The sequence below is a fragment of the Silurus aristotelis genome (assembly GCF_946808225.1).
Source record: "Silurus aristotelis genome assembly, chromosome: 24".
In the NCBI taxonomy this organism is placed as follows: domain Eukaryota; kingdom Metazoa; phylum Chordata; class Actinopteri; order Siluriformes; family Siluridae; genus Silurus; species Silurus aristotelis.
The window spans coordinates 8,681,345-8,825,523 of record NC_139597.1 but is presented as its reverse complement, the minus strand read 5'-3'; the positions used below and the strand labels follow the sequence as shown (position 1 = coordinate 8,825,523).

Genomic DNA, 144,179 nt, shown 5'->3' with positions numbered 1-144,179 from the left:
TCTCTCAGTGCAGACATACAAACACGCATACATGCACACACATGAACAGCCCCTAATAGGCATGCTGAGGTGTGATAATCAAATTATTCTCAGCATTCGTTGGGGGTTACCAGGGGCCCCTTTCCAGCAACTTATCCCCAACGGGGAGTAAATCACTCTCTAGACATCTGAGGTGTTTCAGCACAAACACACATAAACACTCACACATGCTCACACACATGCACCAACGTGGAGCGTTTTTTTCATGAGGTGGGAGACGAAGTCCTCAAAAGAAAGAGGAGTGGGTTCCTTTTGCACGTTACTCTTTCTCGAGCCAATCTCTATTGACCTGTAAACCTTTGTGACTGGAACAAATGCAAATGGCGCTGACTTGCTCACACAAACTACTAAAGAGCTATTCAAATGAGCCCCTGCCAACAATGCGGCAGCGGCCGACCCAGGGAGCAGTGGCAGTCTGCAGGCTCGGAGGCCCAGTCTGGAACAGCCTGATCCATCACACAGCCAGGCCCAGAGCAGCACATTCACATTACTGTTAATCCTATACCTAAAGCCTCAAACAAACACTCTCTATATGAACCAGTGCTTCCTTTATGCTTGATGTAAAAACCTCCATTGAGTGACAAACTGCTAATGATAACTTCTTTCACTGGTGAATTATAATAAATAAAAAAAAAAACTGTTGCATTTCCTCAAACACAAACATAATCAAAGCCGCTTACAGAAGTACATTCAATACAATGACCATATAAAGGTTTAGTGGTCTATTCAATGATATTTTGCACTTTCTTGCATGTTTATCAAAGAGAATTATTATAATTTTTTTAAAGGATGTTTTTCTGAAATTAAGTTTTTTTTATATCAACAATAAAAATCCCTGTATATTAAATCAGTTCTATTAGCTTGTATGCCTGGCATGCAACTGGTGTGCATTCTACTGAAATACATATGATTACCTGATGTACCTAAAAATGTACTAATCTGACAACATAACATATGATTTTGTTTATATATATTTTTTTTATCTATTTAGTGTAAAGAATATGTACTTAGTATGGATTTGAATACGTGTGTGTGTGTGTGTGTGTGTGTGTGTGTGTGTGTGTGTGTGTGTGTGTGTGTGTGTGTGTGTGTGTGTGTGTGTGTGTGTGTGTGGGTGGTCTGTTTTTTATAGCAACTGTGATTTTCTTGATACGGCATGTTCGACAGACATTTCATTTTGTATTATAAAAGGAACAACCACATTATCTCTGACTAGTGTTGTGAAAAACTGCTTTCTTTGTATTAGTCCTTGAAAACCTTTAGAGCTTTTCGAGGAAGCTGAGTCGGTGCATCAGGTCAGTGGAACTTATGGCCAGGAGACTAACACGGGCCAATTAGGGTCAAATGATGTCATTCAAACAGAATGAGCTATCAGCCACAAGCTAATGTTAAGCAAACCACAGAAGTCATTTCAGTTACAATTCACTGTCTAAAATTTTAGCTATGGTACTTTTTAAAAATATATTTTCATATAAATATAAAACAAAATGGGTAAGGGCTGAAATGATTCCTCGAGTAACTTAAATAATATAAATACTTAAAAGCTTTGTTTAGTCCATTTAACTTCACATGGAGCACTGTGTTTGCCCACAGACAATTACTGACGCACCACCTGACCGCTCCGAGATCTCGTTTATAAATGATAGCGCACACAACTTTTGCGTGGAAAGTGGCTTTTCACGCAAAGGTTTTGTGTGCTATCTGTGTCACCAATTCCCATTCTTGCCTTCTATGTTCCAACATTGTGCGTACGCAGTGCAGCACAGAGTTAACTTACAGGTGCGCACTTTCTCCCGTCAAGTTAGTTTTTTTTATAAATCACAACCTTTGCATGAAAAGTGGTGTATGCACATTTTCAGCCTCGGTTTGTGCATATGCCACGTTTATAAATAAGACCCCTGGACAGGTAACACAGAAGACACTGCAGAATGAAAAATGGAGGAACCGAGAGAAAACAGTGAGGGTCGAGGTGATGATTCAGGCCAAAGAACACAACAGAAACTTTCGAAAGTTTGTGATAATTTCTAACTAAAAGAAAGAAAACACTGTACAGTGCGTTTAAAGTAAATTTAAATAGAATTTTATATTTTTATTCATTTATTTATATTTGCATTTGGATGTAATTTGGTAATTAAATGCAGTAAATTGGTTTAGTTTGCACAAATTGCAAATTTTTATTTTTCTAAAAAGGAAACAAATGACTTGATAAATTTAAGATGCCTGTCGTATTTTCTCTTGTATATTCAGTTGCTTTTTAATTAAAATAACTTCTTATCCTATTACTCGACTAATTTATGGACTAATCGGTAGAATACTCGATGATTACTAAAATAATCAATACCTGCAGCCCTAAAATTGCCATCCGCTGACTGATTAAAAAAAAAAAAAAAAAAAGAATAAATAAATAAATAAATAAATACCCTGCCACACATCGCTGAAGCATGCAAATTTGCCATAATTTCTACACCAATAAAAACCCCCAGCATGTTTTAAATTCAGCATTATCATTTATAATAATAATAATAAGAAGAAGAAGAAGAAGGAGAAGAAGGCACAAACTTTCTCTCACTCTCTCTCTCTCTCAGTAAAAAGAGACCCAATTGTGCTAGATATATCCCTATAGTTAAAAAAAAAAAATACTCCCTTCTCCTTACATTATACCTGGTTTTGCCATCATCAGAGTTCCTACCCATGTCTCTCTAACCTAGGATGAAATTGAACCCCATGAGAGGAATTACACGGAGTATAACAACATCTGGAAGACACCTGCAAATGGCACCGGACCCGAGAGTCAACTCCAGCATACAAGCTGATATAACGAGATGAAGAAAGATGTACGGAAGATGTGAAGGAGATGGTAAGATAATAGAGAGGTCTGGAAGGGTACAACGAAGGCTCCACCTGTCTGGCATTCTTACTCTGTCTGGCATTCTTATCCTCCTCCTCTTTCCACCCTCTTGCACTCAAGAGAAATGTAAGTGAAAAGTGCTGTGCTCCAGTTTGAAATTCATTTTAGGTTCAGCTGCAAGCACATTACAGAACTGTGTCTGATAAAGCAATAATCTCATCTGCCAAAAAACAGGCTTTTTATAGGCTGCAGAGTTTAGAAAAAATATTATGAAGAATTTGTATTAGTTGCATTAAACAAAATAAAGGTCTTTTTACATAATGAAAATAATATAATTTAAAAGCATGTAAAAAAATAAGGGCATTTAAAGCAGGGCAGCTCTTGAATGTTTGTGAAAGTGAATCTGAGTAATTAGGTACCAGTAATCTATTATGCACTAACGACAGCCTGCAATGTTTAATTATGACAATTAATGGCATATAGAAATATATATTTTTGTGTGATGAACTCATTAGCATAAGCATGGTTATAAATCCCTACTGCATGTAATAGGATAAGAAATTGGCTATTATAATAATAAATATGGTCTAAGCCTTTTTTTTAGGTTTCATAACTTTCCACTGCAATGTCTGAAACTACTCATATTCGTTCATAATAAAGTTAGATAATTTGCTTTTATACCATTGACAGGATCTTACCTGTATCATAATGCCATGAGTAAGCACCTCATCTATCAAATGTTCCTCAGTCTGTGGACAGCAAAAAGAGAGAGGAATATTATGTATCATTTAGACAAATGGCTAAATTATTTAATCCACAAATATTCCACTGATATTCATTATGAAATTGAATAAGTGATTTTCTTTAGTTTATCTCGCCGAGTCGTAAAAATAGGATCGGTGCAATGAGGAACGCAGAATGGAACTAAAAAGAGAAAGACTTCTAACAAGAATCATGAACTTTCTTTTAACTCTGGACTTCGGCTACTTACTGTAGCCTAAAAAATGGATGTTTTCTTGGCAGCGTGAAAAAAACTGCAAGTTCAGCCAAAATAGACAATAAAGCAGTATAGGGAGCTAAAACACATGCCAGATTGCAGAGAGGCAATTCAGAGAAGAGGCCCAGCCTCCATACTCCACCCCCACCCCCCGCCCCCTTTAAAAAGATCCACAGTGGAAAGAAAAGCCTTCTGCCTGTCCTCAGATGAACTCGAACATGAGCTTCCTGTTAGACCCTGGGAGGAAACACCCAGCGCAGCAAACTCGCACTCACAGAGGAAGGCCTTCACTGCCGAATTCTTTACTGCCTGCAAAATTAGGTCAAGCACTTAAGAACTCCATGCGCAGAAACAAGTTTGACCTCACTCTCGCTTTCAGATGCATATACACATGCACACATAACATACACACAAATTCCCTGCACCCAAACATAGTATGTGATGCAATGCCTTTACATCTCATGGGTCCTGATCCAGAGTGTAATGCATATTCCCAGAGTGCGATGCATATCTTCAGAGAGTTGTTTTCTCTGAACATATGCATCGCACTCTGGGAATATGCATTACACTCTGGATCTGAGTGGCTTATTTACTGTTCCTTACCCTGTAATGCTCTGTAATGATCACGGCTGCCGTCCAGCTCGATGCAGACACATTCCTCCTGCAGTCGCAGGCCTGTTTACACTCATATCTCTGCAATTCTCTCAGTGCCAGTCTCAGCCTATTATTTCCCCATGCACGAATCACACTACTACTCACACAACTGGGCCTGAGTGCACATATGTGGCAGGTGAGCCGTCCTCATTGTATTATTTTCATCCACAACTGGATTTTAGACATTGTTAGCCAGGGCAAACCAAATTATAAAAAGGCAGCCTTAGGTTTTGCAGTTTTTTTTTTATTTGGTGTATTATCCTAGACAGCCCTATTCCACATGTTCCTGATAACACCGTAAGAACCAGCCTTGAGCCATCAAAGAAATTATCAGATTACAACACTGCAGCCAGGTCATGTTGACACATTACATACTTGGCCTCTATTCTTTGGTGAGCAAAGGTTTTAAAGGGAACAGGAAGCAGTGTGACCAAGAGCAAAAGCAGGGGAGCAATAGAGAGAAGGTCAGAAAGAAAACGGAGAAGGAGCACAGCAATAACACGCCAATATTCTGTCATCTGTTGCTACAGCGGAGAGTTTGGGGAGACATTCCTGTGGGATTGACAGTTTGGTATAGCCAGAGCTCCAGCAGCTAGTCGTGGAAAGACACTTCCAGTGCACACACAGCACAAATTCAGCCAGCTGTACTGCATGCTCGTTGGCCTCGGTCACTGCGTATCGACCTGTCCAGAGTCCTCACACAGGTTCCCGAGCTCTGACCTGCCAGCATATATTAACTTATCAAATGTGCTAAGCAATAATAATTAAAAAACGAATAAACTTGATCAGTATGGTTGTCTTCTAGACAACCTGTAGTAAAGCCCATCAGAGTAAATAAAAAACTGCAAGCTTTTTAAACTGTAATAAAATGTTGTGGCAGCTTTTAGTCTAGTTTGTTTAATGTTTCTAAGAGATTGTCAATGACAAAATATATCAACCAAAAGCTATTATTTGGCAACATTAAAGTGAGTGAAAACTGATTGCTGAGATGTCAGAGACCATGTTATCTTGCCAAGATGAAATTGCACTTTAGCGGACAAACCACTGGCTTGAAAGCTAAATGGACAGAAAAGGTATTCTCTTAAACAAGTCCTCAGTTTCTTCCTGTGAACTATACTTTACATTTAGGAAATAAAGTAACATATTTTATATTCTAAATGCAAGACATTTACATAGCCATGAATAGGAAGTAGGCCTGACTGCAACGTAAGTAAAAAAAAAAAAGTAAGGACTACTGGCTGCTGGTGGACCATTGTGAATTTCATACATCTATTCCCCATGTAGCATTCCATATTACCTCCCTTATGTAGTAAGAATATTGCTTAATATTTAATTATTAGAAAAGCCTATATAATGTACCTCTAGTATTCCAGTGATAAACCAGAGAGTTAAAAGCATGATTATTACATTGGTGACCACAAAATTAAAAGCATTATTACTACATTGGTAACCGCAGAGTTAAAAGCATGATTATTACATTAGTAACCTCAGAGCAGCAGGGTAAGACTCCACATGGTGCACTAGAACGATTCAGGTTGTAATATGTCTGTGTATTCACAGCATATTTTCTTTGCACCTTTTTGAAAGGTACTCTCCTTGCTTGTGCAATGAATGCGTATAGTTACACGTTGAAAAACAGATGACTAGAAGAATCATGACTCAGTATTAAAAGGTTCTCTTTTGTCTTTTGTTTTGGTAAAAAAAATTTTAACCTCACAGACTTAATCAAGCAAGGATACAATTTTCCGCTGTTTTTTTTTCAATGCTCTTGGTGTTATGTTTAAAAAAGAAAAGTGCATCTTCGAACTCAAAAATAAACTGCTGCTGTCCAATCATCAACTAGGACAAACATGCAAGATAAGTGGCTGCGGCCAATCGGTGTTTGTGTTCTTTTAACGCTCCGACAGAAGAGACCAGACTCCAGGTCTATGTACTGCGAGCATGAGGACAAAGAGACTTTTAACTGTTGGTGTACTACCTTTGCTGGCTGAGAAAAAAAGACTCAATTAAAAAAATAAGAATCAAATACTAACGTTAGTCAGCTATATTCGAAATGATTATTTCATAGAACTTTCCAGTGTAACAGACGAAAGTTCAGCTAGAGTCTGTAAGGTGTGTGCTGTTATACAAAAAAACATGCACTGTATATTCTATTATACTTTCATATTTAAACTGAATTTTACAGTAAAATATTTTGTTGATGCCCTACATTTCCAATGAAATAGCTTGAAGTTCAGCACTGAGGAAATACGATTAAAATATTATGTAAAATTGTGTATGAATATAATCTTGTTTTATAAATTTAGCTTTAAAAAGTCTTTCTCGGCTGAGTCATCATCTTTATTAGTCATTTATTGAGATTCCGGATTTGTTCAAAGAGAAACAGCCTTATATAAGACAAAACGAAATTATATGGTTTTGTTGGCAATTAGCCGATGTTCAGAAAACCATTTATGAAATATCTCTGGATTTTGAGAAGAATTAAATTAGAGAGACCTTTCATAATGTAGTCCTTGCTTAGCTGCACATTTAGAATTCATGATTTTTTTTGCTGTCTAGAATGCAAACGACTTGACAGCTAATAAATAAAAAGCAGGTCATCCCAAGGAGAGAACCCTATAATACTAAAGCCATAAACATATATAAATAAAGTTAACAATCGATATAGAGATGCTGTAGGATGTCTGGTTACTTGCAACTTGTACACTGGAAAAACCTATTTTGTAGACCTCTTTCTTACTGCCGTCATGTTATTTGCCTGAAGAGTTCCATAACACACACACACACACACACACACACACACACACACACACACACACACACACACACACACAGATATTAACTAGTCTTCAAGGCCCTCACTAGGGCAACACTCCACAACAATTTACCCATGACCAAATAACCCAGTAAAGCAGTCAGACAATCTCAAATGCACAATACACTTTACTGAGGCTCAATATAGTTCTGATGAAAATCGTTCATATAAAGTTTAAGACTTTCATTAGGAGCCTAAAAAGAATAGGTTGGCTTACTCAGTGAGCCAGAACAAAAGAAGAAAAAACTGAGTAAATGTGTCACATTCTCTGAATAGTGCAGACAGTCAGTAAGCAACACTGAACAATGTCCTTGAAAATGATATTTATGATTAAGTGCATAAATATGTGCATGTATATTTGTAAAAATGTGTGTGTGTGTGTGTGTGTGTGTGTGTGTGTGTGTGTGTGTGTGTGTGTGTGTGTGTGTGTGTGCAACAACCCTATGCATCACACATGACCTACCAAAAGGGAACCCACAAGGGAAAATATATTTATTTCTGATAATAAACAAAAATGCCCACGCTTTAATAAAATAAGACTGTGACATTTATAATAGGAAAGAACAAATACCCTAATAAATTCTTAAACCAGGTATGTATCTCTGTATGCCAAATGCACCCTACAAACATTTTCACTGAAAAGTGATTATGATAATGCCCATTCTCACAAATTATTCATGATCTACACAATATATAAACGAATGATGCTCCAAATAAGGGGTTAAATTTATAAAACGATAAGGAAAATCTTACCTGATCAAGAAGCTGTCGAACATCGAAAAGGCTGCATGTACAAGGTTACGCCATTTTAAGCACCACTGTCAGACACACACACACACACACACACACACACACACACACACACACACAGACCACAGATTTAAAAAAAAGGTTGGTTCTCACTAACTACATGAGAACTTACCTAATACAGCCACTTCACTGAAACGAAATGATGCGAGTTTGTTTCCCAGAATACAATTATCAGCCACAAATTTTACTCTGCAAGTAGAAGGCAAACCCTAAGGACTGCTGAGGATTAAAAAGCAACTTTTTTTTTTTAAGTTAACGACTACTAGAAAACAATCTGTAAGCTAGTCTCCCTTACAAACAAAATAATTCTCCGAGCAACCTCTCTTCCCACAAATCTGTGCAATAATTAGTCACCAAAAAATGAAAAAATAAACACCAACCATGCCACCATGGATGTAGTCTTAGTAAAAATAAATACACAGGCTTGTTGGGGTAGTAATAAAATATTGTGCCAGCTTGTAGCCTAGACTATTGAACGTCTCACATGAAATAGCTTTATAATGAAAGGCTCCTTTAGAGCTTATAAATGCATTAATCATTTGCACGATTGATGCATTCCAGATTTAATTATCATTTGGTTCAGCAGATATATGCCCTTTAACCTCTTTAGTAGAGTTTGATTAATACAAGGAAACCAAGCTATGAGTCATTATGACTAAACACAAAACCAGGCCACGAGAATATGACCTCTTGCTTAATGCATATACACACATGCCAGTCTTGTGGGTTTTGGTCATATAAATCGTTAAGGTTTGCATACATGTATTTAATATAATCAGATAGGCCTCATGATTAGACTTTATGGCATACTAGAAGTTTAGCTGCAGTCCTCTGTGCACCCTTTTGGGCCTGACCGGTTGCTTTAATCGATTAGTCTACGCGAAATAAAATATAAATGTATAAAAGAAACATCACGGAGTTGCACGTATGACTCGCTGTCTGTTTGTTTTCCCCCTCGGTCTCTGCCTATTCATGAGTTGTTATTATGTAATATAAAAATTACAAACAAGAAAGAAACTTACACATTGAGGCTTCGACGGGCCGCTTTCTTGGAGTTCAAGCACAAGTTCAAATGCGAAGAGGAGACGAAGGAGAAGAGGAAAGACGGCCGAGCTCGCGGTCTCCCAGCGGTGGAGAGCTGTCATTCTTTCTCCATGACGAATTCCCGTCGTCCCGGTTACTTTTGTTGCGCGCGAGCTCCTCGGCAACGACGGCGAGACGAGCGCGAGCGGAGAAAAAAAAAACAACAACAACAAAACAAAACAAAAAAGCATCAGCGACCTGCCTCGTCCCCTCGGCGTTAGAAGCGAAAAGGGAGGGTGGAGATAAATAATTAAATAAACCACTAAATAAATAAATAAATAAATAAGCGTCTACGAAATAGGTCGAGAGATTTTCTGAGTCTGGTGTATTAACGGTAGCGCTTTCTTTTCTTCTTCTCCTCCTCGCGGAACCCGCCACACCGACCTGACAGCCTTCATGTCGCTGGTGAACTCGATCGGCCAAGTTCAACTAAGGTGAAGTGGGATTCACAGCCCAAGCCGTTACACAAGAGCCCTGCATATATATACAAGCTATTTCCCGAAAAAAAAAAATAAATAAAACACGCCGCATGTCCGGTGTTACACACACACACACACACACACACACACACACACACAGACACACACACTCGGCGATGCAGTGCAGCCTCGGTAAAGCGGAATGGTGCTCGCCCACCGCGAGTCTCTTTCAGTCGGCCCGTGTCACCGCCTCGCACCGACAACACGTGAAAGGCGGCGAACGGGGACGTGTAAGAGAGTTCGTCGCCATTTGATATCCCTCTGGAAAAAGAAAAAAAAGAGCGAAAGAGACGTAGAGACAGAAAAATACAAGAGGTTTCAACCAAAACATTAAAGACACCCAAATTCCCCTCTCATAATGAAAAAGGCTGACTTTCAAAATGAGCTATTCCAGGAAGTTTGTGCTAAACGGAGTGTCAGAAAGTTTCACTCTCGGTGTCTGTTATATCCTGATTGGTAGAAGAAGAAAAAAAAATAACACTGGTTGCTTAAAACCCAAACTGAGAGAATGATATAAAATTGTTCCTGTATTTCTTGTTTTTACAGATCTAATATACAAAGGAATTCAGGAGTGAATGGAAAGGGGGGAAACAGGCTCCTTTTTTTTTTTGCTACGCCCCAAACAAGTTGCAGCTTTACTGCAGCTTAACACATGACTGCCTCCTTAGAGAAATAAGCTCCAGCTCAAAATTGTGATTTACCAAAAAGCCGCAAAAAACGCTACAAAAAGAATAATAAATGCAGATGACACCAGACCTGGCGAGGACGTGGTTTAATGTCGGCTGAGTGAAATCTCGCCCTCTCATAACACCAATTAAGTGCGTCATCTAAATGAATGTACAGCTCCTTAGGTGGTTTGGCAGAAGAGCGCTTCTTCATCCCCTCTCTGCATCTAGAAGTGTCACCTCAGGGATTTTATTTACTGCCAAAACAGCACTGGTATTAATGTGTTGAAAAATAAGTTTGTAATACGGGCTTCTGTTTATCTTAAACGAAATATTGAAGTTTAACATGTATTCAGTGAATATAGTATTATGGTTTTTGTTGGATGCAATATTTACGTAAGATTGCTTTATAAAATATATAAAATATACCCCCTCAAATGTTATTAGCCTCAGGTAGGCTTTTATCGGATTTCTCTCTGAAAGTTATGAAATAATATTTGCATAGCTTCTTACAAATTAATGAATTAAATCAGCCATCAATTGCACTTTTATACCTTGATCTATCTTTTAACTAGAAAGACCTTTAAACATTGGTCTAATCATGTACCTGAAATCTTTTTTTTTTTTTTTTTAAACGAGTACACCCTGTTCTCGTTTTCAGGTGAAATATTCCTATAAAAGGAACACAAGACATCACCACCATCCCAGCTACAAGTAAAGGTTCTGTACACTTAATGAATCTGTACACACGCTGTACACACGCTGAATCTGTTCCTGCAACAAGTGATTAGTTCAAATTGGCTTATTGGATTATATGAGTGAAACTGATTCTTGATTTAATCATGATAAAATAGTGTGTTGATATCTGACACAGAACAATATCAATAAGAAAATATAGAAATGAGCATTTTTGGACATCCTTTGTAACACTGATAGCAATGATAGCTTGTCATTATGTACAGTATTTGTTTGAATTAATATAGAATACAATTTTATACAAAATAAATATTAGTTTTATATTCCCTGTTTTGTTTTTTGTTTTTGTTTTTTAAATATAGGTTCATTAGTTTTTATTTTGGATAGTTGTATTATTAGCTTAGAAATTAAAGCAATCCTATTATATGCTCAATTTCATGTTATTTTCTAAACCCAGGATTTGGATAAAGACACTGATAAACACAGCAAAAATGTGACATTTATCTAATTAATAAAAACCCTTTCAATAAATATATTTTCTTTGATATAAATCCTTGTCAGGTAATATCTTAAGTGTTATGTGTATATACTGCATGTTCAACATGCATGTGTATCATATGGACAAAAGCAATAAGAACATATGAATCAGATTCTCTCTCTTTTGCTCTCTTTCTCTCTGTAGGTGTTGGGATTTATATATAGGTTTATGTGTGTGCTTTACAAAATAAAGGATTACAGGAGAAGGGTTATCAAGTTCATAACTGATTACACATTTTGCCTGAAAGTATACTATGGTTTCAGTATGACAAAAATAAATAAATAAAATTTGTGGAAAAAGTAAACAGTAAAGTGAACATATTCACTATAGTATATTTACAAATCATATAAAAATTGCACGCGTTTTTCTTTATAATTAAATAAAATAATTATATTAGTGAAATATTTTATGCCACGGTACCTCTAACATCTCACTGACACATTGCACCCATTTTTTTTGACATGTGCCAATCAAACTCATCGACAAGAACCTGTCTTGGGAAGGGTTCTAGTGTCAAGCGGCCTCGTCTGCAGCACTCAGAGGTTGTCTTTTGTCTTTAACTAATTACAGATTCAGACACAACATTGCTCGCATAATAAGCAGCCCCAATGGCACAGCCTCAACAGACCACAACAAAAGAAAAGTCAAAGACATGCTGCAAACAACTTATATTTCCACCTGACTGAAAAAGGCACTGGTCAGCAGTGAAGGTGGACGATAGAAATTTGTTGAATTTCAACTTTAATACCAGAACTTTATCCACTTATCACCCCTACAGAGTGAAAGCACTGGAGGGTTGGGAGCAGCAAAGCCTTGGCTGTGCTAATTTGCAATCAGACACTCTCTTTGAGTTCTTCTTCTTCTCCTTCTATGCCCCCAGACAGTGTAAATGGCAGCTGAGACAAAGCTCCCATTCTCTCCATGAGGGCCCTCTTAGTTTTATTTCAGGCCAGTGCTCTCAGACAGGGCATTCTGGGAAAACCAGGAGATGGCAGTGGCAAAGGGGGTGGGACCCAGAGTATGAGAGAAAGCGAGCAAGATCTTGTGGCAGCACCCAACCCTAACAGCCAAGGGGCATGCCGCAATGCCACACCCTAAACACTTAGTTATATTCTATGATCAGATTTAGAAATTATTAGCAGTATTTAAAATGTAAGTGTTCTTTATTGTTTATTATATGTGTATATGGTAGTTGTGTAGTACACTTGGGAAATAATCTTCTGAATCTATGGTACAGAATTAGCAACTTTAACACAAACTACATCAATGTTTTACAAGCTTTAAGATATATAAATATACTACATTAAAATAAATAATAGAGGAAGTAAAAGATGGAACCATGTTGTTAAGTGTATATAAAATTCCCTTTAATGTAAAGACATGGGCAAGGGGCATTACATTACAATCTCATACATACTGTATTATCATGATAGTCAAGATTAAGAAAAGATCACAGGAGCGTTCTGTATAAAACAATTAAAATTCAAAGTAATCATTAAAGGCAGTGTGCAGGCATACATAAAAAAATATGTTATACATTTATAATAAAGGCAATAACTAGATTTAAATGTGTTTACTTAAATCATTAATTACTAAAATAATCACTGCATGATACATTATAACATTTTTAAACACTTTGCTTTCTCCCGCTGAAAACTATGAAAATAATTACTATAAAATATAGTTTTTGAATGTAAAGTTTTTTTTTGTTTGTTTTTACAAAAAATTTAACCTTAATTATCCTCAGATTTTTAATACTAAATGTACATCCCTGTAACACCTTGAATTAATAGGGTTTTAAAAAACCCAGTATCACATATAATAACTAGGTTACTGTGAATAATATATCTTGCCCCAGTACACAGGTTCTGTGTAAGCTGCATTTTTGTACACACTTAAGGGCTGTTCAAGTCTTTTATTTCAGTTACTAAATTTTTTCTTTTCAGTTGTCGAGACAATGGTTGTCACACCAGTGTTACTCAAGGCCACTAGTAAATGATTACCCAGCCAGTCAGTGTCCTCATACAGAGGTCATCGTAGCTGCAGTGTGTGAGAATAACAGTGCATGGCCTGGCTGACAGGCTGACAGTGGGATCAAGTACATGTGGCAGCAGATGGCACCATTGGCCAAACAGGTTCTGCTTGTCTTCAATAAATTTTTTGGGGAATTCAGCAGTGGCACTTTTTGTTCAAAATGAACTCTTTGTGTTTTGACATGCAGCCTGTTCACCTGATAAATGTAAACCTTTTAGAAGCCCTTAAATAAGCCAGTACTTAAAGCAGCAGTGTTCCCACTGAAACATATTTGATCTGGTTTGTTTGATTTCTGCACAATGCATGTTTAGAATAATGAGAAAAAGAACATGGAGGATTTTAATGTTTGTTTATGGAGCTACAGCAGCAAATAAGCAACATTTTATATTTTATTAATAACTACTGGCACAATTGATCACACACACACACACACACACACACACACACACACACACACACACACACACACACACACACACACACACACACACACACACACACACTGTTTTTGTATGCAACAGAAAGCATTTTGATTTTTGCATGACCCTAGTGAGAGCTCCTAGGCCTAGCATAGGGAACCACATTTTCTGTATATGATGCTCCCCCTCTCTGGCTCTGTGCAATCACAAACAGACATTGTCACTGCATACCACAAGAACAATTGACTTCTTATGCCACTGAAAAAGAGTCAGGGGACAGAGGCAAAAAGTTTAGCATTGAAGTCACACAATCAAATCACAAAATCTGAGAGCATCTCCTCACGAGAGCCTGCGATTTGTGCAGAGTCCTGTGCTATTAAAAAAAGGGCTTCTGGCTGAAAATCATTGCAACTCAGCAAAATGTTAACTCCATCTATTTACCATGAGAGGTAAAATCCTACTCACCATATGCTTCATTACAGCACCCTCGTACCGAATTTATAGTTCATTTCTGCTTATATGGAGCACAGTTATTAAGTCAGTTGCTAAACCACATAATAACATTGTATTAACAATATCACACATCATTGCACTGAAATGTTGAATGCAGAATGTTAGGGATTTAGTATGCACTCCATGGGATGCAGGGTTAAGGAACTCCATCCACTCCCTGCCCCTCGCCAACCATTCTCCTTCTCTGTCCTGTGCCAAAAGGAACGTTGCACAAGGATACTGTCCAACCTTATGTCTCTCGCTCCTCCCTGCATCTCTCCACCCCTCCTCTGGCATGACATCATGCACATCTGTTGTCCCAACAGGGCGTCCGTCGCATGGACAACCGAATGACAAACTTATCTTTTTCACTTATTCTCCTGTTCTCCCTCCACACCCCACATTGTAATTTTCTCTATGCTACCTTTCCAGCAAAGCCTTTTGAAGGTCCTTATAGAGAGAGAGAGAGAGAGAGAGAGAGAGAGAGAGAGAGAGAGAGAGAGAGAGAGAGAGAAGCTCATAGAAAGCTCATCTTATTTCTGGCTTGGCCTCTGCATGCGTAGGCATGTATCTAATGACGATGCGAAATAGCATTCATTAAAAGCAAATTAGCCATTTAGTTGACCTCGGAGTTCACCAATGTGATTGTACGTAAACTACATCAACTAGCTCAGCTCTGCTCAAGCAAGGCCTTCAAATAGATTTAGATCATTATCGGTCTGGTTAGATAAGAGCATGCAAGGTTTTATTCTTATGCTGTTTCTCACCCGACATCTGTGTGTGTGTGTTTGTGTGTGTGTATGTGTGTGTGTGTGTGTGTGTGTGTGTGTGTGTGTGTATATATATATATATATATATATATATATATATATATATATATATATATATATATATATATATAATTTATTTTTTTCCCTCCCATCGGGCAGACGCTACAGGTGTCGCAGGGTTTGCACAAACAGACTAAAGAATAGCTTTTTTCCTGTGGCTGTTACTGCACTGAACAGCTGATCATCATACAATGTAAAAATACACTACTGCATTGTCCCCTTCTGTTTTTTTATTTTTATTTTTTTGTGAACTGCTTATCCATTATACATTTGTGCACCATCTATAACTTGTTTATAACTACACTACTGTATATTCCACCCATATTTATTCTGTATATACTGTATCATACAACATTCATACTTAACCATATCATGTCATTTAAACATGTTATCTCCCGACATTTATGCACAATCTTTGCACAGTATATTGTATATTACTATATATACATATATTATTACCGACTGCACCTTCTGTACATTATTTACCCTCGCCTGTACATATGGACCCCATACCCTTATTTATCACACTGCTATTTATTTTTATAAAATAATTTAAATAGGCCAGTTATACACTACTGGTTAGATGCTAACTGCATTTCATTGGCTCTGTACATGCACAATGACAATAAGGTTGAATCTAATCAAATCAAATCATATATATATATATATATATATATATATATATATAATTATATATATATATATATATATATATATACATACACACACACACACACACACACACACACACAAAAACACATATACATACAGATTTACTGTACAGACATATTGTACACACATATATGTCATTGTGTGTGTGTGTGTGTGTGTGTGTGTGTGTGTGTGTGTGTGTGTGTATATACAAGTAAAATTTTGGTGTGTGATGTGTACGAGTTTTTAAAACACTAAAATAATAGAAATAAAGTTAAAACTTATCTATTAGCCCTATTTTTTTATTATTACTTATGACTTGCTTACAAGTATAAAATATATTATTTAATAAAATTGTAATAAAATTTAACCTTTTTCAAAATTCAACATAAAAACTATAACAATAATAAGAGTCCATTGAAAAGCACAAAAACCCAAAATACATTACTGTATTTATTTATTAGACCTATTATGGTATATTATATAATTACTTTCTATATGAAGCATGTAAAAATAAATTCTTTATAGTATTGATAAAAATAATAATCATTTTTATATTATTTATTATTTATATTATTTATGTGATTGTTTGTTGTCTTGGTCTGGTCCTGACTTTTGCATTATATCGTCATATATCTGTTTTAATGCTGCACGTTGGTTTGAATTATGGCGGGCTCTGGCACTGATCGAGAGCGGGAAACAAGATGGCGGGAACAGTGCAGGCAACACGGCGCTCGCGGCTCACTGTTAGGGCGGCGGCACGCGGAGCTATTGCTGAATGCTGTGCAGCAGCGACACCGTGTGGATTATATGCGTAACTGCAGCCATGCGGAACCCAAACAGTGAGCACAAATAAAGACTGTAGGCCCTGCCATTACCTGGTTTAGTGCCATAACCCGGTTCAGGTTCCATAACCAGGGCCAGGGCTATACCCAGGCTCTGGGCCATAATCCAGATCAGTGCCATAACCCGATTCAGAGCAATAACCCAGTTCAGTGTCTTAAACCTATTCAGGGCCAAAACCCAGATAAGTGCCATACCCTGATTCAATCCCATAACCAGGGGTCAGGGCCATAATCTGACCCAGTCCCTCTAACATGGTTCAGGGCCATAACTTAGTTCAGTGCCAAAACCCAATTCAAGGCCATAACCTAATTCGCTGTCATAACCCGATTCAGGGCCATAACCCAGGTCAGTGCCAAAACCCAATTCAGGGCCATAACCCAATTCAGTGTCATAACCTGATTCAGTCCCATAACCAGGGTCAGGGCCATAACCCGACTCAGTCCTGTAACAGGGTTCAGGGCCATAACCCGATTCAGGGCCATAACCCAGTTCAGTGTGATAACCCGATTCAGGGCCATAACCCAGTTCAGTGCCATAACCTGATTTAGTCCCATAAACCGGCTCGGTCCTGTAACATGGTTAAGTCCCATAACCAGATTTAGTGCCATAACCTGGTTCTGTTGGAGTACAAATGTCAGAGATTTCCTGCTCTGCCCTACACATTCTCACCAAACACTAATACATCAAAATATTATTTTATACCCTCCTGCCAAATGTCACAACACCCCTTATTACTGAGATCAATACTGTTTAAAAACACAAGACACTACTGCACTCATCAGTATTAAATATTTTGATATACTAGTAAGTTTTACCCGGTTTTGGAGGAGTTTATCGAAATTCAAATTCAGGGGTTACCGAGTTCACTCCCGTAGCACTGTGTTTCTAGCAGCATTTAGCAACAATAATTAGTAACTACATTTCAAAATAAAGGTATATAACAAACTAAATACAGTACAGCAAAATAATGGGAACGTTAAGAACTAAAGAAATGTTGTTAAAATATGAGAAAAAATTATCATAATAATTAAAAGAATTTTGTTGCATGATGACTTAATATTTGAATGTATTTACATAAAATATATATTTTCAAATAAAATATTTTTTTGGTTTATTAGACCACATAATTTATTTACAAAAAAAAAAAAAAAAAAAAAAAAAGAACCTGGCCTTTTTGGTTGTACAAGAGAAAGTAACTGTCACACGGTCGAATGATATTCAGCATAATTGTTTTTATAATAAAATCACTGGACATGCATACTCACTTTACTCCATCATGTAGTTTCTGGCTTAATCAAATGGCTGAATAATAATAATAATAATAATAATAATAATAATAATAATAATAATAATTATTATTATTATTATTATTATTATTATTATTATTATTATTATTATATTAATTGTAACAATAATAAAAATAATAATGCTTTTCTTGTCCTCAATAATTTATATTATTTAAATCCTGAAAACTGATTTTGCCATCCATCCAACTATCCATCCATCCATCCATCCATCCACCCACCACCAATGTCATGATCAAGAATTCTCAAAAGCTACTGCTTTATTATATATTAATCACTGTATAGATTTATAGACATTTGTAACTGCAAAATATTTTACTAAAAGCTTATTGCAGTTTCATCTGCTCTCCATTAAGGGGAATGTTCCACTGTTAAGATCATTTTTTATATTGAAATTCCTTTTTTTTTTTGCTTTCCACAAAAACCTGGGCCTGCTAAAGTTTCAAGGACAGCTCTGAACACAGATTTTGCTGATTATAAAGTAACATTTAGTAAAAGCCTGTCTTGGGTATCAGTGAAGGTTCTGCAGTTATATTGTCAGAAGGTCACAGAAAAACACAAGTATTAATAATGCTGGAAATCCAGCCTCTTCATTAGCTGAGTCTGATGTGGTCGAAAAAAGAAAATAAATATCCTGCATGTAGATTATGATCAATGTATGGCAACTTATGAATAGAGTATATTACTGTTTTTATTTAAGTCCACATCTTATTAATCATATTAGATTCCATCTTAGCCCATGACCCATTATTACTTCCTTTTTTAATAACTCTGTTTCTGACTGCAGAATGAGCTCTTTCATAAATCATTAGCCATTCCTGAATATAAAATGTTATTCATTAATTAAACATATATAATGTATCAGTCACTTTTCTATTAAAAAAATATTTTGTTACTGGTTTAACATTCTTGTTTTAATTATCTGCAAGTTTTTTATTACGTCCGTAGTAGTAGTAGTTTATTAGTAGATTTATGGCCTTGCTGGCATTTTCCAGTCATTAATTTGTAGTTAAAAACGTTTTAGCAAAAATCTACAGCTAGATAATCCACAAAATGTTATACTGCAATAATTTTTTTTTCTAAAATAAGGTAACCATAACCATAGTTTATAGCATTGTATGCATCGTATGTTGTAATAATGTTATAAATCTTTTAGCTACGTGTTTTCCTTCAAAATATGTATTCCTCCGTTATCTTTAGAATTAGTTTTTATTTAAGGACCTTTGACAAAAACTTTTATTCTGACAAATAATTTCAACATTGTAGATCTGACGAAACATCTGATGCCATCTACTGGTAAAATTACGACATTGCACTTAAGTTCCTCTGTTTATGGTGATATCTTTGACTTGCATTAATGCATGGTAGTATTATATATGTGAAAGTGTGTAGTTATAGTATATAAATGAATAAAAACCGAATAAAAAAAGATGTGAATTGTAGAAGTGACAGTTGTCAGAACCGCTGTATTAGTGTTTTTTACCCTTAAATTTGTGGTACTGTTCTGTGCACACTGAACCTAATGCATACAAATGAGGTTATTGATGTGAACATTAATCACAACATTTTCTTTGATAACAACAGAAATAAGCAGAAAAGATCATCTTTTTTTGTATAAGAGCATTTAAATATGTGTTTTATGCTGAAGGACAAAATTATGCATACAGCATGCAGATATGTTCATGGTTTTGATAATAAAAGAGAAGGCCTTTGTGAAGGACACATAACCTACTAACATGCTGTTATTTAAACACAGCTATATTGGCTTGTCATTGGCTTCTTAAAGAGGATGTTGTTTAATGTGCTACTCCTCTTTCTTACCATAACCATTTACATTTAATTTTTTAAATTTCAATTGTATATGCATTGGTGGGAAAAAAACAATATTGTACACCCTGCAGGCCCTAAAAGCCCATTGGATAAACAAGCTTCTTGAATATCATATAAAGCATTTTCTAATTGAATTAGAGTAAATAAATCAGGGAATTAAATAGTCAGCCGCATTTAGGAGTAGCGTGCTCTGGATGTAAAGTGGATCACAATGCATGTGGGAGTGTTCAACAATCATTTACTGAACACACTGGCATAAATACAAATAAATAAAGGAGCAGATTTCCACCATGTCAATCGTTTATTTAAACTTTTAACCACAACATAAATGCACATATGTGACCAGATGTTTCTGTTCTTTTGTTTGTGCCTTTGTGCCCTGGCATCTGTTTCATGAGAACTCAAACGCAGCAACAAAAAAAAAAAAAGAAGTTTGGCATGAATTATAAAGACCTGATTTGGACAGATGTTTATATGCAACACATTATATATATATATATATATATATATATATATATATATATATATATATATATATATATATATATATATATATATATATATATATATATATATAAAATGTTGCTTTCCTTTTAATATGAAATATATTACAAAGTTGAATGACACATTTTGTGAGCAGTATAGTTTGGAAAAAGTTGAAAAATTGAGCAAATATGAAATGTTTTTGAGCAAATAGTTTATTTTAAACATATTTAGTTAATATAATGATTGTAATATCACTCTTGAAGTGATAAACCATTGCTAAAATTCAACAAGACACTGCGATGCTCCACATACTGAACTGAAAAAAAAAAAGGTCTACATTTTTTTCATCACAATCTTGAAGAACTGAAAAGAAACAGATACCATTTATATAAGCTTCCAAATAGTGACAAAACAGCTAAAGTGCAGTTTTGGCTTTTAGACCTGTGGTGTAATACACCAGCAATGGCAGTTCATGGGATTTCTTTTCTCTATCTGAGTTTGCTCCTGACTGCTATGTTTCATAGTGTTATGGACTGAACTGAAGTCAGAGACATTACTTACAACCCCCTTGGCTGAGAACACAATGCTTAATAACAGCTGTTAGAGTTGCCTGCTATAATTTAAAGTGTGGATTCACTAACACCATTTAAGACACTGATCAGTTCAAAACAGCTCTGTGTGTGTGTGTGTGTGTGTGTGTGTGTGTGTGTGTGTGTGTGTGTGTGTGTGTGTGTGTGTGTGTGTGTGTGCGTGTGTGTGTGATGAAAGACAAATAGAGCCCAACCTATTTGCTTTACTAGAAGTGGAAAATCAAACGTGGTCATTAGGTGTGGCTTTTTGCTTTACATCTGTGTATTGGAAACCCCTAAAGATATGCACAAGACCTCCACTATTGAGTGCACTTTGATCTCAGAGTTCAAGTGGAAAATACCTCATAAACATGTCCACCCTTTGAAGCTTTATGATATTCCACCAGGCCACCTCTACCTACAAAACTCTCCTGGTCTCTTTGTTTTAGAGCAAACAAGTTGGTGTTTGCAAAGAGCATCTTTAAAAGAGATGTAAAATACATTCAACTTTGATTCTTTAATCTTCGTCACTTTTTAAAAAAAGAAACCCCGAAAAAACAGTATTTGCTACAGTTTGCTTATGGACACATTCTGAACCTTGAATAAATCTGAAGTTTTGTTCATTTCACTTATGCTCTGATAATGAGCTCAAATCTCAAAGTTTATGAAATTGCAACTTCCATATCTTACCACCAGGGAGAGCAGTTTCACATACAGATGCAAGCGTGAGAAAGGGAAATGTAATCAGAAATACGGGGCCCTCCATAGAGTTTTATGTGATGATGGTGACAAAGATGCTTCTTTCTATAAACTCATGCCATGCTATTTATATTTTACTCAAATTTGTTCTCACGTCTATGGATTATCGTTAAAGAGTATTTTTATTATGTTTATTTCAATTTAATAAGTAGTGGTGCTTACAAAAATAAATAAAAGAAAGGGGCCCAATTCAACAGTGTGAAAGTCCACAGAATAGCGTTCACTACATCATCTATATGAACTGTTTACGGACATAATATTTAGCTTCTTTTTTTTTTTCTTCATCAATCACCACCTAGATCTTCTTCAATACGTGTAAATTACTACATTTTACATGCACAGCTTTATGCACAGAAATTAATGTTAATATTGCTATACGCATGCGTTGTTATTACCACATATTTAATGCCAGCTGAGGTTGAGTATATTCCTCCTACTGCTAAATGGTTATGTTTCTATCTCATCAATCCAAGTCTATCCTGATTGTCCAGCCCTTAAAAAGGGACAGCTAATAACCCGAGTAAGCTGTCCTTCATACAAATCTATCAGCGTGCAGAAAAGAGGAGGAGGAGAGTCACCCAGCTGTCCTGTACACCACTAAATGTGGGCGGATGGAATGGTCCCCCACCTCCTCGTCTGCCAATGGCAAAGCAATGAGAGAAGACCCGGTTGTGCGTGCGTGATCTGCACTCTTCAATCCGTAGCTCCCCGGCAGCTCACCCTGAAACACGCACAGACACACGCGCGCGCACGCACGCACGCTCGCTCGCACAGGGAGGCACGCGCACAACGCGTCCGCAAGCAGGAGATGCAGGAGCGCCACGGACTGCTCTCCACCGACAAGGGCATTACCGAAGCGCTTCTTGGCTCACCGCGAGCTCCGCAGACCCGGGCAGGACCCCCGAGAAAAGCACGCGCCTCGTCCTGCTGTCCCATGCCACCATGCGCGTGCTTTCGCCGCGCGCCGCTCTTCTGTCGGTCTCCTACTCTCAGCTGTTCCTCATCCTCACCAGCGGCAGCTACCTGTGGGTTTCTCATCACTGCCTCCACTCTTCACTGCTGCGGCTCGGTAGACCGGTTTACTGCTTAAGTGCGCTAAGTAGACGTGTGGATGTGTAGTGTTGTGGGTAACAGGTGTTTGAACTCGTTCTTACCGGCTTTCTGATTGCTTTTTATTGGGAGCTTTATTATGGGACGCACCTGTATGAAGGGAAAAAAAACCAGGCGGTGGAACCTGTGCGCATTTTACTCCAGACAGAGAAGAACTAATGATTACCTGTTTATATGGGAATACAGTTAAGTGCAAAAATATGCTTACCCTTAGGTCGAACATTATTATTATTATTTTATTATTTTTATAACAAGTATTCTTCATCATTAAAGCAGGCCATATAGTGTATACAAATTTTATTAGAAAAAAAATAGTGACAAAACATGCTTTCATTTTCGACTTTTCCATCTCCCTTTGAAAATGTGATATTACTATTATTTGACAGGCTGCCCTGTACATACACTCACCTATAACTGTCTCGGGACATTGAGCAACTTTTGGATCCCCCGAGGTGTAACATTTGCCCCATTATTGCTCCTGAGATGCCTATTGTAATTTTTCCATATCGCCTGACTATTTTCTGTCATTTTTTCACTTAACATATAGGTTTTTTAAAAATATATACATTCTAACAAATTTTACACTAGCTAGAGTTAGCTTGAGTATGAGTTGGTTCCAAACATTATAATTTAAGGCTTAGACTTTGCTAATTATTTCCCAACTTTTTATTTTCCCTAACTATTTTAATAGATTAAAAAAAAAAAAAAATAAAATAAAAACAATGCACCAGATTTTCCATTTTTAAGAAGATTTAAGGTAATATTAATCCAAAGTCTATAGGAAATGCAAACCTTGGTGTTTGAATGTGTGAAAGCATGTTGAAGCAGCAGCAATGATGATGATAATGATGATGATCATTCTAAACAGAGCATTAATCTTTTAAAGCCTTATTTAATGCACTGGTTCAGAACCAAATAAAGATGTTGAATCCTCAAAATTTAAACTGTTGAGCAGTGTACCCAACAGTGGAAAATAGTAACCCCAAAGAGCTCTGTTTTTCCAATTGGCAATTAGTGGCCACTGTTTTATTTTCCTAATGGCACAACCAGCCTTGCTCAATGCCCGATGCTTATGGCCAGTGAACTTCACGAAAGATCATCACATTATCTGTCAAACTGTTTCCATAAAGCAAGTGAGAGTAATGTATGCCTGCACTTTTCTCTGATCTCTGATGTTTCAGTCATAGCGTTTTAATACTTTCATCCCATGGAGAAATTAGGTTGCCATACATTTAAATCTTTCCACTTCACCACAGCCTTGAGGTTTAAATAAGAGGAGAGTGCATGGATACTGTTTCCTAAGTGGTCATTATTATGTTAAGGATGGAGCACCACATTATTAAATGATATAACATTGTTTTCCTTACATTGTATTATGTAGATATACCTCTGACTGTATACACTGCGGACTTAGTTGGGCTTTCTTTCAATATAAAGTGCTTACTTCAATCAGATGTAGCTTGAGGCATTTGTACTGTTGACTGTAAAAATTTTACAGATCTGAATGGGAAGATAAGATTCACTGATGTTTGACAAGTGCATATAAAGAAGATAGCAGAAATTTGTGACTTCAACATCTTTCTTTTAAGAGGACATTTTACATATTAAAAATAGCAGTTTCATATATGTGGGTTGTTTTGTTTAATAACTGATATATAATGAATACATTTGGTTCAGGAAAAAACCTTTTGAAGTACCAGATTATTTTAAAACAAACTTAAATTACAAGAATAGTCCACAATTTATATCAAATCAAATGTTATTTGTCACATGCACATACATACAGAGTACGACATGCATTTTATTTGAGGAGCAATGTTTTATTTGGCTCATATCCTTTTATGCATATTGTATTGATCTGTACATTGGCTTGTTGATTTGTTTGGATATTTTAAGTGTTTGTCCTCTAAATTTCTAGTTTTTTGCTTGTTTGAGAGAGGTTAGTTGTTTAGTTGTGATATGTAGGTGAAAAATGTAAACAAAAAGTTTGATTGATGTGTGATTTTTGTTCTCCTACACAGGGCCCTATCTTCAGTGGTGGCTCTTGGTGCCAATATTATCTGCAACAAAATCCCCGGACTGGCCCCCAGACAGCGTGCCATCTGTCAAAGTCGCCCAGACGCCATCATTGTTATCGGTGAGGGTGCTCAGATGGGTATCAACGAGTGTCAGTTCCAGTTCCGCTTTGGCCGATGGAACTGCTCCGCCCTCGGTGAGAGGACTGTCTTCGGCCAAGAGCTGCGAGTGGGTCAGTAATTCAGCCTGGCATGCTGGCTTTAATTGACACAAATATGTGTTTGTGTATGCACGTGTCACTATATTTATTGTTGCAAGATTGCAAACATGGTTGAGTTTAACTGGCAGATGCACTCTTGCTGTGGCAGTGCAGTCTGTAAAACAAGAGATGAGAGGAAAATCGGGGATTGGAAATGGGGACAGAGTGGGGCGATCAGTTCCCGTAATGTTGTGGGTGACTAAACTTGGACTTTGACTAAAAGCAACTTTTATTACACTAACAACGATGAATTTACTGTAATACGTTTCAGCCTTATGCACACGAGCGCACACACACACACACACACACACACACACACACACACACACACACACACACACACACACACACACACACGCAGATGCACATACTATTTATTCTGAGAAAACCTCAAACATAAGAAGTAGACTGTGTTTGCTGGGGTGCACATTTTCTGAATTTATTTTTGAGTAATGGGAATTTAAATGTCGAATGTTCATATAAATGGCCTCTCAGTTAAAAATGTTTTGTTTTGGTCAAAGTGTGGTTGGAAGCTGTGTCTAATCCACTGGCCCTGGTAACAATCACTTTTTAAGGGGTGGGGGGTGGGGTGTTGGCTGACTCGAAGCTGGCTGCATTTATTTCTTTTGTTCAATTAAATGTATCTGTTTCTCTGCTGTGGCGTTCTCCATAGAAGGCTTTCCTTCATCTGAACACATCCCTCTATTATGCTCTTTTGTGTTTGTGGTAGTTCAAATTATGATTGCATTATTTTTAACCAAAACATATTTTCCTAAAATACTCTTCCCGTCATTGAGAATGAAAGCATAATTGTTTTTGTAGGGGTTTGAACTGTCATCTCACATAAATCTGTTAATACCACAATTTTCATTTAGCTTTTACCCAAAGCAACCCACATACATTTGTGGAAGTAGCACTATGTTAAATTCTAAGATGAAATACATCAAATATAAGATTTTCTTTCTCTCAAATCCATTTGATGACCTAGCAGTTAGCTTTTGCATTCAGCTGGAGCATGAACAAAAACTCTATTTTATATTCAATGACTCAATGAGTCATCAGTGAGTATATATAAATATGTTCTAAAATAAGAAGATATCTATGCCATACTAAAATAATCACATGATCTGCATGCAATGTTGCTCACAGATCCCAATGGTAAATGCATGGCATAGCAGTTTCAGACAGTGCGTATACCTGTACATGCAGCAAGTAAAACTGCCTGGATTGCAACAAAAATATTATTATACATATACAGGGTGTATTCCTGCCTCACGCCCAGTGATCCATACCTTTACAATAACTAACATAAAGCAGTTAATAAAGCTGAATCTAGGAATGAACCAAAATAGAAACGTTCGGACCGCCTGTAGCCTTGTGGTTAGTGGTCCACCAGCAGGGGGCACTTTTATCTCCCTTCTCCCCCCTGCAAAAATGCAAGATTTACTGACTGAGCACATATCAAAATGATCACACCTCTGGTCAGATACTAAACACTTTAAACTACTTTCTAATTTATGCTTGGAAAGCTGAATCGGTGTTACATCAGAATGTCTATTTCCAACAACCTAATTAGCATTCATGTGTGCACTTGGTGGAAAAATGGTAAATGCTGAATAGATGGCGACCAGACAAGCACTTCAACAGAGTGTTCAGACTGAACTGAGATCACATAGCAAATATGACTGACTTCCACCAAATGTTTAAGTCCTTTCCTTAGTTTGTCTGTATGTGAGGCAGTCTGGGAAAACCCTTCAGATATTGCTGGGGCTGGTTTCTTAAAAAAGCTGACATTTATAAATGTGTATATTCTACAAGTAATTAAGTAAGTTTAGAATCTCTATAAAAAAAAAAAATTTTTATAGGTTTGACGTGGTTGTTAATCTGTGAAGATAATTCTTTAGAAGCCAATAATAAAAAAAACAACACAATGCTAAATGCACCCTTTCTAGCTAAGCCCCCTGTTTACATGTGGCAGGTGATAATTTGAGTAAAACCACATTTCCCAGTGCACTGAAATACTTTACAGAATATGATGGGTATCCGTCTTTTTCATCTCCCTAGGCAGCAAGGAGGCGGCGTTTACCTACGCCATCACCGCAGCTGGAGTGGCCCATGCAGTCACAGCAGCTTGCAGTCAGGGCAACCTGAGCCACTGCGGCTGTGACAGGGAGAAACAGGGGTACCAGAACCAAGAGGAGGGCTGGAAATGGGGTGGATGTTCAGCCGACGTCAAGTATGGTGTTGAGTTCTCTCGTCGCTTTGTGGATGCTCGTGAGATAAAAAAAAATGCCCGTAGGCTCATGAACTTGCACAACAATGAGGCAGGCAGAAAGGTAATTTCAGTGCTAATATCAGTTAAAACGCAGCACATGCACACTATTCTATGAGAACATAAATTGTTTTTGGCATTAGAAATAATGTGTAATTTTCCAGCTAATTGGCTGACAAGTAAAATCAATTAGTCTTCTCCTCCATTGTTTGACACAGGAGGTATGGGAACGATACACCACCCCACAATGATGATTCTTCATAATAAGGGAACATGCTCATTTTATTGAGAAATGATTCTGACCTGATTGAGACAAAAACACATTGACTAATTCGAAAGACTCGTTTTTTTTAAATGTAGCACGTCATGAAATATAATTCACAGGGAAGAGGTCTGCACTTCTTGATACATGTTATGTTTTCTGCAAAATATTATGCAGTGTTCATTTTCTGCAGCACTGTACAATGTCTCCAGGTCCACGTTTATAATTAAGGCAAGTTGGCATGTATTATGGAAATGTTCCACTTCCCGATTAGCCTAGCCCGACCTGATCCATGCTCCCTCGTTTCATTTGTCACTTCAGGGGCCGAGAAAAGGGGGGGTTGGGCATACAAAGCCCATCCATAAGTAGAATTACAGTGCCTAATGAAGTGGTTATGGAGTTGAGGCTTTCTTCGTGTGTGACAGGAATGCAAAGGCCAATTCGACCAGTGGCTGCCAGTTGGAGAACTGCCACAGCCCCTCAGTCCCTTCATTGAATTACAGAGCATTAAGTCAGGATACAGGATATTATTGCTAGTCTCTTTCTCTTCCTCTGTTTCGTTCACTCTCTTTATTCATACGCAGCCAAATCAGGTTTTGCTCAGCTTGACCAACACATCATGATGTGGCCTTCAGAAACAAGGCAAAACCATATAAGCTGATTTTTGCATTCATTATTTTACTCAAATGAAATTAATGTTAGGTAACAAATTTCCTCGTCAAGTAACTTAAAATAAACTGTGGTGACATTATTTCAATCCTAATGATTGAACATCTCCAGTCCTTTACTTCAGAGCTGATCACTGCCATATATTAAATAGTTTCTAGTCAACTGCCTGTAGAATATATCAGTAACAAAACACAAACAGATTCACATTTAACTCAAACGTTACTGTATAAACAAATGGTTACTTGAGAGTCGTGGACTTTTTTCTTGCCGTCTGATGTGGCTTTTGGAAGGTAGGGAAAATTACAAGGTATGTTTTGGCAAAAAACAAATTTTTCCTCCCAGATCTGACATATAGCTGGCAATACTTATTGGGGCATTGCGCAGAATTAATTGAATAATGGGGTTTGGTTTGTTTTGCCGCAGCGAGTCAAAGCAGAATGTCAAGCATTTCCTTCATCGTTCAGCTGCATGAATTTGCTAATACCACAAATGTCAAACCTGATGCAATTTTAGCTTCAAGTCAAGTTCCATGCGATAATAATAATAATAATAATAGTCAACAATACAAAAGTTTTTATGCAATGGCTATATACACTTGAAAAATAAAGTGCATAATTTTTTTTACTTTTGGGTAAGTTTGTAAATATATTGAATAAAATCAGCTGAGTCGATCATTAACTTGAACAATTTGTGTACGATTTTTATATGTAAATAGTGACTTATGTGACTTTCCATTTGATGCAAAATTAGATTTTCCCTGTAGAATTCATTAGTTTCTACCTGAGAGCTGTTGAAAAATGTAACAACTACCTTACAGATTGAAATAGGATTGATATAATTGGGCATTCATGAGTCTCAATCATCAGTCCTGGAATTGCCCTACAATGATAGATTGTGTTCCTGCTCTCTCAGATTCTGGAAGAAAGGATGAAGCTGGAGTGCAAGTGCCACGGTGTCTCAGGCTCCTGTACCACAAAGACATGCTGGACAACACTGCCTAAATTCCGTGAGATCGGCTATGTGCTGAAAGAGCGGTATGGTGCCGCTGTACAGGTGGAGGCAGTGCGAGCCACTCGCCTGCGCCAGCCCTCCTTCCTGCGCCTTAAGCAGTCACATGGTTACATAAAGCCCACTGACACAGACCTGGTGTATTTGGAACGCTCCCCAAATTACTGTGAGGAAGACACATTGACGGGGAGTACAGGGACTAGGGGCCGCCTCTGCAACAACACCTCACCCCACCCAGATGGCTGCAACCTCATGTGCTGCGGCCGCGGTCATGACACACACCAGTATACACGTGTGTGGCAGTGTAACTGCAAGTTCCAGTGGTGCTGCTTTGTCAAGTGCAACACCTGTAGTGAAAAAACAGAGGTGTTCACTTGCAAATGAGAACAAGGGAAAAACAAGCAGGGGGGCACAGAAGTGTGAAGAGGAAGTGAGAATAAGATCAGTTTATCGTGGCTTCGATTTGCACATCAGGTACTCGTTGCAGGGGAAAAGGATCAACATAAAAGATGAGATTTTCGGAAAAAAGTGCACTGACTACAGTCTGACACAGCATATAAGTTCATACTAAATGTAAAACTACACAGAGTATAAGGATTTCACAGCTCAGAGTATCTGAGGCGAATTGAAGAATTTTATGGGGATCTGATGGTGACTGTGTTTGCATGATTATGTCAAACAAATATGCTGATAACCTTGAAGGACAAGAACCAATTCTAAAGACTGGAGCTGTTCAAGGCAATGTCTGTGGATGGATGGGAGAAAAGACATGTTTTTCACAACATAATATGCTGGATTACTTCACATGTTCATTCACACTGTATCTGTTTGAACACTGAAAAAAAGACTTCTTTGTTCCTTTTTTGGAGAGAGAGAACTGCATAGTTCTTGTCCTGACTTTGTTAAGGCCGATGTCTCTTTTACAATTTTGAAAAATGGTTGCTACTGATTTGTTGTTGTATTTCATAGCTCATAATATTTCAGTACAATTGTTTAATAAGAACACAAAAAAAAAAACAGGTGTCAGATTCAGCATATGAGTATTTATATTCCCCTGCATTTCTCTGCTGCTCACTGATAGAAAACAGGCCAGCTAAGTCCACAGCCAACTAGACAAGATGTCATGAGGTCACTGAATGTGTTGCCGATTGGTGGTGTGGGATGTGTGATGTTCTGCTTTGTTGTGAACATGTTTTATATATATATATTTGTTGTGAACATGTTTTATATTATATATATATATATATATATATATATATATATATATATATATATATATATATAAATATATATATATATATATATAAACCACCACAATGCACCATGTGGCAATACAAAAATACAATGAATTACGCAATGTTTGTACATCTCGGTGCAAAAATTGTCTTTACTGCCTGCACAAAAGTGTGGGAGTGCAAATGCTGGTAGAATATTTCATGGAAATGCAATCGGGTGACCAAACTATGCACAGAATATTCTCACAAATGCCAGAGACATGGGATTCCACATTACTGGCCCAGCTTGCACCCCCCCCCGCCCCAAGCCAACTATATTCCGCCTGAGCCAATGGAATTTGCCTAACCATACAGTGGGGGCTGACAAGATTCATGGGTAGCAACATTCTTTTATTCAAAATTGTTTATGCAAGGTTAAGGACTGGCAAATTTGAGAAAGTATATTTTTTTACACAGAAAATCTGGCACTTTATATCATGTATATTCAGAAAAAGAGTAATTATTACTATTTTCCTTATTATATATTATCATTGTTTCTTTATGATTTGAACCATGAATTATGCTGACCTTTGTCCCAAATTGATGATGTACACTGTTTGTTCTTTCCACAGCAGCCCATTTCTTTTTAAAAAAAAATCTACTTTGACATGAATCCATCTCATCGTTTTGTAGTTTGGTTAAACATAGTAGTATTGCAGCAATGTTATTAGGTTAATAAATGAATTCATTTCAGTGAACATCGCTGTGCACTCACTGTGTGGTTGAAAACAAAACCAGAAATCATTGTTTAGATATTAAAAAGATTAAATCAGATAAACTTTATGTACCATTTTCCAAATTGACTGCAGTTGAGTGATGTGTGATTGTTGCTGGCGTGGCATGACACTGCTCTCCGCCCAGTCCTGCCCAACAAGGATTTGAATAGCTGTCCACGCCGGCTCATTCCCTCGCTCAGCGCTCTTTTCCTGTGTGAAAAGCATTACAGGCAGCCAACGGAGCAGAAGTAAAGCAGTCGTGTTTTGTTAGCCGTCTGAACCGCTGGCTACCGGAAGACCATAAGCTCCCTACACTATAGCCTGGATTGGGAGAAAAGTCAACCTCAACTGTTTCACACAAACATTTTGTCATTAAAAAATATGAGACAGAGGAAAGGTGGCGCAGGGTGAGGGGAGGCCTCCGCAGCCGGGTATTATGCAGGTGTCAGGAACACTCAGTTCATTTAGTCAGAGTAAGTGAGGGCCGAGGTGTCAATCCATCACACAAGATAACACTTACGGTCTGATTGACCTTAGTGCAATATACTTGGGCCAAAACTTTGGTCCGTGTCTGAGGACATGATGGGCTAGCTGAGAATGTAAGATGATCAGATAAGTCATAACCGCTAAGTATAGATGAGCACTGCTAAAGAAGCAGCTGGTGTTTTTTTTGTAAAAAAAAAATAAATAAATGTTTTGAACCACAATTGGAGTGGAAGACTAGTGATTATAATATTGATAAGTGACTATTCTTTTAACTGTAAAAGAGAAAAACAGACCATGGACTACATGGCCTTGCATTTCCAAAGTTGAAAACCAACACAAAACACACAAAAAAACAGGGACCCAAGTCCCACGGTTATTGAGAGGAAACCCTCATGTGAACGGATCAAGAGGGCCCCAGGTCTCCATAAACCTCACTGGATTAGAGATTAACCTCTGTTCCCCACTGGTCACTAGTGTTTCTTTGGTGGCTGAAAAGCCAGGAAGACATGGGTCTCCTTGTTTCAGAGGATTTGAATCCTATTCAGTGGGAGCTAGAATCAAAGGCCACTAAATGCATCACAGGCATCAGCATGAGTCCCTGCTGAAAAAACCCATGGTGTTCCCCTTATGCAAAGAGTACAAAGCAAAGTAACCCCCCCCCCCCCCCTCTGTCTCCGCTTCCCTGCCCCCTTGAGTTCTAAATACTGATTGGATATTAAAATGCACTCTGTGTTTTCTGTGTGCACAACGGTCTCTGTGGGTGTCTTAAGCTTTCTGCAGAATGTGATGTTGAGAACAGAGGAGTGGATGGGATGAGAGGGCTCCAGGTTTAGTGCTCTCTTTGCTCTTTCTCCTTTTTGAGAGGTCGGAGGAGCAGGTTGCCATCTCTCTCTTGTACACAGAAGCCCAACTCTCTGATCATGGAGTCATCTGCTACCCCCTGCCTCCTTAAGCATTGCACCAGCTTCTGGTTCTCCACATTGTGCTCCAGAATGTTCCGGATGGCAAAAACAGCCCATTGGCTTATGACTGGGGCCATAGTCAAGGAAAAGTATGCAATCAAAGATGCATCATACATATCTGCCAATCATTAAAACATATGTTAAATGCATAAATATAATATTGTACATTTTTAAATATTTCATTTTACAGTTACTGCAGACCTTCAGTTTTAAATGACGGGTATTTACACCATTTTAGTTATATGTGTAACATCCCTCACATTCGTTTGCCACATCAATAAAGTCTTCACTTTGATTAATTAATTATTACATTTGAACTCTAATAGGCTGTGTTAGAAATACATAGTCAGTACCTACATATTTAATAATATGGACTTGATTGTACATATCATACAAAACTTCTTGAATGATAGAATTATACAGTACCTAAATGCAGACTATCCACATTAAAATTTTAAAGTAGATGTAGCCACATTTATGATAAGATGCATTCAAGACCTCATGTTCTGCACTTTTAAAAACATTGTCAATGTGTTTGACTAAATTAGCCTTGCAGTTCTTAATTTACCTTTTCTCGATAAAATACATACACATCTACATACATAGATATATATATGTACATCCATGTACATATGGATATTATCAAGAGGATTTAAAAAATGCAAAATGAGCAAACAGAAAAGAAATGACAAACAAAAGGGTGTGACCACCTTTTGGATTTCAGTTCTTACACTTTGCACATAAACAGGCATTTTGTATAATCAAGTCTGATGTATGATTACCAAGACCAAGCGGGTGCTAATAATCAATTTCATATGAAGGTTGAAAAAAAAAGTTTTATTGAAACACAAACAGCTTTTAAGGAGGTTTAAGCCTGGGTGAGTAACAGTTCATGGACAACAGTTTCATTTGAGCACAGCAATAAGGATGTGCTGTTTAAACTATTCTGAAGAAGCACAAAGAATTGGGCAATTTTTAGGGACCGTAGTGCTCAGCCAAGGCACCTTAATGTAGCCATTGAAAGACATATTATGCTTACTACCCTTCTGAAGATGTTCAGTAGAGCAGACAGCAAAAACCTGGTGGAAACCAGTGGTAGCCAGGAACACCCATTTACTATCTGGAGAAGTTTGGCCAGAAGTGGTCTTCATGATTCATATTCTGATGAGTCAGGGCTGATGAGTTAAAATTTTAAATATTCTGGCAAGATGTTTGCAGGAGAGCGTTACAATTATGAGTGTATGCAGGCAACAGTGAAGCAAGGTGGAGGTTTCTTGCAAGTTTGCACAAATGTTGTTGGAGATTGGGTCAGGATTAATGGTGTTTTTAATGCTGAGAAATAAAGGCAGATATTTATCCATCATGCAATACCACCAGGGAGGTGTCTGTTCGGCCCCAAATGTATTTAGCAGCACGACAATGACCCCTAAACATACAGCCAATATCATTAAGAGCTATTTTCATTATAGAGAAGAATAAGGAGTCTTGGAAGTTAGGGTTTGGCCCCGACAGAGCCCTGATCTCATCATCGAGACTGTCTGGGATTACAACAGACAAAAGAATTTGAGCCTACAGCCACAGACGATCTGTGGTTAGTTTTCCAAAATGTTTAGAACAACCTGCCTTCAGAGTTTCTTCAAAAACTGTATGCAAATGTAGCTACAAGACTTGGTGCTATTTTTCAGGCAAAGGGCAGTCACACCCAACATTGATAGAATTTAAATTTCTCATTTATTTACTTTCATCTTGTTCATTATTAAAAATCAACAATTAACACAGTTTATATATTAACCTATTTTTAAAAAAATAATATTTACTTTAAAATTGTAAGACAGTACTATGTATGGATTATATTATTCACTAAACAAATACACCAACTTTATTCAGTTGGGGCTCTGTTAGATGAAGTACCTTAAAACTGTGGTGTAGGAAACTGGTCAGGAGCCTCAGCCAAAATCATCTACACTTTAACTCTGATAGAGCGATTGCTCATTTCCCATCTTGTGGTGTGGTAAACCATCCAAACCATCCATTAGTTATGGAAGGGGCTTTTTTTCTCTGAGCTTTTTGGTGCACAGCTGGTTGCTAAACTGGAAAACAGGCATTATCAAAGCAACATAAAGACATGAGGGATGTGCAGTCATGACAAAGGATACAGGGATTGTTACTGTCTATACTGCAGTTGTCCAGGGTGAGGGCTATACCGTCCAGTTCTCTGACCTAAAGGGACAAGTGAAAATTACAATAAAGACATTTGTAACCTGAAGACATATCCAGAAACAGCAGTTTTGTTAGCTGGGCATATAGTAAGTGAGACTGGAGAAAATATCTTTCTGCTGAAAAATCCTGGGCAGAGTAGTTCTGGTCTGAACAACACAAACAAGATTCAAAAGCAATTTTTCATTTAGTTTAATTAAATTTTACATGGCCACAAAATGAAGGTTGTGAAGTTCCAAAGTTTGCAGTTTACATTTTTGTGCTTACAATTTTAATTACTATGACCATGTATTGTCTACATTATATTGCTTTCATCTAAAGAAAATAGACATAAGAATAAATAAAAAGCAAATTATAGCTCAATTATATAGATTGAGAGTCTTTTTTAGCCTTTTTTTTTTTAACTGTACTTGGTGAGGTACCATAGAAGCAAACTAAGACACAATTATATTGCTTTGCATGATGCCGTCATTGCTACATTAAACTTGTCTGTACATTTCTCCTCATTGTGCAAATGGGAAAACACCCTTTTAGATACAAATATGCCCTTTCCAGTGCTCATTAGCCTCTCATTGACTTGAAATATAGTATCTACAGTATCTAGACAACACAGAAGCTTGCTTTTTTTATCTGAAAACTCAAATTTGCTATTCTAATCAAGTCTGCACAAGCACTGGCAAACTGAATCATCCCATATGCTGATAGCCAGATAAGGGTTGATAACATCTTACCATCTATTTGTTAAACAACATAAAGGAATTGGGCTCTAGCTGGGCTTATTTTTTTTAAATATTATATTAATGTATATAAAACAGCAGGCAGGGGCTTCTAATGTGGCAACCATTAGATTTTGAAGAAAGACTGGAATCAAAAGTGTTCTATGCCATTCAACCACCCAAAAAAAGAAAAAGAAATGCTAACTACACACCTGTTCATCTTATGCAAAAGAAGAAGTTAGTTGGGAGAGTGGGGGAGGTAAACAACTTTCAGAAACAAAACTCTAACGAGGCAATTAAAGACCAGCATGTCTTTGTGCTAGCACAGATGCAATATGCTCCAAAGAGGGAAACCCATGAGAATGCAGTAGTGAGTAGCAGCCTTAACAAGCAAAGGATTACATGGTCAATCAATGAGACCACAATCTCGGGGTGTCTCGCTATTGTTTTTTGACCTTTGGCCCTTTACTTGTGTGCCTTGACCCCATTTAACAAGACTGGTGCAGATCTCTGCACTTAGCTGACTGAATGGGAGTGATCTGAAAGAGTGCAAATGCTGCCATCACAGGAGGGTACTCACAAAGGAATTCATTAAAAAGAGAGTGAAGGAACAAAGTGAAAATCAGGTCGGGGAGGGCCAAAAGAGATGATACAAGCAGAGAGATTCAGATAGTTCCTGGAGCTTTTATCAGTACATGCTAATCCCTAGATTAGTTTTCAAGAAGGGGGGGTTCACTAACAAAAAAAAACCCCAGAACAGAACCAAAGTAGTTAATAGTCAGTTAAGGTGCAAATGTCTAGAAATGAGTTTACTAGTGCAAAATCTGAAGCATGAATACAAAGCCTTCAACAATCTGTTTCTTGGTCAATTTCCAAATTTGTGTTCATAAAGCAGAGTGCTGGAAATTTGTTGGATATTCAAATAAAACACATGCCTCATTAGGTTATTTTGTCTAAAATTATCTAATATTGAAAAAAGTGTAAATGTTTCAGGAAGAGGGAGGTCTTGACCCAGCTGTTAATCTACACTAATTTTTATTTACTGTTAAAAAGTACACGATTAGTATTCTTTATTCCTGCATTTGTGTGGTTTGACTGTGTTGTACCTGATTCTGGTTGGCTGCATGTCCATGGCACAGGTTCCCAATCAGCCGGATGAGGTGGGCTTTAAAGCTGAGAGCAGGGTGTGTGCTTGCTTCACCTGCTGGCGTGAGACAGAAATCCTGCGCCGCACTAAACACATTTTTACTGGCCTTCCCTAGAAAATGCACTTCCTTCAGGAGCTCTAAAACACACAAGATATTAAGATGGTACGGTCATGGTGAGCAATTGTAGAAGGAAAAGCGTATGACAGAAAGGACATTTCATATTTGTGTATAGAGACTAAAGTGATAAGGTTACATCTTAAAGGTAAAACCATTTGATGAGCAAGTGCATGCACCATTTATGTAATCTGTTCCTGCTTTAACAATATACATAGCAAATGATCTGCATTTGCTAATTGTAAAATCTATGAAATATTCATATTGAAAAATTCAGAAATACAGAATTACCAAGCAAGAAAATCATAAGACAGCAAATGCAGAGATAAATCATGTACTGTCTTTCCCTTAGTCTCTCTAATCGTGGTACAATGTAGCGTGTAGCTGTAATGGAGTGTGACCTGGTGGTGGAATAAGATCCCAGCAGTGGCACACAGAGAGATGACGGCTTTATGTGTTTTCTGAATGAGAAAAATTGTCTAAAAATAGACCCTTTCCAGTCAGGGGCATTTAAATAACCACAGATTCTGACGAATAGCTTATTCAAATGCTTTAAATCTAAAGTTGGGCTTACAGTAGGACTTTATTTTTGATTTCGGAATCGTAACAGTTGAAACTACTACTACAATTTTTCTGGTAATGTGAGTGTAAACAGACTTTCTGATGGAACAGCACACTATCACACACATACACAAAATTAAACTTCTAACACAACTGTTTTGGGGAAACCCTGAATTTACAATGTTCAGTTTTTTCTTTAATAATCCAGATTGACTGAAGGCAGTCTGAATTTCTTAAGGAATTGTGTGAGGTTATGTGATAAATTTGTGTGGTGAAATTTTGGTTCTAAAATTACAGTTGTTCCTGATTTAATATATGTTTTCCTTTTGTACATCTAAACCTCAAGTAATGTTACTGCAAAAATCATTCTATTCAAAAGCAAGAAGGGTAAAGATTCCATTCAGACTGCAGTGCAGGACACTCATCAACAGAAATGGAAAAACCCTTCCCTGATTATTAATTGATACTGTATATCTAATACATCACTAGCACATTTTCATATGTGGGAGAAAATCACACTTAGCTAGCAAGATATCAGCCTCTAATATAAACAGCATATAAATTAAACCATTTCCACATTTTTGGTCAAATAAATTGAAGTTTTCTTAAAGTGAAGGTGATAAAGTAAACACAAAGAACAAAGAAAAACATAAAGTAGCCCCATGGTCCAAGCCACAGCCTGGGTGGAATTCTCAGCAAATGTCAAAGAATTTGATGTCATTTTTGAACTCTACATTTCATTTAATGTTTTAATTTCATGCCCTGCTATTTCATTTAACGTTAGCTAGGCTGGCTGTCCAAATCATTAAAAAGTGAAAGCTTTACTTTCTCCAAGATGGGCCATTACAAGCTCCAGTAAGGTAAGCCATGATAGACTGCAATCCCATATTGTTCCTGCTGAATTCCTGGATGTACAGTAACCTTGATCAGAGTTCACTATTTAAGCGGGAATGTTGGGAATTGTTGGTTTTATATGTAAAACATTTCTTGTTTCTGTGTCTCTAAACCATTTCCCTTGGAAATCCACTTTAATACTTTGTCATTCATACACAACTAAGAAACCATATGAACAGGTATTACAGACACTGATGGTCAATCAGTTTAACTACTGTAGCTCATTAAAAAGGATTTACCAACATTATAACTTTTCCAACCCACAGTCATGATAACGTGATGCATGTTTTATGGTTCCTATTTAAAGCAGATTTAAATGTAATATCTTAACAATTGAATATGTACAGAAGATCTACACCAACATTATGATACAATAGAAAACAGCTATATTATTAGAAATATTTCCATGCTTTAAACTAATGTACGTTTAATGATTTACTTGTTGACCACAAACATCTCTCGGAAACATTTTAAATATACCATAACTAGCAATAAGATTATCCAATTATCTGTGCAAACAGTCGTCACAATGTGCTGACTAAACTAGCAGTCACAGCTGGGACTGGAGACTGATGATCACTTTGTCCCCATAATAATATTTTCGCACCTGAACTGCTCATCTCTTAAAGCCTTCGTTAAACTCTGTAAGAAGGACAAACACTCCATACTCAGAGTGTCTGCGCACAGCGCATCCATCACGCACTTCCAGCTTAGCACGCTTTCACTGATCGAACCGGGAAATCCGCGTCACTAAGCAAAAGCTTTTCAAAATAAAAGTCCGGAAGTGACGTTTTTTGACTCCGCCACGAATTTTTTTATTCGTTTTTGTTTCTTGTTCTTAATTAATTCTAGCATTTATTCTAGCATTATTCACATGCTTGACACTTGATCACAGCTTCAAACCTATTTTATTTTATTTTTTTATATTATTATAAGTATTTCGATATATTAGTGTGTGTGTGTGTGTGTGTGTGTCTGTGTTCAACAGAAATGGAAAAACCCTTCCCTGATTATTAATTGATACTGTATATCTAATACATCACTAGCACATTTTCATATGTGGGAGAAAATCACACTTAGCTAGCAAGATATCAGCCTCTAATATAAACAGCATATAAATTAAACCATTTCCACATTTTTGGTCAAATAAATTGAAGTTTTCTTAAAGTGAAGGTGATAAAGTAAACACAAAGAACAAAGAAAAACATAAAGTAGCCCCATGGTCCAAGCCACAGCCTGGGTGGAATTCTCAGCAAATGTCAAAGAATTTGATGTCATTTTTGAACTCTACATTTCATTTAATGTTTTAATTTCATGCCCTGCTATTTCATTTAACGTTAGCTAGGCTGGCTGTCCAAATCATTAAAAAGTGAAGTGGAAATGAATTTATGTAAAGTATGGTAAACTACAAACATTTTTTTTATATGCATGTTGTAATTGTGTAATTATATTTCAAAATGCATCAAGAGCCACTCTGATGTTCTGGTGATGCATTTATTATGCCAACCAGAAATAAAAATAAATCAATTAAAAAAATGTAAACTTAATATAAAATTTGACTGGCCGTCTGTTATTTAAAACCAGTTACAATTTTAAAAGTTGTGCAAGGTACGTTATAATTTAAAAACATTCAATGCGATTTGCTAAGATTTAAAAACCAAACCTGGTAAGCTAACCAACCACAATGTATTTACCAATTGTTGTCTGGAGAAGGTCTGGGTGATCCTGCAGAGCCATAAATTTCATCTGTCCAGACGTCATGTCACAGAGAATATCCAGGAGCCTGATCACTGCCAAAGCCTTACTCATACAAAGCAATTGAGGTATCAGTCAATTTTTTTTAAATATCAACCCAGACATTTATTATCATACAGTGAAGCTTGAGGAGATAATTACCTGCTCATCAGCTGATGAGACTGAGCTAAGAGAGAGAACAGCCCTGCAGCTGTGCTGGAAGGACAATGCAAAGAACTGAGCTGTTTTAAGAGGAATCACACACTCTTCCGCTTTACTTTCTCCAAGATGGGCCATTACAAGCTCCAGTAAGGTAAGCCTTTTCAAAAGCAAGTGAAAATACACAGTCAGTACACTGTATGAGTCTTAACATGTGATTATACAGTGTCTGTCAGAGGTCATTAATGCGGAAAAAGCCTATTTATTACATAAACCGATTTTAGCAGACGATTGTCACATTTTACAAAACATTTATAAAATCTGTGCATTCTGTTACTGGTCCAGATATAGAGAGATAACATTTCAGTATAACAATGACAACCAAACACATCAGATCGCTCATCTTTAGCAACTTATAATAAAATGCCTGAGTGGGCTAGAGCATCATACATGTTTAACTATGTTGCAAAGAAATCATTTCCAAAAAGTATAAGCATTTCTGTTCAGAGCACCCCAAAGAATTTCACAGAAGCTACAGGCTCTTTATAATAAGCTTAAATAAAGTTTCAGTGTTTCCTCAGAAGAAATCAGAAAATGTCAGCAAACTATAATCATATCATCTACTCATATTAGCAATCTAAAATACACATCCCATTTTGTTCTAATATAAACAGGATCTGTATGTTTTACTAGTATAAATGAAAACGGGTCTCAATGAGGCAGATAATCAATATCACTGAAGCAAACAGTCCTCTCTCCAATCCTTAAAATGGCAGCTACCATAATAGTTCTCTACCTTTCATGATCACTCATCACTGCATACATCTTCTCAGTGAGCGCAGAGGATTTGAAGAAATGTTGCATCACAATCAGTACTCTGGAAAAAAAAATAAAATTACACTGAATTCATCCAAATTAAACAGATTTCTATTTTCTGCCTAACAGCTGAGTCTAAAGAATGGCAATGAGATCTGCTAAAGACAACATACGTCCAATCGATGTCAGGCAGTGTCCGACACAGCTCTGTGATCTTCAACGCCACTTTCAACTTGATCGGATCCAAGCCCAGCTGCTCTGTCTTTTCTACATCCAGACAGGTGAATATCACCATGCACATATACGCCACAGCCTTTTCATCATCCAGTGTTAAAAAATCCCTGTTAAGACAAGGCCTGATTCAGAAGCACTCTTGGCAGTGTATACATGGAACCAGTCTTAGTATTAAGGGGACCTGCATAATGAAAAATGCAGAATTGGTTTGAGTGATGTAAATTCGCTTACAAAAACATGTGTGGAAAACCACAGGCCCAAATGTCATCTTTGCATAGTTGGTTCCCAACTGCGGCATTGCCGAGAAACTGAATTCCACATCGTAGTGCTGCCAAAACAAGATATTGGATCTGCTGCAATGTCAAACTACAATACAACAGTCACTCAAGAATGTAAATGTACTATACAGAAATGTCACATGATCATACAACATTGTGCTGAACTAGCCACGTAAGATTCAGGACCATTAATAGCAAAACGCTGTCATTGGCCACATTAAGCACACTTACCATCAAGACGATCATCAGATGCTCCTGATGTAAGCTTAAGCAACTTTCCCAGAATCCCTAGGGATACCTGTATACATCCCTGATCCCTAATTGGATAAAGGTTAAATGTGACACTTATTGTGTTAAAAGCTTCAAAAGCATTTGCTTTGGTTTGCAGTACAGAGCTGAACATAAACATGGAAACACCTATACAGCTTCACATTTTATGCAGTTATCCTGTCAGCCAATCATGTGGGAAAAACAAAAAGAGCAACAGTTCAAGACTTCCAGGAAGGATATAGTAGGTCATATATCACACTTTACAACCATGGTGAGCAGAAAAGCATCTTTAAACTCACAACACATAAAACTTTTTAAGTGAATGAGCTACAAAAGCAGAAGACCACACTAAGTTCCACTCTCATTAGCCAAGACAAAGAATCTGTGATTTTCATTGGCACAGAATCACCCAAGCTGAACAGCTAAACTTGAAAAAAGACCATTATATTTTTTTCCTATTCCACAACTGTCCAGTTTCAGACATGTATTAAAGCTGTATGATATTGGAAACAAGATATTGGATCTGCTGCAATGTCAAACTACAATACAACAGTCACTCAAGAATGTAAATGTACTATACAGAAATGTCACATGATCATACAACATTGTGCTGAACTAGCCACGTAAGATTCAGGACCATTAATAGCAAAACGCTGTCATTGGCCACATTAAGCACACTTACCATCAAGACGATCATCAGATGCTCCTGATGTAAGCTTAAGCAACTTTCCCAGAATCCCAAAATAAAACAAATGAACCAGTAGATTTACAAAACTTGATGTTCTGCCAACCAATAGTAAGTCATCAAACTTGTTTACAGCAAAAAAGTGATTGATTTAAAATAATCACTACATTTTTCAAGCAAAAGTCCATAGAATGCACAAATCCTGTACATTAAATTATGACTAAATGGTGAAAGAGTGCCTCAAATCACAGTGTTTGCTAAATCTCCCTATAATGCAGCTCAGCCACTGCAGCTCATCTGCTGAAACTCTGTTTATATGATTATTTAAATATTACTTTCTTTCAATTGCAACTTAAATAATGCGTGTGTACGTGAACGTGCAAACCTAAGCCATGTTGGTACGATCGTTAATAAACCCATTATCCATTTGTAATGCAAGTTACCGTAGAATGCACTGGTTGCGAGGACACTGCACACAGGCATTTCTTTGAGCCCGGAAGCACTCAGCAGTAAGCTGGACACACAGTGGTGTTTTTACTGCCTCTTGATCCTCCTGAAGCTTATCAGACAGTCTCAATAAAAGAGCAGAGAGACTGTGCAGGATCTCGGCCTTTACACCACACCTGGAAGCACAAAATACAGCACTGTACAATATATGCTTCCATGCAGCATTTGCAGTCCAGAAATTATCAACATTTATTTTCTGATAAAGCTCATTATCAAGGCAAACACATATCAAATATTATTACCACCTTTCAACTGTACCGGGTAGACACTTTCTCTATGATTATCTAAAATCCTCTAATGTAATGTCTGAATCAGAGCATGTGTACAATGCCTTATTAGGCAGGTAATAGCCATTCTCATCAACCAAGCAATAGCAAGGTGGGATTTAAACATACACCAATGAGTTACAGCACACCATGATCCAAAATGCTTGCGCTAATAAAACAACATTTTTGTTTTAAAATCAGTGATTTCGTTTTAGTGTTTGGTGGCACATTGGGTCGCATTGCTGCTTCTCATCTCCAGAGAACCCTGTTTGAATGGATTGATTAATATCTGTGTGGAGTTCTGCATGTCCTTCTCCTCTGTATGGGGTGTTCTTTAAATCCCCAAAAGCATGGCTGTAGGTGATCTGGCTATATTAAAATTCCCCCGAGCTTGAACACACGTTTATGGTACCATGATAGACTGCAATCCCATATTGTTCCTGCTGAATTCCTGGATGTACAGTAACCTTGATCAGAGTTCACTATTTAAGCGGGAATGTTGGGAATTGTTGGTTTTATATGTAAAACATTTCTTGTTTCTGTGTCTCTAAACCATTTCCCTTGGAAATCCACTTTAATACTTTGTCATTCATACACAACTAAGAAACCATATGAACAGGTATTACAGACACTGATGGTCAATCAGTTTAACTACTGTAGCTCATTAAAAAGGATTTACCAACATTATAACTTTTCCAACCCACAGTCATGATAACGTGATGCATGTTTTATGGTTCCTATTTAAAGCAGATTTAAATGTAATATCTTAACAATTGAATATGTACAGAAGATCTACACCAACATTATGATACAATAGAAAACAGCTATATTATTAGAAATATTTCCATGCTTTAAACTAATGTACGTTTAATGATTTACTTGTTGACCACAAACATCTCTCGGAAACATTTTAAATATACCATAACTAGCAATAAGATTATCCAATTATCTGTGCAAACAGTCGTCACAATGTGCTGACTAAACTAGCAGTCACAGCTGGGACTGGAGACTGATGATCACTTTGTCCCCATAATAATATTTTCGCACCTGAACTGCTCATCTCTTAAAGCCTTCGTTAAACTCTGTAAGAAGGACAAACACTCCATACTCAGAGTGTCTGCGCACAGCGCATCCATCACGCACTTCCAGCTTAGCACGCTTTCACTGATCGAACCGGGAAATCCGCGTCACTAAGCAAAAGCTTTTCAAAATAAAAGTCCGGAAGTGACGTTTTTTGACTCCGCCACGAATTTTTTTATTCGTTTTTGTTTCTTGTTCTTAATTAATTCTAGCATTTATTCTAGCATTATTCACATGCTTGACACTTGATCACAGCTTCAAACCTATTTTATTTTATTTTTTTATATTATTATAAGTATTTCGATATATTAGTGTGTGTGTGTGTGTGTGTGTGTGTGTGTATACAGTATCTCACAAAAAGTGAGTACCCTAAGTGAACATGTCAAAACTGTGTCCAAAGTGTAAATATTTTGTGTGAGCACCATTGCTATCTAGCACTGCCTAAATTCTTCTGGGCATGGCATTCACCATTGTTGCTGGGATGCTCTTCCACTCCTCCATTATGACATCACACCAATGCTGGATGTTAGACACATGGTGCTTCTCGACCTTTCACTTGAGGATGCCCAACGGGTTCTCAATAGGGTTCAGGTCTGGAGACATAATTGTTCACTCCTTCACCTACACCTTTAACCTTCTAGGCAAGGCAATTGTTTCTGAAGGAAGGGCATCATGTTCTGCTTCAGAATGTCACAGTACATGTTGGAATCCATGTTTGGTTCATTGAGGTAATGGTTCATTGAGGTGATGCCCTTCCTTCAGAAACAAAGTTATATTCAGCGGACATTATATCTATACTGCTATAAAAGCTGCACATTGACTACTCTTATATATATCCAAGTTTCATATCTATAGTATTGTCTCTTCAAAAGATATACTAAAATGGATGCTGAAACGTGTGGAGTGTGTTCACTTTTGTGAGATACTGTATTTATGGTTGGGTGGGGGGAGGTGGTAGCTTACTGGTTAAGGAATTAGACTTTGGATTTGAGGATTGAGGGTTTAACTCCTGACCATACCAGGCTGCCACCCTTGGGCCCTTGAGCAAGGCCCTTAACCACTATTGTGATCAGTTGTCAGATTTGGAGTGAAAGTACTCCGCCATGGACTATCCCAAGCCCGGCAGTGGAAGGAGGAGGGTAGGCACTAGCAACCTGACCCTGTAACAAAACTGCTACAGAAATGGCAAGTAAGCCCTTGCCACCCACTGCGCCTCATGAAATAAAGAAATGCATAAATACACACACAGCTTAGCATCATTTATCTTCCTGCACATTCTTAGAGCTCCTACAAAGCTGGACTTATCTCACATCAATTAAGACCAGTGCCATTGCTCATCTAAGTTTCTCTAATCTATGTCCATTTAAATAAATTTTATTGGACATTTATTCAGAATCAAAACACTACAATGCTTCAAATATCTTTTGCTATATCTTCAAGATATTACCAAGAAGCCAACAGATGGATAGCATACTCTATCTCCTCTGTGAATCACAGTGACTAGCTAATTGATGACCTCTGTAAACTCATATGTGATTAATGCCATTTTTCCAAGCATGTTTTGCTCTGCTATAATGCAGCATAAGCAGCAGTTTGAAAGATGCAATTAGCTTCAAGTGTCTAGAAGGATGCGCATGTTAGCAGTCACTATACCTGCTTGGTAACTGTAGTATGTGCAAGGCGAAAAACCATATAGAACCAAATTGCACATTCACCACAACTCAAATTATCCAGTTGTGATCCTTTGATGATCCCTTTCTTTTGATGGACTAGATCAGTCCTCAATAATATACCCAAAAAGTGTGCTTACATGGTTGGTTTACATGATAAAATAATAGCTCAGTGCATGTTGTTGAAAAAGCTAGATTCGACAGCTGTATACACATTGAAACAGAAACATTTTAAGTAAAGGTTTTCTATCAGAAGGACTTCATGATGTTGCATTCCTAGTACGCGTCTATAAGAATGACATCAACAGCACCGTAAACCAGGCCATCCGATATCCCTTCATCTAAATCAGGAGAGGCTGCAGGCATGTACATTTTGGCTATTTCGTTCACAGACACCTCCTGAACCTGGTAATTAAGTGGTGAGTTGAATCAGGTGTCTTTGAGGATGGAAATCACCAAACTGTGCTGGATTCTGTCCCTCCAGGACCGGAGATGGTCACTTCTGATCTAAATCAAGTGTTCAAAAGAGTTTAAGATCAATCGTTCCATTTTTCACAACGTTGTGGGGATAAGTATTCCAGCTGTAACAACAAGGGCAACTTTCACTTTTAAATTTTCATGAGTGCTAGTGTATTTTTGGTTGTTGGCTTGCTAGTCTGTGGTCCATTTCATTTTTTTCTGCCCTAGGAAATGCACCAGAGAAAGTTGGTTGAGGCTAAAGAATATAATTACAGGTGGTTGCGTATCAGACAGTGATCCTTTGCCCAGGGTGGGCCCAAAGCTAATACACAAATGGTGTGCTACAGCAACCAAACCCCAATATAGACACTCCGATCCTATGCAAAGGAAGCAGAGTAAAAGCTTCTACTTAATGGCTTATGGAAAAGCTACAAATGTTCTGCTCACCATATCTGTATTTGGTGTCTCTGAGCAGGGACAAATTACATGTGGTTACAATTAATGATAACTGAGCACAGGAGATGAAAGTATATAAGATACTCAAATAGATAAATCTAGCTGATGAACATGTACATTTTAATAATTATCTCTAATGCACTTTACCCTGGGAAGATATAATAATAATCATTCTTAGTGTAATAATTAGCAATTAGTGCTTCCTGTATTTAAGGAGATCCTGTACCATATTAAAAAATAATAAATTAATGTGTGCATGTGCTTCCACATGGTGCCTATAGACTGGCATCAAAATTTGTGTATTTCCCCCTCACACCTAATGTTTCTAGGATTGTTCCTGGATCCACCTCAGTCCTATATAAAATACCATTACAATTCAGTTAGTAAATGTAAATGACTGCCATTCACAATTATCCCACCCATGCACAATCTGTGTACTGTGTACTGTGTGAGCTGTAAAAACCTATTACTGACAATGTTACACAGCTATACTGGAGCAGCTGATAGGTGTTACTCTTTTAAGAGCCAAACACTTTTTTTTCTCAAGAAAATTGTATCTGTCTTTTGTCTTTCCTTCTTTCCTATTCCTAACAATCTCCAGCCTAAACGCCTCCTAATCACTTATTCATCTGACCCTGATCCAGAGGTGGAGTGTGACTGGGTGCCAGCTGATCTTTTTCTTAGAAGACTATTGTAATGAAGGGCTGACTGCAAAAAAACAAATATGTTAATATTCTGCCACTGCTCCTTCTGTCAGAAGAGCACTTGTAACACTCAACATGCTCTCTTGTTTGCTTCACAAAATGAATCGACGCACCCAGATAGTGTTGCATGTTTAAAGCCAGCGATTGGATTAATCCAGTGTTGTCTACACGAACTACTGCTAGACATTTTATGGCAGGAATTTCTGGAAATAGCATAAGAATTCAATTTTGAGGCAAAACTGAACTTTACAAAACTGGCTCTACATTAGACAGCAATATGCATGTAATCTTTAAAGCTTGTAAATGTGAGCTAGATAGCATCAAATGCTAATAAAAAAAACTGATCAAGTGTAACAAATACAACATAACGTTCTTAGAAAGCTTTTAAAACAGTGAGGTTTAAGAGCAGATTTAAAAAACCCAGGTGTTTAAGCTAGCACATGTAACAGACATGTGCATGAATATTTAGGTTTGTAAAGATTCCAAACTGTATGGAAGAAGATCAGATTTTGGAAAGTCACAAACCACAACTGTTTCTCAAAGATCATTTACAGTAATGCTATTGATTATTACCCAAAACCAGCACAGGTCATCATTCATCTTTGTGGCTGGGAGTGATGTTTTGCAGACTGAGTTCCAGTCACCAGAATCCACAGAACAAAATATAGACTGTATATATTTTCAGCACTTAACATTATAACATAACAACTTAGCTCATTATGCGACTCATTGTCTACGAAGCTGTCAGTCACAGCATGTCGAGGCCTCTTCGCATATGGCCTTTCAAAGTAGAAAGTGTTTTTTAAATTTTAAATCAAAGTATTGTTTAAGGTGAATGAGCAGGCAGGATGATTTTCATATGATTAAAAAAAAAAAAAAAAAACCCTACACTAGAAGATCTGTTCTCAAAAAGTCTTGGGAAAACATGTTTACTATAGGTTTTGTGGCCTTATATCAGTGATTTTTTTTTTTTTTTTAGCTTTTTCAAAAACCAGGCATAAACTTATTTTGTCAAAAATACAAACACACACACATAAGTTGTTTACATATTATGGTAGCCCAGTTTGTGCTGAATACAGTGTACGTTTGTCAATAATATATTTTAAAAGCAACTAAAAAGAACCAAATGTAAGAGCATGTCAAAATCTCATCAGGGCCAAAAACACCCCCAGACTCCAGAGGGTTAAAGAGTTGTTTGTGCAAGAGAGTGTGATTATTATGATCACATTAACAGAAGTACAAAGAAGATGAAAGGTTTTTTTGGTTCCCGGTTTGACCCCACCCCATCTCAGGATTTCCCTGTGAATTGAATAAGTGGCTGTGGAACATTAACTTAATCTATAATGGGCAAATTACTTATTTTAAGTAGACTGTGAAATTATGACAATGAGACACCAAGGTTTGATGTATGCAATGAATTAGTTTGAATGGGAGGCACGCATTTTCAAAACAAGTGCCCCCTCTACTGGTCACTCATAGAATTACAAACAGGAACAAGTGCAAAACGTAATCAATACAAAATAGAAGAAAAAACAAAACAAATGACATATAAGCAAGAAAAACAAGGACTGGAATGCAGTCACTGAAATAATAAAATAACATAACATATAAACATAAAATATTACAAAATAATAATATTCTTCATCCAGGGGAACTGAATTTATTAAGTCCTCATTATCAGATTGTTCTGTTTAACTTGTGGTCTAACTTGCTAATGGAGATAAACAATGAAACAAGAAATATTTGGTTTACAATATGCTCCAGATTATATAATATGCCGAATATAACAAAAGGAAGACATAAGTAAAGCCTGGTTGATCAAACCAGTGGTCATAATTTTTCATTATTATGTATCTACAATTGTATTGCTGGCTACACATTCATCCATCCCTCCATTTTCGATAACGTTTATTCTACACAGGGCTACAAATTCACAAGATGGGGAACACCCTGTATCCAACCCTTCAAAGAGTGTAAATTACCACACACACACACACACACACAAACCATTCACACACTACAGCTAATTTGGAAAAGACAGTCAGCCCTCAATGCAGTCTTTTGACTGGGAAACTGAACCAGAGTACCCAAAGAATATCCCTAAAACTGGTGGAAAACATGCAAACTGTGCACACATTTTTATATAATTGACTTGATGGTTACTAGCTACAAGAAAACTTGGATTAGAAATTACTTTTGTCTGGATTGAGTGAGATGGTTGTAAATAAACAAGTGTTAGCTTTTGTTCTCAATAGTACACAATGCATTTGGTGTGAAATAAATGCCACTGCATTATGTGTTTTGTGGTATCCATTCACATTGAAACCACAAAGGCACATGCACACACAATAGGTTTACTGTAAATGTCTACTGTACCATTGCTGCAAATACTATATATTGTAGTGCTCATACAACTACATGTTAAATACATACACACACAGTCTACAGTTGCTATTCATTTCTGGAAGATGGTAACCTGCTTCAAACAATAAATCTCACATAGTTTATTTGTGGAGTTTGTGTCAGTGAAGTCACTATGCAAAGTATTTTTTCTGCTCAATTTGTTCTCTTGTTTTAGGTGGTTCCTCAACCCGAGAGGCAGTTATTGGTTCTTCTGTTCCCACATCCTCTTCAGTTTTTTGGAACTGGCTGTTACTGGATTCTGTTTCAGCGACGGTTGACTGGTACCTAACAATGAACTCTGTGCTTGTGAGTGCCTGGCCGTGTTTGGGATGGTGGGACCTCACCGACAGACGCTCCATCTTGTCTACATATGGATGAGGGAAAGGTGCAAACTCACTTAACATCAACAGTTAAATCATGTGTTGAGTCTGGCAGAGTTAGAATAGCTCTGGAAGAAGGGGAGCCAGAGGGATTTCAGCATCCCATTGACAAGTTAATGCAATGAGCCAACTTTCAAAACTTTTAAAACTGAAATCTTTAAATGGCCCACCTGTTATGTGTTGCTTTCTGTGTGAATGTGTTACCTGCTGGTGTGATAGGCTTCATAAGGCGGTTAAGCTGGACGTTCCATTGTCTCATATGTGGTGCTTTCGAAAAATGCTCGGACATTTTCTGTACAATCAGAAAAATTGAGAAATGAAAAATTAAAACATGCTGACCAAAAAGTGATAAATAATCAAAGCCTGTTTATATCAAAATGTATTTATTCCCCATCCCTTCTTTTTACTTATCCCTGTTTAAGTACCTCCACATTGGCCTGATGTGTCTCCATTGTTTCTGAAAAGACTGTGGTTGTACTCAATATTTGGTTTGAGGATGTAGGGCTTGTGGATGTAGGGCTTGTGGAAGGACTGCTTGACGACAGAGGGATCACAGGGGATAAAGAAGGGTGTATGCAATCCTCATCTTTTTTAGGCTGAGGTAATTTCACCTGGTCTATTTCTGCAAAATCACGAGCCTCCAACTGTCTCTGATTGAGAATCATATCGCTTAGTTTCCTCCTTTCTTCCTCCAGTAGCCTGCGAGACACACAAACACGTGTAAAAATATTACGCATACAAATTATAAATAAACAGATATTATGTTGTATTGTGAATATAGTGGGTTTTTTTTTTCTCCAAAGATTACTAAAGATTTTTTTTATAATTACTAGGTGTGTATACAATGTATTTTATCCCTTCAGTACAAAACAAAATTGCACAAGCCTGAGGTTTTTGCTTTCATCAGGAGCTTCAAAGCCATTAGTATAAAGCTTGGGAGAAGGGTTGCCAGGTTTCAGCATTACATTCCACCCGAACTCTTAACTCAATGCCTGCACAAGATTTGAAACTAGGCCAGAGACTTTTTTTTATTGTTTGTGTGGGAACGAAATTCCCAAAGCAAACAGTGTTTTTAACCAAAAGAACCAAATAAACCTTAGACAATGTTTGTCTTTCCATGAGACTAGGCCTACTTCGATTATCAAATAATGTTGATTATGAATACAGACCAGAAGGAATTTTCTCTTGCTCAAGAAAAAAAAACAACACAAAAACAATGAAATATAACAATGCGCAGTGCCTGTCAAAAGTTTAAAAATACCTAGTATTTTATCATTTTTGAGGCATATGCAGGTTCCTTTTGTTTATATGCAACAAACTAGGCAAAAAGCAAAATAAAATAATTGGACAGTGAGTAACTAGAAGAAAGTTCTTAATCCTATTATACTGCTCGAAGATTAACTAAATCACAAGATCAGAATCAGAATATCCAACTAGTGAAGAACACATTTGGAAAGTTTTACAAGACGCATGGCAATGTCTTTCAGTTGAATGTTTGGAGAAACTAACTGTCCGGATGCCAAGAGTGTGCTGTTATTCATGCAAGATGTTGGCCATCAGCCGTTGTATTCATCAACATCACTTTGATATAGTAGTTTTTCAACATCACCTTGATGTGTCTAGGAAAAATAAGATGTCGGTGACTGACCTCTCAAGCTCATGTCGGACTTTCTCATCCTCTAATCGAGCCTGAATTTGTGTGTTGAGTGCCTCCTCCAGTTTTTGCTGTGTGAGTTCCAGCTCCTGTATTCTCACTTTTTGTTGCTTCACCTCCCTTTCCATTTTAGCTAGTATAGCCACCATGTCTTCTCTGGCCTGGGCAGAAACCAGCAGATCATTAAACATAAAATGCAGAAATTAACTATAGTATATACGTTATATTAGTCAAAAATGTTTCTGATTCCCTTTTATTGTCACAAATTGCGTAGAATAATATACTGCACTTAAATGGTAAAGGAACATGTGTCCTACCTTGTTTGCTTCCTCCACCAGTCTCTCCAGCTCTTGCTGCCTCTCCTTCTGCTTCTCTTTCTCCAATGCATCCTCCTTTTTGCGCTGCACCTCCATTTCCAGGTGTTGCTAAAACACATTAAATTAGTAAACACAAAGGCCTGAGCTGCATCTCCTGTCTCTTTACTTATTCTCTCTTACCTGGATAATGTCTATGATCTCCAGGTCTGGTTCCTTGCTCCCTGGTTCACAATGGGCTCCAGAGCTGGATTCCTCGACTTCAGTGCTTCGTTCACTTTGGCTACTCTGGCTCAGGCTTCTCTGTCCATTTTCGCTACTCTGGCTCAGACTTCTCAGCCCACTTTGACTGCTTGGGCACTCAGTTCGTGGACTGTTCTGGCTGTTTTCCCGTAACTCTCGTCTGCGAAGCTTTAGCTCCTTATGCAATGAGCTCTTCCCCTCTGTCTTCAGCCGCAGCGCTGTCTGCATAGCTAGCATACATAGAAAGTGAGACAGGCTCAACAAAATATCAGAACATATTAGAAAAATTATGTCTGCCTTACAATCATATGTGGAGTACTCTTAAGGTCAAGTTCAGAATGTATTTTAATAGATTTAGCCAGAACTGCTTAGGTGTAAGCACACACCTTGAATCCACTCCACTCTCTGTTTCTGATCTGTAGCACTCATCTCATATGTCCTGCCAGGGGTCTTCACGCAAAATAAGCAGCGCTTTCCTTCTTTATCCGGCATGGTCTGCCATTTACATTAAGCAATAGCACTATAATTAGCCTTACAATCTACTTAGCTAATATAATTATTCCTGTGAATTTAATTTAAACACATTTAATTTAAACACTCATTTATTTTAAAACTTTGAAATAAAATACCTCTAACACACAGCTCCCATCCAACTGGACTTCTCCCTTTTTTTCTTTCTGGTCCTCAATAATGTAGTAGGCCAAGCTGCCTGGCTTAAGCACAAACCAACGCTCTTGCCAATTCCTACGTACATGCCCCTTTTTCAGCATGTAACCCTCAAATAATAACAATTAATTAGTAATCAAATTAATCACAAATACAAAACAAAAAAAGAAGTAATTTATGGTTCTAATGAATAAGCGTCAGTCAGCAACAATCATGCAGGCCTGCCCTGTTAGACAGTCACCTTCTTCAGTACATTGTGGTACATCTCCAAGAAGATGTCATCCAGAGCCAGGCTGAAGGCCTCCTTACTGTCCACCCTCAGAAGGTGCCCTGCGCTGAGGTGCTCCAAAAACATCCACACTGTCAGGCCATCCTGCAAAGAAGGATCCTTGGCTAGCAGATCCTCCAGTGCCGTCCCATCCCACTCCTGGTTCATAGCAGTAGAGATCTTCTTCAACAGGTACTCCAACTAAGAGCATAAATTTAATCATTCACAAGGGGTCTTAAATATGACATTTCTTTACTACACTTTTAACATGGTATCTGAAATCGCTCCAAATGATTACAACAATTTACAGTAATAAAGCTTTTAGTGCAGATTGAATATTTGTGTCAATCATAGCCTATTTTGCATGGCATAAAAGTTAGACAGCTTAGGCAGATCATGAAACAGAGGCATGTGTGTAATCAGCAGGAAGTCCTAAGACTGTAGTTCTGTTTTTACTCCTATATAACTTCCTTTTGTACACCGAAGTTAATGATGATTCAGATGAGTTCCACATCAGGCCCCTGTATCTCTCATTCACTAGATTTTATCTATTGTGAAATGTACATTTTTTCACAGTTGAGGAGCATTTCACACATGAGAAGAAAAAAAAAAAATCATATTCCCACAAATAAATTCGCTTTATCAAAAGAGTAATTTATATTTTACATCTAGGATTGGTTTCGCCTAGTACTTTAGTATGTCTAAGTGAACATAATTGCGTGATCTGTTGAACGTTGCTTCTAAATCAATCAACATCTTTTTTAATATGTTAACACCTGCAACTGTTATTTTATAGCCTGTGGTTTCAGTTTTTCTCATACACTAAATCACAAACCTCAGGCTGGATGATAACAAGAGGATAACGGTCCTCAGAAAGCAGGTTAAACAGGCAGAAGAGCTTGAAGCAGTCACTTTGTGAACACAGCCCGTGTGGAATACTGGGCTTGAAGTTCTTCTTGGATGTCATCATCCAGCACAGCTCATCAAACGTCTCCTTGTTAAATGTACCCTCAGTAGCCTAAACATCAGCAAAAGCTAGATAAAGTAAATCATTTTCCTTCCACTCAAAATGAAAAAAAGCTTAATGCATTTCTAGATCTGTGTATAAGCTGATTATAAGATTAACACGTAAGAGCTAGTATTAGAGCACAGGCACCAGATCATTTCTTGTGCTTAGCCTCAAACCTTATAAACAGGAAATTACAAATGATGAGTCTGTACATCTGTCATGAAGACCACTACCTTTGCCAGAATATACTTGTTGAGATAAGGCATGTAGCCATGATCAGAGACGGGTCCATTGTCATTATCCTTGAAATGCTCCTCTAAGGCTACAGGGTCATGAGGGATGTTCAGAGCTGTGTATAAATTGTGAGACAACACCTGTGACATACACATAGATTAAAAAAAGCATTAAAAACAATACAGCTGTAAAGCATTGAGAAGCACAAAAACTTGCAGTTGTAAGCACTGAATAAAACATAGGTGTTATATTATTAATAATAAAAAAAACCACCACACATAAAAGGATAGTGGGATGTTTTATCAACAAAAACAGCATGTCCTGTTGTGCTTTATTTCTCTTATACCACAACAATGATTACAAACTGCAATTTATGATGGAGCAACATGTCAATGTGTCTAATGTTGTGGATCATAATATATCATATACCGACTTACAACACAAAATGCCATGATGAAAATAATGCAATGTGGATCAGCCTGTAATTTAATTTTTTTTTTTTTTTGGGGTGTGATTTTTAAATCCAGCGGTCAGTGGGTTGTAGATTTAGGTTTCAACTGACCAATGCCGTCGTCAACGAATGACACAATGTATATAAGTAAAGAATATTACCTTGAATATTTTATTCACAGAGATCCAACTTGAGCTGTATAAACCATAAACTGACTCGTTAAGGTTTGATCGACATTTGGACTGTTTGTCCAGACAGACTAACTAAAGAAAATCTTTTATTCATTGTATTACAACACAAATAAAATACCAAGTATACCAAGTAGAAAAAGTGTGATTTTTGTGCATGTGTGCACGTGTGTGCGTGCGTGCATGTGTGTGTGTGTGTGCAAGCAAAACAACCACCTGAGGTGGAACTCTTTCAAATGTGTGCAGAGGAAAGACTGATCTTTGCTTTGCAAACAGCATGTCAGGACAGCTGCCTGTTGTTGCTACATTTTTAACATGTGGCAATATAAGGATGTGTTCCAACTCGAGAGATTCCACAGAAACAGCTGGATAGACCACTGTTTTACAGACAGTGTTTTGAATATAAAAATATTTATTTGCATTTTTAAATGCATACATGTCTAGATCGTGACTTCTATACCAATATTCTAAAAGTAAAATTACAAAGTAAATAAAAACCTTTTTTTTTTTCTTCAAACTGCAAGCAATGAACTGTAACACACCTTTAACACACATATATAGAATTAAGACATTGTTATCCTACTAAAGCAGATTCTACCCTTTTGTGCAATCAATGTTTGAGCTGACCTGGCTTTTATTACATACCCTTAGGATACACTTTCACACCATTAGTTTTGCATCTGAAAGTAGGCGGTGATATCTTACACATCTTTCAGAACATGGCCATATCTGTAATCAAAATGACAGAACACAAAACCTCACATCCAGATATGACTAATATGTATTTTTCCCTCTTGTTGGGCTTGGTGCCTTCAGAGGGGATGTGTTTTGTAAGTTTAGGATGGATTATATTTTCATATATAAATGTTCTATAGTTAAACTTGAGAACATCTGAAAGGTAAAGAAACACCACATGCACTTTCCAAAGTATAAGATACATAATATACATGCACAAAACCTACAGACATCCCTGTTTGTACCAGGAAGCGTACAGATTACCAGCAATGTACTAGTTTGTATGGTAGTGTGCAGTTTTGGAATGGTAGTCAAAAATGAGCACGTGAACATGCGGACAGGAATGTACTCCACGAGTTATTTTACATTCCTTGACAAACGTAAAAGTTTGTTTTCCCAAGTGGCAAAAAGTAAACTGAAGACCTCGCTTACCTTCAGCTGGGATTTGGACACTTTGCCGCTGCGCTCGGCTTCCAGTGATGTGAACGCGTACCAGATAGACTTCAGCAGCTCAGATTGAAGGTCCATGTCTCCTCTAATCGCTCAAGCAACTCATACTGCAGAGGAAGACAATAAAACCAGAACGGCTTTTTTTTTGCGCCCTTCAACACATTTCAGAAACCTCACGGCGCAGGCGCTCTGCGGGGTTGCCAGATTGAGTTTAGTTCCATCCCAGACTTGTAATAAACCCCTCTCTAATTTGCACTACATAGCAGCCAAGACAGTTAATTATAGGTACTTTGCAATTCAAAAAATGGACAAAAACGGGTGGCTGAAGCTGTTATTTACTCTGAAGACATACAATTCTCGTGTAAAAGTCACAATATGTGTGTTTATGCATTCACTTGAATTCCTAATAAAGACTTGATCCTTCACACAAAGTGTGACCATAGATCCAGGTGTGAAATTACATTATAATGATAGTAGTAAACTCGAAAGAAAGAACAAAGGCTATTATAACTGACTATAATTTTTTTCCTACTGTATTTTTTTTTTATGGAATCCTGCAATATTCAGTTATAACACAGCAACCACAAATGTAAGGCCTGAAGGCCCTATTCTTTCTATATTTCTTTCACACACATGCCCACTCACCACCTTTCTCTTTCTCTCTCTTTCAGTTTACCTGTATCACTCTCTCATTTTTTGTCCTACTGTCCTCGCTCCATGTATCTACTTGTTTTATTCTCACTCTATTTCATTACATAAGCTCACTATCACTCTATTACTTATAACTTCAAACTATTTTTAAGCTTATAATAACAGTTTCACTCTTTCAGACTGGCTTTGTCATTGCAAGAGTTTCTTGTGATGAACTTGATCTATCTTGTTAGTTGAATGGAGTTCACCAGTGTTTATCTGTGTTTACAATTAAAGGATAATCTGAATACACCCGTTTGTTAGTGAACATGCTTCAACAAAACAATTAATGGAGTTCTCTAAACATGCCAGGGCAAAAGTTCCAGGAATCAAAGTATCAAAGTTTGGTTATAAAAAAAAATCACCAATTTAATTTTTTTATTTTATTTTATTTTATTTTTATTTTTTACAAATCTTTATAATTGTTTATAGTTGTTAATTACAGGTTATTAATTGTTCAAATAAGTTTTACAGGACATCACATTGCATTACAGTATAATGAATAATGAATAGTATCTCTTGTTATAAGTTATATGAGACATTAGATTTTTATTTATAAATGTGCAGAAGAAATTATTACATATATAATCATATAACATATATAATCAACTTACAAATAAGTAATTTAATAGTGTCATAGAATTAAGTTTTTAATACGAAATATTACATTATTTAAAAAATGCAATGTTATGAATTGAATGTAACTTTCTGCCCAATGTGCTAATCTACTTCTACAAACTGGCCGTGTGCTATCTTCTGGCTTTTGTTTGGCACGGCTGTAACTTCACATTTCCAAAGTGTTGGTTTCACAAACCTTATAAATGTAATAAATTCATGTAAATATCAAAAGTACTGTAAGCAGTAAAATGTATTATGGATAATAAGCTATTCTGATTGGAAAAGTTAAATGATGACATGCTTTTATACATGCTCTGGCATGACATTCTCTGGTGAGATCCTTAACTCAAGCTTTGCAGTGTCTGTTTGGGTTTTATCTGCATTCTCCATCACTGTATATTATGCGATTGACCTTACGAGGATTGGACAACTATTTTATATGTTGCCTGTTACTGGAGAACAATCATTGATTGTGGGCGATAATGAGCATTTATCACAGGCTGAGCTAAAAGTAGGTGGATTTATTTTAGGTCAAAGTCCAGTCTGCTCAATCAGGTGGAAGAAAATTGAATAAACAAATGCCTTGCTCTGCTCTCGTGTTTATATATTTAAAGCTGCACTAGCCTGGATTGAATTCTTTAATCTTTTTTTATATTTTTAATAAAATGACTTTATTGCTTACACATATGCCTGCCACTGGTTGTTACTTATTTGATGAGCTTAAGATTATAATTGGGGTTCTCCAGTAAACTTTTCCTGTTTTTACAATCTAGAACATAATTCACAGAATATACAATATGCAATAGACAGTGTTTACACAATATAAACTTTACCTGTTAAACAGTAATTTGACTCCTGTCTATAATTTATAGTAAACATGTGTAGCTATTACATAAATATGACACAGTGGGCTTGTGCTTGCTTTATTATAATACATCATACATACAGTACATGATTCAATTTATAGGTATTAAAAATTTTCTTCTCATGAGGCCCACATCTCAGTTTTTGCATGTTCTTGCAGTTCTTGCAACTGCTCGTCTTGCCAAAGACAGTGTCACAGATGGCCATACCAACAACAGCAAAGTTATTATACCTCTGGTTTGCAATTCAGAAAGACAGCAGATGGTGGTATAACACAAACCAACCTGTCAGTGCACTGTTACACTGTACAGCCTGACAGGGAAGGTCAGAGCAAATATCTGTAATATACTATTAGTGTTCAAAGAAAATATTGTAGGGATTGTGTTTTGGCTGCATTTTTTTCAATAGGTTGTTTTATCACTATAATAAAGAAGATATTGGTAAATGCACATTTTACGACAGAATGCCTTTGTATCTGTATTCTTAATACCTTATAATAAATGTCCATAATTACAGTTTTTTTCAGTTGCTTTGGAGCATTTTTTAGTTCAGAAATTCTTCAAATTCTTCAGAGTTTCTGATAGGGTGATAAACGTGAAGTTGGAATTGAAGGGGTGATAATAAATGTCATCAGTTCTTATGCTCAACAAGTGGGTTGCGAGATGGAGGAGAAGAAAAATATCTGGAGTGAGTTCGATGAAGTGGTGGAGAGTAAACCTAGGAAAGAATGAGTGGTGATTGGGGCAGACTTTAATGGGCATGTTGGTGAAGGGAACGGAGGTGATGAGGAGGTGATGGGTAGGTATGGCCTTAAGGAGAGGAATGTAGTAGGGCAGATGGTGGTAGATTTTGCTAAAAGGATAGAAATTGCAGTGGTAAATACTTATTTTAAGGAGAAGGAGAAGCATAGAGTGACGTATAAGAGTGGAGGAAGGTGGAGGTGAAGAAGAAGAGGAGGAGATCGAGGACTGAAAGAAGAATAAGGTGGTGGAAACTGAAGGAGGAAGACTGTAGTGTGAGATTCAAGGAAGAGGTTAGACAGGGTCTCAGTGGTGCTGAAGAGGTGCTGAATGATTGGGCAACTACTGCAGAAGTGATGCAAGAAGGAAGACAGCTAGAAAGGTACTTGGTGTGACACCTGGAAAAAGAAACGGAGACAAAGAGAAGTGTTGGTGAAATAAGGGAAGTGCAGGAAAGCATAAGGAGAAAGTGAAATAAGTGGTGGTGGAATGGATTGAGATAAGTAATGAGTGTGTGTTAAGTTCAGGTTGTACAGTTCGGTAAAACACAGTAGAGTGTGTGTGTGTGTGTGTGTGTGTGTGTGTGTGTGTGTGTGTGTGTGTGTATGTGTGTGTGTGGTTATGTGTGTTAGTTCCAGTTCAGTTCTGTGTATTGAGGAACCTGATGTCTTGCAGGAAAAAGCTGTTACACAGTCTGGATGTGACGGCCCGAATGATTCGGAACCGCTTTCCTGATGGCAGGAGGGTGAAGAGTGTGTGTGACGGGTGTGTGGGGTCGTCCACAATGCTGTTGGCTTTGCAGATGCAGCGTGTGGTATAAATGTCCATGATGGAGGGGAGCGAGACTCTGATGATCTTCTCAGCTGTCCTCCTTATCCTTAAACCAGGCAGTGATGCAGCTGCTCATAGATGCTCTCAATGGTCCCTCTGTAGAACATGGTCAGGATGGGGGATGGGAGATGAGCTTTCCTCAACATTCTCAGTAAGTAGAGACCCTGCTGGGCTTTTTTGGTGATGGAGCTGGTGTTGAGTGACCAGTTGAGGTTATCCGCCAGATGAACACCAAGGAATTTGGTGCTCTTGATGATCTCCACTGAGGATCTATCAATGATCAGTGGAGAATGGCTGCTCTAAAGTCCACAATCATCTCTTTGTTTTTGTCAATGTTCAGATACAGGTTGTTGGCTCCACACCAGGCTGTTAACTGGTGCACCACTTCTTTGAATGCTGACTCGTCGTTCTTGCTGATTAGACCCACCACAGTTGTGTCATTGGCGAACTTGATGATGTGGTTCAAGCTGTGCATTGCTACGCGGTCGTGAGTCAGCAGAGTAAACAGCAGTGGGCTGAGCACACAGCCCTGAGGGGCCCCAGTGCTCAGTGTGGTGGTGCTGAAGATGCTGTTCCCGATCCGGACTGACTGAGGTCTCCCAGTCAGGAAGTCCAGGATCCAGTTGCAGAGGGAGGTGTTCAGGCTCAGTTCCAGGCTTCTCAATCAGGTGCTGAGGGATGATTGTGTTAAATGCTAAGCTGAAATCAATGAACAGCATTTGTACATAAGTGTCCTGGTTGTCCAGGTGGGTGAGGGCCAAATGAAGGGTTGTGGAGATGGCATCATCCATGGAGCGGTTTGGACGATACACAAACTGCATGGGGTCCAGTGAGGGTGGAAGCTGTGTCATGACGAGCCTCTCGAAGCACTTCATCACGATGGGTGTGAGCATGACGGGATGATAGTCATTGAGGCAGGACAGTAGAAGTAGAAGACAGAAGACTTCTTCGGCACAGGGACGATGGTCATCCTCTTGAGGCATATAGGAACAATGTTGCTGCTCAGGGAGATGTTAAAGATGTCAGTAGAGACATCCGCTAGCTGTTCTACACATTCCCTGAGCACTCTGCCAGAAATTTTGTTTGGTCCAGCAGACTTCAGTGGGTTAACTCTGCATAGAGTTTTCCTCACTTTAGCTGTGGTTAGACAGGGCACCTGGTCACTGGGAGGAGGGGTGGTCTTCCTCGCCTTCACGTTGTTCTGAACATCAAACCGGGCGTAGAAGTCAATCGGCGCATCTGGGATGGAGGCGTCACAGTCACAAGCAGGTGATGTTGTCTTGTAGTTCATGATCGCCTGGATGCCCTGCCACATGCGCCGGGTGTCTCCGCTGTCCTGGAAATGGTTGTGGATTCTCTTGGCGTGTGTGCGCTTCGCCTCTCTGATGGCAAGGGGCAGTTTGGCTCTTGCTTGTTTTAAAGCTGTCTTGTACCCTGCTCTGAAGGCAGAGTCTCTTTGTTTTAGCAGCGCACAAATTTTTTTCAGTCATCCATGGCTTCTGAAGCGTGTAGTGATGGTCTTGGAGATAGTCACGTCATCAACGCACTTGCAGATATAGCTGGTCACTGTACTCCTCTAAGTTGATGGAATCACCGTTGGTTGCAGCCTCCCTAAACATGTCCCAGTCAGTGCATTCAAAACAGTCCTGAAGAGCAGAGGGGGCTTCTGATGGCCAGTTTTTCACCTGTTTCAGAACCGGTTTAGAGCGTCTGAGGTGCAGTCTGTATGCTGGAATTAGCATAACAAAGATGTGGTCTGAGTAGCCAAGATGGGGGTGGGGCTCCGCGCGATACGAGCCGGGGATGTTTGTGTAAACAAGATCCAGCGTGTTTGCTCCTCTTGTTGCAAAGTCCACATGCTGATTAAAAGCATGGAGATGTTTAGGAGAGATGGCAGTGGAGTTTTTAACAAGATTGTTTAACAAGATTTTGAATAGTAAGGAATGGAGAAGTAGAAGGAGAGTGCTGGTACCGATCTTTAAGAATAAGGGAGATGTGCAGACCTGCAGTAACTACAGAGGAGCTGATCAGTCACACCATGAAGTTATGAGAAAGAGTAGTGTAAGCCAGGTTGAGAGAAGAGGTGACCATCTGTGAGCAACAGTATGGTTTCATGCAGAGAGCACCACAAACGCATTATTTGCTTTGAGAATGTTGATGGAGAAGTATACAGAAGGTCAGAAAGAGATGCATTGTGTGTTTGTGGATTTACAAACACATGTTGAGGTTTTTGTTGGGAGTGACGACGATGGACAGGATTAGAAATTAGTTTATTAGAGGGACAGCGCATGTAGGACATTTTAGGGACAAGGTGAGGAAGGCGCGATTGAGATGGTTTGGACATGTGCAGAGGAGGGACATGGGGCACATCGGTAGGAGAATGCTGAGGATGGAGCCACCAGGAAGGAGGAAAATAGGAAGGCCAAAGAGGAGGTTTATGGATGTGGTGAGGGAAGACATGCAGGTAGTTGGTTTGAAAGAGGCAGATGTAAAGGACAGGCGGTATGAAGACAGATGATCCACTGTGGTAACCCCTAATGGGAGAAGCCGAGTGAAGAAGAAGAAGAAGAAGAAGAAGAAGAAGAAGAAGAAGAAGAAGAAGAAGAAGATAGGATTTTGCAAGAAATCCAATGTGTTGTGCTGTTTGTGCAAATTGTTTTAAAAATGCACTTACTGGTTTCCAAATATGCAGGATGATTTAAGAAATGCTCTACAGCAGCTAAGAAAAACTGTAAACTGGGCAATATATAACATGCGATTGTTGCTAAATCATTCCTTCGTGGCTGAAAAAGCAGAGAGGTGTGCCTAACAGGTCTAACTTACAAGTAGATTCCTAAAAATAAATACAAATAAATTCTTAATCTACAATTGTTCTCCACTGTATTTGTATATAGAATAATTTTTATAATTACATGTAAAAATACCCTATATGGTCAAAAGTTTATGGACACACAAATTAACAGGGAAGGTTATTATAACTGAAGCTTTGGAACATTTTAAAATTAAAATTTTTTTTTTTTTTTTTATAATTTTTTTTTAAATCATCCTTAATATTTGTAAATCACAGTGCATTTCTCAAAACAATTTGTACAAACAACACAAAACATTGGCTTTCTTGCAAAAAGCTGTACTTTTCTCAAAATACTTAATTCTAAATAAAAACTCTCAAAAGTAAGTATTTGTGTTAATGAACATATCATTGGCATCAGAGTGAACAGTCGCTGTTACAATTTTTCTCAGTTGCTTTGTAACCTTTCTTAGATCAGAAATGGAATTCTTAAAATTACTTGTTTAACCTCCACATCATTTAGTCACGTGCACATAATAAGAGCATTTCTCGTTGCTTTGATCAAATTGCGAATGCTTTGGTACATTCATGAATTCTGTAAATTCATCAATTTCCGAAAATGGATAAACATTATTAGTGTGCCCTTATTAGAATGTCCTTCATTAGTGACATTCAAGATTCATCTACACAATTTATCAGTTCAAAACACATTTACAAAAATAAAGTTTAATAGAAATTTAAGCTTGGTAGATTCTGAATGAATTAATGCCTAGATGTTTTGGGGTTAAGATTATTCAGACGAGAACCAATATAATATATTTTGATCAACATGACAGAAGTGCCTTTTTTATGATTAAATATGTTAAAGTACTCAACCTTTATGACCATTTACCCCCTAAGATATATATGTATATGTCAATGTAAGTGAAGGGTTTGCAATTTTGTATTAGGTTTGTGATTCTTTGTACAGTGTAGATGATGTGAAGTGAAATACAACATTAAATAAAACATTTTGTGAATGATAAATCACTAACTATATTTAAGACGGTGTAATTTCAATCATAATCTTGTTCCAAAATACCTACAAGTACAGACTTACCTTTTCCACATATCCAATCACACAGAAAACACATTTTTAATTTTTTTTTAAGGTCTAACCTGATAATAGTTTTCCTATATATGTCACAGATTCTTTGAAAAAAATTCTCCATGCAGGCAGACATTTCTTTGTACCACTGTTTCTTTGTATTCTTTTCAATTTGCAGTGAAATGCACAAAGTGTAGTGCTACACTGAAAAGTGTATTAAAGGACTGAATTAAAACAAATATTCTTGTGGGTTAAGACATGTTTATTCTGAACAAAAATGCTGGCTGTGATTTAGAAACACCTTTTTGAGTGCTTCTCTTGTTTGCTACATATTTATAGGAATTATTAGAGTTAGCTGTTACCTGTAACTAAATAGTACCAATATTAAATAGTATAATCATTCAGTAATGTCTTAGACAGCACCAATAACTCAGATTTGTTCCATGTATGGAAAAAAATAATGTGGCTATAAAAAGTACAACATAAGTACCAGGAAACTGTAATACCCACACTCTCTTGTGTTGTGTAGACAGTTAAACATGTTATGCAGTATGCTAAATACTGAACCTGTTAAAATTTCTGGAAGATTAGTACCACATTCTTATTTGGTGTTGTCACAAATTTCATAGAAATATTTATGCACATTCACAGTGAAGAGATTATAAAGTCTCTTCCTTAACAAGCTCCTGTCTCCAAATCTATTTACATGAATGAACTAAAAAATATACCTGCAGGCAACCAGATGTCCAAATACATTATCAAATAACTTAGGATTACATTTTGGCCCATGGCTAAGAAATAAAAGGACATGACTAAAATAAACAAGCAACTTAATCCTTCACTTCACTTTGTTTCTTAATTATTGACCAATTACCCATCGTTTCACTCTTATCAGTTATTCTCAGGTGCATAGGAGCTTTTCTCAGGTCAGAAATGAAATTCTCAAAAGTATTTGTTCAACCTCCATGTCATTTAAAACACATCATAAAAACAATTCCTGTTGTTTTGAACAAATTGCGAATGCGTTAGTACATTCACAGAGCAAAATACAGAATTACAATTTCTGAATATGGATTAGAGAATAAATGAACTAACACTAATACAGTACAGTAAAAGTGTGAATATTGTCTGGTCTCTTGTTATCACAATAAATAAATAAATTATGCAATCGAATGCCATACTTGCCATATGGAAGAAATTTGTGCACTTTCAATCACTGAAATCCAAAACGTAGTTTAAATCAGAAATACTGAAACTGTCATACTGACATAACTAAACATTTTGACGAATGTGTTTTCGAACAATGACCAAAGGACATTTTTCGATTTCATTTTGATGGCAATGATATGTTCACACACAAATACTTACTTTTGAGAGATGAACTAAGGATAAAAAAATAAATAAATAAATAAACATATATATATATATATATATATATATATATATATATATATATATATATATATATATATATATATATATATATATATATGTGTGTGTGTGTGTGTGTGTGTGTGTGTATGTATGTATGCTTGTTCACTTCGATGTAATAGATTTAGACAGTGGAAAGAATGTTGTTTCATTATAACTTATACCACTATTTTTGTGTAAGCATTTTCTCATTGGAACAGCTTACCAACAAACATGAAAAATTCTGCAAATAGAACTAGACAGCAGAGAGCACACATACTAGGAAATGTAGAAAAAGCACATAGGATTACTACTAGGAAACAGTACATACTGCAAGTCAAGTTTTCAAAGCTAAAAAAAATAAGATTCATCAATACATGGCATTTTCAAGTGACTACTAAAGAGTGCAAGAAATCTTATTGGTATTTCATGATGCTTTTCATTATATGACATTTTATTTACATATGAAGTCAATCAAGTCTACTATAAAGTCTAACTTTGATAAAGAAAATCTTATATAAATAAAAAAAAAGCAAAATCATCAGTACTTTATTGTATTATTTAAAAATGATTTCAGAAAATGTTCACTTATAGGCTTTACGAGGTTATGCTCACTGACAGCTATCTACATTGCGTCCTTCAGTTGACACCTCCCACAACCAACCTTGGCTTATAAATAAATGCAAAGACCAGGTGCCATTCCAAGGGAGCAAGACATAAAAAAAAAAAAAAAAAAATACAAGAGAAGACAGACTGAGGAGGAAATAAGACAATAAAGAAGAAACCTGAACAAGGGAGTTAAAGCTGCATTTCTATATAAAAAACAACAACAAATAAATAAAATTGAAATTTATACATGGCTTTAAAGACATGCGCAAGTGAATTTTTGGAAGTCATGGGTGATTAACAATTTCCCAAGCAGATCAAATTTGAATTGCCAGGTAAGGATGATTAAAATCTACTGACAAATGTGTTAGCTAATATAATAGATTTTTTTTAATGTTAAAAATTAATTGAAAGTAAAATACATTGTGTAAGAAATTAAACCATTGTAAACACATGCAAAGATGTGCTGTGATAGGAAAACAATTAACCGAAATGTTGATTATCACCCTATGAACTCATGTTCTAAATCCTTTTTTATATCTTTTCTAATTCCTCTTGCAAACTATAAAAAAAAAAAACGACTGAACTAGTGAGCTATTAATTTAACCTTTTGCATTCATATTTATTGATGTGAAACAAGTTAGTTTCAATGACCACTGATGCTATTAAATTCTCACTTTATTTTTCTTAAAGTTCATAACATAATAAAATGTATTTGATCAAGTTACCAAGAAACTGTAAATCAGGAAAAAATTAAGGATTTACCAATATAACAAAGTGATAACACTGGAGACTCCTTTCAGTAATACTAAAGGTTATCACAGAAAACATATATCAACACAGCAACGATTATAAATATTGATTTAATAAATAACAGCATGTTTTAAGTATAATTTTTGAATTAGGATTTTTATTAGACATTGCCCTTTTGAGATTGTATTTAAACCTTTTTATTCTTTTTTTTATGTCTTTTGTCTTTTGTAGTATTTCTAGTTTGTGTGATCTTCTCTAACTCTTTAAATAATTTGTATGTAAACTAGCCACTCAAAAGCTGTGAGTTTGAACAGAAAGCGGTGAGCAATTCAAAAGTGGCCACTATGTAAAAAAAATATCTTCTACCATTTAAAACAGATTATTTTTCAAGATGGACAGCCAGAACCAATATCACGTATCTCGGCCAATCTACTCAATACGTGCCTTTGAGCATGTAAATGAAAGACAAGCCAGAGAAAAGAAGAGCCTTAAAGAAAAGCTCAGAAACTCCTGCAGGTTAGTCTATTTAAAATCCCCAGTGAATAACAAAGCCAAACTTATTTGATTTATATCCATGGATCTTTACTTCCATGACAGTTCATCCTGGTCTTCACACAATATGTGTAACTGACTCATTACAGTTGTTCTACTAAAGCGGCCTATGGACTGGTTAAGAGGTTTTTCCCAGTCTTAGAATGGCTCCCATTATATCAACCCAGGCAATGGATTACTGGCGAAATTGTATCAGGAATCACTACAGGGATGGTGTGTGCTTTACAAGGTGAGCTGTGTGCTAGCGATATAATTAGTTTGATCTCTATAGTTTTAATTGTGTTTCTGTGTTTCTGAAAATAATTGCATTTTTTTCTTTTAGGATTGGCTTACACACTACTGGTTAATGTTCCACCTGTATATGGACTTTATGCTGCTTTCTTCCCAATTCTTACCTATTTCATTTTGGGCACCTCTAGACATCTATCTGTGGGTAGGTTTCCCTTAAAAGATGATTCGTTATGGCTGTTAATTTTACAGTTTTTTTCAGTTGCTTAGGAGCGTTTTTTAAATCAGAAATTTAAATCTTAAAACTACTTGTCCAACCTCCACGTCATTTAGCCACTTGTGCACATTATAAAAAACAATTCCTGTTGCTTTGATCAATTGCGAATGCTTTAGTACATTAATTTAATCAATTGTGTACAATTGTCTGCTGTTTCCTACATTATCAGTTGTTTATGTCATGTTGATCAACCTATATTATCGGGGAGTTTTTCCTTGCCACAGTCGCCACCGGCTTGCTCATCAGGGACAAACTTACACTTATAAAGAACATCTTATTAATCAAATTATCTCTGTATAATCAAAATATTCATTGTTGAAAGCGCTATACAAATAAAAATGAATTGAAATGAATTGAATTGAATATTATACTGGTTACACCTAAATAGTCTTAACCTCCAAAACATCTCGGCATCAGTTCATTGCATGCAAGTAATTGAATGCAAAATATTTAAACCAGTTGTCAGAATCTGTCAAGCTTAAATTTCTATAAAAAAATTATTATGTAACTGTGACTTGAATTTATGAATTGTGCAAATGAATCTTGAATTACACTAGTAAAGGTGAGTGAACGGCATCAGATTAAACCAATAATTACAGTTTTTCTCGGTTGCTTTGGAACATTTCTAATATCAGAAATGAATTTCTTAAAACAACTTGTTAACCTCCACATCATTTGGTCATTTGTGCTCATCATAAGAACATTTCTTGTTGCTTTGATCAAATTGTGAATGCTTTTGTACATTTATTTCATTTAATCGATTGTGTACAATTGTCTGCTGTTTCCTACTTTATCAGTTGTGTCAGATTTCACCTGAAAACATCTCGGCATCAGTTCATGGCATAAGTCATCAAATGCAAAATGTTAAACCACTTGTCACCGTCTGTCGTCTAAACTTTCTATTAAACTTTTTTTGTAAATGTAACTTGAATTGATAAATTGTGCAGACGAATCTTGAATGTCACTAATGAAGGGGAGTATAAGTCAAGAATCTTTAATTGGAGAGTGTATACAGACAGAGAAAAACACAAACAAAAAAACTAACAAACATTATTACTATATAGTAAAAGTGTAAATCTCTTGTAATCTATATAAATAAAATATGCAATCAAATAAATACATTTGTTCTGTTGAAATTCATATATGTGTTATACAGAAGAAATTCAACAAGCGACTACATGATGTGGAGGTTGAACAAGTAGTTTTGAGAAATTTATTTCTGATCTGAGAAATGCTCCAAAGCAACTGAGAAAAACTATAAATATAAAAACCTTTTTAAATAATACATATGTAAATAAATAACATTTTGATTTAAGTACACTTTCTGTCTGATTCTGTACAGGCCCATTTCCAGTCACATGTCTAATGATGGGATCTGTCATATTGAATCTTGCTCCTGATGAAATGTTCATGAAACCTGGAAATGTGACTGGTGTGAATGGGACGGTAGCATTGGTTTTGAATACTGTAGCAAGAGATGAAATGAGAGTGGCATTATCTATCTCAATGACTTATCTGATTGGAATTTTTCAGGTATAGTTATCTTGAAATAAAGGAAGACCTGCTCCCACTGGCCTCAATGGCAGTCATATTACTTCTTTCTCAGAAAATACATAGACCTTATAAGTGAATGTTATTTATGTTTTTCAGCTGGCAATGGGTGTGGCAGGAGTGGGTTTCTTGGTGCGTTATCTTTCTGACCCACTAGTTGGTGGCTTCACCACAGCTGCAGCTGTGACTGTAGTAGTATCTCAACTCAAGCTGATTTTTAATGTCCCCACTGGAAACTACAATAGTGTCCTGGCTATCTTTTATGTGAGTATTAAACACTATAAACATCCCCATAAATGAATATTATCAATGAATCAGTGGTGGGCCATCAGAGCCAGCAAAGCCTTCTGTGCTGGCCTAAACACTATCAGAAGCACTGACCTACATTTACAACCTAAATTCTAATATTTGTTCCATGAAATTGTATTAATTTATTCTCAACAGTCTATTATATTAATTTCGTAGCGTTTCTATTGGCTGCACTGCTTCCAGGAAGTGTATATGGATGTTAGATTTTTTGTATAACCAGATTCCAGATTTATGTGCTGCCATGTCAATCTAATCTGCCCAGGGCCTTCAAAGTCAGTACTGCTGGCTTATTTACCTTAGTCTCTATAAGAAATTAGTCTATTTTTTTAACCAATCAGATTTCAAATTCGCCTCACAGGGCCAGCTAGCTGGCCCAGAATAGTGTAAGCATTTGTCTGTAGCTCGCTGCACACATTAATACATCTAAGAAAGACTTTTTTATGCTTACGGAAGAAAATAAATGTATTTGTTCTTAGACATTCTTAAAAATATTTTTTTTTAGAAAATCTAGACATCGTGAGGAAAGGTTGGACAACCCCAAAGATAGCTAGCTTGTCTCAGCCCGGGAAAGGGTTTGTTCGCCATTTCCAGATCAGTAAATACGAGGGGTACCACTGGCTTAGAGCGAGAGAGAGAGAGGCATTTTGTACAAGAGAAAACGTTTGAAAAATGTCTGCAACATTATAAAATCATCTTGAGTAAAAAAAAAAAAAAAAAAAAAAATACATTGTCATAAGCAATAAAGAATGGGTATTTGCTCATTACATTACACATTCAATTTTCTAAAATCATAAATAATAATAACTTCATTCAGTGTAATGTGTGTTTGCAACACCTGACATTTTTGGATGGTACAATTATTATACCCTTTTTCTCACTGACCCAAAAGCATTAACATTTTCGAAAAGTGCTTCATAATAATAATGTTTTCCGTATTACTGATTTGTTTTTAGACAATTGGGGACGTATTCAAAAACATTAAGAAAGCCAACATGGTTGACCTAATTGCTGCAGTAGTGACGATCATTGTGGTAATGCTTGTAAAAGAGTTTAATGTCAAATATCAGAAGAAGCTTCCAGCGCCTATTCCCATTGAAGTGGTAGTGGTAAGTATCTGCTTTATTTAACTTTTATAAAGTACACTGTTTTTAACACTCTTTTATTGTTTATTAAAACACCTGAATAGTATGTTTATGTTTCTCAATCTTCAGTTCTGCTATGTATCTGTTTTACACTATTAGACAGTTATTGATGCAGGAGTTTCTTATGCACTTGACCTCAGCACCAATTACGGGTCTGGTATTGTCCAAACTATCCCAAGAGGGTGAGAACAGAACCTCCTGTAGCATAGAGCATTCAAACAATTGAAAACATTAAATAATAGAAAATACACAGATTTTTCTGTTGCCGGTGCAAAATGTAAAAATAGTAATCTTATTTGTTGTGTGTGTGTGTTCTATAGGTTTATTCCACCTCAGTCCCCAGATACATCCTATTTTGCCAGTTTTGCAGGCAGCAGCTTTTCCACAGCAGTGGTATCTTATGCAATAGCAATATCAGTGGCTAAAGTCTATGCAGCAAAACATGACTTTGTAGTTGATCCAAATCAGGTATGTGGGTGTCTGTATCCCTGGGAGTGATTATTAGGAATTCTATTAGTCTATTAATAATAATAATAATAATAATAATAATAATAATAATAATATTAATAATAATAATAATAATAATAATAATAATAATAATAATAATAATAATAATAATAATAACTATAATAATAACTATAATAATAACAATAATTATTATTATTGTTATTATTATTGTTATTATTATTATTATTATTATTATTATTATTATTATTATTATTATTATTATTATTATTATTATCCAAGTGAACACTATCGCTTGCCAGAGAGAGATAAATGAGAACATAACATCTTATTACTCATGGCCTGTGTGAGATATTATAAGCTGCTTGTTTTTTCAACAGGAACTGTTAGCTTTTGGAATCAGCAACATTTTTTGTGGTGCATTCGGTGGTTTTGTAGCCACCACTGCACTCTCACGTACAGCTATACAAGAGAGTACAGGAGGCAAAACTCAGGTACACACACACATTTTTTTTTACCTCCCCTGTCATAGTGCAGCCATTTAATGTAATGCCTATACTTAAACCTAACCCAAAATTTTTCACCAGGAAACAAAAAAGCTTTTCAACCCAGTTTTCTTTATATGGTACCTCACACTGAGGAGAAAATCTATCACCACCAACATATAACTATAACATAGCGAAAAAAAAAAGACATCATACATGTGTGTATGTATGTATATAAAAAAATAAATAAATAAATAAAAAATAAAAAATATATGACAATTTCAGACCCCTCCATGATTTCTAAGTGGGAGAACTTGCAAAATAGCAGGGTGTTCAAATACTTATTTTCCTCACTCTATATATATATATATATATATATATATATATATATATATATATATATATATATATATATATAAAATTATTTTTTTTTTTTAAATGTTATTCCTAACGTTCCTGAACATTCAGTCCCACTGCGGATTCCGTAAATTTAAAGATAATCTGCAACTTGCTGTAAATTAGGTTCCAAATGAGAATCCCGCAAATTTTCCGAGCCACGACTTTCGAACAATAATCTTTTTTATTGTTACTGTGTTGGAATGTAGGTAGCATCCTTAATTGCAGGTCTGCTGGTGCTGATAGTGATTGTGGCTCTTGGTCCTCTACTTCAGCCTCTACAGAAGGTATGTCAAAGAGTTGCAGAGCATGTAATAGAAAGGTTTATGCTTAGATTTTATATAGCTGCCTCATATAACAAAAGTGAACAATGATTGTTCTACAATCTACATCAGTACATTATAAATAAAATGGATTTTTTTTACTCTGCCTGATTTTTTTTTTTATTTAGTTCTGACTCTTTTATTGAACCCAAAACATTTTGCCAGATCTTTCAGATATAATATATAATATATAATTTATGTCAACTCTCTGTAAAGGTAAATAAATCTGGTGGATAACCAGCCACCTGCAGAAACTTGCTGATTCTGCAAAGAATTACATAAAAACCATGCATCAGAATAATTTTTTTTATATCTAACACTTTACTATTACATTTTCCTTCTAAAAACCTCCAGTCAGTGCTAGGAGCCATTGTCGTTGCCAACCTGAAAGGCATGTTTATGCAGGTGCATGATGTGCCCATTCTTTGGAGGAAGAACAGAACAGATTGTGTAAGTAATTTCAGTGACAAACATACAAAGCCAATAAAGGCCATTCTTAGTAAGAATACATATGTAATCAGGTTCCACAAAGTATTACAAATATAACAAATTACCTAATGCAACAGAAACATTGATGTAAATTCATTTATTTATTCAGCCATTAATTAATTAAATCATGTACCCATTTATTTATTAACACTCAAATTAGCACTTTCCAAGTTTGCCTTGTTGAATTCAAGAGTTATATTTATATTAAGTCTGTAATCTGGCGTACCAGTGTAGATTTATTAATTGCTAGAGACTCAAAGCACTTCTGTACGTCGCTCTGGATAAGGGCGTCTGCTAAATGCCACAAATGTAAATGTAACTGTATTCATCACCAGTTAACTGTTTATGACAGCCATCTGGTCTGGTGGATCTTGGAATACCAGTGTGAGGTGAAAAAATCTTTCACCTGCAATTTTGCAGAGTTGCCAATTCACCTATGTTTAGTGGAAGAAAGAAAATAAAACAAATGGGAAGAAACCCACACAGACACAAAGCAAACTTGTTTGCTAAAAAACTGGACTCAAGTTTTAAGGTCAATGAAAATCTCTTTTGGAAATAGTAATCAGGATGAATAAGACATTTAAAACTAATTTGCTAAGTTTTACAGTTGTTAACTGTTTACAGTGTAATTTAACTAATCATATTCTTATACATTCTTACAGCTTCTTTGGGTGTTTACATTTGCTGCCTGCATCCTGCTGGGGCTGGATGTCGGTTTGCTGGCTGGCGTAGTGTTTGAGCTTGCCACTGTGGTTATCAGGACACAATTGTAAGTTGAATTTACCACTTATTAATAAGATTTTACATACACTAACCTCCTGAGGTGTTCTTTTTAAGAATCAATGTATACAAATCTTAAGGAAAATAAATAATGAAAAAATGGAAAATGAAATCTGTCTTTCTCATATCAGCCCAACTTGTTCAACACTTGGAAATATACCCAGCACAGACATCTACAAGAATATGAAAGACTATAAAAATGTAAGAAATTAAAAATTATTCCAGTAGTACTGCTATACCCTATGTTTCTTTAATTAAGCATTCATTGTTTTGTTTAAAAAAAAAAATCGAATTGTCTTTGTTTGTTCATAAATGTTTCTCTAAGATTGTCACATGTCCTGGAACAAAGATATTCAAATGTAATGCACCAATATATTTTGCCAACATTGAACACCTAAAAGACCGGATAAAGCATGCAGTAAGTTCTGCATGTGTTTATATGTATTTCTCAATTACTAGAGCTACTTGATATTCTTGATGGATTAAAAACATTTTAATTGTTTAATGCCAGGTGGGATTTAATGCAGTGCAAGTGTTTAAGAAAAGGAACAAAGCATTAAAGAAGATTCACAGTTTAATCAAGAAGGGGAAGCTTAAAGTCACAGAGGTACTGTAACAAAACAAAACAGACTGGAACTAACATTTACAAATATAATGGAGTCAAATTAATGGTACATTTTGGTGACATTTAAATTCATAGTTTATTAAATAAAGACACTAATTTATCATGTGTTTTAGTCTAAAACTATACTTTTAAATACATATTATTAGAGTAATATTTAATAATAGTAATATGGAATAATACTTATAAATAATATTAATTATAATAAATAATTAAAGTGAAATTGAAATTAAATTTGCCATTTTAAAAACAAGTAAAAACTTAAAAAAATATAATCCTAAATAGTTTTTTTTTCACTCTTCAACCATGTCCATTGCAGAATGGCCTGGTCCCAGTGGAACAACTGGGTGTAGATAATGAGGGGTATGAGACTGAGCGGGACCCAGGGCAGGTGGATAGCGAACCTCAGCCAGTGGAGAATGGGGCTCAAACAGCTGTGGAGCTAGAGATGCAAGTAGACTGGACAGCTGCACTGCCTGTAAATGTCACAGTTCCCAAAGTCGACATCCACAGCTTCGTCATGGATTTCACTGCTGTCTCCTTCCTGGATGTGATGGCTGCAAAATCCATCAAACTGGTAGGTGTACATTCAGGTTAATAATTGAATTCTTCCAGGCTAGAATAACTTAAACGCAAATGTGGCTAAAAGGGATATTGATGAGTATTACTGAAGTTTGAAAAGACCCATTTAAGCATAATAACTTTTTCAGTTTTAAGCATCAGCAAAGGTTATTTTGCTAAGAAAACATTCCTTGTATTATTTCCATTTTGATTACTTTTTTTAGATTACAGAAACACCAATAGCCATGTTAGATACTGTTATACTGTATACATTTGAGAAATCTATGAAAGAAGACTGATAATGGCAACTTCAGCATAATTAATGGTTCAGGCATTTTGGTTAAAATCTATCAACTGTTAGTATAATGTCTGTTAAACATTTATTGAATTGTGAGGTAATATTCTCTCACCTAATGTAGTACAACAGAGATTAGGTTTTTTGAAAAATAAGTTATATAAAGTGTCTTTATTCTTTACAGATTATAAAGGAATTTTTGCGCATTGGAGTGAATGTTTATATTGCTGGCTGTGATGGTATGTACTTTTGATCAAACTTCTGCCATATTATCATCTTAGAAAATATGTTTTCTCAAATATTATTTTATTGAACAATTAATGTCACAAGTTCTGGAAAGATCAAGATGTACAAACTAAGGAGTAAGGATTTCCTAGTTTTTAAATACATTAAGAGTAAATAGAAAATTTAGGAATAATATTGGTAATCTGACTTATTCTTACTACATGTTATAGATGAAATTGTCATGAAGATGGAGTCTATGGGATTCTTTGATGAAATGGTGAACAGAAGCATGCTTTTCCTCACTGTCCATGATGCTATTCTCTACATAAAGATGGAAACTGCTAGTGATATCACAGAAGACCCGATGATAGAGAAAGTATATATTAATGGCAGATTCAGTTTGTGTGTGAAATGATATGCTTAGTTAGTAATATTTGGTAATAGGTAATATTTGAGGTGTGGTGCCCAAAGGATAAACTATGCCCAAAGATGCACTAAATATGCATTTTTCTTTATATTGTTAAGACAGAAAACGTAGATGCAAATTCAAATGAAGTGGTATCACACCAGTGGAAATACTGCACATTAAGACTATGAGCCTATTATAATCAGGAACAAAGAAAACACCAGTATTTATAACCAGAAATTATATTTCTGTCTATAAAAACAAATATGGACACGTACACAAAAAGGTTTTAACATTGACTGTATTAACATGATAAACAATTGTCCAGTCCACTAACTTTCAATGCAGTATACTTTTTATTCAAATGAGCCCATTTAGAGCACATAAGTAAACATTTCTAAAGCTTTAATTCAAAATTCACTTTACACAATTATAATTTTATAAATGTAAAATACATATAAAATGTCAGTAACATATTAGTAATAAAAAATTACTTAAAAACAATGTGGGAGTGTTTACCAGATTTTGTGATGATGTCTAATCACAAAAATGCACTATTTCTGCTTAAGCTATTGAATAGTAAAAGCTGACTAAGGTAGAATAAACCTGCTATAATAATTGGACCCTCAGTAACAACTTTACTTGTTGTGTTAATAATTACACAAATCAACATCAGTCATTTTTCTATTGAAGTCAACGGTTTTCACAATATTACTTAGAATGTAGTTAATGTTTTATGCTTAAATTGATTGCCTCACTCTCTTGACATGTCCAGATCTCACAGCTACAGGATGACAAAATACCTTACCCCGATGATGATGACTTGATTGAGAACTATGACAATCAGCGCTTGGTGAGCTACTAGATTCGTTGTTACAGATTTGAACATGTTTAAATATTTAGACTATACTATATAATAATGTTTAATAGTTACTTACTATTCATAACATGACTAATAAAAAGTGCTTTATGCATGGAACCTACTGTGAATGCTTTAGGCTATAAAATGTTTTAATATTAAAAAAATTGTCTCTTTTTTATATTTCAACCTATAGGCTATCCATGGACTCTCAGGCTGAGACTAAACTGATGGTTTTACAGACATGTAAACAAGTCAACAAGGCCTTCAAAAAAAAAAAAAAAAAAATTCTGATGACAAATTGAATACCCTTGGTTATCATCAGCAAAGCATTGATCAATACACTTTTAGTACTGGTTTAAAATAATTTTTCAGAAACCCTTCAAATTCTCCTCCTAATTATAATCTTATGAATTATACATAACTACAGTGAAACTAATACAAAACATGTATAGAAATAGTAGACCCACATACTGTCCTGGGAGATTAGATCGATCACTTTATCCATCCGAAATGGAAATTTACACTTTAAGGGGGTCAGGTAATAATGAACAATAACTTTTCTCTTACTATTTACTTTAAGGATTTTTTTTTAATTGAAGACAAGCAGGATACATTTTTAGTCTATAAAATATTTAAACTAATTTCTACACATATTACACTCCTCAAGCATTTAACCTCACTGTCTAATACTTTCCTACTTACTTTGGTTTTTTATTTACCTGCACTTTGTAAACTTACAAGAAAGTGAAAAAACATGACATCAACAAAAGCATTTATTTTACAGCTGTCTTAAAGTGCTGCTTCTCCTGTCTTTATATTATAATTAGATTATCAGAAATATAATTCCAATGAATTCTATGTTCTATCTGTTACTGTAATCATAAAAGCAACTTATTTTGCTGAAACCCCAATTTAGTGGGTAGCCATCCATTTTGTATTGTTTCTACTTTAAATATCTGTGTATAATGAAACATATTTGGAATAAAAACAGACTTGCAGTAAAATAATTATTTACAGTGAAATAAGTTTATATTGGAAAAATCCACAATTATTTGTGTAGGAATATGAATTTTCCTTGCTTTCTTTTTTTTTTTTTTACTGTCATGTACTAAAGGAATATTGGCAAGGAGTTTAGATTAATTTAAGTGTGACAGCCATGCTGATTGGAACACTAGTGTGTAGATTTAGTTGTTAAATATACACATATTTTTGGATTCGCCATCAGTGCACAATTAATTTCTTGATTTGACTCTCATTTGTAAAACTGCATTCTCCTGACCTTCTGGATTCCAATAGAGGTTTCAAAAGAGCATGCATATAAAGCTAGAATGATGGATCTGAGAGTACACGACTTCGAATAGGCAACTCAGATGTATCTGACGCAAAGATTTTGGAGAAGGTCTAAGGTTGTCTCTAGAAGTTGATGAATAACAAGGGGTTCGGAATGTCCCCAGCTGGGTCCCATGACCTTTGCCTTAGTTTATACCTTTAACAGTCAACTGGGTAAAATATTAGTCAATCTCTCCATCAAAAGGATGCAACACATCAAGAAGGTTTGCCATCAACAACCAAGCCCCAGTGGTGGATGAGCTTAAGCTCATTAGAGAAACATTAAAGGTAGGTAAAATTATATAAACTACTAAGGATAATGCAAGAAGATAAAAGTTACTTTGCAAAACAACATTGAATCACAAGATGTGCATGAATTCTGGATTTTTTAAAATTCATTTTTAATTGAATTTATTTACGTAATTTAACTATTTAACTGCCATGTTGAAACATAGACCACGTTATGACTACACATGAAGTAGAAGATATTATTGTTGAAGAGGATTTATAAGGTTTGATATTTGAATTTGTATGAGATTGAATCAAGAATCCTGTGTTCAGGAATTCTGTGGAAGACAAGCAGATAACTAGCAATGCCCACCAAGATACTCATCTGTTGGAATACTGTTTAAGGGAGCTAAATCCATGCAAAAGTCTAAACTAATGTGCTATCTTCTACGCCACAGTGTGGTATGGAGGGCACTGTGGCTATAAACTCTAGCGGATCCAGTGACATGTAAAATTGGCTTACTTTTACAAACGACAATCCTAGGTAGAGGTTTTAATAACACTTTCAAGATAGCTTTTGGGACACTCTATTTCATGTACCGTAGCAGTATTCATATAAAATGTTAAGATAATAATTTTCTTTTTTTTTTGTAGTTAATTTAATACTTAAGTTTTATTTGCAATTACTGCTAAAATGTTACTTGATAAATTACACTGTAAATATTATTTGGCGGTTCAGAATCTGGACTTTTTGGGAATAGTTGCACTAGTGCTCTGTTTGGTGCATTGCAATATGTAGTGGCAAAAAAAGGTATAAAAATTATGCAGTATTTAATGGGAAACAAGGGACACTAAAAAGTAAAAAAAAAAAAAAAAAAAAGGTTAAAACTAAAAACGGCTAAAGAAAATGTTTTATATTCAACTGTTCCCCTAGAGGGCGACTTAGTTATGGCATTTTTTATAGCCATTAGGGTTGCACATGCCAGTGCACAACAACGTACCGGTGTTGGGCAAAGGAGGAGAGGAAGAGAGGGAAGATAACTACAGAGAGAGCAGGGAAATGAGAAGTGGAGGAGAGTGGAGGTTAGGGCTGGTACCTTAAATTTTGGCACAATGACTGGTAAAGGGAGGAATGTACACATGTTTGTTGGCATGTAGGAAGTTTTGGAGACAAGGTGAGGGAGGCGAGATTGAGATAGTTTGGTCATGTGGTCAGGTGTAATACTAATACAAAACTAAGCAGAGCAAAGTCTCCTTCTTCTGGGAATCTTAGGGTTAGTTTTCACATTAGCTTTTGTGAAATAGACAACAAACAGCTACAGTTAAATAAACTGTAAAATCAGTACCATATCTGATGGATTTGCAGATAGTAATGCATTAATGTAAATCTGTGTCATGGCCACCATTATGGTCCTTAATTGCAACAAAACCCTGTGACACATATAGTATGTCATATATTCGGTCTAATCTGTCCAGGCCTACACCTGCAGATTTACTTCTTCTCTTTCTTACAGGCATGGCTTAGTTTTGTCAAACAAAAATAAAAAACACTGTTTTGCCTACTTTTATTTCTTCTGGCTTCTCTAAGTAACTATTATAAGTGGATCCCTAATGAAAACAAGTGGGTTCGAAAGAGCCAGTCACACATACACACACCTTTTTCTATCTTATCCCCTCCTCCACACTCACACACACATACATATACATATAAAATTAGTCGTACATACACTTTGTCTATCTCCACAGGTGGGAAGTAATGAAGTGCAAATACTTTGTTACTGTACTTAAGTAGATTTTTCTGGTATCAGTACTTTCATTTTCCTTTTTTTTTTTTACTTTACGTTTTACATTTACATTACATTTTTACACAAATATTTGTATTTGTACTTAGTTTAATCTATTCGATTGAATGTCAATATTTTTTCTTCTCATTGCACACCGTTTTCAGCCTATCAATTTATTTCCTGTCATGCATGTCCTTTTCAATTTACCGCAGGTGAATAATTTCCTGGCTCTCACACACCAGAGATGTAGGCTAGTTTACGAAGCTAACAATGAGCAAGACAGAAGGCAACAAGAAGTATGGGACTTACGTTAATGAAACAGAGGGAGCCAGCAATGTAGACATGAATGAGAAACCTTTGTTTAACTGATGCGCCAAGTCTCAAATCAGCACCAAAATCCGTCGTGATGCACACATCCGGCAATTGACCCTCTTGGGTCGACAAAGACGCTTTGTGGCATTTTTTCCTTATACCGCTGAAATGAACTTAATATACTCTGTCTTTTTTGGTTGTTTAGATAAGAGCAATAAATCATTTGAATCTGTAAAGGGTCTACCTTTATTTTTGTACACTCATAATAAATTTTTTTTTAATAAATAAATAAAACAAACAAATTGTAAAGAAAACAGACAGGGTGTGCTCTCTTCACAGACATAAATAAAACAACCTGAATCTTAGTGAATACTTGCCTCACAGACATAATTAATATATGAATAGAAAGCTGTCATCAAAAACAAATATATTTTCTGATTATGTAATCTGTATAAAAGTTAGAAGAGGTACAACTTCTCCCGTATCACTTCATTAACCGTCTGTGTGGAAACAAATGTTCCGTTGGTGTTCTGATGATTTACGTAATTTAAAACACCATAATTACTTTAAAACATTTATGAGAATATTTCGTCTTGATGCTCTGTGTTAAGTTTGGTTTCACTAATAATAAACATACATTTGCATAAAGAATGAATTTTTGCCCATGCCCATGTTGATTAGAGTATTCAAAAAAATTTAACATTTATAACAGATAAAAATGTGCGATTAAGTTGTGATTAATCTTGAGTTAAGTCATGACAGTCATGCGATTAATCGTGATAAACTATTTTAATCGACTGAAAGCCCTAATATTAGTATAGCGTGAGGTCCAGTTGCCAGCGTGACACTAGAACAGGTAGGTAGTACTTTTTACTCAAGTACGCGTTAGAACCCAAACTTATTTACTTTAACTTCAGTAAAAAGTGTAGTCAGTACTTCAACTTTTATCAAAGTCTTTTAAAACATGAGTATCTGTACTACATTTAAATAAAGGATGTGTGTTTGCCACCTCTGTCTATCTCAAATTCACACACACAGACAAAAATGCAATAGACACCTTTGGCAGATCAGATTTCTTTGTCCCCAGTGTGCACACAAACACACACACACACACACACACACACACACACACACACACACACACACAAACACACACACACACACACACACACACACACACACACACACACACACACACACACACACAAACACACACACTTTTCTGACTAAAAGACAAAAACACTCCCTCACTTGATGCTGAGCAACAGGCAGGGTGCATACTGCGTATCTCTGATATAATCCTGTCCAGCATCTAACATCTCCTCATTTCTGCTACACCTCCCACAACCTAACCCTATTTATAAACGGCCAGAAAAAAAGAAGGACTCCCATTCTCTGAGAAACCGAGGCAAAGGGAATGGGCCTTTAATTTGATTAATTTTCATATTATGAACAGTGTGAAGGAAATATAGCCACAGAATGGGTGGTCTGTATTGCCTTCAGTTTCAGACTGACACCAGATGCTTAAACTAACAGGTAAGTCTGGCTCTAATCGTTTGACAATGTGTTTGGGCTGAGATGGCAAACACTATAATAGGATTATAGTTCAACAAAAAAAAAAGAAAGTAAGAAAGAAAGAAAGAAAAAGAAAGAAAGAAAGAAAGAAAGAAAGAAAGAAAGAAAGAAAGAAAGAAAGAAAGAAAGAAAGAAAGAAAGAAAGAAACCACAAAATAAATTTAATCTCTTAATGTAGTTTAGAGCAGGTGCTGAAGATTTGCAGATTTTGGACTAGTAGTCTAGCATGTGTGGAGACAATGAGTTTAATTGTGTGTTCATGCTATTGACTTGGAACTCAGGATACCAATCTGCTGACTTCTGAATCTGCTCTGCTGAGATGCGGTGTTACTTGATATACAAACCTTCGTATTCAGACTAGTGCTCTATTTACTCGACCTCCTTTGTTTACGTCGACTCAGAGGGGGTTCTACTATCAATAGATGCAGTTTGCTCATTAGAACTCTCAAAAAATATCTGCCCTTTAAGTTGTAGATTGACTAAAGAACGAGTCATTTTTTAATGTCTGTTTGTTTTCTTTTCTTTAAGTAACCAAGGAAAGGAGGATAGTGGTGAACTGAGTTTATCGGGTTATCATTTAATATATTGAAACTGCATATTAAATGGCTGTATGCCTGCTATGTCCTACATTGCTCATTCACTTTTATTTGCCCTGAACAGTTCCAGGCTAAAACTAAAAAATACAGTATCATACATCAATACATCATCATCTTCATAACACAGCACACACAAACACATGTATACTTAAGTTTTTATATGTTTAAAAAAGCTCCTTAACAGTTAGCTAATTAACAAATTATATTTAGGATAAGACAACTAAATAGCTTATTATATTGTCCAACACATACAGCTCTTTTTTGTATACTGCATGTTTCTGTTAACATTACATGGAAATAATATCAGTATAAATATCAATAGTTGCAATTTTATGATTACAGAACATGATGGTTGGCCATTCTCTTTCTGCTAATGCCTACTTAATTTCTCGACCCATCTACTCCAAACGAGCCTTCGATGAGGCACATGAGAAACAGATGCTGGAAAGTAAGACCTTCAAGGAGAAATTCAGTTCTTCCTTCAGGTGACATTATGCTTCAGCAGTTTTTGGATATACAGCTGCTTGACTAGGGCTGTTTTTATGTTAATTGTGTACTAAAGTTTTGCTTGACCCTTTAAAGGTTAATTTATTACTATAATCCAACTACTAATATCTTGACCACATTAGCAAAATTTGTATCATGATAATTTATTACACATTGTAGTCTATTGCAGTTAGAGTTAAGCTGATATTAGTTCATTTATTTCATAAATTGATATTGATGTCTAGCCTCATCAGGTGCACCATTTGGAGAACTCATGCTTTCAGCATTTTTAGCCTTCAACAGATTAATGCCTCTTTTTGGATGTGAATTTTGATGCATAAATCTTATAGATGCTCTAGCAACCAGGTAAAGCCTACTTTTAAGGAACTTTTCCCAGTCCTGGATTGGTTGCTCAAGTATCCAGTAAAGCTGTGGCTTCCAAGTGATATCATATCAGGAGCCAGCACGGGATTAGTGTGCTGTTTACAAGGTAAGTGTTTAATTTTTAGAGCAATCTAAATTAAAGAATTTCAGAGCATTTACAGTATTTTCCCCCACAGGCTTGGCTTATGCATTGCTGGTATCTGTTGCCCCTGTATATGGGCTCTATGCTGCTTTCTTTCCAATCCTCACCTACTTCTTTCTGGGAACCTCCCGACACATATCTGTTGGTAGGGTTTATTCTCAATATGTACAAGGTACTGTTTTGGGAGGTTGATGAGGGTCTCAGTAGCCAATAGCGTGAAATAAATCTGAATGAGATTGACAATGAAATATCTTTACACCAGTCGGTGTAGATGGTTGATTCTTGTATTCCTTTCCTCTGACTGTGAACAGGTCCATTTCCAGTCACCTGCCTGATGGTGGGCTCTGTGGTTTTAACTCTTGCACCTGATGAGCACTTCATTCGTCCTGGGAATGGGAGCACTGTAAATGGTTCATTGGTGGGCACAGAGGAAGTAGATATTATTGCAATGGAGGCTGAAAGAATTTCAATAGCCTCAACCATGACTGTACTAGTTGGATTGTTTCAGGTAGGGCTTTAACTTTGTTGTTAGTTCTTTGATTTAAAAAGTGCCCAAATAAAAATATAGAAGCAATATAAATAACAATAAATATTGCCATTAAAAGTCTACTAACATCCAAACCCCAGGAAAAATTAGGACAAGTTAAACAAGTATATTAAAACCTTAATGAAATAGCACCTATTGTACACATGCAAGAAAATCCTCTACCTGCTAAACTGTAAGTGATCCACTGGATTAACAGTAGGCCTACCACTGCTAAGCACAAAATTTTAAGATGACTGATACTGTTTCACGAGTTCAAAAAGATATGTCAGAGTTGGTTAGACTTTAATACATTATAAAAAGGACTTTGTAGTCAATGTGAAACTTAATACTCAGCCAGTGTAGCCTGAATAACATTGAGGAAATGTGCTTTGGTTTTCTTTTCCTGGTAAGGACACAGGCCGGTGCATTCTCAACTAGATACTTTCCATAAGGTGGCAGGAGGGAACCAGCCAGCATTACAATACATTACAATGGCCCAGTCTAGAATATGTGAACGCATTAAGTAGTTTATCAGTCTTGCACAACACATATGTTAATCAGCAGATTCATAGATTTATGTGACAATCAAATGATAAACTGGATTAAGATCAGATTAGGAAAAAGATTCTTCTTGATTTTGGTTTTACAAAAAAAAATGACAACCTTTAGGCTAAAATCCACACTTGTTGTGGGCAGACTTAGTTCCTAACATTATTACCTTTTATTTGAATTTCAAAGCAGGTGTCTATTAATTCTTTATCTTTTACACACTCTTCAATATTTTGTAGCTTTGTGGAGCTTTAAGCAATGTACATTTACAGTAGTAATCTGGTAACAGTCTAAGAAATAGGATTTAAATCAGCCTGGAAGCTTACACATAAAATATCTTGGTCAATTATGCCACAAGCAAGGACCACTTTAGTCGGTACTGATTCTGTAAATGGTGTAAACTCATTATCTTTGTCATTCTTATGTAGAAACGTACAAAGATGTTTGTGGGACAACAGTAAAAATAAAGTATATTGGGCAGTGATCACATGTTGGACAGTCAAAATATGGTTTCTTACAGAGTAACCTTATACCTGACCTAGGAATATAACCCACATCTCTGCCAAATGTATAGCATAGGTTGATTAAATACTGGATGTGTTTTTTTTCAGTTGGCAATGGGGATGCTTCATGTAGGCTTCTTGGTGCGTTACCTGTCTGATCCACTGGTAGGAGGCTTCACCACAGCGGCAGCTTTTCATGTGTTCATCTCTCAACTTAAAATGGTTTTGTCTGTTCCCACACACAGCCACCATGGCTTCTTCTCAATTGCTTATGTGAGTGGTTGTTTTCTACAGTTTGGAGCCTAGTATCTTTAAAAAACACTTTTTATTTCCTTAAAATTATTTAAAGTATTTGTTAATTAGACTTGCTTTGCTGCAGTAAGATGCTGCTTTTAATTAATCAGTATAAAGCAACTTACACAAATACTTTAAGTGATACAATTAGATAACCATTAATGATTAAATCCATAATATAATTAAAAACAGTGCCAAATGTTGAGAAGGTAATTGTATATTGCTGTAAATGTAAATATTTATGCCATGCTGTTTATAAAATGTATTAATTTTCTGTTATTTCTTTGTAGACTCTCAGTGATGTGTTTCAGAATATTAAGCAAACCAATTTGGCTGATCTGGTTGCTGGTTTACTGACCATAATTGTAGTGTTGGTAGTAAAAGAGGTCAATGCCAAATGTCAGCATAAGATTCCAGTGCCAGTACCCATTGAAGTGATTGTGGTCAGTATCTGCATTTTCTGACATGTAAATAACTCTATTCCTGCATTATATAAAAAAAACCTTACAGTTAAGCTGTTAAACTGCCAAATGTCATTGTACTGTGTTATTTAGTAGATACAGTGAAAAGTTTAAATATAATGTATATTAGTTGTGTGTTATTGTAATATGTATTATATGATTAAAATGTATGTTTAATTATATATATATATATATATATATATATATATATATATATATATATATATATATATATACATATATACATACATATATATATATATATATATATATATATATATATATATATATATATATATATATATATATATATATATATATATATATATGATATATTTAATATAAGTTACAGTTTATAATCAATTTTATATAATAATAATAATTTGTCACTGTCCTCCAATGTAATACACTAAACAGCCGAAGGTTTGTGGATGCCTGACAATCGCACTTTCCCCAAACATTTGCCAAAAAGCTTGAGCCACACAATTGTATCTGACATCTTTGTACAGAATGAAGGGGCCCAAACCAGTTCCAGCAATAAAATGCCTATGTGCACAAAGAGAGTTGCATGCAGACATGATTTGCTGATGGTTGTTGTAAAAGAACTTAAACAGAGCCTTAACATCTACCAAACACCTCTGGAATGTAATGGAACACTGTATTCACCCCAGACCTCCTCACCTGTCACCGGAATCTGACCTTACTAATGCACTTGTGGCTGAACGAACACAAATGCTCATAGCCACAAACCAAAATCTAGTGTGAAGCCTTCCAATTGTGGAGGTTATTTTAACAGCAAAACAGGAGCTAAATCTGGAATAGTATGTTCAACAAATGCATGTCTTATTTAGATGTCCACAAACTTTTGACCACATAGTCTATGTCAGTGAATACCATCATCCCTGAATTTCAACTAAGCTGATGTTGCAATGAGCTGAAAACCAAAATATTGAGTTATAATGTATCATATTATATTGTTATTATCAATATTCATTCAGCTCTGGTTTCTGTATTAATAATATTTTGACGAGGATCTTTTTTTGCTTTCAAAAAACATGTTAAATCATATCTCTTATAGACAGTGATTGCTACAGGGATCTCCTATGCAGTGGATCTAAAATCCCACTATGGTGCCAATATTGTTGATGGTATTCCAAGAGGGTAAGGTCACTTTCTGTGACATTTCCTCTTCCCTATTGAGATACACCAAATATTTGTATTGTCATACTATGAAGAAGCCAGTAACATAAAAACATTAATATAAAACAAAAGACAAAATCCGATATCAAAATAAATGAACACAAAAAGAATTGATAGGGTGAAATGGATGAAAATTCAATTCAATTTAATGAAAATAAATGGCATAGGTGTATGGATATACCTCACATATTTTGTGTTAACAGGTTTGTTCCAGCACGCTTTCCAAGTATAACGCTTTTTGGGGATATTGTGGGCTCCAGTTTTTCTACTGCAGTGGTGGGATATGCAGTATCAATATCAGTGGCTAAAGTTTATGCAACAAAGCATGATTATAAAATTGATGGTAATCAGGTATGTGTTTGCATTTAACGTGCGAAAAATGGACTGACTTTAGGGAAACGTGCGTGTGTGTGTGTGTGTGTGTGTGTGTGTGTGTGTGTGTGTGTGTGTGTGTGTGTGTTGTTTAAGGTAGGAGGAAATTATGTCATGATGTAAGAAAGAGCTCATATTGACTGACCTTACATAGGTCACTGTAACTTGCTAGAACAGAGATAAAAGACTCACAGAACAAAAAGTCTTATTACTCTTATGCTCTGGAATGCAGATCTAACCTACTTGTTTTTCAACAGGAATTGATAGCCTTTGGAATTAGCAACATTTTCTGTGGCTGCTTCTCAGGCTTTGTGGCTACCACTGCACTCTCACGTACAGCAATACAGGAGGGCACAGGGGGAAAGACTCAGGTATACATATACACTCTCTCTCTCTCTCTCTCTCTCTCTCTCTCTCTCTCTCTCTTTCTCTCTCTCTTTCTTCTCTCTATGATATTCAGTTTTTTTTTTGTTGTTGCAGGTAGCAGGGTTGATCTCAGCTCTGATAATGCTCATAGTAATAATGGGCCTTGGGCCTCTACTGCAACCACTGCAGAAAGTAGGTTGGATAATAAATTGCATGTATGACTGCAATGATATTAGAACACTTTATTTGTAAGGACATAAAGACGTGTTTTAGATGATGTTAGACATGACTATTCTTCATTTGTGGCTTCCAGTCAGTGTTGGCCGGCATAGTCATCGCCAACCTGAAGGGCATGTTCATGCAACTCAAAGATATGCCCATATTGTGGAGGCAGAATAAGACAGACTGTGTAAGTAACTTATTTCTGGTGAACAAACACATATTAAAGGACCTCATACTAGGTCCTCATGTATTAAAGGACTTATCAATTCATAAAAAAACAGACAACCCTGCTCTTTCCCCTAATGGCCCCACCCCCTCTGTGAGTTGCCATTTTAGGAAAGGGCAATGCATTTTATCTATTAAAATTATATTGAAATCAAGCAATTAGTTATTTTTGTGTTAACTTTTATCACATAAAATCAACGATATCAGTGTTTCTATAGTTGTTTTAATACCTTATTATAATACTAAGTATTTGAGCTATTTAAGTTATTTCCTAATTACATATATGTAATTAAAGAGAGCTCTGGATTTTGATATATAATTATGTTGGGTAAAAAATAAATTGAGTGTAGAAATATTGATATTTGAGTTTATAATTTCTATGCTGAGATGGTGTGTGTAAGTTTTCTCCTTAGACGAGTAATAACCATAAACTTTTTACAGTATATTTGGGTGTTTACATGCATTTCCTGCATCATGCTGGGGCTGGATGTGGGTTTGCTGACTGGCATAGTGTTTGAGCTGGGAACTGTGCTGGTCAGGACACAGTTGTAAGTAACTTGTATTTGAAAGCTTAATAAAACTGATATATTTTTATTTTAGCAGCTTTCATTATTATTATGTATGCTTAAAATGATTATTGAAAATACATGCTAAGGAATATATTTACATCATATTCATGTTAGTACCTATAAACATTTTGATACTGTATTTCTGACATTTTCACAATACACTGTTATCTAGCCCTGCCTGTATAACCCTTGGGAATATACCCGGTACAGATATCTACAAGAATATGAAAGACTACAAAAATGTAAGAAAATACTAAGTGAAATTATAACTCAAATAGTGTTTAGTACATGTTAATGCATAAAGCTAATTTTCATTCAAATTGTATTGTCTCCTTCTCAGATTAATGGGATATCTGGAATTAAAATTTTCAAATGCAACTCACCCATATATTTTGCCAATATTGACTACTTCAAAGAGCAGTTACGAGATGCTGTAAGTTAATATTTTAATATAAATTCATGTAGTCAAATGGCTTATGTTAATAGTTTAAGAACCAGTTTTATGAACCAAAGTTTAATTAGATTTTTTCACAGCTTGTGACTAATATTTATGTTATTGCCTCACAGGTTGGATTTGATGCTGTGCAGGTCTTTAAAAAGAGGAACAAAGCATTAAAGAAGATTCACAAACTAGTTAAAAAGGGGGCTCTGAAAGTCACAGAGGTACAGAAAGAGAAAAGTAATGTGGATACCATGGAAGTGTTCATTGCAATAAATTGTTTGTTTAATACTTAATTATAATGAAACTCCACACCACACCAACTCCACACCATACTCACTTTTCCTGAATAAATGGAGTAAATCACGTGTGTTGCAGAGTGGTTTGGTGTCAGTGGACCCTCTAGGTGTGGTTAATGAGGGATATATAAGGGAGCGGGACCCTGAGCAGGTGGATGGTGGACCACAGCAGGAGGTGGAGGATGGGAATCGAACAGATGTCGTTGTAGAGGTGCAAGTGGACTGGACAGCTGCACTGCCAGTAAACGTGACAGTCCCTACAGTTAGCATCCACAGTTTAGTGTTGGATTTCTCTGCTGTCTCATTCCTGGATGTGATGGCGGCAAAGTCTCTCAAACTGGTAGGTTTTTATTTGGTTTGATGCAGTTTAAAGAAAAGTAAAATTAGATCTAACAGTAATTCAGTTTGCTATGTTATCACTGTTGGTCCTGAAGACATGTCAAATATATCAGAAATAACTAAACCACTGTCATTTATAAAAAATAAAAAAAAAGTGGGGACTAATTTTAAAAACAGTAAAAGTTTCCTTACAGAAGACTTATCAAAGATTACTTACATTTTTAGTCAGTTTATGTAGAGCATCCAATATAAAAACTATAAACGTGTGTACAAGTTGTTGCTATAGAAATGATAGCGATTTGAACAAGCAGATGAATATAATGCAAGTGACATTGTATTAGAAGGTTAGCCTTTTGCCCACTGCTCAATAAGATTCAAGAATTCAACAATGCTATGAAAGCTTTTTATACATGATAAGATGCTTGTGATTTTTCTTTTTTGAGGGGGAGGGGGATTTTCTATCACAAAAAATGTATAGACATGCTTTGGTATAAACGGACCATATCACCAGACTATTCATATCCAGCTTGACATCCAGTATGTTGATGTAGGCAGTAAAATCTGTAAAAGGCAGTCTGCATGTCAGTGTCAGACAATACAGTGTTGTAAGCAAAACTGTGCTCATGTGTTATCAGATAACAACTGTGCCATTCATCATGAACTTTGTGCATTTATTGATAGATCTCACATTGCTTCGCATTGGTCAGTAATTAATCATTTCTTTGTCCTCCACAGGTCATAAAGGAATTTATACGCATCGGTGTCAGCATCTATATTGCCGGCTGTGATGGTGTGGCTTGTGTCAAATCACAATCAACTGTAGATAAGCATAAAAGTCTTTACATAATGACCTTGGGATTTGTTTTGTCATAAATTCTTAGCACCAATGATTTCACTTTTTATTGTATAAATGAATCTAGTCTGTTATAGAAATGTTTTTTGAAACAGCATTTAAATAGGATTATAATAAAGTTGTAATTAATTAAAAAGCACACTGTCATTTCATTTTGAATGTATTTGGTGTTTCAGATGATACTGTCAGGAGGATGGAGGCCCTGTGTTTCTTTGATGAAGTGATTACCAGAGACTTGCTCTTCCTCTCTGTTCATGATGCCATCCTCTTTATCAAGCTGGAAATGTCCACTAGTAGTATATCAGACCCAATGGTAGATAAGGTAGGCTGTAATCAGAAAATAGGTTAGTAAGGTCGAAACAGTGCTTAGGTTGCAATATGCAGGAATCAAATATTTGTAGCCAAGGACCCTTTAGTTGTAAAATAAATTCAGTAGAGTATTTCATGAAGGCATAAAGCTCAGTCTACTGGCTGTATGGATTGGCTATGCTAAATTATATTATAAATTATGTGCTTGGTGTGAGAGTGTGTGAATTGATCCCATTTAGTGTAAATTCTTCCACATGCCTGTTTATTGGCATGACCATGAGCAGGATAAAGAAATAACAAAAGATAAATTATTGAATGTGTTGTCAATTAGAGTAGATAAATAAAAGAACAAGTAAATAAAAATACCTTTTTATAGGTCTTGTTTAAGTTATTAAGGATTTACCCAACCTATTAAATTTGGACCAGGTAAATATCTTTTAAACTTAAAATATGTTAGCTTTGATATAGTGGGTTTATGCTCTTCAACCTAATTAAATATCACAAACCCATGGTTTATGCTTTATGAAAACCTCTGTGAGAACCACTGCATTTAGCAAATGTGATAGTTCTGATATTTATTATGAATAAGCATTATGTCTCTGTAGGGGTAAATTCTGGGAGCTTTCTGTGAAAACAAAAATATTATTATGAACTTTTTTTTACACTGCATTAAAAACACGTTTAAAACAAATCAGCACAGTTAAACCAAATACTATATAGTTACTTTGACATCTTGATATGTACTAAATACTATACTTACACAGTGTGTGCCTAAGGTAATGGTTGATGTGTGTCTAGATATCTAAGATGCAGGATGACAAGGCACCACCACCGTTCATTGAAGATGAAAACCAGATAGAGACCTATGACAACCAGCACTTGGTGAGCTGCTGTTTTTAATAACATATTAGTGATTTTGAAAAACGATTAATTAATGCCTCTTTTTTTTCTCTCAGGCTATTCATGAACTCTCAGTCTGAGCAAATTACTTTTGTTGTTGAACTCACTGATGAAGAAGGTGCACAGTTCCTACTGACTCATGCTACTCATCAAACATCATTAAGCATCGCTCCTTATAATGAACACTCATTTGCCTCATTAGTTCTTGTCGTGACTAGATTCATTGCGCTTTACAACATTTGAACTGAAACAGCAGCAGTGGCAAAAACCAAAACTACCCAAAGTGTTTTAAAGAGAAATGCTTGCTAACAACACACTAAAGGATGTTCACATAAAACTGGCTGCCTTCCCTGTCCTACAGTTTTAAAGATGAGAAGGACTGATTACCTTGAATGAACCCAAGATAAGTGACTGGACCATTTTTCTGTATATGTGTAACCTCACCATTTATAGCCTTAATGTAAGAATTAAATACATTTCATAGCCAAATAGAAGTTTCAGTAAATAAAACCAAGTTTAATTTGGTAATAAAGACAGAATACAAATTGTTTTGTTGTCCTTTGCGTGTTTTTGGATGAAAGATATGGATATATCTACATATAGCTATTGACATTTGCTTTATATTTTTTATTTGCATACATACATACAAATATATATATATATATATATATATATATATATATACACATCTCCAGACATTATAAATAAAATACAAAAAACATTGTGTGTTCATGCTATATATTAGTTATATATATATTAGCTATATATTAGTATTTTTATTTTGTTATTTATTGCTGCTGTTTCCAGTATATGCCACCAAAGTAACCATGGCAGTATTACAAATAAGAACATCCTTCATTTACATGTACTTCCCATTAATAAAAATATAACATTTTATCAATTAAAAAAGTGCATTGAAAGTCTTCAAAGCACTTTCTTATTTTTGTTACTATTTTCTTTGGTTGACAAATGTAATTTTCTTCTCATGTCACCTTACAATGGTAAGTCATTAAGAGCAAAAGCGTAAGGCCCATAGATAAATCACGGTTTGTTTTATAAACAATATTTTTATATATTAATGTTTTGGCTAATATATCCCCTGTATGATCTAGTTTTTATTTATGTGCAGAATTTCTCTATTATAGTAGTTTTTAATAATGTTTGCAGCATAGACTGCACTCTGCTACAATGAAGCACTTGTGCTCTTTGTTACATTCTTGCGTTGGTTAATCTGAAGGTCTCCTGTGAAAAGTGAAAGTCACTAAAAGCATTAATCACACAAGCAAACATACATGAGCTATCTTTTGCTCTCTCTCTCTCTCTCTCTCTCTCTCTCTCTCTCTCTCTCTCTCTCTCTCTCTCTCTCTCTTTCTCTCTCTCTCTCTCTCTCTCTCTCTCTCTCTCTCTCTCAAACACATATACTTATTTAAACCAGACATACTTGTAAATACACCAGGCCCAGCTTCACTGCCTGACTCTTACAGTAAGGTAAGTCACAGTGTAATAATGAATCAATGGGTGGTTCAATGCTACTTAAAAAACATTGAAAACTGCATTATTTAATGGTGTTTCAGGTTTGAAGAAGTACTCCCTAGTCCAGTTGGATGATCAGGAATTTCAAATACAGTCATGCACTTATTTCCTGCAGTTTTAAAAGCTAGATACTGTATGAGAATTATTTAGGTGTACATACATATTCACTGTTATTATTACTATTAACGATAACATGTATGATTGTTGGAATGGTAATCTTTAGCTGATCATCTCCTGACTTTACTATTATAGTTGGGTGTTTATAGCCTGTTGTAAAATATTATATTCTGTATCCAATAAAAATCACTTACATTTAACTGATTACAATGTAATTTATATGTGGGGCATTGTGTATCATGTTACATCTTTCTTTTATTATTATTATTATTATTATTATTATTATTATTATTATTATTATTAGGTTTCACACATTTACTGTTTTGTGCTTATTTAATCACACATGATTTAGTTCTAATTGATAATTATACACAAAGTTGATTAAGTCATTAAGCTGTATTAATAAATAGCAAACACATTAAAGAACATTTTTAAAGTTTATAAACCAGTTTTTGGACAAAATAACTGGCTTATCATTTGTCCAAAAAATGTATCATTGAAATCTTTGCATAGGTATTAGTATAATTTAATCCATTTATCAATTCATGAACAACAGTGATTTTTAGGGATGGGCCCTGCAGCTTCAGTCTGTCATATATCAAGACCTTATTTGTTAATGGAAAATATTGGCAAATGGAAACTGGGTGACATTTGAACCTTGCCGCTATTCAGTACTTTATAACACTTTTATAATCACACTGACGTGATGTCACTTCCATAACTATCCTAATCTACAGATATCAAAGAGCTGTCTGTTTTGATCCCACTGTCCACTGGGAACAAAACAGTGAAAACACATATGACATCAGAAAATTTGTTTAACACATCAGATGCTTTCTGAAAAAAACCTAGAAGTAATTATTTCAGGTTCAAGGGATTATTGTTGGATATTTAATCATGTCACTGACTTAAGATATTATATGCATATATTACTTGAATAAAATGGTTCCTTTGTCATACCTGCTCTGTTCCAGGGAGAGATTCCTTGATCCAGTGTGTGAAAACATTTTTGTAAGTGATTTCTGAAAGCAAGTGTACCACCTGTTATCAGCAGCTTTATCTGGAAGAGCAATGGTCGAGTAGATTATAAAGATAAATAAAGACCAGTTGTTAATAATTACAGGCACAGATTTATGGATGTAACTGTTTAGGGGGATCTCAGATAAACACAGATCCTTCTTTCAGAGTGGAGTTGTAATGAAGAGGAAGTAATATCAGAGCTTTCTATTAATATATTTATTATGTCTGTGAGGAAAGTGTTTACTAATATTCAGGCTGTTTCTTTTCTGTAAAGAAAGATGACAAAGAGACAGAGACAACAGAGAGCGATCCTGTAGGTTTTCTTTATTTTTACAAAAGCACAACTTTTTGTTGTCATTATGAGTATATACAAATAAAAATAGACCCTTTACAGTTTCAAATGATGTATTGCTCTTATCTGTACGACCAAATAATTGATGAAAATGTGCAAAAAAAAGACCGACTTGAGAGGATTAATAGCCGAATGTGTGTGTCTGGCGGATTTTGGTTCTAATTTGAGCGCATCAGTAAAACAATTAAATGAAAACATTGCAAATTGGCAACATACGCCGTTTGCCTAAGTATGTGTATAGTCCGCACCATTAGATCATTTTTATTAAACATACAATAGAAATGTAAGTAAAATAGTTCAGGCCTGGCACGGACCGTGTACCTTTTGTCATTTCATTTTAGTTAAAAAAAAATCTAAAATGTAACGTTTCCCCAGGACAAAGGGTATAAACTATTTCACATGGATTATTATTGTATCAATATCTAGTACAAAAGCGTTTTTATATAAGGTCACTTTTTGAATCGTACATGCATAAAATGCACGATAAGCAATATTTTGAAACATAAACCATGTTAATTATGTATTATGTATTCTGCGTAAGAGAAATCTTTTTCATGGATAAAAACCATAAACATTTGTGGGAGTGGGCGCATGGATGCTTGACGCTGTCGCAAATGGTTATGGTTATTATTCATGATGATGCGATGATGCTGCCTCTAGAACATGCTCTTATGCCGAATACACAGAAACATTAAGTACTGATAACGAGGAAACAATATTTCTTATATCAAGATCACAAGAAAACAAGAAAGAAAAAAGAATATTAGAATGCATGTCAAATTAGGACTTCCCTAGCTTGCCATTATATTGTACATGTATTAATAATCGGTAAGGTGAGGTTACAAGGCTATCCTGACTGAGCTGTTTGATCTTCCAGTTATCTAGCCCTATATTTTGGCACGTTCTCCTGATTGTATTAAAAAGTCAGCTTCCTCTGTCATGAATTAAATACGTCATCTCTTTGATTTTATTTTCCGTTTATCCACAAATAAATGGGAAAATTAAGTTTTTTTTCGTAGTTTGGTCTGAAATATAAAAACAAAAACAAACAAATAAATAAATAAAATTTTCACATTTTCCTACTAAAATAAAAATTTAATTACCAGAAGGAACATAGACCAGAAGGAACCCCCAAACATGAAGTTCCCCTAAAAAATGCTGAAGGTACACAACTGCAAAATGTAAATCACTTGAGATTTCCCTCCAAAGGTCTATACCTTTAAAATCTCAAGTGATTTACATTTACCGAAAAAACAACACATACGGTTTCATAACAATTGTAGTTGTGGATCAACCATCACTTCATCACAAACTAGGACAATAAATAGATAATTCCAGGAACTTCATGTTTAACCACTTGGAGATCCTGGAATTATCTTTTTATTGTCCTAATTTGTGATGAAGTTGACTTGATGTGGTTGATCCACAACTACAATTGTTATGAAACCGTATGTGTTGTTTTTTTGCTGGATAGTTTGTACTGTACATTGGCTGCTCTTTGTGGTTGATGTAGTCAAAGGAACACATTTCTAATTTTGCAAACGCACTAGTTCTTGTTATGAGATAACAGACATTATACACACATAATATAGAAACAGACATAATACATGATACACATAATGTAGTTTAACAACTCTTTGAAGAGGCTATGCCTTTGTTGTCTCGACTGTTTATCAAAGGACTCTGGGATTAAAGTGAAAATCAACTGAGACTGATGGTTAGCAGAAGTGCTTTTGAATGTCCTGTTCTTTTAAAGGTGATGTGAGGACAGACCCTGTCTATTCTAACTATGAAACATGATATATAGAGGATAAGGGCAAAATCTAGAAGCTTCAAAGTAGTTAAAAAACACAGTAAATATGTGATATAAATTGTGAGGAAAGATACTCAGGCACAGTTTGTTTTACGTTTACTTATGCTTAGCTATGTGCAATTAAAATGCTGATATGGTTACAACAGATAACAGTGCAGAGGTTTTTCTCTAAATTGTGGTTACAGCTATGGTGATGTCCAATAATAAAAATAAATCCTCTCCATACACAGTTTACCAGTGGAACACTTTTGACAGAGGCACAATGGCAGAGTATGTGGTGTCCAGACCACTTTACACAGAGGATGCCTTTATAGATGAACACAAGAAAGACTACCGACCACGCAAGACTATGCAGGACCATGTTAAACAATACTTCACGTAAGCCTGACTTTTTGTATCCCATGGAGAAACTATTAAGATGTTTGTCAAAGTAGATAAATACTGATCTTATATAATAATCATATGAGATTGTAACCACTATGTGATATTTTTTTCTTTTCTCATTTATGTAAGTGAATTTATGTAAGGTACAACATCTGTTTTAGAGAAGAAAGATAAAACATGATACAATTGTAATGCTCTTTGTATGTATGCTTGTGTGTGTGTGTGTGTGTGTGTGTGTGTGTGTGTGTGTGTGTGTGTGTGTGTGTGTGTGTGTGTGTGTGTGTGTGTGGTGATACAGTTGCAATACAGAACGTGCAAAGAATGCAGCCTTGTCTATGTTACCCATTATTGGATGGATGAAAATGTACAATGTAAAAGAATGGCTACTTAGTGATATTGTATCTGGAGTCAGCACTGGACTGGTGGCTGTACTGCAAGGTAAAACAATCTACGATGAAACTTTATCAAACGAAGAAATTTCTCATATCATTTGTTACACTTACTGTCTCTTGTATCTATTATACATTATACACCATCATAAAATGGGATGAATTAATGTTCAGTGGAATGCAAAATTAGACTGAAAACCCTAACAAAAGTAATTAAGAGTCTCCAACAAGTGTAATTCTGAAATCATAATCATAATTAAATAGTAAAATATTCACACTTAATGACTGAATGATTTGTTTGAAGTGTCTGTAATAACCCTGCACAATAACATATAGTTGGTCATATACTAATGTACATTTAAACATTTTGGATTTGCTACTTTGGGTTTGCTACTAGGACTGGCATACAGCTTACTAGCATCTCTTCCTGCTTGGTATGGATTATATGCTGCCTTTTTCCCTGTGATCTTCTACTTTTTTTTTGGAACTTCTCGTCACATTTCTGTAGGTAAGTTACTATTTTTTTTAAAGTATGCATTTGTGGTAAAGAAATGTTTGGCCTGAAGAAGCATACTTCAAAATGGAATTAAATGTTAGGAGGTCTCATTATAAATATCAAATATCTTAGTTCACATTCAGCTGCTCTGTTGGCTTTAATGTACAAACAAACCTGATTATAACCATTGTATAATATATCAACAATAGAACACAAAAGATGCATGCACAGCTATTGTTTTCCATGACTTGCAATGTGTCCGTATTATACAAAGCAAATATTTTGCATTCTATATCATAAATGAGAAGATGTTCAATAACAAGTGACATATTAATGCTAAAGGTTATCCTGATTTGAAATTACACATTCAGAGGACAATGGAACAAACATATATTGCATATAATATATAATATCTAGATGACAAATAATTCTCTTTTTTTATTTTATTTATTAATATATAAAAGCTTTATGCAAGGCATAAAGTGCTTTTGTTTTCCATGTTAATGGTTACCACTTAAGTCTTTAAGTGTAAATTCCATTTTGCAAATATTTAATGTTAAAAATTATAATCCAACATACTTTAAATGTTTGTATGTGTATACTGTATACTGAACTGTATACTTATTTTTTTTGTGGCAATATTTTCTACTAAAGAGCAAGACATGCTCTGGCTGCAATAATTAAATGCAATCATTCATACAAATAATACTTGAAAAAAAATGACAAACTATGTGGTATGTGGACTTCATCTTCAACAAATAAAATGTTTCTATCAAAAACAATTTCAGTTTTAAATAAGTATAGATGATACAAACAACATTACACATTTGTGGAATTAAGGAGTGTTCCATTACTCACTGTGATTTACAAAAGAAAAAAAAAGAAAAAAAAAGAAAAAAAAAAACACCACTCAGCTTTTCATGTTTCTGAATCAACAAAGACTTTCAGCTGATACTGACCTGACACTGGAGACCAAAATCAGAATGTTCGACCATATTTTTCCTTGTTAAAACAAAACATTTTAATAATGTTATTATTAATCTTAGATTACAAGTCCCTGTGAATTATTTGTTATAATAGAAATGTGACAAGCACACTGATATATCCCTGTGATTTGCCTCGCAACTAGTTTTACAGTCAGAGATAAAAAAACCCCTCAAACATCTGTGCTATAGTATAATGATAAATAAGGTGCTACCATGTAAATCTTGTTAGAAGGTCAGGCAATGATAATGTTTTGTACTTTACTAGAAAGATTTATTAATTAAAATTAATTCTTCTTTTTAATCACGTTTCTACTTCAGGGGCATTCCCAGTTCTGAGTCTTATGGTAGGGTCTGTAGTAACCAGGCTAGTACCTGACGAGGGTCCTGTGGCCAACATAACAGCCTTTGAGGGGCTTACAATGGACCAGCAAAGAGCCATGGTGTCTGCCTCACTTACCTTTCTCATTGGTCTTTTCCAGGTATGCCTTATAACCTCATGTTCTTCAGCTCTTGTCTAAAATAGTCTGTCATGTATACAATATTGAGAACTGATAACTGACAGTTATGTATTGCAATAATGTGTAAAATTACAAAACTTCAGATAATTTTGTAGCTGTTTAGGAAGAAGTATAGTCAGTAAATTGTGACAAATTTTCTGTTCTTTAACACACAGCTTGGCATGGGGTTGCTGCAGATTGGCTTCATAGTCATTTATCTGTCTGATACTTTGATATCCGGGCTCACTACTGCTGCTGCAGTTCACATCCTGGTGTCACAGCTCAAATTTATTTTTGGGCTGACAGTTCCAGGCTTCAGTGGACCATTTTCCCTTATAAAAGTAAGGTTAACAGATTTACTGTGCAACTGTTACAATTAAATTTAAGGGACTGCACATGACATATGTCATGCCATAAACACCTTATTTTTGTTTAATAGTAAAACATAATGTCATATAATACTTGCATCTGTGCATTTGCAAGTATACTGTCACTTCATTCATATTTCCTGGTATCAAAACTAGATATTGGAGAAAACGTTTGGGCAGATTACATGCACAAACATCTATGATTTGGTGATGTCCAGTGTGGTGATGGTTGTTGTGTTCATTGTGAAATTGCTCAACGAACGATTCAAGAAAAAGCTCCCGGTGCCCATCCCAATAGAAGTCATCATGGTGAGTAAATCTTGTGAAACAGGACGCATAAAGGAAATCAGTTATGTTGTCACTTTTATTAACTTATAAATAAACCACTGTTAGTAATTTATGAATGCAACTAATGATTGCCATCTTGCACAAGACAATATAAATGAGATATACTAAAAGATAATGGTTTCAGTCTATACTTTAACCATTTGAAAAGATTTTCTTGACACAAAACTGGCATGCAGTGGAACCAGAGCCTCTTTTTGGAAGATAGTAAAAAAACAAACAAGCAAATTCTTGCTTAAAGATGCTCTTTCTATTTTTGTGTGTGTAAATATATGGACTGGAAAAATTTGCAATGTAATCAGGGTTTAAATCAGGGCTCAAGCACAATCAGAGCTCCCACACTTTTGGCTTATGTGAATAGCAAGTATATCACAAACTATAGTTTGAAGAGAATTATAGCATAGAAATGGCATAACTAAAGATAAATTTTAAAACTTAAGATATGCCCGTCCTACTACACTTAGATAAGCTAGGCGGATGGAAATACAAATTTCCTTTAATCACATTTCCTAGATATCAGTGTTAATCAACACACAAAATAAACAGTACGGCAGTATTCAAGCACATGTGGTCTTCCAAATTTTATATACCAGTTTTACATCAAGATTTATTTTATGATTATAACCTTTAGTATAAAGGACTGTTCTAAATAAAATCATTAAAATGGAATTCCAAACTACAAGCAGCAGAATGTATTTAAATTAGCACTGAGAGTCCTCCAAAGATAAGATTTTAATGTTGCAGTGTCATGCAAGCCAGGCCTTTTTGTTAAGCATCTTTATCTTGCACCATTTTTATTGCTTCAATTGTAGCTTTTATATCTTTTAAAAGTTTTCACTCACTTAAAATTTTCCTTTGGATTAACGATTAACAATTTACCTGCCTGTGCAGACTATCATTACATGTGGAGTATCCTATATATTCAATTTCAAGAATTATGGAGTGGACATTGTAGGAAAAATACCAGATGGGTAAGAAACTAAATAATGAGTTATTTTAATAATTTTAATATAAAAATATAGTTCATCTAATTATTTTTCATGTGTAAGAATGACCACAACATATTTTCTCCTCCCATTAGATTTGAGCCTCCGCTTGCCCCTAATTTTCAGATCTTTGAGGAAACGGCAGTAGATGCTTTTCCTATGTGTATAGTGGGTTTTGCTGTGTCCTTTGCTGTGGCTAAAGTCTATGCTGTCAAACATGACTATGTTATTGATGGAAACCAGGTGAGGTCCATTGTCATATAGGTTTAAAGTCAATAAGGCAACAAATTTCTATAAAAGAATATATATCGTTTGTCTTGCAAAACGTATGTATCTACAGGAGCTCATTGCTTTTGGTGCAAGTAACATCTTTGGTGGAGCTTTTAAATCATTGGCAGCCAGCACAGCTCTATCCAGGACTGCAGTACAGGAGAGCACAGGAGGAAAAACACAGGTACTACCCTTCATAAACAAGTGCTATTTTTATCAATTAAGCATACTGAATTGCATTTTTAATTCAAACAGAAATATATTGTTTTACAAATTATGACATTGTACATGTCTCAATCAAAAATACTGCCCTCTATTGTTGAGGTGGGTCAATGTACAATTCTACAGTAAAAGACTTCGATAACGTGCAGAGAAAAGGCACGCAGTTAGAGAAGTAAACAACATTTGAGGGGTTAAGGGTTGACATTGATATTGCCTCATACAACCTATAAAAAGAGAGACCTACAATAAGGAACCTTTAAAAAGTCTTTTTTTACTTTTGTCAGATGATCTGGGTTTTTTTTGCGTGTGTGGTTTATTGTGCAGTGAGAATAGCAAACTACAGTTAACATTTAACATTTAGCCAGTAAACCTCTGCTCTTCCAAAACATAACCAGAATGTTGTCACTTTTTCAGGTTGCTGGGATTCTTTCTGCAATCATTGTCATGATAGTAACTCTGGCCATAGGGTTCTTGCTAGAACCACTGCCAAAGGTAACCCATCATTACCCGCTTAATCTAGAGTTATTAATTCACAGCGTTACCCTTACAGTATGCATAATTATATCATGACACCATCTTGGAGCTTCAGTTTTAGTTAATATTAAACTGTGGCATGCTTCCTATGTGTGTTGTATTGTGCGTTTTTTGTAGTCAGTGCTGGGTGCAGTGGTAATAGTAAATCTGCAAGGGATGCTAATGCAGGTGCGTGAAGTGCCTTACCTCTGGAGAAAGGATCCACCTGACTGTGTAAGAGACCTTCATGTTTTGTTCCTTCCAACAGCAAGTGAAAGTTACTGCTAAATAAATTATGCCTCATATCAGATAATTAGAATACAACAGATAAAATTTTTCTGGTAGATTAGACTAGATTACATTAGATTCAACTTTATTGTCATTGTGCAAGGTACATGTACAGAGCCAATGAAATGCAGTTTGCATCTAACCAGAAGTACGTAGATGGCTTATTTACAAGTGGCAGTGTAATAAATAAGATATTTCCCCCCTCTGTATTTTGTTACTTGAACTTGACCATATTTTGTGAGAACATTTTTAAATCAAATGTTGTAAATCAAATTTGTATCTTCGGAAGTGAAGCTGGATATCTAACATAAGTTTAAATGAAAGGATATTGCAGAAAATACTTGCAATTATAAAATTATACCGTCTCAGCTGTGCCTCTTGAAGAGCCTTCCAACAACATGCTGTCTAAAGAGTGATAGTTCACAGAAAATATAACTAAGTTTACAAAACTTTCTGAAACTGTTCTAACCCAAAAGTATAAGATAGCTTCTTCTTCTTCTTCTTCTTCTTTCGGCTGCTCCCATTAGGGGTCGCCACAGCGGATCATCCGTCTCCATACCACCCTGTCCTCTATATCTGCCTCTTTTACACCAACTACCTGCATGTCTTCCCTCACCACATCCATGAACCTCCTCCTTGGCCTTCCTCTTTTCCTCCTACCTGGTGGCTCCATCTTAAGCATTTTTCTACCAATATAATTCATGTTCCTTCTCTGCACATGTCCAAACCATCTCAATCTCGCCTCCCTCACCTTGTCACCAAAACATCCTACATGTGCTGTCCCTCTAATAAACTCATTTCTAATCTTGTCCATCCTCGTCACTCCCAACGAAAACCTCAACATCTTCAGCTCTGCTACCTCCAGCTCCACCTCCTGTCTTTTACTCAATGCCACTGTCTCTAATCCATACAACATCGCAGGTCTCACCACAGTCCTATAAACTTTCCCTTTCATTCTTGCAGATACTCTTCTATCACAAATCACTCCTGTCACTCTTCTCCACCCACTCCACCCTGCCTGCACTCTTTTCTTTACTTCCCTAACACACTCTCCATTACTTTGCACTGTTGACCCCAGGTACCTGAACTCCTCCACCTTCTTCACCTCTTCTCCCTGCAACCGCATCACTCCACTGCCCTCCCTCTCATTCACACACATGTACTCTGTCTTACTCCTACTGACTTTCATTCCCCTTCTCTCCAGCGCATATCTCCACCTCTCCAGGCTCTTCTCAACCTGCTCTCTACTCTCACCACAAATCACAATATCATCTGCAAACATCATAGTCCAGGGAGACTCCTGTCTGACCTCGTCCGTCAACCTGTCCATCACCACTGCAAACAGGAAAGGGCTCAGGGCCGATCCTTGATGCAGTCCAACCTTCACCCTGAACCAGTCTGTCGTACCTACTGCACACTTTACTGCCGTCACACTGTCCTCATACATGTCCTGCACCACCCTCACATACTTCTCTGACACACCTGACTTCCTCATACAATACCACAACTCCTCTCTCGGCACCCTGTCGTACGCTTTCTCTAAATCCACAAATACACAATGCAGCTCCTTCTGTCCTTCTCTATACTTCTCCATCAACATCCTCAAAGCAAATAAGGCATCTGTGGTGCTCTTCCTCGGCATGAAACCATACTGTTGCTCACAGATGGTCACCTCTTCTCTCAGCCTGGCTTCCACTACTCTTTCCCATAACTTCATGGTGTGACTGATCAACTTAATTCCCCTGTAGTTACTGCAGGTCTGCACATCTCCCTTATGCTTAAAGATCGGTACCAGCACACTCCTTCTCCATTCCTCAGGCATCCTCTCCCCTTCCAGAATCCTGTTAAACAATCTGGTTAAAAACTCCACTGCCATCTCTCCTAAACATCTCCACGCTTCTACCGGTATGTCATCTGGTCCAACCGACTTTCCATTCTTCATCCTCTTAATCGCTGCTCTCACTTCCTCCTTACTAATCCTATCTACATCCTGCTTCACCAACTCCACATCCTCCAACCTTCTCTCTCTCTGATTTTCCTCATTCATCAGCTGCTCAAAATACTCCCTCCATCTTCTCAACACACTCTCCTCACTAGTCAACACATTTCCCTCTCCATCCTTTATTGCTCTAACTTGCAGTACATCCTTCCCAGCTCGGTCCCTCTGCTTGGCCAATCGGTATAAATCCTTTTCTCCTTCCTTAGTGTCCAACCTCTTATACAGTTCCTCATATGCCTTTTCCTTGGCTTTCGCCACATCCCTTTTAACCTGCTGCCGCATCTCCTTGTACTCCTGCCTACTTTTCTCATCACTCTGTCGATCCCACTTCTGTTTTGCCAATCTCTTTCCCCTAATGCTCTCCTGCACTTCCTCATTCCACCACGTCTCCTTGTCTTGCTTTCTATTTCCAGATGTCACACCAAGTACTTTTCTAGCTGCCTCCCTCATCACTCCTGCAGTAGTTGCCCAATCATCCGGCACCTCTTCACCACCACCAAGCCCCTGTCTGACCTCTTCCCTGAACCTCACACTACACTCTTCCTCCTTCAGTTTCCACCATCTTATTCTTCTTTTAAACCTTACTTTCCTCCTCTTCTTCTTCGCCTCCAAAACCATCCTACAGACCACCATCCGATGCTGTCTAGCTACACTGTCCCCCGCCAACACCTTACAGTCTCCAATCTCCTTCAGGTTGCATCTCCTACACAGAAGATAATCCACCTGTGTGCACCTTCCTCCACTCTTATACGTCACCCTATGATCCTTCTTCTTCTTAAAATACGTGTTCACCACTGCCATTTCCATCCTTTTAGCAAAATCTACCACCATCTGCCCTTCCACATTCCTCTCCTTAAAACCATACCTACCCATCACCTCCTCATCACCTCTGTTCCCTTCACCTACATGCCCATTAAAGTCTGCCCCAATCACCAATCGTTCTTTCCTAGGTACACCATCTACCACTTCATCTAATTCACTCCAGAATCTTTCTTTCTCCTCCATCTCACAGCCAACTTGTGGAGCATAGGCACTGATGACATTTATCATCATCCCTTTAACTTCCACCTTCACGATCATCACCCTATCAGAAACTCTCTTCACCTCCACTACACTCTTACTGTACGCTTCCTTCAGAATCACCCCTACACCATTTCTCTTCCCATCCACACCATGATAAAACAGTTTAAACCCACCTCCAATGTTCCTGGCCTTACTCCCTTTCCACTTGGTCTCCTGAACACACAACACATCTACCTTTCTTCTCTCCATCATATCAGCTATCTCTCTCCCTTTACCCGTCATAGTACCAACATTTAAAGTACCAACCCGAACCTCTACTCTCCTACACTGCTCCTTTTCCTGCCGTCTCTGCAGACGCCTTCCTCCTCTCCTTCTCCTCCTTCGGCCAACAGTAGCCCAATTTCCACCGGTACCCTGTCGGCTAACGATACCTGTGGCGGTCGTTGTTAACCCGGGCCTCGACCGATCCGGTATGAAATTCTCATTTGTGATCCGCATATTTGATTTGGCACATGTTTTACGCTGGATGCCCTTCCTAACGCAACCCTCCCCATTTACCCGGGCTTGGGACCGGCACTAAGAGTACACTGGCTTGTGCCCCCCTAATGGCTGGGTTTATACCCAAAAGTATAAGATAGCTAATAATGGTAAATGAGCAATTTAATTAGAGGATTGCTGGTGAATAATGAAATTATACTATATCAATAATACACATCCTTTTGTATTAATACACTGAACTGGCTCCTGTAAATAATAATTTTTACCTTCCTCCACTCAGGTTGTTTGGGTTGTGACCTGTGTGGCCTCTATCTTGCTGGGGCTGGATCTTGGCCTTGCTGTGGGCCTTGGAGCAGAGTTGATTTCTGTTGTCTTTAGAGCTCAGTTGTAAGTGTTACTAAATTGAATTATTTGACAAAAAAAATACAACAAAATCAAAATAAAAAAAGTATACATTTTCTATTTAAAGTTTTAAAAATATAATATTCATGTGACCCTAAGAGCTTGGTTTGTTTACTCATAGAATACCAATATATGTTTTGTATTTTTTTAGCCCACACTGCTATGTCCTGGCAAACATCTCTGGCACTGACATTTACAGAAACCGCAAGGACTATGTTAATGTAAGTCACTTATAATTACAGATTCGTTATATACAGAATATTCCACAGTTTATAAAGGCAAGAAAAATGGTCTACTGTAGCTCAATAAATGTGTCAATGCATAAAACATTGTTTTACAGAAATGTATACTAATCAATGGTAAAGTTTAGATACTGTTAGATACTGGCCCATGTGTGAATAAGTCGGGAGATACATCTAGTGTAAATTATGATTAATTTTAATTCAATTCATCTTTAACTTTACACAGATATATGAACCAGAGGGAGTAAAGATTTTCCGAATTTCTTCACCAATATTCTTTGCAAATATTGATTTCTTCAGAGGCAAACTGCTTGATGCTGTAAGTATTTGTAAAATTAATAGTTTGGCTTCACTAAGCCTAAAGTTCTTTAACAACAAGGACCTGTCCACACTTTGCCCTAATCAGTGTATTACACAATGGACTCTTACATTCATGGCTTAGAAAAAAAAAAAAAAAGCAGTCATAACACAGTTTACACTGTTGTTCTGGTGAGATAGTTAAGACTCAAACCTATCTATAGTGCCCTAAATGTACATAATGATTTACTTCTTGTGGCAAACATTGCCAATTTGAGGATGATGTCTCTGTGGTATTACACAAACTGTATAATATTTCCTATTTATCCATTTTTATTTTAATGTTTATTAATTGTCAAGCACATTCAAAGCTATTTCAAAATTGCAACACAATTACACCCAGCAATTTGTGAAAGCTCCAATTCAATTCTCTTCCTTTATAGTGCTTTCACAATAAACATTTTCATAATTTACAGAAATCTGAATTGAAATTTAAAAGCCTAATAAGCAAGCCAGAGATAACAGTGGCAAATAGACAACTCCTCGAGAAATAATGGGAAATCTAGACTCAAAAGGAAAAATATTTATATTGTTGTATAGAAAAAAGTCATACGTTTTTTAATATTTTGTGGGGGTTTTTACGATATAATTATTGTTTTTTATGCACAAAATAAATATACCTCCACTTGTTTGCTGACATGCATTACACACATTGCTTCTAGGCTATTTAAGTCCACTTATCAGTAACTCCTGACTGTTCCTTGACCTTGAGTATAATTGAAAGCTATTTGCTTTCCTTTTAATCCAAGTCTAAACTGAGACATACTTAATTCCATAAAATAAGAATGAATGCATCTTCAACCCAGCTGCCTTGGCATACACTGGCATGACACAGAAAAGTTTGCATAAGCAGGACGTCTTTACTTTCATGCAGTTGCGAATGAGCAGGCCAAATACCATATTTATTAAAATGAACATTCAGAGCTGGATAATGCATTTGCTGCATTTGTCTAGTGAAATGCCTAGTGAGGCTCATTAAACAGATACAGATAGTATTGATGTCTTAATTTGTATTTTTGTATGCATGTTTCCATGTTAAGTAGAGGACAGTTCGTAGGTCAACACAAGTTTTAAATTCACTTAATTATTCTTTCCTCTATTACAGGTGGGCTTCAATCCCTTGATAGTACTGAGAAAGAGAAATAAAGCCCTACGAAAAATTAAGAAGCTAATTAAGAACGGGGAACTCACAGTCATGTGTGTAAGTCCTATACATAGTGAGCTGGCAGCATGGTCTGGGCCACTTTATTTGAACACTTAATATTAATTTTTGCTATTTAGCTTCAGAAGTTTGAAGTCTGAACATTTGCATAACAGCCCCCGTGCTCCCTCTGAAATGTTATCAGTTACAGAATCTTGTCTTAAAATGCTAAAAAGATTATAACTTTATACACAGGCTCCCTTCCTATTGGAGAGAAATCGTTCCCTGCCTATTGAAGAGTCTGAAGATGAAATAAACACAGAAGACTTAGATTTGCCAACAGACTTCTCAAACCTTCCCATTCAGGTGAACTGGAGATCAGAGCTTCCTGCCAACATTTTAGTTCCCCAAGTGGATATCCACAGCCTTGTCCTTGATTTCTCTGCTGTCTCCTTCCTTGACATTTCAGCACTCAAAGGCCTCAAAACGGTATATCAGTTGTTTTAACAATGATTTATGCATTTATATTAGCATAGATTTTTTCAAATGTAGATTGCAAGATAAGCAGCATATAACTACATATCTGACACTGGTGATTTTAACAACTATGATAACGCTGTGCTATAAATTTTCCAGGCTTTGAAAGAGTTTATCCGCATTGACGTCGAGGTCTACATTGTGGCCTGTAATCGTAAGTTTAAATGTTACTTTATTGTGGAATATAAACTGCCACAATTATGTTGCCATTGCAATAAAATGGTGAGACATTTTCTACCACTAACCCTTGCAATGCTCTTCCCAGCTTACATCATTGAGAAACTCAAGAATTGCAAATTCTTTGATGATGAGATTAAAACATCCGTCTTCTTTCTGACCATCCATGATGCGATGCTGCACATACTCAGTATACATCCACCTCTTAGCATTAGCCAGATGGTGAGGAGACTTCAAAAAGTTTTCCTTTCACTGCAAAGTCCAATTTGTATATTCAACATGAATAATAAACTCTGATTGACCCATTAATATGTCCATATAGGTGGATAGTAGCCATCATGACAAAATGAATAATGGAAATTGCAGCTTGCGCAGCAGAGTGAGTGAAACTCTTTTCTAAAATGATAGTATATATGTTTATACAGTTTAGATAAAAAACTGTGTTTTTTGCAGGGCAAGGAGCCAGAGACCAGATTGTAATGCACACCATCTCTGTTGCGCTCAAGTATCCTGGAGAAACCAAGACAGAATAGTCTGTTGGATGCTTTGATTATTGTGTATTGTGCACGTAATCGATAGCATGGAGAATTCTGTATAGATTTAATGTTTGACATAAATCTTTACTGTAAAATGTATTTTATTTACAAAATATTATGCAGTTAGTGCACTATTGCATGCACTTAATCCTTTTATCTTTTTTTTTTTATCTGGATTATTGAAGAAATATGGATTCATGGTATAACATTGCTATTTTTGTATATGTAAAATATTTTATAAATGTAAAATATGTCAGATGTTTGTACAAAATAATCATAAAAAAAATAAATACCCAATATCAACTATTTTGGTTTATTATTGCTTGTATGTGTCATTATATTATATACAAGATTATACACCTATAGACAGAGAGTCAAAATGATACAATGCAATTCCTCTTTAGCCAATTAGTCTTTATTTAAAGATAGGTGGGGTGCAAAATTATTGACTTAACATTGACAACAGGAGTAGTCTGCTTTTCGATCAAAGATTATAGCAAGTGTGGTAAAAAATATGGAAACTGAAGAACAATATCTGATTAAACTTCTGAAAGATTACATATGCAGCTATCTACTTAAAAACGGTCATAGCAAAATTGCCACAGCAGTAGCTGGGTCTTCTTGTTCAAAATGTTGTGCCAATATTGCCCAGAAATTATTTTCTAAAATAAATAACACTTCAAGAAAATGTGGATGAGAAAAAGCAAAATCAGGTTTATTTTAGTATAACCAAAGCATAGTATTAGAACATAGATAGCAGTATCAACCTGAGAACATAAGCATGACATGTCAGAGGTGGTCTGAAAATTAATGGCAAAATTATCTGTATTTATACATAATTATAATAATAATTGCGACACTAGGTAGACAAACAGGTATTGTGTCTTCAATCCTAAAACAGAATTTACCTTCTTCAATGTAACTGCAGAAATGTGACAGAGAAAACATGTAGATGCAGATATGCACATTTTACCATGCTTGTAAAGGGTATAAAATCACACAAGTCTTTGTGATTACAGAGACCCACCCGGTTTATTGTGGAATTGCATTTGCCACATAAATAATTAGTTTGGCTGATTTTCCCGGTCTCTCGCAGATAGCACGATAGAGCAAAAAACACATATGAAATTGTTTTTATGGAGTTTTATTATGTAATAATAATGTATTAATACAAATATAATTATTAATTATAAAATGAAGTAAAATGCTAATACAGTACTGTTTACATAAAATAGCATTTTTGGGGGTGGGGTCTGTTTATCGTGGTTTTTAGTTTATCGAGGGCGGTTTAAACAGGGGATTACTGTACTGGTACTCCATTGTAAACAATTTCCATTGTAAATAGACCATAGACTGTTATATTTAGCCCTACACAGAACAACACTAAGTTACCATACTTTTAACCACTTTGCTAACAATTAATGTTACAAGTGTAAAAGTGTGTGACTAAGAAAACCTACTTAGGAAAATGTGATATAAAAATGGGCACCTGTTCAGTCATTATATAGACATTCCATCAATACCTTTATAAACTGTTCCAAAAATGGGAAATGAAAAAATTTATTTGATAAACCAAACAACCAAAGCCAAATATTTTTATTATTAGAAAATGAATAGAAACACAATATACAAACATGGGCAGTTATTTTTCAAGATGATGAAATCAATAAGAATAAGTTTAACTTGGTTAACATGAGAAAAAAGCCTACCAGAAAACTCCTAACCTTCTGCAAGTCAGACCAGAGGTGGGAAAAAAAAAAAACTACAACTTTCCTTTTCTATATTTACAATGTTTATTTTCTAAAGACCTAGAAGGAGTCAGCTGGGCATTCCTATGTTATCATATCTTTACATCAGGATGGAGAAAGTCAAAATAGTATGAAAAATCTATTTGCTTTTTAAGAAATTATATTTCTTAAAGATCAAACACATTTGAGAAATCTGGTAGGAAGTTAAGTGTGTTTTGGGTTTTGATGAGAAATTAATAAGGAATATTTGTTCTGTAAACCTAAAATGAATTATTAGCTTCTTCCAGATGACATAAACTCCGGCATATGCACCACCTTAATCTTTTGTCAGCATAGACACAAGGAGGGATGTCTCAGATGATCATGCTGTGATGGCAACCCGATTTACATCTGTAAATGATTAAAGAGTCTGCGAAGTAAAAGCAGATGCACATATTCTCTAAGCTGAGTCCTAAAAATACACACGAGATGCAGTAACTCCTCCTGCTTTTACCTTCATGGATTTGCAAATGGGAAAAGAGGAAAAACTAGCGGATGGACACCCTTGGGTGGAAACACATGTATTTTCTGAGGATTCCTTTTCACAAGAATTCAAAACGAACAGCAGGAAACACAAGGGTCTACTCGATCATGTTAAAGAATACTTCACGTAAGGACAATTCAATCTCAAATCTGTCAAATAAATAAAGCTAAACCTTTGTGCCACAAAAATGTCACTTTCCAGATTTTAGAACACATTAAGGGTTGCTCATTTTGTTTTATAATGTTTGCATGTATTTAAATTGTCTCTGCCACATAGTTTTTTCTCTTTAGTTCAATTATTTCAGTGAAGAGGACAAAATATGATAAAAGTGTATGTTGTGTTTTATATTAGGTGTAATTCAAAACGTGCAAAGAATGCAGCATTGTCTTTGTTCCCCATCATTGGGTGGATGAAAATATACAGAGTTAAACAATGGCTGCCAAGTGACATAATATCTGGAGTCAGCACAGGACTTGTTGCTGTACTGCAAGGTAGAATTTTGTCTTTTTCTCTGACTTTCATACTCACAAAGAGCCTGAAGTGTTTCATTCATTTGGAAAAGATGGGCAATACCAACATTTTCCTTTTGATTCAATAACATAATAATACCAAGGCCACTAGTATTTGGAAACAGATACAGATTATTGTGAGTAGAAACCTTTTAGACTGTAAAAGGAAATATTAAGAGTATTATATCAAATAAGACATATAAAATACATAAAAATACAATTTGTTCTCTGTTTAACAAATAAATAAACTTCCGGCCTTTATGGACTTTGCATGAACTTTGGGTGGTGAAGAGGTTTGTGTACTTCAGTTACATTTTATTGAAGAGACAGAGCTTAATGTTCTATATTTGATGAAAATATGTAAGAGAAATCAGACATAAAGCAAGACCCAATAAAATTGGCAAAAAAGAAAAAAAAATGTACTCTACTTAATTTAAGTTTGTCTGATGACCTAGTTATCATTATAATCAGATTGAACAGTCAAATATTTTAAGACATCCTTGACCCTTTAAATTAGGAATACAGTCAACCACCGGGGGACCACTGTATGTAGAAGCTATATATCTTGAGCTGTATCAGGCATGTCCAGGACCTGGACCTTGCTAACCACACACAGGATATGGCAAATAGTACCTGCTAACCCCAGACATTTGTCTAGGGAATATGTGGGGTTATTAGACATGGAAATCAAAATAGACACGAACCAGTTGTTGAAAAAAAGGATTTGGGTGACCTTTTCAACCAGTTGCTACCCTGAAAAGCATAAATAAAATGTAAGAAAAAAACTGCTATGTTGCACATAATGTGCAAATGATCAGGTGGAAATAAAGTGGTAAGAATGGGTTAATCCAGGCCATGTTTATATCTGTTAGGAACATTACATGTAAATCATTTTAAGTGATTTTTACAGTGAATGATAAGTAACTGTAGAAGATACTAATTATCTTATATGTCTCCAGGACTTGCATTCTCCTTGCTGGCTTCATTACCACCTGGATATGGACTATACTCTGCATTTTTTCCTGTAATAATCTACTTCTTCTTGGGCACATCCAGACACCTGTCAGTAGGTGCGCAGCTCGTGATGAAGTATTGCTCTTGGCTAATTATATGCAGATTAGAATTTTTTTTATCTGATTCATCAGAAGTATTTTTATCTGGCTTCTAGGTCCTTTTCCTGTTCTGAGTCTGATGGTTGGCAGTGTTGTAGAGAGATTTGTACCAGGTGGTGACATGCCTGTCAATATTACTGGATTTGAGGGACTGACCATTGATCAACAAAGAGTTGTAGTCGCCTCTTCAATCACATTTCTTATGGGTATTTTCCAGGTAGCCTATACAAATAGTACTCTGATCAGCTTCTGTTGTACTTCTATCACATATTTATTTTATGAGAGTAAGCTAGCATTGTCATTTACTAATATCATTAAATTAATTGCTAGTCCTTACCAGAATCAGATAAGATAATACCACATTATAAATAGGCAGAAAAACTGATTGACAATGGACAATTGAAAATCAGCAGCTGAAATGCAATTAAAAAGAATATAAAAATATTTAAATTCTGTCATTTTTCATTTTCTTTCAGCTTGGCATGGGGTTGCTGCAGATTGGCTTCATTGTCATTTACCTGTCTGATACTATGGTATCTGGATTCACCACTGCTGCTGCAGTTCACATCCTTGTATCACAGCTGAAATTTGTCTTTGGGTTGAATGTACCAGGCAAAAGTGGAGCATTCAACATTTTCTTTGTGAGCATAATAATAATAACAAATATTGCATGTGTAACTGAAGTTGTTAAAATTTTATTAATATTGTGTACTTTATGTATTAATATTTTTAAACTGCTTGGTCATCTATAGTCAAGTATACACATTGAAATGTATATTCCATATTTAATATTATATAGTATTCTATTTATCTTATTTTTGTTGGTCAAGGAGGGACAGGGAACCAACTGAATATCTGGTTAGAAGAGGTGGATGTTTAGCCTTATTTTCATTGTGCATAAATGTATTGTCTTGCTGATCGGCTATGGGCAAAGATGTAGCAGTATAAAATATATTCTGGCATTTCCTTTCTGTTATTGAGAGCTAGGGTCATTATAAAGCAATTTCTGATTAGTTAAAACTCAAAGAACGGTTTTTATTCTTGAAATTACATGTTTCTAATGTGCTTTTTTTTATTTTTCAGACTTTGGAGAAAGTTTTTACACAGATCTACAAGACAAACATAGCTGATTTGTTGACCTCCATTATAATCATGGTAGTGGTGTATATAGTGAAAGAGCTAAATGACAGATTCAAGCTACCTTTGCCCATTCCAATTGAAATCATAATGGTAGGTGTAACCATATCAACAGTTTAACATTGCAGCATTTCTCAGCTATCCAAACAGATTTTGCCAGCTATAATGTTTTCTCTATTGTCTTTATTAGACTATCATTGCTTGTGGGTGCTCTTATGGATTTAATTTTGAAGAAAGATATAATGTCACTGTGATTGGACAGATGGTGGATGGGTAAGTATGTATCATATTTACCTGGTCTGTCATATTTGTGACATGTTAATAATAATTAGTGATTCACCTGCTAATGTGTGAACATGGAACATGTAAATATTTGATATGTACAATATTTATGGGGATGTGCCATATTGTATAAAATTTAACATATATGAAGCATTGAGTTTTGTCATTCATATCTTTAGATTTGAAGCTCCGTTTGCCCCAAATGTGGAAGTGATGAAACAAGGTGCAGTAGATGCTTTTCCTATAGCTATAGTGGGCTTTGCTGTGGCCTTCTCTGTGGCTAAAGTCTATTCTGTCAAGCATGACTACATTATTGATGGAAATCAGGTGAGAAATCTAACAATCTAACAATCCACCATAAGACCAAATAAAAATATTATTCAGACCGTGCCTTACATTTGAAATAAAATTATTTTCATGGCAAATGAACCAATGTTTTTTTAATGTTTCTAGGAGCTCATTGCTTTTGGAGCAAGTAATATATTTGGAGCATCTTTTCGGTCCTTTGCAGCCAGCACTGCACTGTCCAGGACAGCAGTTCAAGAAAGCACAGGGGGGAAAACACAGGTTAGAATCAAAGTGCTTCTGCTAAACTATTAACTACACAAAGCACTGCCTTTGAACTAGATAGTTAAGGTGTGAAAGTCTGTGTAGGTATCAAAGGTTCATGTACACAATATTGCTTATTCAATATAACATCTTAGCCTTGTTGTACATCTTAGACATGCTTTTATACTTTATGAGGCCACTGTCATTAAAGTTTATAAAGGGTTTGGTTTATCATTTGTTAAGATTTATTGCCTAAATGAGAACTAGGGATAAAATATTAACTTTTTTTTTTTTTTTACAGATAGCAGGTCTAATCTCAGCTATTATAGTACTGATCGTCACAGTTGGAATAGGATTCCTGCTTGAGCCACTACCCAGGGTGAGTGAAAAGAAAAAATGTAAAAGCACCAACAAAATTCGGAAAAAATATTGCCCATGTTTTCTACCTGACTTAACTTATTAGAAGACATTGACTACTTAATTTCCATTATCAAGTAATTTTTGCTCATAGTTATTAAGTACACATTATATTTATCAACAATTTAGTAAACATTTAATAAAGTAAATAGAAATATTTAAAAATAATATTAAAATACATTATAATAATCAATACTACTACTAATCAAAATAAATACAAATAACAAACAAATGTAGAAACAATTGAATGTTTATGTCATTTTCTTCTACACTGTTACTTGTTTTTCTAGTCTGTTTTGGGAGCTCTTGTGATTGTGAACCTCAAAGGCATGCTGATGCAGTTCCGAGAGATTCCATACTTATGGAAAAGGGACAAAGCTGATTTTGTGAGCATTTTATTTATTTCTATTTAAGGCTCATAACAGCAACATACAAGTATGGAAAATATTTAAACACTTTCCCATGGTAAGGATTTTAGACAACACAAAAGACTAAAAATAAGAACTTGTTAATATTTGTAGTGGTACTTGCACCACCCTTCCTGGTGAAGACCTTTGCTAAACCATACCGTCACCTGCACCGTTGTCCCTAAACACTTCAATATCGCTCAAACTTCTGACATTTGTGTAATACAAAGCACAGGTTTATATCAAATGGCTCATAATAAATGATTAAGGTATTTCTCACACCGAAACATAGATAACAGATGGTTCACCTTATCTATTACTAATAATACATTAATTGTGATGCATTGATATGGTTAAATGTTTTGTGAGGAATTTTTATTTAACATTTTTGGAAGGACTCTGCATTTTGCAGTGTTTTGCAGCTATTTTTTTTGTCTTATTAACTAAAAAAAAAAAAAAAAAGAAAGAAATGCTGTTTATAAACTGTTTATATCAGGCTATTTTTTAGGTAAAAACTTTCAAACGAGTTCCACATTATTAAATTAAATTATAAACCATTACAGAGCATTACGTTTATTCATTCATAAATCAAAATAAAAAGTTTTGTTGATAAATTGTTGTAGTATGAAAGGAATATAGCATGCCATTAAAGGAACATGAAGAACTTCAGGGTAACAATGCATCAGATTATTTTCTATTTATACAACACTGTGATATTTTTTCTTTTTTAAAGCAAATACTAAAAGTGAATGCATTTAAATACAAAATGTTTTGTTTTCTAAATTAGTGCCTAAACACTAAAGGTTGCTAAAGTTGTGGTTGTTTTAAAGGTTGCACAAGTAAATGTAACTAAAGGTTGCACAAGTACATGTGGCTTTTTTTTCTACACTTCTAAGAAAGTTATACATTCTCTGTGTTAACTTTAATCTTGTTATAATATTCCCTGTTTCAGGTTATTTGGGTTGTGACATGTGCAGCCTCCATTATTTTGAGCCTAGACCTAGGATTAGCTGTTGGTCTTGGTGTGGAACTGCTCACAGTTGTCTTCCGTACACAGTTGTAAGTTGTCACAGTTATATATGAATACTGAAGCAACAACAAGGCAAATGTAAATGATCAATTATTTTAGCACAAATAATTCATGCTTATTTTTATCACAGTCCACGTTGCTCTGTACTGGCCAACATCATAGGCACTAATATCTACAGAGACCACAAGGACTATACTCCTGTGAGTTTTTGCTCATATATGGTCTAAACTGTCACAATTCTCAACATCAACAAACTAGGGTGTTATTCATTTTGTTTTTCTTTATTCATAGGTTTATGAACCAGGTGGAGTTAAAATATTTAGAATCCCCTCACCAATATTTTTCGCAAACATCGAGTTCTTCAGAGACAAACTGGTTCAAGCTGTAAGTGGATAATATCTTGTATTTGTTTGAAATCTAGACAAGTATTTTAAACTGGAGGAACAAGTAGGTGTACCGATCACACTAGCATTGTAAGTGAGGATTAGCTTCTCTTATGAAAAACCAATGACCTGAAGTTAACTAGCTGCATTATTTAATTAGCTGTAGGTATGTAGATTTTATAAAAACATTCAACTTGCCCAAAAACTCTATAAAAGAGAGTATATTTTATCAGGATCCCTGTAGCAGTGAAAAAAAAAAAAAAATATATATATATATATATATATATATATATATATATATATATATATATATATATATATATATATATATATATATATACACACACACACACACACACACACACACACACACGCACACACACACACACACACGCACACACACACACACAGGGACATAAGGCTCAATTTTAGAGGAAACAAAGTTCAGGCATGGAAACTCCAATCCTAGTTAAAGCAGTTTCACACCTTTTAATTCTTTGTTGTTGTGTTCTTAGGTGGGATTCAGTCCACTTAGAGTTTTGAGAAAGAGGAACAAGGCACTGCTAAAAATCCGAAAAATGATAAAAAATGGGGAGTTGCGCATATCACCAGTAAGTCCATTATTATATATAGCTAGTCATCTAATATCATGTTTGAGGTGTGTTTTTGCTATAATTTTAGTCATATAATCGCCAAATTAGTCTTAACACAGATAGAAAATGATTCTTTTTATTGATGATTTTTTTTTTATGATTTCATTGTTCAAATTGTAACATTGTTTCAATATTTCCTTTCAGAGTGGCTTTGAGCTTATTGGTGACGCAATTAATTGCATGTCAGAGGATGAGAGCAACGTGGAAAGCTTAGATCAGCCAGTAGACTTCTCAGACCTTCCTATTCAGGTGAACTGGAGATCAGAGCTTCCTGCCAACATCTCTGTTCCTCAAGTGGATATCCATAGTCTCGTCTTGGATTTTTCAGCTGTCTCCTTTCTTGACATCTCAGCACTGAACGGCCTTAAAACGGTGACTTGACTCACTAAATATTTTAAGTGACTGAAATGCTTGTTAAGACACCCAAAATAATTATCATTATCATTATCATTGACTGAATGGTCTTTCTTTACACAGATATTAAAGGAGTTTATTCGAGTTGATGTGGAAGTCTACATTGTTTATTGTGACGGTAATTATGCTTTCAAGTTTGATATTAATTTTTTAGTGGTGCCTATGTAAAACATTAACTTTTGGATAACTTGTTTTGTAGTGTACATCTTGGAGAAACTGCACAGTTGCATGTTTTTTGACGACGAAATCAAGACGTCCATGTTCTTTCCTGATATTCCTAATGCCATGTTGCACATTCTGAAGAAACACCCAGATAATGCACAGGAAAAGGTACTAAGATTTAGGGCTATCAAAATAAATAACGCATTAACGCAAATTAATTTTAACGGCACTAAATTTATGAATGCAGTGCGCATTTCTGTTTAAAAAATTTTATTACAAATATAAATAAATACTATACAAGTGACTAAATTAAAACCTTTAACAAAACACATTTATAAAGAAATAAACTACACCAAAAAAAAATTTGTAATCACTAAACATTTGTTTTACTGATGTGCCACGTCTCAAATCAGGCACCAAAATCAATGATGCACCCAATATCCGGCAATTAAAACCGTGTGTGTGGAAACATTGCAATAGTTCACTTTGGTGTCCTGATGCTTAATGCGTAATTTAAAACACTGTAATTACTTTAAAACATTTACAAATATATTTTGTCTTAATGCTCTATGTTGAGTTTGGTTTTGCTAATAACAAACATACATTTGCATAAGGCATTAATATTTGTCCATGCCAATGTTGATTAGAGTATTAAAAACTTGAAAAGTATTTATTTAAAGTACATTTAAAACAAATAAAAATGTGAGTAAAAAGTAAATTGCAATGAATCACTAGTTAACTCATGACAATCATGCGATTAAATATTTGAATCGATTGACAGCCCTATTAGGAATATTTTAAGCAAAATCTTAGCCATATAATAAAATTACCATTCCCAATTACTAATCAGTTTAAATAATGTCTGAAATTTTAGACTAAATATTCAATAGGTTCATGAGTCCATTGAGCGCTACATGCTACATGCTAATCACTGTGCTTGTGTATTCACAGGAGACATGCTTCAAAACACACGACCAGACTAATGGATTATGTCGACGGAAACATGAAAATAAAACTACAAGTTTATAAACAATCTATATTTATATATTTAAAAAACAGAACACAATAATCATGTCAAAAAATGCATTGTCTTATACAACGTTTATTAACAAGTCATGAACTGTCTGTGAAAACCAAATTCAAATACTTAAAAGAGCTCCATGTAACAAAAGCAGGAGTTTTCTGCCATTAATAGACAGTGTGGTCCAATTAAAATTGTTTTTACCTTATGCACATTTTGGATATTTTTGGGGGGGGCATTTTTTACTGAGTCACCAATAAAAGACAACACTTTAAACAAAAAAAAAATGCTCCTTGTCGGTTTTGCATGTCTATTGCTTAAATTGTAATATTTATAGTTTAAGTCTATAAGATCTAATGTGTAACTAGAAAGGAGCTACATTTTTGCTTTCTGAAATTAAGTAAACATTCCAGCAATATTATTAGTGTGCTGCAGTAACTGCTTGTAATATATGATAGAAGGCTTTTCAGTGTTATGAATATAGAATGCTGAGGAATTTTCACTTGTTTTAGAATTACATTTCACAAGTACACACTGATTGAAAACATAATTTTTCAATAAAATCAGCATGACTCGATGAGAGGTCAACCAAATCAAACCCAAACACACATTTTTCTTTTTTTTTCTCTTTTTTTTTTTTACACAATGAAGTTTAATAAATGTTATTCAAAAATTCTGTCCTTACAGTATCATTGCTTCTCTTTGAAAAGAACTACAGAACCCAATGATTGCTGGTATGAACTTGGCAGTTAACATATGGTTGTCATACTATATGGCAGCTCAAAACCTCAAAAACAGAAAAGTTGAAAACCAAAAAAAGCAATCCTTATCTAGTATTTAATATGTAATACATTCATGAAGCACATTCGACAAACTTTTTAAAAACTTTGCCAAATACATTTTTTAATCCAAAATATTGGCCAGAATTAAAGGTATATATTCTAATATCAGAAATGAACAATGCAAAACATATGCAGTCCTATTATTTACTGTGACTCAACAGCCCCCCAAACCCCTACCACAGACTCACTTATTAGATCAATGTTCAAAGCTACCAACAAAATCATTTTACTGGTAATAGGGTCTGTATCGACCCTGGTCTGGGTGATGAGGTCCAGGCATCTGTCCTTGCGGGGGTGGACCTTGCATTCTGGGTGGGGGAGGTCCTCTGGGAGCGGGCCACATGCCAGGACTAAGTCCACCTGGTTGGTTGAATGGTGGGCTGAGGGTACCTTTATCCTCAGAGAACTGAGGATTGTAATGATGGGGTGGTGGGGCATTTACAGGACCCGCATGTTGAGGAGGAGGACCAGGTGGAGGATGGTTCATGTATGGTGGCATCTGACTCATGAGGTGTCCAGGAGGAGGAGTGATAGGAGGAGGAACTGAGGATAAAGGTGGAGGAGGGGCTTGGCTAAAGACCTGTGAAGGATGTTGCATTGGATGAGTGAGTGACGGTGGAGGAGGTGGAGGGCCGTAGCGCTGCTGAGGTGGAGCCATCATGTGGTGAGGGTGGGAAACCACAGGTTGCCCTGGATATTCACCTGGGTGGTGATGTGACAGGGTGTTCACAGGCTCACGGGAGGCAGAGCTTGCTGAATCGTCCTGAATTGGGACAGTAATGAGGTTGCTGTGCTTCCGCGTGGTCACCGTTGTAATGCGGAACGTCTCTTGTGCAAGAGAGCGAGGAGGCCCCATGTCAGATGAGGGGGCCTGGCCAGGAGGGGCCCGCATGTCATCGTGAGAGGAGGGAGGTGGCTGAATGTAGGGGTCATGACTGGTATGTTGCAGAGGAGGTGGAATGAGCACATGGGGTTTAGGCATGTGAGGGGGCACACGGAAACGCTCCGAGACGTCAGAGCAGGGAGGGTGGTGAGGGTCAGAGCGACCTGATGAATTCTTACTTGCCCTCATGTGGCGATGGTTGATGTGAGCCTGCAAATCTCTCTGTGAGAGATAAGTGCGTTTACAACCCTGAACAATGCTGCACATGAAGAGAGAACCACGCTGACACTGCTCAATGCGCTGAACTGGGTCTGTACAACTGTACAATGTCAGACTAAAAGATAAAGAGGATGAAATATTAAATACATGTGATATATGGTTACATCATTTTGCTTTTGAAATATTTAGAGATTTCCTGCACAGATTTAGGGAAAATTTCCTCCAAACTTACCCTGGACACATTTTATCACCTTTCCTTTCATGAAGAAGTGCACAATCATAGCAGAATACATGTTTACAAGGAATCTATAAAAAAAAATGTAAAAAAAAAAGTTTAAGATGCAGCTTTATAGGAATTCTCTAAAATATGTTTGAAATTTTGAGATCTATACGAAGCTTACCATGCGCCCATAAGTCTTAATAGGTAGATGACACTTGTCACAACAATGAATAGGAGTTTCATCTTTTTCTCCAATTAGATTAAGCTGGAAAAAAAAGCCAAATTAAGTGAGAAAGTAATGGTTTTGCTAATTCTAGTATACAGTTAAAAAAAAAAAAAAACAGTACAAAAGTCTTAAACCTTATAATCCCAAAACAATGGCTGGGGGTATCGCCGCTGGCTAGCATAAGCATCTCCAGACTTTACCCCAAGGTCAAACCTCTCCTCCTGCTTGTAGGCAAAGCTTTCTGTTAAGAGAAAAACAACGCAGCATTACAGACAACATGCACATAGTCTAAACTGCTTTGGGCAATGAATAAAGCACATGTTTCAGCCCACAGGTCTGTGTGTGTGTAAGTGAAATATAAAAAACATTACTTCTAGCCTGTTTAGGCAGAAGCTTGATGGGTATCCGCCTTCGGACATCAGGACCTCCTAATGCCCCCTCTGTTCCCTGCATGTCACTGTCTGTATGAGAAAGAAATTGGGTGGTTGAGTAAGTAGCTTGTCGGTAGATTATAGACTGATGTCTTTGTATATCACATGATCACTGTGATCACATCCGCTCTGTAAATAACCTGCTGTACATAGAGAAATGTTGAGACTATTTTCTCACTCGTTAACTATATGCTAAATAAATAAAAGAAAACATCTTTATTAAATAACATGATTTGTATTCACTAACAATCATGCAGACTGTTAAATAATCCCAAAATGTGATGTTAAAACTGACTGCTATCATTAAAATTGAGAAAGAATTGAGATTTTTATTTTTTCAATTAAAAAAAAAAGCCATTCTAAGAAAGTCATCAAAGAGTTCCTTGTGACAAGACTAAACCACTTTTGTAAAGAATTAAATAGCATTAGCACAAGAACCACTAAGCACATCACAAACATTTCATATTTCAGGGTGGAGTTAAATGTTGTTAATGAAAATAAATTGTACATAAAGCCATTTTTGGAACATCACATGTATGTATATATATATATATATATATATATATATATATATATATATATATATATATATATATATATATATATATATATATACACACACACACACACACACACACACACATACATACGTGTGTGTGTGTGTGTGTGTGTGTGTATAGATAGATAGATAGATAGATAGATAGATAGATAGATAGATAGATAGATAGATAGATAGATAGAACCAGTCAATTGTTTGGACACACCTTCTCCTTCAGTGGTTTTTCTTTATTTTAATTATTTAACATTGTACTTTAACACTGAAAACATCCAAAATATACAAGAACTTGAATGGAAATCTCACTTTACAGTGGGAACCACACATTTCATCTGGAACGCAGCAGTTAGAATCAAAAAGCTCATCTTTGGACTCATTAGAGCAAATGAAGGTTTTGCACTGATCTACTTTTATTGGCCATTATTGGTCCATTTATTGGCCCGAGAAAAAAAACTAAAATATTCCGTTTGTTGTTCCTCTGAAGTAATGGTTTCTTTGCCACAACTCGATCATGAAGGCCTGACGTATGCAGTCTCCTATGAACACTGGACCTTGAAATATTGAGCCACTTGAATTCCCATTGATTTGGGAATACATTTAAAATTTTGGAATGACTGATCTTTATTCTACACGTGATCAAGTAATACTGGACTGTCTTTTCTTTTCTTTTTACTAAATTCAGTGTTGCATGTTATAATATGGATTTGTATAGTATTTGTAGTAGAATTAATAGGGATAATTGACTTCACAACTTATGGTCTAAATTACATTAAGAAGGCAAGAACAGTCACAAATGAACGCTTCACAAGGCACATCTGTGAACTGAAAACCATTCCAGGTGAATACCTCATGAATATGATAAGAGAATGCCATGAGTTTGCCAAGATGTCTTCGAAGCTGAATAAAGCTACTTTGAGCAAACGAAAATATAAAACATTCTGGTATGTTTAAAAAGTTTTTGTTTACTATATATTTCCATGTGTTCTTTCATACTGTGGATGTCCAGTATTAATGTACAAGGTTAAAATTCTAAAAAATAAATAAAGTAAACCGCTGAAGAAGAAAAAGGTGTGTCCAAACTTTTGACCGGCCCTATATACAAGATGCAAACAGATAATGCAATGTATGATTATCATATAAATCACGACAAATGGCAGTAAATAAACAAAAGTAATCAAAGCAGCGCGACTGAGGGGGCGGGGCTTAGGTCACTGAAGTAACGTGGACACGCCCAAACACGTCTGTAACGTTGAATTGTTAACTATATGGCTAACAACCAATCAAAGTAAGACGTTAAGTGTGCAAAGAGTAGCTATATTTGAGCCATGGTTTAAGGATATTATACAGTCCCATACACTTGCAATATTCGGCCTTGAGGTTAGCATTAGCACTAGATAACAGCTCTCTATCTGTTAGCTAGTGCTAATGCTAACAGATCTCTATCTGTTAGCTAGTGCTAATGCTAACCTCTAGGCCGAATAATCCTATTTAAAGTAAACCACAGTAACCATGAGCATGCTACACGATCTGCAGTTTCCCCACTCTTCTCAAAAAATACTTCAAGTAAAGAGCAGCTCCCGTGCTGATCATGTAAACCCGATAAAAAGGATTGTATTACCAACGGAAACCATGCAAAGTGTGAAGTTCCCTCCTTACCAATGGCATCCATAGCTGTGTGAAGCCGGAACTTCTTCCTGCTTCCGGTTTGAATATTTCAACGCAAAAGTTGGTAAGAGACCAACAGAAATCAAACATAAATTAAGATTAAAAAAGGGACTGTGCTACAATGAAACGTCGGCGTTTATGTATGTTAAATGCGTCGAAAAACGAATTCCCAAGTTTTTGATAACGACGTGCATTTCTTAACTCACCAGCAGGGGGCAGAAGTGGAATCACGCCGCCGCTAAAATGGACGCCACAGAGGAAGCTGCGATAGGAGTGTTCACATGCGCGTTGTGTGAGTTATCTTGTGCATACACATTCTACGGAAAGAAACCACCAAACACCCGAGGGATCGGGTAAGTCGAATGTTAATATAATCATCTCGACCGTGTTCCACACTAGATGACTAATAATGCCATATAGAGCAAACAAAGATATGTGATCCATTGGCAGGCTGACACGTGACTCTAAGATCCAGAGCATTTCAGTAATATTTCTGCTCACTGATCACATTACATTCACTGACCCAAAAGATCATGGTGCAATTATTTACTGCCCTGTTTTTTTAATAATAGGTGTAAAAAAGAAAAATAATGTCAAACCTTCAGGAATCAATTCCCTTTTATTTAGTGATTATTACAACAAATGAAATTACAATAAATATTTTAATGTTTATCACAACTATGTTAGAAGTTGAAATTCATACACATACACACAAGTCCTGCAATTGTGCCTTTCATCAAACATAATTCATGGCATTTTTTATGCAAAATGTATGCCAAAAAACACTGGCAATGAGGCAGGATTGCATCCTTCTTAATGCCTAAACCACCATGCACCCTGCACATTCACACTTGATGGCAATTTAGTGTCACCAGTCCACGTCTATGCATGTTTATGGAAGATGATGAAAAGCACAAAACCTGGACACACATAGACAATGTGAAAATGTGAAAAATCACACAGCATTGGGTGTATCAGATTCAGCAGTGTTGCTAGGATGTGAAATCCCACTATGCTTACTAGAAAGCTATGGTATGCATCTCTTTCATAGCATAAATAATGTGTTAACGGTGGCTGACTGTACAATGGATATCCCTAATAAAATGGCCAGTGAGGGTTGCTGCAAAGTAGGTTATTAAACATGCTTGTGCTCTTGTTAAATACTTGACTACACCCATTTTTCTTCAGGCTTCTGGAAGACTGCTATGGCATGCGTGATCCCTTCACTCCAGACAAAAACAAATTCCTTATATTGGGCTCCAAGTGCAGTTTGTGTAACAAGACTGTATGTGTTGGCACGGTACGCTCTAATCAGATTCTTTCATTGACATGTTTTTTTTTCTAGGATACTGAATAGTATCTCTGTTGTAGTTGTATTGCATATAGAAGTTTCAGTGGTGCCTAGCAAATTGAATATGTCTGTTTTATAATAGTTTTTATACTCATAATTAGCGCTACTAATTTAGGATTTGCTGCAGCATTGTTGCAAAGAGGGAAGAAAATACCATCTCATTAATAGCATTTATTCAGAAAGGCGCACTGACATTTGTTTTTGCATTTTTGAATATTTTGTACAGGACTGCAGCACTTTCTACACCAAACGCTTCTGCCTACAGTGTGTAAGGGAACACTTGGAGCAGTTTCCAGAGCAGATTCAGACAGAAATAGGCAAGAAAAAATCAGCTCAGAAAAGTTAACATCACGCAGAGACGTTCAAATATGCAGAGGAAATGTTGGAAATTTGGGATTTTTTTTTTTTTTACATGACTGTGTGAATTCTAAACAGTTTACTAAACATTGTATTTCTCAGTATGGTGTAAACAGTGTTTTAGCCATTTCCTTTATCATAAAAGTGGAATATTTTATAAAGTGGATTCTTCGTATGAATTCAAGTGCCTGGAATTTTTTATTCATAAAATCTAACATAGGTTCTAACTGAATTGTTACTGGATTTCCATTGAAGATGTCACAGGAAATTGAAATTTGTGCTTGAGCAACACCCAGAACACATGTGGAGTTCACATACCATTCTAGGGTACATTTGGAAGAGCAGCAAACAAAGGAAATGTAGAGTGGTCTCTGTTGTCATTGCAAGAAACATAGATTTAAGAAAAAGCTATCAAATCAACCCATTACTAAGAGACTGTAGAAAATAATCTGTATATTGCATAGTAATAAAACAAAGTTTAAAGGATTATTAAAGGATGCTTAAGTGTGTTTTGTTCTGTGTGATTTCAAACTATGTTGTGTGCCATAAACATTATATCTATAATCTTGAATATCTTATTAATGAGAACTCCAGTGTATACATAGTTGCAACTGCAAACAGTGTACTTCAGAATGCAGAGCAGCCGTAGTGAGAAATTACAGCAGAGATTCGTTTTGGCAAGTTAGCGATTTACTGTATCATTGCTAAATACACACAACTGTGCCTTTTTGATGTATGTAATATTTAAATATGTGTCAAGGCCATGAGGAGAAAGTGAGACTTGGTGGCTCATCTAGATATTATGATGTGTCTCTTTGTCAATGACAATTTTGATGAAGTTAAGCATTTTTTGGAAGATGTGGAAACTGATCAGTTAGGCAGGTGAGGTAAGAGCTGGACAGACTACATTACTAAAAGAACTGCTGCATTGTGATTTAAAGATTGCCATTCTCAATGGATTTTCTTTGGTAGTACTTGGTAATGCTTATATTCTAATAAATTAGAGATCAATAACAAACTAGCTTCAAATGTATGTTATGCACAGTTTTAGCATGATTTATATTGTTGGACAAATAGACTGTAATTTGTTCACATGCATATTGATCACACAGTTAAGGTTTCATCTCATGTGTCACATTATTTTCATTTTTGAAAATGATAAAGTAGGCAAAACTTTTTGAATGCAAAACAAACAATGCACAAGCCTGCAAGTTGTTTTTAGACAATGTCTTGTTTTGACCACTAGCTGGCAGTAGAAGCATTCGTGTGCACTTTTTTGGTGAATACTTGACCTGACTGCAGCAGTGAGTTGACTAGTACAAAATCACCTACTTATAGAATGCAAAGAAATAATAAATGCCATCAAGTCATTGAAAAGCATCTTTAAAGAAAACAACAACAAAAAAAAATTTATTAGTCAGTTTGCTCGGATTTGTTTCTTGTTTTCAGTGCCACTTGGACTTAGGGATTCTTTGTTAGGTTTGACTTACAAAGAGACACAACATCATATCTAGATGAGCCAAGTCTCACTTTCCCCTTATGGCCTTGAAACATAATTAAATATTACATACATCAAAAGGGCACAGTTGTGTGTATTTAGCAATGATACAGTAAATGATGGTGTACTGTTCACACTTGTGAGACTGCTTAATTTGCATTACTTATTAGGACTGTGTGTGTGTGTGTGTGTGTGTGTGTGTGTGTGTGTGTGTGTGTGTGTGTGTGTGTGTTTGTATTGTTATAAAGTAGCAACAATTGGAGCCTTTTTTTAAATTTATTTATTTATTTTTTTTACAACCCTTTCTACTACTATACACCATCCAATTAACAACACCGAAACAGAACCACAGTAACCTGAATATGAATAAATGAATGAAGCATATTTGTACAAATATCAACAGTTTTGTACACTGTGACATTATTAAATTAGTGTAGCCTGTAAAAAACTTAAGCTTTGAAGGACAACTGATAGGACTCAGCGATCCGAGCTACTTCTGATAGCAACAAAGTCTAACCATGATAAGCTCATTGCCAACTATGACCTCAGTATTATTATTTATTTTATTTATTTTTGCTGCACTCAAAATGAGTATAAGTAAGCATGAGAATTAATAGCATTTTTGTATTATAATTATGGTTATGTTTTTCCATTCGATTTGGTTCATTAATTTCATATTTGCGAGAGGAAAAAAAAAAAAAAAAACAAGCAAGCACTCAATTACTCACAACAGGCCTTTTATGTTATAGTCATCTCTTTGAAAGTTTCTAAAGTAGTCCTCTCTATTAAAGTTTTTTAAGTTTTTCTTTTTATTTGTAAATCAATCTAAGTGTATTAAATCTCTTAATTGCTTGCCAAACCAATATCATATTTTTCTTTGTTTAGCCATCTTCCTAGTCCTTTTGAGGCAGTGTTTTTAAGCATCACCAGTGTAGTTTAATGGGATAAGTTTATATATATATATATTAGTGTGTGTATGTGTATGTATATATATATATATATATATATATATATATATATATATATATATATATTAGTGTGTGTATGTGTATGTATATATATATATATATATATATATATATATATATATATATATATATATATATATATATATATATATATATATATATTAGTGTGTGTATGTATAGTGTGTATGTATGAGAGAGAGTATGAAAACTATATATACTATACTAGTGTAGTGTGTGTATGTATGTATGTGTGTATATATATACTACTATATATATATATATATATATATATATATATATATATATATATATATATATATATATATATATATATATATATATATATATATAGTAAAATTATATTACTGTTAAATTGAAGAGTAATGGATAAGTAATATGTAGGCCATTGCATTGTAAAATGATTATTATGATCTGTTATATTGGTTTAGAATGTGATCTACAAATATTTATCGTATTTTTACTTTTTTGCTCTTTGGAGGGTTTTTTCTTGGTAAAGCATCACCTATCTCATCCTTATCGCATAGCATTACTCGGGTATAATCGACACACGTGCTGCGTGGATTGTGCTGTAGTGGTCCTGAGCCCTGCGTGTCACTTACACGCAGCTACATTGCGTTTCACGCGTAGTTTTGGAGCGATGAAAAGCCGAAACAGAAGAAACTGCAGCGTGAAGAGCACTCGTTTCTCTCGCTGGTATCTTCAGCTTCGTCTTTTTTTGGGAATGGGCGGTTCTGTGCTGTTCAACCAATGAACGCGTCCCTGTGTTTAAATAGCCCTCGCCATTAGAGTTTTTGCTCCAGTTGCGTTTGCGTTCGCCATATTGGTCTGACTTGGTGTTTTTTTTTTCTTTAGGAATTACTACGAGACAGGAGGAGACGGGAGTGACTTCTCAAGAGCTGCACACTTTTCCTGCGATCACTTCTTCCTTTTGCCACATTGACTGCATTGCTTTTTTTTGTTGCGTTTTTTTTTCTTTCTTTTTTTTTTTTGGCATGCCTGATCTCATGCTTATTGGTTGCCTGAACATTGTTTTATTACGGGAATAATTGGTTTCTACTTTGACGTCTAATATCAAGAGCACCTACTTGTTTTTATAAAAAAAAAAAAAAATCGGGCTGCGTTTCATGTAGCAAAATGTCGGACGTGCGTCTTTCTAATGGAAGTCCGCCACTCGAGCGCGTGGACACGAGACCGGACGGACACGCCAAGCCCTCGGTGTGCAGAAACCTGTTCGGATCGCCGGACCCGGGGGAAGTAAGACAGTCGTGTCTGGACGAGTTGCGGAGGTCGGAAGAGGAGCACAAGGAGAAGTATAACTTCGACTTTGTGAAAGACACGCCGCTCGAGTCGGGCAGATTCGAGTGGCAGTCAGTAGACGCCAGAGACGCGCCCGAGTTCTACAGGCCGTCGCGTGCAAACCGACGTGTGGACCTTAACGGGGGTCAGACAGACTGCCAAAAAACGCAAACCGTCGCGAAAAAAAGACCTTCCACGGAGGACTCGGGTAAATACAGCAGGATGTAGGGAATGCTTATTTTCGCGACTGTGTCGGTTCTCAACATCTGGCCGAGGTGTTGTGACGTTTCGACGCTACCTTTTGTTCGCAGCCCCCCGAGCACACGATCATGCGTTTATGTTGTGCATAATTTTGCTACACTTGTTGCTCCTCTTTTGCGGTTTCCTGTAATTATTTGTTGCAGTTTAACTCGAGTACAAGAGCACTCGGAAGTAGGGCTATTTCTAGAAAAAGAAAAAAAAAAACCTGCCGCATGATTGCATTTGCATTGAGTAGTGGCGTGTATACAGGCGTGTAACCGCGTCTTCCCTTTCAAACTCAGATTCTGCGCGACAGAGTAAAAGATTGAACCATGGAGAGGAAGAGAGCAGCAGTCAAGAAAGAGCAGAGCAGACACCCAGAAAATCAGATTCCAGCACGTAAAACAACAGGACCTGCAGGCGAAGGTGGGTTACATTCGATTTAGAAACATCACAGATAAAAGGTGCCACTTTTCTTCTGTTATTTTTTACTAAAAAAAAAGCTTCACCGTTGGAAGCAATTTGGTTAAACGTGCACGTGGAAGGTTATTGCAGAAAGCTTGTGTTTCATTGCAAAAGGGACTTGGGTGTTGTAAACAAACGTCTTTGAACTGCAGTACTACAGTGTAGTAACACGTCATCGACACTGGTGTGTGTGTGTGTGTGTGTGTGTTTGTGTGTGTGTGTGTGTGTGTTTGTGTGTGTGTGTGCGTGCGTGCGTGTTTGGGTGTGTGTTTGTGCGTGTGTGTGTGTGCGCAGCATTGTACACATACTGTACGTCCATATGTGCAATATTTGTTACTTATTAACTTTTTTTGATAACCTATTTGGAAAGTACTTAAAATAAAAAAAATGTATACAGGGGCTTTTGAAACAAAAATGCAAAAAAAAAAGAATTGATCAGTATCAGATAAAAAAAAAAAACCCTGATTCTATGCAGTGCATGAAAGTTTTACGTACAATTCTGTTTTTATTTCTATTTGTGCTTTCTTTAGAGCTGAATAGACTCTTTTTCTGTTTCCTGCAGAGAGATGAAGAATGTGCATTTCTCCAACAAAGAGCTTTATGAAGTAAACAGGGACAACAAATAGAGCATTTCCTTTTCCACGGATGTGCGAGGCAGTAGAAGCACTGATTTCTTTTTGTTTTTAATTTTTTGTTGTTGTTTTTATTTTTGTTTTTTTGAGTAAATACACTAAAGTTTTCGCACTCAAAAAGACATTTGCCTCAAAAGCAGATGATGTAGCAGTGTGCAAATGTTTCCTTTTTGCTTTTGTCATTACTACCTATGTAAATAATTATATGTAGCATATTAAAATATAACATTTATGATGAGAAAAAGCATATTGTGTGAATGACTTGAAGAATTGCTGTGCAGTTTTCAAAACTACCCCTAATAATCTACCCAGATTGAAATAGTCAATATTGTCAGGGTTTAAAACCTTAAGTTTGATTAATTAAAAAAAAATATCACAAGGGATCGAGGTCCTCTATTAAGAGCTCCTTTTAAAATAAAATTCATAGTTGAAAGAGAGCAATTTGACACCAGTAGATAAATGTTTTTTTTTTTTTTTTTTTTTTTGTATTATTAGTGATATCATAGAGTGTATGGTACTTAATTATGTGAAGTTTTATTTAAAAGCCAAAGTCACAACACATTTAGGCAGGGATATTCCCTTTTTAGGGTGTGGTTTATGGTTTTGACAGTGTTACACAGTATTATTATATATCTAGGTTATTCCACTAGTTTTCCCCCTGGATTGTGTTTAAAAAAATTTTTATGAATGACAAAGTCTACTGAATAATTTTTTAACAGGAAACTGAAAATAACAGCAAATCTTCTTCAGTCACTTTTTTGTGTAATTTTCTTCATTGTATCTCTTTGTAGCAGATTTTTAGATTCTATTTTTTTAAAACACTGGTCCATTTTTATTATTTTTTCCCCCCAGTCTTTTGGCATCACACATGATATTCATGTTGAACATGATGTTCCACTATCCCCCCCAAAAAAAACGCAAATCAAAAACTAGACGTTACACTGCATGTGTAAAATTCTGAAGTGTACCTGTGTATATTGCTTTGTAAAAACACTGAGGAAATTATACTAACTTATTTATGTTAAGCTTTTTTTGTTGTTGTTATTGACTATCCAAAGTGGCATTTGTGTTTTTTTTTTTTTTTTTTTTTTTTTTTTTTAAACTACCTTTTTATTTTGTTTTTTTTTTTACTGAAAGTTATTTTCAACTATTGAAAAGAATTTGTGCAAGGTTGCAAACTGAGCCTATATCTAAAAAAAAAATATGATGTGGATTTTGTATTGCTTGTTTAAAGTAATAAATAAAAAAAATGAAAACACATTACATTTTATTCTACTCTGTATTCATGCATTTTTAAAGATGTTTATATCATAATTCCATGAATTCACTAAATACATTTTTATAAATAAAGATAATGATTAATACACAACACTTACCAGTTAAAAATTATGCTGCATTAATATTTTTCACTGTACGGTCAAGAACAATTATTTGTGCATTTAATGGCATTTATACTGGCATACATTTTACACATTACACAAATGACCTTATCTTGCAATCACCTGAACTAAAATTAAGCTTTACAACTATACATCACAGATATATTTTTTAGAGCATGAATGGGGCACAATTTGAACAATATCTCACTCGTAGAATAATAGAAATTGTAGTAAGTGCATTTGCATGCACTCAAAATACAGGGTTATTCAAAAAGAATGAACAGATATCATGACGCATTGCTTCAGTTCTCAAGCATCGTCATGGAATGAGTCAGTAACCATTTAAAAGAGGAGTTATCTAAGCTGATTGTGAGTATAATACTTGTGATTGGATTTTTTTTGTATTACATTTCCTTAATAAAATATTGCGTAATGAAATCGGTTCATTCTTTTTGAATAACCCTATACTTAAAGGGCACAGACACCTAGGGCTATTTATGGGTATGCATCATAATGTGTTTGAAATGCATGTATATTCGGTAAATCTTGATAAAACACCAGTTGCATGGTATCACCTCTGAAATTCTTGTTCATAAGTTACTACATCCCGAAGAGGTTGTAATGTGTGTGTGTGTGTGTGTGTGTGTGTGGTTATAGACATCTTTGAACTTGAATCTGGAAGCACTGCGCCCTGCTCTTTCAGTATGAGATCGGATAGAATTGGAAACCCACTAATTCGCTTTTGCAGAAAACTTTTCATTTGCGCGAAAAAAAAATTGCGCGGATGGAAACGTAAAACGAAGTGTTTTTGTGGTGTGCACAGATTACTCCAGGCGCCATTCGGAGCGCGCGCAGTAACCTGCCCTCACCTTGCCTGCCTGCCTGCCTGCCTCGATTGAGAAAAACAAGGACACGTCCCACGAAAAAGGAGAAGGAGGGAAAAAATCGATAGCATACTGACGTTTGGTTCGCCCAATCAGACCGGGTTTCTGGAAAGCACACCACTGGCGGCAGCCACTGAGCTCGCCTATGCTGCGTCGGGAACGCGCGAGTCGGTACAGGATGTCCTTTCCGCTAAAGCACGGTCCCGAACCCAGCACTATTGGCTAGATTTATGGAGTTTTTTTTTTTTTTTTTTTTTTTTTTTTTTTTTTTTTTTTTGCTGATGCTTGCAAAACCAGCCGTGGATGACACACAGAACGAGCGCTCAAACCCCCAGGCTATGTGCAGCTTGATGCAATAAGTAGTAGTAGCAGCAAATTGTGTAGAGCTTGTATTGAGGCGTGTGCACAATTTAGAAGTACACAAATAATGCAGGGGGACGTGTTACAACCAATTCTGCGCATAAAACAAAGTGATTACAACGAAAGAGTTACAGTTCTCTCACTATCACTAGACCGGATCAGTAGAGCACCTGAGGAGCAGTGGGAATTGTTTCACTCCTGGTCACACAGAAACAATACGGATAACAAATTCTTCAATGTTGTACAATTTCCAGGATTTTTCATTAAGGTTAAGGTCATATTACGGTGGCAAAGATATTAGTCAGCTTCCAAAACAACAATGTGTCATAAGTCAGGACAGAGGCAAGATGAAGTGAGTCTTGTGATCTAATAATAATAATAATAACAATAATAATATTATTATTAATAGGTGATGGTGCAGCATATACTGTACATACAATGTAAAAAATGAACCATCTCTTTAGTAGCCATTTAGGGAATTACAAAATATTTTGAAAATATATGCATTCAGTCCATGGCATGAATGTGTTTGCTAACAAAGTTTATGCTAGCTATACAATTTACCATTCTTTATAATCTAAGCAACAAGCCAATCAAGACAACCCCTTACATAGACTGTATAATCAGTAATTATTTTATTACTTATCTTGGGGGTCAATAGGTCAGGTTGTGTTACAGAGTTAGTTAGTCAGACTTGTTCGCTAAACCTGCTGAACAGAAACCCCAGGAGGGTTGCTTTTTTTGCAGTATTCTGGTGTTTAAAAAATTTGATCAATGCATTACATATGGTTGAAAGAGAACCTGGGTGATATTAGCACATAGTAGTGGCCATTACTGTTCAGATGGGATCTATTATGTCTATACTCTACACCAGAAGATAGTTTGGCTAATAACCACAACAGATGTCTGGCTCTGGAATCTGAGTTAGGATCAGAATGCATTAATACCTCCTCAGAAAGTCTGCTAATGCCAACTGACCTGTCATCAGGGAGCAGTTCACTGGAACCCATTCAAGATCATCTTATTATTAAATAATTTGTTAAATGCCATGGTAGCTTCTTAACAGGGACAGGGGTGGCAGAGTTTCACCATGTCTTCTTTGGCTTTGTCTCCCACCTTGTTGCTATGTGACAGAGGTACAATGTTACATGCTGATGATCAGTTGATTTGCTAATCTTTCTAGATGTGGGATTGTAGGACAGAATGCTAATTGCCCCACATCCCCACATCCATAGATTTATTCCTGGACCTATTAATCAAAAACGGGAACTACAACAGGCAGGAATAGAGGCTCATTGTGGTAGGAATCATCTCATGCTCAAGGAAGGGCAGCGGTCAAAATAAATGATAATCAGTTTGCATTCTTAACTTTCAACTGCGCACGCTTAAAATATTCTGTGTCTAGAAAGACCTTATTTTGTAACGTCATTTTTTAAAAGAAAGGAAAACTGTATGCAAACTGTGTGTGTGGAATTCTATCTGTTTTTGAATATATTCTAAAGATCGGTAAAGAGAAAGTGAATTATTGCTTGTGTTCATATATCAGTAATGTGTGTGCACCACAGTAACCTTGTTTCCGACACAAAGATTGAGAGGAAAAAGAGAAATGTGTCTCCCTCTTCCAAGGCCTGAAATATTTTGGCTAGTTTGATTTTTTTGTGTGTGTTTTTTAGATGTAGCTGGGCTGGAAATTTTACTAAAACCTGGCAACCATGGTTAATGATAGTAGCTTTGCTGTGTGCTCATCACTGGCAGTGGGAAGCACAGTCTACCGTGTGCCCAGTTGAACATATCTAAACCCCTCAAAACCTAAATCTAGACTGGGATTTCCTCTTGACTTAATTTTAGCTTGCTGCTGGTTAAAACTCATTTGACCCTGTAAAGCAGGAACAACACAATGTTTTTTTCAGCTTTGGTTACTTTGACTTTAGTTACTAAATGCCGACTCAATCACCTCAATCAACAACAACATACCCTGCCAGATATGATCTCAGAAAAGATACAGGGAAATGTTCGTTCACTCATACATCTTTTCTAACCTCTTATGTGCTACTTTCTTGAAATGCTGAAAAGAAAGTATAGGCTAAAAAATAAATAATGAAGGAGATCTGACGCTTTATTGGCGCAGAATGCATATGAACATATATCTACTCACACAACCCTGGAAGCAGCCTGGCCAAAACTAAAAAAAATTCGGTGATAGGGACACAACTAAATTAGGAGACCACTAATATAACAGCATGGCAGACAATGAGAGTGATCAGAAAACCCGAAAATGTTTATTGCTGGGCCTATAATTAGATATTTTGTGCAGATTCCAACATGATGTCATACTGGGAAAGAAACATTTGCAAATGCCTGTATTAATTTGGATCTGCAACGTCTCATGTGTTTTTTTTTATTAATGAATGATTTTTATGAGATTGAAAAAAGCTTTTTATTTTCCATGTCTGTCTGCCCAACAGTCATGTGCTTTGGCTGCCCCTAAACTCTACAAGAAACCTGCACCAGGCATGCATGTAACCAACTCTAACTGGTACTTGTTTTTATTTGGCCCCTTACCAGCACAAACAAAGTTGTTAGATAATCTTTTGCCAATGGAACGCTTATCTTGCTGTGTACCCCACTTGTATGCATGGTTTTGGCTTGTTCCATGCATTGCACTTTCAGGGTCAATTAGTAGTTTTCCCTGTCCGTCTCTCGCTCTGTTCTGACCACATGTATAAATTCTTTCAGCTTACTCCTTATCATGATGACAAGATAAGTGTGTAGGTGTGTACAGGATCATAGTTTTTAGGATGAAAGTTAGCTTGAGATATGAGATAACTCGTGCAAAACATAATTTAAGATTCAACTTTATTATCATATACAGAAGCTTTTTTCCAATTAAATCCTTAATTTGCCTGTTCTCATAAATGCTACAGTGAAAAAAAAAAAGGATATACAATTTATAAAAAAAACATACATGTCAGGCTGGCAGATATGGAGCTAAGTACAGGTATACAGTCCATTACCAAATACAAAGACTACAGCAGGCAAGAGCAGGTCAGAGTAAACCAGTAACAACATCAAGAACCAGGAAATTACCAGATAATTGAGGCTTGGTAAGAGCTGGACTAAAGGAACACAGGAAATGTACTTTAGAATGTGCATGTGCAGTGAGGCTATTTGAATATTGTGTGAGTAAAGTGGTTTGATTTCAATTCAAGCATTTACATTAAAATAAAGAATATAGACCATTGTGTAATGCATTGCACTGCATTGAAGCAAGAAAATAAAAAATAGAAAAAATAGAAAAACATTATCAAACATACAATATATGAACAAAGATATTGGTAATTCATGAATTTTTCAGCCATATGCATGATTTGTATAGGATGTTTTTTAAAATTTCTCTTCATTTGATCATACATAATTTCATTTAAACTGACAGTGTACTAATAACACAAGTTATCATCTAAGTCACATGACGTGTGTGTGTGTGTGTGTGTGTGTGTGTGTGTGTGTGTGTGTGTGTGTGTGTGTGTGAGTGAGTGAGTGACAGAGAGAGTTTTAATATTCTTTAAAAAAAAATTTTTACATATCTGCGTATTAAATTTGGGTGTGAACATCTGCGGTTACTCACTGTTGTGGTTGATGGCATGACTAGATTTGTTGTACTGTTTCAAAGCCTCTGGCATCTAAAACTATGTTCTCAAATGGAAAGAAAAAAGGTGCTTTACTGTGCTATACAGGTACATTTTTGTTTATAAACTAAACTCTCAAATGCATAATAATGGTCATTAAGGTAGAGTTATGCCCATTAAATATTGTGAATGGTGTTTTTGTCATGCCATACACTTGCTCAAAATATGTCAGCCTTAAAATCAGAAACATGTAAGCACTGAAAATAGCTGATTATGAACTGTTTGTGCAGATGGCAATAGGTGAAGTGGAGCCATGCAACTTACGTGATGGTGTGTTGTGCATTTGGCAGAAAGGCAGATTGTGCAATTCAACATACAACAAGATTTAGAGCCTAATCAAATCAATCAAGGACCCCCAAATAAATCATATTATTTTGTATGTAAATAAATGGAAAATAATTAGTAATAGTAATTATCAAATGAATAAAAAGTTTAATGAGAAGGTGTTTCTGTGGTGCCTTCTTTTCTTGTTACTGAAGGTATCCCTCAGGGGTCTATTTTAGATCATGTTTATCAGTCTTTATTCATTAACAACCTCTATTTGTCATTTGTCAATTGCAAAAAACCTCTAATAAACACCTCTAAGACATACATCATTATCTGTGTCCCACCACACTAACAAAGGACATACATAGCTATCGTTCCTCTTTTACATCTGTGGCCAAAGTAAATATTGTTCAAATTGCAAAAGTTCCTCTGTTTGACTGTGAAAACAAAGTCAATAGCTTGCTAGTTCTTAAATTTACATTATCTTGTTTGCCGCAAATACTCAATTTTCCCTTTACTACCTTGTAAAATATAGCTTCACTTTAGGTCACAATACTTCTTTTTCAGACATCTCCTAATTTATGCCTCTTTCTACAAACAATTAAGTATGTTAAGTATAACACAAGGCTCTCATATTCCATATCTCTATATATATTTCACTATTCAGGCTGCTGTAGCAAACCAAGTACCAAGTAAAGTCAGGTAAAGCCATTATTATTGAAAAGTTAAATAAAATAATTAGCCTATTACATTACTGTGTAGCTATTTATTGTAGAACTTGTGAAGATAATAATATTATCCAAAATAAGCAGCAAGCTCATTAACGAGATGATTGTTGCTTGCTTCACAAGACCTAAAAAGAATCAACACTAAATGTTAAATATTAAAATACATGTGCAAAATTTACTTATTGGGGAAATATTTTGACAGTAACAGTAAAAGCATTTCACTGTTCAAACAAAAAAAGTTATTCAACTTTAGATTAACTTTTTCTGTATACTAAGATTTTTCAACCAACATTTTTTTTTCTTCTTAGCAGCAGATGAATGTCTGCACTTATAATCTTCTAGCACAAACCTTAACTTCGGTAGATCTTATGCTTTAAATGTTCATGTCTTTTCAGGTTTTAGAAATACTACCTGTAACTGGAAAACCCATGAACTTTAGGACTGGAAGGCCTGCATTATGGTCAATCAAAACTAGCATGCAAACAAGGTATAAAAAAAACATTTAACCCTTCCACAATAATAGCATAGTGACAGTTGTGCAGAATTTATACTGCTAATTGAGTTACTTGGGTCTGTGTAAAGTTTCACGCAGTCTTCTTAACTTTTAACATTTTCTCTGTGCTCTGTGGTTTCCTTCCATCCCACCTTCACTTTCCCTAAGTTTAAATGAGTGTGCATAGTTGGTCGCCTGCTGCTGTGTTTTTAGGGTTGGCTTTATATCCACCACAACCCTGACCAGGATAAAGCAGTTACTGAAGATGAATAAATGAATCCGATAATCAATCAGATGAGGAAGTATAATTATCACTATGTTAATAAACTTCTCAGCTCAAGATAGTCTTGCCATTCTCTTCTGATGTTTCTCACCATTTCGCATTTTCCATCAGGTAGTTTGGCTTGAGAACTGCTGCTCACTGAATGTTTCTTGTCTTTCCGAATAGTTCAGTTAAAACTTAAAGGATGTTGTATGTGGAAATCTCAGGAGGTCAGCAGTTTCTGTGATACCAACCAGTCCACCCTGCACCGACAAATATGCCATGGTCAAAGTCACTGACAGCGCATTTTTTTATTAATTACACAAACATGCATTTTTATCCTGATTCATGTTATAGAGCAATGTTTATGATGTTTTTAAAGTTGATCTTTCTATCATGATAGCTTAGTGTCTGTCTGCAAGATGTGTGTAGGAGGCATGCACCAGTAAACATGCCACCTACACTGACCTGGAGAGCTGCAGATCAGACAGACTGGTAACTTTATGATTACCCCAACTATGTATATTGCTGTTAATCCTGTCATCCTTTTAAACCACACACTCACACACACACACACACACAAGAGAGAAAGAGAGAGAGAGAGAGAGAGAGAGAGAGAGAGAGAGAGAGAGAGAGAAGCAAAGTCATCTCTCTGTATTTTATAAAGGTGACACGCCTACAGTGGCCACAGAAAGAGAGGAAGAGATAAACTTTGCAAAGCAAACACCTACATTTAACCGAAACCATGTTTTATGTTTGGAGTTGTAAAGCCACATTTCACACCCAGAGCACATGATTAACGGCCCTTTTTAAATAAAAACAAGCAAGTGCAGCAGCAAAATCACAATAAAACCAAAAAAATGAAAATAAAAAAACAGTCTTTCTGAAGCTGTGAATCTATATCTATTAGGAACATATAAGATCAAATCTGGTGCAAGATGGAACTTTATCTACAGAACATCGATAGAGTTCAAATCCCCGATGATATATAACAAAACAACCAGCAGCCCGTTCAAATAAATGAAAGAACATATTCTTCCCCTGCATTGTAGTATGACCCCAGCAATCATATAAGTTGCCTGAAATAAACTAATCATGAACACAGACAAGTACTTAAGAATACATACCCTCACACACCCTAGGATCATGTCACTTTCAATAAAGGTAAATCCCCATAGATAATTTTATGTCATGGACGTTTGGTCACAATCGTAACAGCAACACCATTTACAAAACAGCAGGATTTCATGATGATAACATAACTCTAAATGCAAGCCTATTAATTTAGTTAACAACACACCACAATAGTAATATCACATTGGCATAATGACAAAATAAACACAGTAAACTAACTGGACCAGTTGCACCGCATATTCCACTTCTCTGTTACGTGTTTAGGCACACTTTAGGCCAAATGAATCAGCAACATTTTCTATAGCCTTCTATGTAGAGTACACCATTTACTGTTTATTTTTCTGCTACTTTTAATCTGTTAAAAATATATATTCTCCTGGGCAAAAAAATGGTCCAAGCTAAACAATGCAAAATTACTTGCAAACCTTCTAACCAATGATTTATTATGAAGGCCAATAAAAGATTATTATTTAGTTATAGCCATCACTGCCTGCATTCATGTTAAGAGATTTACTAACATATAGTGAAACCAACATCAAAACACTGTATGGTCAAAATGAAAGCACATTATAAAGCTATACAGCTTTCTGAGGTTCTGCAATAATACTGACTCAAATTGTACTTGTCAGTTCTGGCCTAATATTGTGATGGAAAAACATTAAGTGCTGATTACACCTCCCGCAAGAAAAGTCTGTTTTACCCTTTTTACTCTGTGTGTGTGTGTGTGTGTGTGTGTGTGTGTGTGTGTGTTTGTGTGTGTGTGTGCTTGCGTGTATATGTAAATAAATAGACACATTATAAATACACCCATTTAAATAAATAGATTATAAATAAATAGATACACCCATTTAAAACCAAGACTCTCACTTTTGGTGCAGCCATTTCATCTTTAATTCTCTCTCTCTCTCTCTCTCTCTCTCTCTCTCTCTCTCTCTCTCTCTCTCTCTCTCTCTCTCTCTCTCACTCTCTCTCTCTCTCTCTCTCTCTCTCTCTCTCTCTCTCTCTCTCCTTCTCTTTGTTTTAATTATCTCAATACATGTTACTCATGTTGTTGAGATTTTACTCGACAGTGAAGCCTTTAACTTACCTGGTTGTAGATTAGGTATCTACAACAGGTAACAAAGTTGCCAAACATCTAACCCACATTTTTCATCTGATTCTTGAGAGCCCTGTATTAGAAGCAAGAGAATATAAACTTGATTTTCTGTGAAATTTCATATTTATATAATTATATTTAAGAATATAATCAAAAGAGCATAAGAATAAAATATAAAGAATATAAACCAAAATCAAAACATGAGACACCAAAGTGCTGCCCTCTTTTGGAAGAGAGAAGAGAGGAGTCAAACCACATAAAGAATCATTTATTATGCAGCATTTTTGTGAAAACCCAGTGTGTCTGCTAAAATGACAAAGGCATTCCTATATAAAATCTGTCTTATCTGTGGGCTGGATTGATAACAACTGTAATTATGGTTCAGCCCAGGGTGGTGCACTTAATATCATTCATGTTCTTTGCATAGGAATCACAGTGCAAAAGGGAGAGGTGGGTTTTCATCGCTGCCCAGCCAGAGAAAAAGATGAATGTCTCTGAATAGAGAGCAGATATATGAAACCACAGTCTTTCTTTTCATACTGTAGAAGAACATGGAGCTTGCTGCCAGAGGAGCAAAAAATACTACCAACTAAAGGAATGTCTTGGCAATGGCAAATAGTAAAGTGTACTTATTATGAGAGAGATGGAGGGAGGACGAGGCATATTGCCAATTGCCTCCAACACAAAAGAGAAACCTTGAGCTCATCTTGTGGAAGCATGAATTTCAATTTCACCTAGCTACTTGCCTACTAAATCAACACTCTTCCCTTTAATTACTTTCTCTTTACTCACACCATTCTGCTTGTTCTGAACCATTATTCATTCAAGACTGGAGCGTCCTATAACACAAGGAGGACATCACTCAAAAACTGTTTCAAATCTCTTCTCAGTCAATACAAAAGTGTGAATTCAAGATTATTACTATGCATTCATATAAAACTGGTACTGAAATAATAGTAAAAACAAAAGCACAGGGAAGATAAGCTTTCAGTTCTACACAAATAGCAGTCAGAGCACCATCAATAGCTCTGTGGTATCTGTTATACAACAGGATGTTGGTCAACACAATGAGATGAGTTCACATTGTTTTGCTCATTTACAGATATTTATTTTGTTTCGAAAGACAGAAGAATAACAGTGTTAATGGATGGCCAGGTTCAATTCTCTTTTATCAAATTTAAACTGGCAGTGCACAACTTGGAAAGCATTTAACCTCAGATCAGGCTTCCTGCTACAAGGAGAAGTGCTAGATCATCTCAGAGAAATTGTATTTTAAATTACACTCTGCTTTCACTGCACGGCCAACTCTAAACTGATCAACTGGCTTGACACACAGTACTGTTTTGTTTTTGCTCATCACAGATCTATTCTCTTACCTAACACTTTTATGGCACAGTGAATTTCCCTGTTCTAATGAATGTACTGGATTAACGACATAGTCATATAGCAGTAATAGGCTTATAAAAATCATTAAATGTTGTCTACCTGCTGAGTGTGATATTTTTGTGAATAGCCTTCAAAGTTCAATGCAAACATGTATTATTGGTATTTACCCTTAACACATTAATAATAATGGTTAAGACAGGATGACTGACTTTATATCTGGAATACAGATATGGAGGAAATAACATACCACAACCAGAAGTAACTAAAAATGCCACATCCAGCCTTTGAAAATAACATCAGAAATATAAATTTGTCAACTGAAGCGACATCATGGGGTT

General features: G+C 35.9%; 10 protein-coding genes across 20 annotated transcripts in view; 6 read left to right on the top strand and 4 right to left on the bottom strand.

Annotated features, from left to right (window-relative positions):
* pparaa (peroxisome proliferator-activated receptor alpha a) overlaps window positions 1-10,282 on the bottom strand; it is a 44,268-nt gene extending 33,986 nt beyond the window's left edge. For 3 of the 8 annotated variants that reach the window (XM_083528927.1, XM_083528930.1, XM_083528920.1), the window contains exons 1-3: window positions 9,186-10,282; window positions 8,107-8,171; window positions 3,586-3,636 (exon numbers count right to left, since the gene is read on the bottom strand). The gene's annotated coding sequence lies outside the window, so the exon portion shown is untranslated. Of the gene's footprint in view, window positions 1-2,957; window positions 3,062-3,585; window positions 3,637-8,106; window positions 8,172-9,185 lie in introns of all 8 variants that reach the window. The other 5 variants (XM_083528925.1, XM_083528929.1, XM_083528928.1 and 2 more) reach the window with 5 other exon arrangements.
* A 12,082-nt stretch (window positions 10,283-22,364) lies between these two features.
* Window positions 22,365-30,640, top strand: wnt7ba (wingless-type MMTV integration site family, member 7Ba). Its single transcript, XM_083528905.1, has 4 exons — window positions 22,365-22,869; window positions 24,976-25,202; window positions 27,294-27,565; window positions 29,345-30,640. Exons 1-4 carry the CDS (start codon window positions 22,787-22,789, stop codon window positions 29,822-29,824), a joined length of 1,062 nt encoding a protein of 353 aa, XP_083385031.1. The 5' UTR covers window positions 22,365-22,786; the 3' UTR covers window positions 29,825-30,640.
* Window positions 30,641-31,044: 404 nt separating this feature from the next.
* atxn10 (ataxin 10) lies at window positions 31,045-44,697 on the bottom strand. Its single transcript, XM_083528904.1, has 11 exons — window positions 44,525-44,697; window positions 43,148-43,327; window positions 41,981-42,066; window positions 41,703-41,799; window positions 41,411-41,578; window positions 41,218-41,298; window positions 40,425-40,581; window positions 40,223-40,328; window positions 36,918-37,096; window positions 35,035-35,098; window positions 31,045-32,945 (listed from the first exon to the last, which is right to left on the bottom strand). The coding sequence occupies exons 1-11, from the start codon at window positions 44,611-44,613 to the stop codon at window positions 32,746-32,748; spliced, it is 1,407 nt and encodes a 468-aa protein (XP_083385030.1). The 5' UTR covers window positions 44,614-44,697; the 3' UTR covers window positions 31,045-32,745.
* Window positions 44,698-49,246: 4,549 nt separating this feature from the next.
* On the bottom strand, window positions 49,247-57,049 carry def6c (DEF6 guanine nucleotide exchange factor c). Of its 2 annotated transcripts, XM_083527767.1 has the most exons (13): window positions 56,824-56,975; window positions 56,302-56,385; window positions 55,017-55,157; window positions 54,610-54,792; window positions 53,748-53,975; window positions 53,470-53,616; window positions 53,227-53,335; window positions 52,781-53,070; window positions 52,601-52,708; window positions 52,278-52,444; window positions 51,055-51,328; window positions 50,834-50,921; window positions 49,493-50,613 (listed from the first exon to the last, which is right to left on the bottom strand). In XM_083527767.1, exons 3-13 carry the CDS (start codon window positions 55,047-55,049, stop codon window positions 50,381-50,383), a joined length of 1,860 nt encoding a protein of 619 aa, XP_083383893.1. In that variant the 5' UTR covers window positions 55,050-55,157; window positions 56,302-56,385; window positions 56,824-56,975; the 3' UTR covers window positions 49,493-50,380. The 2 variants fall into 2 exon arrangements, with proteins under 2 accessions (XP_083383892.1, XP_083383893.1); XM_083527766.1 differs by lacking the exon at window positions 56,302-56,385 and having other exon boundaries at window positions 49,247-50,613; window positions 56,824-57,049.
* Window positions 57,050-66,572: 9,523 nt separating this feature from the next.
* Window positions 66,573-93,006, top strand: LOC310719308 (uncharacterized protein). The gene is made up of 43 exons (XM_083528900.1): window positions 66,573-66,810; window positions 67,607-67,744; window positions 67,870-68,009; window positions 68,103-68,213; window positions 69,628-69,818; window positions 69,936-70,100; window positions 71,099-71,251; window positions 71,387-71,469; window positions 71,608-71,755; window positions 72,133-72,246; window positions 72,843-72,920; window positions 73,311-73,406; window positions 74,108-74,214; window positions 74,357-74,426; window positions 74,551-74,643; window positions 74,737-74,832; window positions 75,167-75,424; window positions 75,888-75,942; window positions 76,159-76,304; window positions 77,110-77,187; window positions 77,390-77,408; window positions 78,493-78,539; window positions 78,712-78,813; window positions 83,363-83,505; window positions 83,857-83,996; window positions 84,067-84,177; window positions 84,344-84,540; window positions 85,719-85,883; window positions 86,195-86,347; window positions 87,444-87,526; window positions 87,769-87,916; window positions 88,195-88,308; window positions 88,418-88,495; window positions 88,617-88,712; window positions 89,192-89,298; window positions 89,492-89,561; window positions 89,660-89,752; window positions 89,887-89,982; window positions 90,137-90,397; window positions 91,132-91,186; window positions 91,426-91,571; window positions 92,357-92,440; window positions 92,515-93,006. Exons 2-43 carry the CDS (start codon window positions 67,620-67,622, stop codon window positions 92,536-92,538), a joined length of 4,839 nt encoding a protein of 1,612 aa, XP_083385026.1. The 5' UTR covers window positions 66,573-66,810; window positions 67,607-67,619; the 3' UTR covers window positions 92,539-93,006.
* Window positions 93,007-93,852: 846 nt separating this feature from the next.
* Window positions 93,853-110,021, top strand: slc26a3.2 (solute carrier family 26 member 3, tandem duplicate 2). The gene is made up of 21 exons (XM_083528072.1): window positions 93,853-93,946; window positions 97,524-97,671; window positions 97,976-98,115; window positions 98,464-98,574; window positions 99,867-100,027; window positions 100,222-100,386; window positions 100,570-100,722; window positions 101,650-101,729; window positions 101,840-101,987; window positions 102,085-102,198; window positions 102,651-102,728; window positions 102,888-102,983; window positions 106,838-106,944; window positions 107,111-107,180; window positions 107,428-107,520; window positions 108,664-108,759; window positions 108,955-109,188; window positions 109,336-109,390; window positions 109,502-109,635; window positions 109,736-109,792; window positions 109,867-110,021. The coding sequence occupies exons 2-21, from the start codon at window positions 97,556-97,558 to the stop codon at window positions 109,891-109,893; spliced, it is 2,235 nt and encodes a 744-aa protein (XP_083384198.1). The 5' UTR covers window positions 93,853-93,946; window positions 97,524-97,555; the 3' UTR covers window positions 109,894-110,021.
* Window positions 110,022-112,126: 2,105 nt separating this feature from the next.
* Window positions 112,127-120,517, top strand: slc26a3.1 (solute carrier family 26 member 3). The gene is made up of 19 exons (XM_083528071.1): window positions 112,127-112,346; window positions 112,572-112,711; window positions 113,689-113,799; window positions 113,898-114,058; window positions 114,318-114,482; window positions 114,925-115,071; window positions 115,169-115,251; window positions 115,440-115,587; window positions 115,714-115,827; window positions 116,111-116,188; window positions 116,517-116,612; window positions 117,586-117,692; window positions 117,794-117,863; window positions 117,955-118,047; window positions 118,562-118,657; window positions 118,844-119,071; window positions 119,177-119,231; window positions 119,313-119,443; window positions 120,227-120,517. The coding sequence occupies exons 1-19, from the start codon at window positions 112,195-112,197 to the stop codon at window positions 120,302-120,304; spliced, it is 2,253 nt and encodes a 750-aa protein (XP_083384197.1). The 5' UTR covers window positions 112,127-112,194; the 3' UTR covers window positions 120,305-120,517.
* cbll1 (Cbl proto-oncogene-like 1, E3 ubiquitin protein ligase) lies at window positions 120,360-125,466 on the bottom strand. Of its 3 annotated transcripts, none has more exons than XM_083528074.1 (6): window positions 125,330-125,466; window positions 123,058-123,147; window positions 122,821-122,927; window positions 122,642-122,725; window positions 122,473-122,546; window positions 120,360-122,355 (listed from the first exon to the last, which is right to left on the bottom strand). In XM_083528074.1, the coding sequence occupies exons 1-6, from the start codon at window positions 125,340-125,342 to the stop codon at window positions 121,365-121,367; spliced, it is 1,359 nt and encodes a 452-aa protein (XP_083384200.1). In that variant the 5' UTR covers window positions 125,343-125,466; the 3' UTR covers window positions 120,360-121,364. The 3 variants fall into 3 exon arrangements, with proteins under 3 accessions (XP_083384200.1, XP_083384199.1, XP_083384201.1); XM_083528073.1 differs by having other exon boundaries at window positions 125,292-125,356; XM_083528075.1 differs by having other exon boundaries at window positions 125,296-125,331.
* Window positions 125,467-125,558: 92 nt separating this feature from the next.
* Window positions 125,559-127,530, top strand: cdpf1 (cysteine rich DPF motif domain containing 1). The gene is made up of 3 exons (XM_083528076.1): window positions 125,559-125,691; window positions 126,527-126,638; window positions 126,916-127,530. The coding sequence occupies exons 1-3, from the start codon at window positions 125,582-125,584 to the stop codon at window positions 127,033-127,035; spliced, it is 342 nt and encodes a 113-aa protein (XP_083384202.1). The 5' UTR covers window positions 125,559-125,581; the 3' UTR covers window positions 127,036-127,530.
* A 2,796-nt stretch (window positions 127,531-130,326) lies between these two features.
* On the top strand, window positions 130,327-133,422 carry cdkn1ba (cyclin dependent kinase inhibitor 1Ba). The gene is made up of 3 exons (XM_083527842.1): window positions 130,327-131,037; window positions 131,372-131,495; window positions 132,097-133,422. The coding sequence occupies exons 1-2, from the start codon at window positions 130,668-130,670 to the stop codon at window positions 131,470-131,472; spliced, it is 471 nt and encodes a 156-aa protein (XP_083383968.1). The 5' UTR covers window positions 130,327-130,667; the 3' UTR covers window positions 131,473-131,495; window positions 132,097-133,422.
* The last annotated feature ends 10,757 nt before the right edge of the window (window positions 133,423-144,179 follow it).

What these genes read in the sequence shown, in the direction of transcription:
- wnt7ba (XM_083528905.1), top strand. Translation starts at nt 22,787, where the DNA reads ATGCGCGTGCTTTCGCCGCGCGCCGCTCTTCTGTCGGTCTCCTACTCT. An exon ending in CTCACCAGCGGCAGCTACCT is followed by an intron (nt 22,870 to 24,975) that starts GTGGGTTTCTCA and finishes TCTCCTACACAG; the next exon opens with GGCCCTATCTTCAGTGGTGG. An exon ending in CGGCCAAGAGCTGCGAGTGG is followed by an intron (nt 25,203 to 27,293) that starts GTCAGTAATTCA and finishes TCATCTCCCTAG; the next exon opens with GCAGCAAGGAGGCGGCGTTT.
- atxn10 (XM_083528904.1), bottom strand. Translation starts at nt 44,613, where the DNA reads ATGGATGCGCTGTGCGCAGACACTCTGAGTATGGAGTGTTTGTCCTTC. An exon ending in TTAAGAGATGAGCAGTTCAG is followed by an intron (nt 43,328 to 44,524) that starts GTGCGAAAATAT and finishes TTGTGCTTCCAG; the next exon opens with GTGTGGTGTAAAGGCCGAGA. An exon ending in ATGCAGCCAACCAGAATCAG is followed by an intron (nt 35,099 to 36,917) that starts GTACAACACAGT and finishes TTGTCCCTTTAG; the next exon opens with GTCAGAGAACTGGACGGTAT.
- def6c (XM_083527766.1), bottom strand. Translation starts at nt 56,919, where the DNA reads ATGGACCTTCAATCTGAGCTGCTGAAGTCTATCTGGTACGCGTTCACA. An exon ending in ACCACAATGTACTGAAGAAG is followed by an intron (nt 53,617 to 53,747) that starts GTGACTGTCTAA and finishes TTATTATTTGAG; the next exon opens with GGTTACATGCTGAAAAAGGG. An exon ending in CACATCAGGCCAATGTGGAG is followed by an intron (nt 50,922 to 51,054) that starts GTACTTAAACAG and finishes CTGATTGTACAG; the next exon opens with AAAATGTCCGAGCATTTTTC.
- LOC310719308 (XM_083528900.1), top strand. Translation starts at nt 67,620, where the DNA reads ATGGACAGCCAGAACCAATATCACGTATCTCGGCCAATCTACTCAATA. An exon ending in AAGACCGGATAAAGCATGCA is followed by an intron (nt 74,644 to 74,736) that starts GTAAGTTCTGCA and finishes GTTTAATGCCAG; the next exon opens with GTGGGATTTAATGCAGTGCA. An exon ending in CAGACCCAATGGTAGATAAG is followed by an intron (nt 91,572 to 92,356) that starts GTAGGCTGTAAT and finishes ATGTGTGTCTAG; the next exon opens with ATATCTAAGATGCAGGATGA.
- slc26a3.2 (XM_083528072.1), top strand. Translation starts at nt 97,556, where the DNA reads ATGGCAGAGTATGTGGTGTCCAGACCACTTTACACAGAGGATGCCTTT. An exon ending in ATGTTATTGATGGAAACCAG is followed by an intron (nt 101,988 to 102,084) that starts GTGAGGTCCATT and finishes ATGTATCTACAG; the next exon opens with GAGCTCATTGCTTTTGGTGC. An exon ending in GTTGTCTTTAGAGCTCAGTT is followed by an intron (nt 106,945 to 107,110) that starts GTAAGTGTTACT and finishes GTATTTTTTTAG; the next exon opens with CCCACACTGCTATGTCCTGG.
- slc26a3.1 (XM_083528071.1), top strand. Translation starts at nt 112,195, where the DNA reads ATGGATTTGCAAATGGGAAAAGAGGAAAAACTAGCGGATGGACACCCT. An exon ending in AAAGGGACAAAGCTGATTTT is followed by an intron (nt 116,613 to 117,585) that starts GTGAGCATTTTA and finishes TCCCTGTTTCAG; the next exon opens with GTTATTTGGGTTGTGACATG. An exon ending in CAGATAATGCACAGGAAAAG is followed by an intron (nt 119,444 to 120,226) that starts GTACTAAGATTT and finishes GTGTATTCACAG; the next exon opens with GAGACATGCTTCAAAACACA.
- cbll1 (XM_083528074.1), bottom strand. An exon ending in TCTGCCTAAACAGGCTAGAA is followed by an intron (nt 122,928 to 123,057) that starts GTAATGTTTTTT and finishes TTCTCTTAACAG; the next exon opens with AAAGCTTTGCCTACAAGCAG. An exon ending in CATTGTTTTGGGATTATAAG is followed by an intron (nt 122,726 to 122,820) that starts GTTTAAGACTTT and finishes TTTTTTTTCCAG; the next exon opens with CTTAATCTAATTGGAGAAAA.
- cdpf1 (XM_083528076.1), top strand. Translation starts at nt 125,582, where the DNA reads ATGGACGCCACAGAGGAAGCTGCGATAGGAGTGTTCACATGCGCGTTG. An exon ending in CCAAACACCCGAGGGATCGG is followed by an intron (nt 125,692 to 126,526) that starts GTAAGTCGAATG and finishes ATTTTTCTTCAG; the next exon opens with GCTTCTGGAAGACTGCTATG. An exon ending in AGACTGTATGTGTTGGCACG is followed by an intron (nt 126,639 to 126,915) that starts GTACGCTCTAAT and finishes TATTTTGTACAG; the next exon opens with GACTGCAGCACTTTCTACAC.
- cdkn1ba (XM_083527842.1), top strand. Translation starts at nt 130,668, where the DNA reads ATGTCGGACGTGCGTCTTTCTAATGGAAGTCCGCCACTCGAGCGCGTG. An exon ending in ACCTTCCACGGAGGACTCGG is followed by an intron (nt 131,038 to 131,371) that starts GTAAATACAGCA and finishes TTTCAAACTCAG; the next exon opens with ATTCTGCGCGACAGAGTAAA.